The sequence below is a fragment of the Phoca vitulina genome, unplaced genomic scaffold (genome assembly GCF_004348235.1).
Source record: "Phoca vitulina isolate PV1807 unplaced genomic scaffold, GSC_HSeal_1.0 scaffold2, whole genome shotgun sequence".
Classification (NCBI taxonomy): domain Eukaryota; kingdom Metazoa; phylum Chordata; class Mammalia; order Carnivora; family Phocidae; genus Phoca; species Phoca vitulina.
The window spans coordinates 5,359,247-5,503,425 of NW_022589705.1; the positions used below are offsets into that span (position 1 = coordinate 5,359,247).

A 144,179-nucleotide genomic window follows, 5' to 3' on the forward strand; every position below is an offset into this window, starting at 1 on the left:
AAGGAGTTAGGTTAAAGGACTATATTTAGTGCCTACGCACAGAGTGGAGAACTGGAAATTGATAGCAAAAACAAGAGGCTTTGTTGTGAGAATAATTAGCATCTATTTGTATTGATTTGTTTATTTTGTTTTATCCCTTCCTGTTCAGACAAAACAAAAATACCTGCTGCAGGCACATAAGGATACACATACTTCAGCAGGATCCCATACACTAAGAGTGTGTGCATGATACGCTGACTGGGGCAGCAGCTAAAACCAGAATGAAACAGCTGATCTGGTAGATACAAAGTTGACTCAGAAATGTCAGAAGCATTCCCTGTTTACCAAATGAATTAATTAAAGCTGGTGAGCAAGAAAGCAAAGGAAAAACAAAAAGAGGAAAATAAAAGAAGCCAGAGAAGTGGCTGTTACCTAAAATGTAGACCAGGGATGATGAGAAACCTGATTTCCACAGCATGTGTCCTCAGGGTTGGACTGTGAGGCCCCCAGCAGAGTCCAGGATCTGGGGACAGGAACTTTCCACACTGGAGCTTTTTTCTGTTAATACACAGTTGGTCAAAAGCCAGACTTGAAGACTTAACTAAATTTTAAAAATTTCTTTCTCTCTCGGTACTTTTCATCAGTTTTAAGTCAGGAAATTCAAAGACTCTGACTTTAAATATTTCCCAGTTTTTCAGTAAAATTTTTAAAAACTTACATATTAAGAAAAGTGGGGCACATTCTAAATAAAGGTAACCCCATGAGATTGAGACAATGGGAACAGTTTTGGGAAACTGACCTCAAAAAGAAAACACATACATGGTTTCACTTAGAGATCTTGTTCCCCTTAAATTTTCTAAAGAAAGCAGAGATCTCCCATGCTTGCCAATGACCTGGAAAGTTAACCACGCCTTAGAATGGCTATTTTTGGCTCCATCTTTAAAAGCATACAGAATTCACCATTAGAAAGAACTAAAGGCTTTCACGGTTTCAGTGATGGGTTCTCCAAGGTCCTGGCTTCCTGGACATGAAAGTGTCCTGACAGACAACTCCTTGTCACCCTGCCTCTCAGCATAAGGCCCCCTGAATGCAGTGGAGGGGCCTGGTCTCCCTTGAATAGGATGATAAACTTCTGTTTTCCTTCAATCCTCTGTAAATGTTATGCACGAAAGAGTCCTCAGTCTTTCCAAAGCTGGTTTTCCAGCCAAAGGAAGGCAAAAATTTGGTCTGAATTATAAGAGCCTTAGACCACTCTAAAGAGTGGAAAGACATGACTGGACTGTTGTTTGACCAGAAGAGATGGTTGAGGAGCCACTTAAGAAAAGGGGTATTGGCAGGGAACCGCCCCGAGTCGGAGTTAAAGCGGCCAGGAACACCAGATTCCTGAATCCTCATGCTGGCAGTTAGTAAGGCAATCTCAGACAAGTTGCTGATCTCTCTGAATCTCAGTTAGCTCACCTGTGAAATGAACACTATCACTTCTGTCCCAGTTGCCTGCTGGATTCAAGGAGAGAATGGACAAGAAAGGATTCACAAACCATTATTATTAGAAATTGACAAGTATTATAATAACCCATGTTCCACCATCTCCAGCAAGAATGAAGTAAGTATGATAGCTACCATGTTTGGGCACCTGCTTCCTATAATGCTTTTCCATCTCTGTGTTCCAAACCTTACAATATAGTCATAATTACCCCCATTTGACAAGGGAGGGGGAACTGAGGACCAGAGAGAGTGAGTGACCCCCTCCAAAGTGCATTCAGCCATTAAAAGGCAGATGCGGACTGGAACTCTCTGCCCAAATCTAGGCTTTGTGTACCAGTCAGTCTTTAATGAAGAGGAAAGGGGCAAAAATGATACATTAGGGGTTAAGGTAAAAAAAAAAAAATGACAGAGGTACAGAGGTGGTAGCAAATAATCTCAGAGGGTTCCTGAGGAAGACTGTTGAACTTTTACTTAAAATACTTAAAATTTTATTTTAAGATTTTATTTATTTATTTACTTTAGAGAGAGAGAGGGTTTGTGAGCAGGGGGAGGGGCAGAGGGAGAGAAAAACTCAAGCAGACTCCCCGCTGAGCATGGAGCCAGATGTGGGGCTCAATCCCGTGACCCTCGGGATCACAACCTAAGCCAAAATCAAGAGGAACTGTGGGCCCGGGTGGGCTGGCAGGAAGGGTGCCCCTATATCCCTCGCTTAGTGCCTGGCAGAGCCACATGAGCATGCATGGCACAGCGGCCAGCCAGGGCCCAGGTCCTAAGAAGAGAGGACGGGAGGCAGGGAAAGGCAGCTGCAGAATGTGAAGCTCACCTCAGGGCTGCACTCGGCTCCGGTGTGAGCAGTGTGCACAGGGGACAAGCAGCCTGCCAGGAGGGGACAGGCTGAATTCTCTCCCTATAGGAATTGAACGAATCTGAGGTCTGGGTGGCCCTGTGTACATGTAGACATCTTTGTTGGCTTGTCCCACTACTGTCCCATCTCTCTCCCCTCTCATTTTCTCTCCCTCCTTCTCGAGTTTCTTTCTCTTCCTTGACCTTGCTGGCCTCCTTATTTCTTGTGCACGTGTCCCCTCCTTCCCTCCTGCCTCCTCCCTTTCCACCACTCTGACAGACTGTATCAGCGAATCCCTCAACAGAGTCATATCTAACTTTTTTATTCATTGCATGATTTATTTTTAGCCTGAAACAACTGCATCCTAAAAATGGAGTTCCTGATGAGACAGGGGCTGGGCCAAGCTATGCGAGGTATCTGGGGCTTGGCCACTCAGCCTGGCTCTCAGTATCCGCACGCATGTGTCCTGAGCCCACGAGCACTGCTAGTTGGAGCCCAGGCGGTGGGGAGTCAGTCCTCAGGCCCAGGAGGGACAGAGGGGAGGGACCAAATCCGCCTCTCTGCTCCTACTTCTCTCAACCAGTCCCCTGAGAGTCTTCCAGCCGCTTTCCCGTACTCAGTCTTCCTGGGAAAGTAAAACTAAACTTTTCCCAGATGAAGAGAACGCATCTGTTCATCGTGGGGGTCTACCTGCTGTCCTCCTGCCGGGCAGAAGAGGGGCTCAACTTCCCCACGTATGACGGCAAGGACCGCGTGGTAAGTCTCACCGAGAAGAACTTCAAGCAGGTTTTGAAGAAACACAGCGTGCTCTGCCTATACTACCACGAGTCCGTGTCTTCAGACAAAGTCGCACAGAAACAGTTCCAACTGAAAGAAATTGTGCTCGAGGTAAGCAGGGGGCCTGCTGACTACATTGTCCCAGTGAGCACGGGCTGCCCAGCGGCTGGGATGTGGGAACGCGGGTGCGGAGACTCTGTCCTGAAGTCCGGCTGCATTTTAGTCTGGTTTGAATCTGAAGATATTCTTGTTGCAAAGCTGGGCTGTGGGAAGAGCAAAGGGTGGGTCCTGGCTCCGAAAATGGGGCCAATTAGACGTGTTGTACAAGGCACAGTTCTGATTTAAACTCTGTCACATGATGGTCCTCTTGACTTTTCAAGGGCAATAGTCCCAAGCAACTATTTTTCTGAGATAATGTTAAAGCTGTCATTGAAAAGCCTGGCTGAAATGCAATTCAGAGATGATTTGTGGGTTTCAGCCATTGTGCTAACTGCCCCCCTCTGCTCCCTGAAGTTTCCCCACAATCCTGGAGAGACAGGAGGCATTTGACCTTGCTTCTCTCCATGGGTCAGATGGGGAATATCACAAAGTGATCTTCGCCTCTTGTGATTTGGGGTCAGTCAACATTGCACAGTGTACACGTGTGAAGATCTGTAGCTGCACGTTAATTAACGGGGATTTTTTTTTTTTCCTCAGAAAGTTCTTGGTGTGTGTTCAGGGCAATGCTGAAGTCAGTTCTTATTTTATCTGCGTTACATGTTCTGTTTGTAAGCCTGGCACCGGGTCCCGTTCTCTAATCCTTGGTGAATGCCCCAAGGCTGATTCCCCCAGCGCCTCCTGGACAGTGTAAGTTTGCTCACACTTCAGGAGCACCTGTGAATGCCAGGAACTCTAGTAGTCACCAAGATGCCTTCTCAGCCCCATGCTCAAGCCAGGCATAAATCTGGGGACAGGGCTATTTGAAAATCACAGCCGCTTATTAACTAGCACATCAGAAAGCTAAGCTTAATCAAATACTTTGATTGACAGAGTTACCATATATCAAACACATGTAGATTTGAATCCCCCCCTCCAAAATAGATTCTAATAAATTCCATGAAAACCATCCAAAATACAGTAAAATATCTTTGATAATTTAAAAAGTACTTCAGAATCCTAAGTGTCTCCTGATCATCATACAAACACCTATTTTCAGAGCTCTTCTGTATGGTGGCGTGGTTGTTACAGAGAGCTTGGGTTGACAAAGAGCTAAGCATTTTAAAAATATCACCACTACCATCATATTTTTCCTCAGGCTTATCCTGGGGGCTGGAAGTGGAAATTCAGTTCCCTCTGTGGGTTGCAAGCAAAGATAAAGCAGGGACAGTTTTTAGATCTTTGTACTATATGTGGGAACATCAGAGACTGGAAAAAACCAAGGCGTATAGCACAGCTGCTGCTTAGCCCCTGAAATCCTCACTCACATCATCATCTCTGTTTCAAACTGCCCTACTCAGTTATTGAGAGCTATTTTTCTGAAAAAGAGTTCATTGAAGTCATAAGGATTCTACCCTATATGCTCATCAGTGTCTGGTAGCCTAGAACTCAAAAAGAATGCCAATACAATAATGACCTCCCATTTCTGATTCCCCAGCATATTAAAACACATGCACACACACACACACACACACACACATACATACACAAACATACGCTTGCACACACATACATACACACTCCCTCAAAAACGTATCTCTCCCAAAGACCTCGGGCCAAGTAGACCTGAGAAGGGACTTTCCCCTGGGCTCACCATCCCTTCAGACACCTTTGATCCAAGAGTGCCCGGCAGAGACCGATGGGACATAGGTGATGTCCCACAGGCTGTTAAAACTGAAGTGGACATCATTAGGGGGAGAAAGACACAGAACTTGGAGTCAGGAGATCTAGATTTCTATTTTGGCTCTGCCTTTCCTGGGCACATGATATAGGGTAGGTTACTTAATTTCTCTGAGTCTCTTATCTATAAATAGGGAAACAATAATCATCGTACACGTGTAAGAAATAATTAAATAGTAATAATATTTATTGGATGTTTACTGTGTACAGAGACTGTTCTAAGCACTTTGGGTATGTTAGTGTGTTGAATCCTTACAGTATTTCTATGACATAGGCATAGTTCCTATCCCCGTTTTACAGAGGGGGACCCTGAGGCACAGAGAGGGTAAGTTGTCCAGGGTCACTCAATTAGTGCAGGTGAAGGCGGTCTTAGCCCCTGCATTGCAATACTGCTGTAACCAAATGAGGTGATGTTTAGTTAGCTGCTAGATACCCTGTTGAAGATCCTTTATGGAAGAAGGGCAAACAAAAAGCTACAGTGCAAGGGGGTCATTGTAATAGTAGAGCCACTACTAAGGTTCTCGGAGAGCACAAAGAGCAAAAGCCCGGCTCTCTGGCAGAGATGTGGAAGGCATGACAAGGAAGAACTGATTTGTGACAATGAGTAGAATTCACCAGGCAATAAGCAAGGGCTGGGGAAGGAACTGCAAGAGCAAGGATTCTGAGAGCACTCAAGTATTTCCCTACCAAATTTTCCTAAAATTTGACCATGAGGGCCTCATTCCTATAGGGTAGGGTTCTTGTCCCTACTTGGTTAGGGCCCTATGGGCAAGTCCTTTAAAATGTTCCCAATCACTTATATCCGCATCTGACCAAGTTTGAGCTCTGAGTAAGAACAAGGTTTGGTAAGCGGAAGGGAAGTAGGGAAAGAATGTAAGGTCACTAAAAGCTTAGGCAGAAAAAGGGCTAATAAAATGACACCAGGAGGCATCAAGCTCAAACTGCTGTCCAGTTTGGCTGGGTCTAGCTCTGGAAGGCACCAGAGGTGGTGTGGTCTAGCTCTGGAAGGCACCGGGGTGGTGTGGTCTAGCTCTGGAAGACACCAGGGGTGATGCAGGGTACATAGTTCGGTGGAGGTGTTCTGTAGAGGCTTGCTGAATGAATGACCTGTCAGATGAAATGTTGTCTTTGAGAACCATCTAGATTGTTCTGAACTCTTTACTTCAGAGTTGTGGCTTTGTAGTGATGGGACTCAAGCAGCTGGTAATCCCGATTCCTGGTTGGGCATTTCATCCACAAAATAGCACATACTCACTGAGAAATGTCAGAATACATGGAAAAGAAAAAGAAAGGCAATAGAAATAGATCCAGAAAGAAACACAGTTCATGTCCTGAGAGATTTCTCTCCCATATTTTCTGTCTATATGTAAACATACATTTTTCGATGGGTTTGTACCATTTATACGGTTTTGTTTCCTGCTTTTTTCATGTCAATATATTGTGAGTATTCCTGTGTCATTACAGAGTTTTGTATTCTTGACAAACATAATGTTAATGCTGGCTAATGTTAATGCTGGCCTAGCATTCCATTGTATGACCATGCATATTTTTAAGACAATTGGCCTATTTTGGGATGTTGACACAATCTTCAGAGTTTTAAAAATCTTTGTTTAGATTTCCGTTGTATAGTTTTAATGGAAATTCTTTGACTTTTTTTAGCTAGATGGAATTTTTTTCCATAAAATTATCTGCCACTTACATTTTTTTCTCCCATGAATTATTTTTCTGTGCCTTTCCCCCAGTTTTCTATTGAGGTGTCAATACCATTATAAAGCGAGTTGCAATTTTATATGCTGTTTCCTTCAGCTTCAGTCAAGACAGTACACGGAGTTACACCGCAGTGGCCAAATTCTATTAGCATCGCAGAACTCAGACCCAAGAGGAGGATCTGCCCAATGATTTCGATTCCTCCTTGCTCTTTTGTTTCTTGCTTCTACTTCCCCCTTGAAACTGTAATGCAATCCACTGCTGCTATCATGTGTTGCAGAGAGAGTCCTCCAACGTCATCGATCTCTCTTGGGTTGGAATGCTTGAGAGGTGGTATGCTCTAAAACATGGGCTTCCGAATCAGATAGACTTGGGTCTAGTTCCCAAGGAAGAAGTCTGTCTGTGTTCAGGCTCCTTGTTTGTAAGGTGGAGACAGTGGTGGTGTGATGATGAGTTAGCATGGCAAGAGCGTGGCTTCAGGCACATGGAAGGTACGCGACAAATACTGGCAACTTGCAGCCCGCGCTCCCCTTTGCAGTGACGATTTTAGACACCACCCAGCCTAACCCCATCACTTTACAGACTGAGGACCCCAGGCCACTTGCAGAGAGCTTAGGACTGGTAACATGGTGCCATGTTGCTTATTCACAGCCAGCTAAGCCCCAGAGAGCAGGGGGGACTTGCCCGTGCTCACAGATTCTTGATGCCTGCCCCCCATGTGTAGCTCTCCCTCTGATCTCTAAGGCTTTGCTGAGTCTGTGCTTGATACACTCAGCCACTTTGCCCACACCATTAATGAACTAGGCCCCTTCCACATTCTCAGTCACAGTGCAGTCTGTCTTTGAGGGGTGCTTCCGGTTTTCTTCCAGCTCCTTCTAACTTACTCTTTCTCTCCACGGAGACATATGTTAAAGTTCTCCCTCTGGATTGGAAGCTTCCCGAGGGCAACCTGAATTCAAAGCAAACTTGGTAATAGAGGAAGTGGAAAAAGCAAATGGAATCAAATTCATATGGGCAAGGACCAAAATCTGATTGTGAGTCAAAAACACAGCAGGATGAATGATCTGGGGGTGTGACAATGTGGCAGAAATGTACTTGGATGGCAGAAGGAATCTGAGCGGGCTGTGCATAAGCTATATGGCATCCACATTAGGAATACCTGAGCTCCCTGGAAATTGCATTCTAAACACCCAACCCAGGTATGGGAACTGTTTACTTCTTCCTGCCCCGCCTGCCTTCACAGAGATGATATTATCCCCAAGTCCAAGGCCCACTTCCTTTCCTCTGCACCACTCCACTTCCAGGAAAACAGCATTCCAGCCTGAATAAGAAGAAAGGAAAAAGGACCAAAACTTTTTCCTAGTGAGCTTCATGCTCTTATAGAAATAATGTCTTGCTACCTCAACATCTCTAGAAGGAAAGGAGAAAGGAGACATGCATGGACCTCGGTTGTAGGATCTCTGGACATTCTATATCACGTCTCATGTTCAAAGTTGGTACTATTAACTGTGTACGTGTGTTTTGTGGGAGCAACTAAATAGGCCAACCTGTAACCAACATGCATTTATTGGATTAGGAGAAACCATGGGGGATCTTCCCAGGCAAGTTACGGAATGTTTTAGAACATGAAAATAAGTAATGTGAATCCCTGAACAGAAATATCAATTCGTCAAATATCCATTGCTCTTACCAGACTCTGAGTCATGTTAGCATGAATACATGAATGAATGAGTCAGTGAACAGATGATGAACGAGCTGTGCTTTCCTCATTGTGAACGGTGACCACCGCTTCAGTTGTTTAGGATAAGCTAGGTCCTTTAGATGGGCAGGCAGCCTGGGGTCTTGCAGGAATAGCCACACCATCCTGGTAGTTGCATGGCAGGTTGACCCAGTGCTCCTGGTATTTTTCAACAGACCTCAGCTAGGGTGCGAGGTCAGAGGCTGCTCCTCAGCGTCCCCCTGTGGAGACCTTCTGTTCTTCCTGCTTAAGGAGGTCTCACTTCCGCTCACCACATAAAAGCTGCTGCCATCCACCTACAACCTGCCTGGCGGCTTTCTCCTAGGCCTTCTTAGATACTGAATACAGCATCATCACATAAAATAATTGGAAATGGCCTGTCTACCAGTAGGAAGACAGCTTGTTATGACCAATTTTCCAGTGCTGGTAAGCAGATTATTTTCCAATAATTTTTAATGGTGATTCTGGCACAGATTATTCATTAGGCCCTGTGGGGGGTGGGGAGGCTGGTTCCACCATCTGCAGCAGAATCACGAATCAGAATCCTGGTCAATGTAGGGCTCTGGGTTCTGTCGCTATTTAAGGAAGTCTCTTGATCCTGCTGTTCCCAGTCTACCAAGGTCCCTAACAGACTGAGCTCCCTTCTCTATTCAGAACCTAGTCTCCTAATCAATTTGCAAATCAGTGAAATCTCTTTGGCTGGGAGTGAGTGACACAACCTCTTTAGACCCTGCAGTATGCCCAATGTCATTGACATGACTCTCGTGCATTTTCTGAGCATGGCCGTCCTCTTATATCCAACCTCAGATGAGGGAGCCATGCTCAGGAAAAGCAGACAACTGGAGCTCGGAGTGCCTGAAATTCTCCTACACTTGCTTTTTGATCCAGAGCAAGTCATGGCTAGGCACCTCATTTCACTCATCTATTAAACCAGTCATGTAATTTCTATCAGCGAGTTAAAAGACTTAAATGAAAGCACGTGAATAAAAATTTCTGATAAAATTATAAGAAGCTGTACACAAATCAGATATTATTTTGTTATGCTGATTGCTATTTAGGAGATTAATCTATGTAGAATGCCTAAACGAGTGCCTGAAATATACCCAGTGCTTATCAAATGCTAATTCTCTTCACCTGTTGCTTGAAATTTAGACCATGTTCTTGGCCAGTTGTACTAGTTCTCAACCTTGGCTACATACTGGAATCACCAAGAGTTTTTAAAAAATACTGGCTACTGGGTGTGCCTGCGTGGCTCAGTCAGTTGAGCCTCCAACTCTTGGTTTTGTCTCAGGTCATGATCTCAGGGTCGTGAGATTGAGCCCTGCATCAGACTCTGCTCAGAGGGGAGTCTGCTTGAGATTCTCTTTCTCCCACTTCCTCTGCCCTACCCCCAACCCCCCACTCACATGTGCACTCTTCCTCTCTCTCTCTCTCTCTCTCTCAAACTTAAAAAAAAATACTGGTACCTGGGTCTCCTCCCCCCAGATACTGATTTAATTGGTGATGGGGTAAGCTCTGTGGGTGATTCTCATGTGCAGTCAAGCTTGTAGACACTTGAGACTTGATGCTCAGAATGCGGACCCCAGAGCAGGGGCAAAGGCATCACCTGGATGCTCGTTACATTTAAATGGGATCCTCCAAGCAATTCATAGGCATGTTAAAGTTTGCAAAGCACAGCTATGGTCTCTTGCGCTAGAGAAATTTTCCAGATGACCAGAATCGTGTTACAACTACTTGATCTTTGGTCTGTTGACTCTCTCAAATGGTGTTGGAGCTGTTAGCATACCTCTGGTTTGAATTGCGGGCATAGATTGGTTCTGGGGCTGTAGGGGTTCAGGTCTGCTCTAGGGCCAAACAAGCCCCTTAGTATTCTCCCACTGTCCCCTCTCACAGCTAGTGACTAACATCTTGGACCTCCTCAAAAGGGGATGTTTGGGCCCATGGGAAGACTTACCCTACTTCTTTTGTCAGGGTACAGGATACGCCTTCAGAAGGGAAAAAACCATCTATTTGGTTGCTGTGTCACATTGTCCTTTTCCACAAAGAAATGACAAATCTGAGACCCTGGAGAATATGGGATACTAAGGTGTTAACGTGTTTGACAGGGAACTATGGGAAAGCTGTTTAGAGCAAACTAGTGTTCTATAGCATGAAACAACCCTATGACCACCCAAAGGGAAATATTCATTCTTTCATTTATCTATCACATATTCATAGCTGCTTCCTTACAAGATGCAGATGAGGGGTGCCTAGGTGGTTCAGTCAGTTAAGCAGCTCACTCTTGGTTTCGTCTCAGGTCATGATCTCCAGGTCCTGGGATCCAGCCCTGCATCTGACTCCCTCTCCCTCTGCCCCTCCCCCTGGCTCATGTGCTCGTTCTCTTTCTCTCTCAAATAAATAAATAAATCTTTTTAAAAATCTTTTAAAAAAAACCAAAATGCAGATGACATGGCTCCCTATAGCTAAAGAGATGTTCTTTTATTAATGCTAAGAACTCACTTCCTTTAATTCTTTGCTTAAATGACACTTTATGAAAGAAGTTATTTCCCTGACCTCCATAGCCCACTCTCCGAGGACTCCTTTTAACCTCTCTTCCCTACTCTGTTTTTCTCCATAGCGCTCAGCTGACGCGTTGCCCATTGTTTGACACCCTTACAGAATGTAAAATCCACAAAGGCAAAAACAAAGTGTTCTCTTCATTGCTGTATGCCAGCACCTACATTAGTGTCTGGCTCATGGTGGGCACTCAGCAGTGTTTGTTGAGTGAATGTTAAATGAACAGAAGAGAAGAAGGAGAAGGGAGATAGCACTTATTATGAATTTACCATAAACCATACCCAATATGGGCGCTTTATATATATTATTTTACTTAATTCTTACAGCATTTTTTCACAATGTATGCAAAGAAATGATCCCAAAAGTTAAGTAGAAATTGCCCAAAGTCACAAAGCTATAAAATGGCAGAGGAGGAATCAGGACTTGAACTCATATCTATTTGGTTCCAAATGACATGTTCCTTCCATGACACCAAGGAACAGCTGAAAGGGATTGCTTTGTGTTTGTAAGCAGTGCCAACCTACAAAGGGACAAGTGTCTTTAATTTGTATTCTGGATTTTCACCCACACTTGAGCAACATTTAAGTGTACAGTTGGACTATGTTGTACCGAAATGACCAGTGTGAGCAAATGGGCTAATGCTTCACACCTACTTAGGATTTAATAGAAATCCAGCAAAACCTGGATGGATGGATGGATGGATGGATGGATGGATGAAAAGAGAGAGAAGGAAAGACAAGCAATTATAAATCTATTGCCTATATCAAAAATATATTTCCCCTGGATCTCTTTTTAAAGTTAAATTAATTTTAAAAAGCATTGAGTGGAAAGGCATAAAATTAGGTTGACTGTCAGATTCAGGCATGTTTTTGTCATCCTTGATTCGTCCCACTGAAAAATGGGTAAAACTGATTTTTTTTAAACCACAGGACACTCAATCTCAAGTATATATCCAGCACAAGCAGAAACCTCTGGGCTCTGTAAGGCTGACCCTGCCTTCAGACCTATTTAGCACTGGCAATTGTCCCTACGATTGCATTTCTAAACCCCAAGAGAGGAAGGCAAAATGAACTTGCTGGAGTCAAGGAAATCTACAGATGGAATGATGTGGGAGCCGTGGGCAGAGAATAGCAACACACACAGGATTCAGGTATTTCTTCCAACTGTTCACTGCCCAAAAATGGCATCCTCCAAACTTGCACCTGCTGCCCTCTGTAAAATCAGATGAGGTCAGGCTTATTTTGGTTTGGCTTTGGGAAAGAGTCCTCCCCTAGAGCCAGTGCTCTCTCAGATGATGTGTACCCATGCCCACTCTGAAACTGCAGATCTCCCTAGAGCCCAAGTGCCGCCCAAATATCTGATGAGAGTTTACTGTGCACTTCCCAGGGGCAGATGGTGGAAAGATAGAAGTGCTATTAGAAGATCATGGCTTGAATTGATGGAAGGAGATTAATTCTCCTTCCACCTAGAGAATTAATAGAGATTTTACAAGATGGAAAACACACTGTTGATTCAGAAGTTTTTAGACCACTGGAACTTTCTTCTCTCACTCTAATACTGGATTCCAAACAGGGTGTCTGGCTATGATATCCATTAGGTAGACCTTCTACCAATGTTATACATTTTTTAAGTGGAGACCTGAGATACCATGAAAGTCACCACTATAAGGCTATTGTAGGGTAAAGCAGTAAGATAAAAAGTCAGAAATAAAATGTTTCAGAATCACACGGTTTTTCTTTAAAAACAGCAGCCCAACTCTCTTGTAGTTTGAGCTTCACTGGTTGGTCTAGAGGATTTTTGTATCATTAAGAGCTCAGCCTTAGCATCTAAAATGACTTCTTCCACCAAGAAAGCCAGCCCTCCAAAGTACCGAGTCTGTACCACAGAGCCTCGGAGGCTCCCTCTTCTATCAACTGAATGTGATTTTATCCGGATAAGCTGTTTCTGTTTGGCCAGCCATGCAGGAAGATGGCCAGCGCGCCATCTTGCAGTGTGCTGGGCCAGGCGGGCCAAAGCCGCGTCTGAGTGCCCGCAGAGCCTGTTCCAGGAGTGCCTGCCGCCCCACGCCAGGCAGGCCTCTCCTCACCATCTGCTGTGTGCTGGGCAGGGAGGCAGACCAGGCGAGCCAACAGGTACTCCCTCACACGCTCACCTGCCTCTACTTCACACCGACACGCACAGCCAATTTGGCTCAGGACACCAAACGGATCTGACCACACACTCCCGATTTATTTATGAAGGAAACAGAGCGCATCCCCCAGATTTACAGGAAAAAGTGAATGTGACGCTCAATATTGCCTGACAAAGAAGCACATGCTTTGGAGTGAGACCCACCTGGTTGCAGTCCTTGCAGTTGCGTGTGATCACAGGCAGGTCACTTGGCTCCTCCAGGCTTCCTTGTAACAATACCTTCAGCACAGAGTCTTACAGAGAGAAAAGAGGTGATGTGTAAAGTGAGTGGCACATGTGTGGTGCCCAGTAAAGGGCTGTTCTTGAGATTCCTGTGTGCGCGAAAGCATGTCGCAAGCTCCAGCTCGCCCCACGCTCTGGATATCCGCGGTTCGTTGTCATTAGCGGATGCCACAAAATAAATACTGGTCACACATTTCATAAAGTTCAGCCAAGCAGGGACAGGCATCCCTTCTACTTTTCATGGCACACTGGGGGAGCAGTAAGTCAAGAGCTCCTGGTCTTGTCATTGTTTTACATTTAAGAGGCCTCTCTATTAGCTGAAGCACCCTCTGCCTTTTTTCTTTTCCTTTTTTTTTTTTTAAAGATTTATTTATTTATTTGAGAGAGAGGGAGAGCATGAGTTGGGGAGGGGGGCAGAGGGAGAAGAAGAAGCAGATTCCCCCCAAGCAGGGAGCCCAACGCGGGGCCCGATCCCAGGACCCTGAGATCATGACCTGAGCCAAAGGCAGACGCTTAACAGATTGAGCCAGCCAGGAGCCCCTTTTTTTCCTTTTCTTTTTTTCTTTTTTTTTTCTTTTTTTTTTTTGATAAGGTGCACCAACCTATGGCAGGTTTAGTTAAAAAAGTGCTGATCTCTCCCTGGCTCCAGGAACGTAGTGACTACTTTGTGGGACTCTTGAGACAGGCTGAGGAGGGGGCTACCAGAAGAAGTCAGGTTTGGGGCTGCCAGACGACATTTTCACCACCTCTCGGGCACAGAACTCTGCTGAGAAAAATGGTAAGGGGCACGGCCTGGTCCCATGTCAGCCAAAGCCATTTAAAAAAAAAAATTCCATTGCAATAATGCTTTCAGCATGAAAAGGAAAAAACCTGGCCTTTCTCATTCAGCCAGTTCGGACATTGCAAGATGCTACATGATAAAAGATTGGGATTGTATGATAGAGACAGTTGTAAAGCAGTGGGTCTCAGTGTGGGCCTGGGACCAGCATCACCAAGGATGTATTTCTTGTCATAAATGCAAATGCTTGGGTCCCATCGCAGACCTGCTGAATCAAAAACTCTGAGGTGGGCCCAGGAATCTGTGTTTTTACAAGGCTTCCCTCCAGGTAACGCTGAAACCACCAGGTTAGTGTTACGGGGTTGCCCCAAGTGAATTCGGAAGGAACAAACATTCCCTAAGCACTTGCTTCCATGCTACTTCTACAAGAATTAGATCTCATTTTTAAAGATTATTTATATATGTATGTATGTATGTATTTATTATCTGACAGAGCACGCGCGAGAGAGAGCACAAGTAGGGGGAGTGGCAGGCAGAGGGAGAGGGAGAAGCAGACTCCTCGCTGAGCAGGGAGCCTGATGTGGGGCTCGATCCCAGGACCCTGGGATCATGACCCGAGCTGGAGGCAGATGCTTAACGACTGAGCCACCCAGGTGCCCTAGATCTCATTTTTAGATTAGAAAATTGAGATCAGAGAAGCTGGGACCTGCTCAGAGTCTCAGTAGCAGAGCCAGGATTTGGCCAGGGGCCTCTCTGAGCCCAGGTGCAGAGAGTGGAATGTAATGGATGAGAGCCTGGACTCTGGAGCCACAGTGTCAGGCTGGAACCCAGCTATGTTACGTAAGTGCTGTGTGGCCTTAGGCAAGTTGGTTGACCTCTCTATGCCTCCATTTCCTCATCTACAGACTTCTGCTTTTGTGGGTTTTGAGAAGATCCAATAAGATAATCCATGTAAGGGACTGGAGCAGTATCTGGCGTATAGTAAACACCCAATGGGTGCTATTTTTATTATTGTTATGCTGCTTCTCAACATGGTGGAAAGAACACACAGCTTTGGTCCTTGGGTCTCTTCCCTGGCATTGACCAAAGATGGAGCCTAAGAGCGCCAGTAGAAACAATCAACAGTCTCCCTCTTCCCCAAAGCTCTCTTGGAGGCCACCCATTCCAGCCTCCAGAGGCCCTAATATTTACTCCCATCTCATAAAATAGGTGTTCCACTCCCTCGCCTGCCTCTTGCATGAGACCATCACGTGCCAACGCCCAGCTATACATAGCCCGGGCCTCATCTGAGGGTGGCAGAAAGTGACAGATTACTGGGGATAAACGTCAGCTCTCCAGTTCCAAGGGAGGACACGCAGTTGTTGAATTACTTGACGTGTCGCCAGATGGTATCAGGGACAGTGGGTGAAAACAGTGTGCTTCTTGGCTTACATGGAAAGAGCAGGATTGTAGCCAGGGTATTTTTAATGACCGGCCTGAGGGACATTCACTTTGAGCAAAGATCTGTGACATTTTTTCCCCAGGCTCCTCAGCCCTTGATTTTGTGCAGATTCTTGACCCTGCAGAAAGTACCCCTCCCCCAACAGTCAGTTCCCTTTAACGAAACCGCCCATGCCTTCCCCACCTTCCCTCTGACCATGAGATGTGGTACCAATGTAGCTTTCTTCAGTCCATTCCAGGAGTTGAGGAGTGCCATGAAGGGACTGCACTTGGAGGGACAAACACGGGGCCCCTGATGGTCTGCATCTGCTGTCCCAAGGCCCAGGGAGTGGTCACGTGGCCCTTGGAACGTGCCCCCTAGTGCTGCTGGATGACTCTCTCCTGCCTTTCATGGGCAGACTTCTTGAACCAGTGATCCACACCTGCTCTAACATGTCCTTGCCACCCACTCAACTGCTTAACTCCCAGTGCTTTGGCTTTTGGCCCAGCTTTTCTCTAAAAGGTCACCAGTGACTTACCAGTCCTGAAAGGAGAGACCTCGTGGTGGTCCCACTGTCCATGACTCCCTGCAATACTTGATCCGACCACCTGCTCCTTCTCGAGCTTCTCTCCTGCCGTGCCTTTGGAGTCACCGCACTATGTTCCCTGTCCTCCTCCGATTTCTCCCCTCCCCCACTCCTCCCTGCCTCCAGGGCATGCTTCCGCCCTGTGGTTTTCTCACACACTGGCCTCCCTGAAGATGGCACCTGCCCTTATGCCCCCACCTTTCACCTCCACGGCTCCGTTTGGGACCTCTCCCCCTGAGCGCCAGGTTGGCACCTCCAGCACTTGACTGGATTTTGATTGCCATGAACACATTTCATCTAAATCCAAGCTGAGAACTTCGCCTCCGGTTCTGGCATGCCCCCCTGATGTCACTGTTTTGTCCTTCAGTCTGTTCCCTGGCCTCCTCTTGCCTCCTCTTTTTGTGAGGTCTCCCTCCCTTCTCTCTCCATAGCCACGGAAGAGTTGTCAGTCTGACTGACTCTCCACTTGTAACATCACCTCCCACGTTACATCCGTCCCCTTGCCGCCGCCTCAGTCTGAGACCAGTCATCTTCCATTCAGACAATGGCATCAGCCTCAACTGGTCACCTTTCCTTTCCAGTCTCCTTCCTGTCTGTCTGGTCTATGCCCTCAGATGGACCCTCCTCAAACTCCAATTAGCCGTATTGTTCTCTTACCCAAATACTTCCAGCTCAGAACCGCTCATCCTCATATTCAAATCCTTTACCCTCTTTTTCTCGTGTGCCTTAAATACACCACTCCATTCGGCACCCTCAAGTAAGCTATCTGCTCAAGTAAGCCAGCCTGTTCTATACCCATCCTGCACATCTGCATCTCTAAACCTCCGCTCTGCCATCTTGGCTTCCCGAGACGCCCTCGCTGCTGGCCTCTGCCTATCCATGTGCTGCTCCTTGGTCAAGGTCTAAGGGGCCTCTCCTCTCCCAAGCAGTCTCTTCTTGTATTCATTCATTTCCTTGAGAAACTAATTGTGTTTTTAGTTACTGCAAGGTAGTGGTGTGGTTCCAGCTCTTCTGATTTTTCAAGGAAAGCCAGAAATCTCAATTTCCATGTGAAATTGCTTAATTTAAAAATTTTTACACCATGTTGTAAAGATGGTACCTACCAGAGGCACATAGTACCTTAAAATTACAATTTACAGACTACTTCATGTGCAACATAAATATGAAATAGTAATACATTCAGTGTACAGAGACAAAAGAGAGTAACAATTCTACTTTCAGGATAGGTTTTGGGTCTATAAAAGTAGATTTTCTTGCAAATCAGGAGTTGGATGTTCATCCTACGAATTTGGGATTTAAATGACAGGACAAAAATATGGCAGTGTTCATCACTTTTTCATTTTACAGGTGAATTTAGTAATATAACATTTCCATCAGTTAATGTAACCAGATGACTTTAAAATCTTCTTTAAAAAAAAGATTTTATTTATTTATTTGAGAGAGAGAATGAGATAGAGAGAGAGAGCATGAGACGGGGGACGGTCAGAGGGAGAAGCAGACTCCCCGCCGAGCAGGGAGCCCGATGCGGGACTCGATCCTGGGACTCCAGGATCATGACCTGAGCTGAAGGCAGTTGCTTAACCAACTGAGCCACCCAGGCGCCCAAAGTCTTCTTTTTTTTTAATTTTATGAAAATATTCAATGAAACAAATTTATTATTTATTTATTTATTTATTTATTTATTTATTTATTTATTTTAGAGAGGGAGGAAGAAAGGCGGAGGGAGGGGCAGAGGGAGAGAGAGAATCTTAAGCAGGGTCTGCACCCAGTACAGAGCCCAACTCGGGGCTCCATCTCACAGCCCTGAGATCATGACTGGAGCTGAAATCAAGAGTCAGAGGCTTAACTGACTGAGCCACCCAGGAGCCCCTCAGTGAAACAACTTTTATTGAGATATAACTGACATACAACATTGTATTAATTTTAGGTGTACAACACAATGATTTGCTGCATATGTATATTGTGAAATGATCCACCACAGTAAGTTTAGCTAACACATCCATCGCTGTACATAGTTACTAATTTTTTGTGTGTGATGAGAACATTTAAGATCTCTTCTCTTAGCAACTGTCAGACATGCAATACAGCATTATTAACTATACCCATTATGCTGTATTTACATCCCCAGGGCTTATTTCTCTTAGAGCTGGAAGTTTGTACCTTTTGACCCCCTTCATTCATTTCACCCACCCCCCACCACCTCTGCCAACCACTCATCTGTTCTCTGTATCTATGAGTTCAGTGTTGTTTTGTTTATAGATTCCACAATTCAAATCAGATCATACTAAGGGCAAGGAACTAATATTTTTTGAGATCCATTCTGGTCAGGTACTCTAAAGGGAGAGCATGGGGAGAAAAACAGACATGGACAGGGAGCTTACAGCTATCAAATGAGTAAGTATAGCTAAACGATTGTATAAGTCAAGGTGTGCTTACGAACTGAGAAAGTGTAAAGGAAGAGCACAGGGTGTCTTGGACAAGAGTACAAAAGGCACCTGATTCAGACTGGGGTTCAGGGAATGCCTTTTGAGGAACTGACGTTTATGTGTAGCCTTCAAGGATAGTCGGAGTTGGAGACATATGGAGAAAAGGGTCTCCTAGAAAGAGGGAAGGGCGTATGTGGAAGCAGAGTGCGTTCAGTGCCTTTCTGTGGGTAGAACCAGGCATTCCCTGCAGGCACCTGCAGCCAGTGCCCAGCCTAGGGCTTGGGGACACGGCCGAACAGGGACACCCCATGCAAAGACCTCCTGAGGCAGGAAAAAACTTGATGGTTTGAGGAACTGAAGAAGAGTGTATTAAGTAAGAGGCAGAGTGGCCCCAAATGAGGTTAGAGAGGCAGGCAGGCCAAACGGTACAGGGCCCTGTTGGCCGTGTTAGGGATTTTAGATTTCATTCTGAGTGCATGAAAGTTAAATCCACACTAATCACAGCCCACTAGGCTGTGCGTGATTTGACCTCCCAGCCCACGAGCTCTCTCTCTCTCTCTAATTCTCCATAACCCTTGTTTTCTACCTTTTTTCCCTCCGTACTTACCAGTTAATTTTTCATTAGCTTCCTCCTTAATGAAATCACAGGGTCCTTGACACTGTCTTACACACTTCTATTGGGCACATACCTCGATCAAAGCAGGTCCTCGATGGATTTGTTTGTGTTTTCTTTCCATTCCAATACATTAGGCTTTGGTCCTTTCGAATTGGCACAAGGTCTGGAAACTTACCCAGCTGTCATAATATTAGGAAAAAATATATAACATTTATTAAGCACTTACTGTATGCTGACACTGTGTCAACAACTTTATGTGCATTATCTCATTTAATCTTCAAAACAGCTTCTTGAAATAGATATTGTTATTGTCCATATTTTATAGCAGAGTCCCAGCACTTGCGATCCAGTTGGGAATCCAGGTCTTTGATGCCCAGCATTGTATTATTAACCACTGGGCCAAACTATTTAAAGATGGGATTCAGTTATTCATTGAAAGATGAGATCTACTTTGATTACGTCATTGCAGAGATAACAATGGTGCAATAAATACCTATATAATGCAATAAAAAGAGAGAGAGAAAGGCTATACTATGAATATCTACTTATTTACACTGACTTTTGCATATTACTTAGCATAACTTTTTTTTTTTTTTTGTAAAGTTGGTTTGTACTCAAAAGAATCATCTATAGAGTCAAAGCAGATCCTAATGTTTCTGGAAAGAATGAGCACTGCACCAGTGCCCAGGTCTGTATGTACCAACCAATAAATGACAACCTCATTCTCTGGGATGGACAATAGACAAGATCATCTGAGAAGTAACCAACCAAACAAGCAAACGAAACCAGTGGGGGAAAGATTACAAGTCAACAGGAGAAAATTGCAGTCAGATCGGAAAAGAGTATTCCAGTTTTCTGAGAATTCAGGAGACATATTGACTCTCTTTTTTTTTCTCTTCCTCATATTTGTAACTCTTAATCACTGTAATTAGTGACAATTGCCTCTTTCCACTTTGGCTCAAAGGTCCCTTGAACTTATGAAGTGCTTGGGCCAGTCCATCCATTCATCCAAAGTATGCTGAGTATCTCTAAGGAGCTATATGAGAGACCAGAGGCACAAAATGGGCTCCTTCTCCTTAGGGAAGAAAGATGGACAGTATAGAAGAGGTTTATACATGACTCTAATGACTGCAAAGTCAGTGTCAGAGTGCCATGTCCCTGCCATGGGCTATTGGAATTCCCAGAAAGGAGGCTGGAGTGAAAGATGAGCCTGGAGCTGGCTTTGCAGCCAGGAGTGCCAAGGCTAGCAGCAACTGAGAGCGTGCAGTGAGACTGGGCTGCAGGAGAGCGGAGAAAGGAACATATGAGCTGGAGATTTAGGACCAGAGCAAAGGTGGAGACAAGATGGAGTCAAGTTTGAGAGGCAGACAATGTCCGGCTGGCCCCATCAGCTCGGCGGGGATTCTTGGTCCTGGGAGGGCCTGGGTCATGTCAGGACTCAGCCAGGGAGGGCCCGGGCTTTCACCCCAGACGTTCTCCCCCAACCTAGTCTCACTGCTCTCTCTTGGGTTGCTGCCAGCACTGGCCATGTAGGGTGCTTGCTAGGGCTGATGGGAGTGATGACAGAGCTCAAGTGGGCAGGCTTTGGCCTAATCAGGGTGGGAGGCGAGAGTGACAGGACACTGCAGGGGCTGTGCCTATGGGTGCCAAGGAGGAGGTGGGCAGTTCTCAGCTAGCATGGGTTTCTGGCCCATCTGTGACTGCGAGCTCTGTCCATCCCTCTGTTTTTAGGACAGTAACTGGCTATGCTTAGTTAAAAAGGAAACCCAAGAAACAGGACTGAGCTTGTCTGAGATAGCACCTCTCTCTCATATGGGTTCAGAAGTCATATATAAATACGGATAAGGTAACTGGAGGCTATGCTTTCCATGCCTAGAGGAGGCACGCCTTTACATCTACCTAAAGCCCAACAAAATACGGTGGTATAGGCCTAGGAGAGGTCAGGGGTAAAATTCTGTTTAATTCTCAGAGTTCATCGCTTATATTCTCACTATTATTAATATTTCTCTCCTATGCCTAAGGTAGAGGGGTCAACAGAGCAAAGCATGGGCCTGAGGGTCACAGTTGAAAAACATGATACCGTATCACTTTTGGATGAACTGACCATCATTTATAGCAGCACTTTCCAGAGCGTGGTATGTGGCCTGAGATCTGCTGTGTCAGAATCATGGGGTGTGGTAGTGCAGCTTTTAGAAACGTACATCTCTGAACCCCACCCCAGCTCTGTTTTCTACTTTCTGCTGCTGAGGCCCAAGAAGCCCCATTTTATTTTATTTTATTTTAAGATTTTATTTATTTATTTGACAGAGAGAGAGAGATAGTGAGAGCAGGAACACAAGCAGAGGGAGTGGGAGAGGGAGAAGCAGGCTTCCCGCTGAGCAGGGAGCCCGATGCGGGGCTCGATCCCAGGTCCCTGGGATCATGACCTGAGCCGAAGGCAGACGCTTAATGACTGAGCCACCCAGGCACCCCGAGGAAGCCCCATTTTAGCCTGTGATTTAAATGCATGCTGAAGTTTAGGAATCACTGCTAGGGGCTCATGCTCCAGGAGTAGGAAAACTTACTAATATCACAAAGCCATTAGGTCTCACCATCATTAATTTTGAATGATAGACAAGGGAACATTTAAATCAACATTTTGATTGCACTAAGTAGGGCAGAGTGGCTTATATGTCTACATTTCAAAAATGACCTTGTCTGATGAATTGAAGGCAATAGACAAAAGCCAAGTGACTTTGCAGAAGGATTGGCCTGTTTAAGCATTGCAGGAAAGCTCAGATGAGTCATCACATAAACACTGATGATGATGTCTTTCATCCTAAGCCTTCCCTAGTCTCGGCCAAAATCCAAGGAAAGGAGAGAAAACTGCCCTAGGGGCAGGTGGTGCCGTTTGTTGCCTGCCCCTCCACCCCCAGTCACCAGGGGCACTCCACAGAGCAGCTTCTGTGCTGTGACCAATACGCTTAGCCTTAAAGGAACCGAGGTGGTTAGGAGCAGAGGGCAAGAAAAGGAATGGGGAGCATGTGAGAAGGTTAAGGAGGGAAGAATGAATCGGCAAAGAAAGTCCTCAAGGAAGTTATAACAAGAAAGGAAATCCGAGCAGAAGCCACAGATGCCGGGAACAGTGGAGGGGGACATAGGAATGAAGAGAAAATGAGAGAAGCAACCACAGAAGAGGAAGCAGAGGGATTTACAACACAGACCATAGAGCCAAATAGATCCAGGCTCACTCCACCAAGAAAACAAGAAATCTTAAAGGTATGTGCACCAAAGAACAGAACGGCAAAATATGTGCAACAAAAACTGATAGAACTGAAAGGAAAAGTAGACAAATTCCTAAGATTGAGAACAAAGCATAGAGGTCCACTTTTACTACCTTTATTCAATATAATGCTGGAAGTTCTTGTCAGTGCAGTAAGGAAACACAAAAAAATAAAAGGCATACAGGTTGTCCATATTTGTAAATGACAGAATTGTCTACATAGAAAATCCAAGGGAATCTGCAAAAACAAAACAGAAACCTCTTAGAATTAATAATAGTTTAGCAGGGTTGCAAGATACAAAATAAACATGCACAAACCAATTATATATCTATTTACTGGCAATAAACACATGGACACCAAAATTTAAAATACAATACTATTAAAATCACTCAAAACATTTAAACACTTAGGTAGAAACCCAACAAAACATGCACAAGACTTGTATGCTAACAACTACATAATGCTGATGAGAGAAGTCAAAGAAGATCTAACTAAATGTTCATGAGTTGAAAGACACCATAGTAAATATGTCAATTCTCCCTAAGTTAACATACAGATTTAAAGATTCAATGCAATTGCTGTGAAAATCCTAGAAAGATTTTTTGTAATTACACGCAAGATTATTCTGAAGTTTATATGGAAATGCAAAGGAACTAAACTTGCTAAAGCTATTTTGAAAAAAAAGATCATGTGGGAGGTGCCTGGCTGGCTCAGTCAGGGAAGCATGCAACTCTTGATCCCAGGGTTGTGAGTTCAAGACCCACGTTGGGTGCAGAGATTACATAAAAATAAAATCTTAAAAAAAAAAAAAAAAAGAATTGTGTGGGAAGAGGCAGTCTACTCACCTTCAAGGTCTATTATATAGTGACTGTAATCAAGACCATGTGATATTGGCAGACAGAAGAGAGAAAGCAGCAATAGATCCACATAATTATGTCAATTGATCTTTGACAAAGGTGCAAAAGCAATTCAGTGGAGGAGAAATAGTTTTTTTAACGGGGGTGGGGGGCAAAAAAAAAAAAAAAAAAAGAACTTCAACATAAATCTCACACCTTACCAAAATATAGCTGAAAATGGATCATGAACTTAAAAGTAAAATTAAAATTAAAACTATACAAATTTTAGAAAAAGAGGACACCTGGGTGGCTCAGTTGGTTAAGCATCTGATTCTTGATTTTGGCTCAGGTCATGATCTCAGGGTCCTGGGATTGAGCCCTGCATCGGGCTCCCCACTCAGTGGAGAGTCTGCTTCAGGATTCCCTCTCTCCCTCTGCCCCTGCCCCTGCTTGCTCATGCATGCCTGCACGCACTCTCTCTCTCTAACATAAATAAATAAATCTTTCACAAAAAATTTTTAGAAAATGAGTTAGGAGAAAATTTCAAGATATAGGGCTAAACAAAGAGTTCTTAGACTTAACACTAAAGGCGCAATCCATAAATGGAGAAGCTGATAAATTGGACTTGATCAAAATTAAAAACTTTTCTTCTGTGAAAGACCCTATTAAAAAGATAAAAAAGCTACAGAGTGAGAGAAATATTCATGAACCACATCTCTGACAAAGGACTAATATTAAAAAGCTCTCAAAACTCAACAACCAAAAAGCAACCCATTTACACATGAAAAAGTGCTCAACATCACTCGGCATCAGGGAAATACAAATCAAAACCTCAATGAGATACCACCTCACACCAGTCAGAATGGCTAAAATTAACAAGTCGGGAAACGACAAATGTTGGAGAGGATGCGGAGAAAAGGGAACCCTCCTACACTGTTGGTGGGAATGCAAGCTGGTGCAGCCACTCTGGAAAACAGTATGAAGGTTCCTCAAGAAGTTGGAAATAGAGCTACCCTATGACCCAGCAATTGCACTACTGGGTATTTACCCCAAAGATACAAATGTGGGGATCCGAAGGGGCACATGCACCTCAATGTTTACAGCAGCAATGTCCACAATAGGCAAACTATGGAAAGAGCCTAGATGTCCATCAACAGATGAATGGATAAAGAAGATGTGGTATATATCTACAATGGAATATTATGCAGCCATCAAAAAATGAAATCTTGGAATTTGCAACGACATGAATGGAACTAGAGGGTATTATGCTAAGCGAAATAAGTCAATCAGAGAAAGATAAGTATCATATGATCTCACTGATATGAAAAATTTGAGAAACAAGACAGAAGATTATAGGGGAAGGGAGGGAAAAATGAAACAAGATGAAAACGGAGTGGGAGACAAACCATAAGAGACTCTTAATCTCAGGAAACAAACTGAGGGTTGCTGGAGGGGAGAAGGGTGGGAGAGATGGGGTGGCTGGGTGATGGACATTGGGGAGGGTATGTGCTATGGTGAGCACTGTGAATTGTGTAAGACTGATGAATCACAGACCTGTACCCCTGAAACAAATAATACATTATATGTTAAAAAAAAACAAAAAACTCATTTCGTAAAGAGGCAAAAACCTAAACAAGAATTTCATGGAAAAGAAGATACAGATGTCAAATAAGTACATGAAAAAATGTTCGGCCTCATTAGACATTAGGGAAATGCAAATTAAAACCAAAATGAAATATCACTACACATCTGTTAAAATGGCTAAAATTAAAAATAGTGATAACTCCAAATGCTGGCAAGGATGTGGAAGAACTGAATCACTCATCACTACATTGCTGGTGGGAAGGTAACGTGGCACAGCTACTCAGGAAGACAGTTCGGCAGTTTCTTTAAATATTAAACCTGCAATTACTATACTCAGCAATCACACCCCTGATCATGTTTCCTAGAGTAATTAAAACCAACCTTCACAAAAAACCTGTACACTTATGGTTGTAGCAGTTTTGTTCATGATAGCCAAAAACTTTAAACAACCCAGATGTCCTTAAATGTATAAATAATTGACCAAACCATAGTACCTCCATGCCATGGAAATACTACTCAGCAATTTAAAAAACAAATGACCTTTTGATATGCACAAAAATCTCAATGAATCTCCAAAGAAATATGATGGTTAAAGAAGCTAATCCCAAAATGTTACATACTACATGATTCAACTTATGTAACATTCTTGAAGTGAAAAGGTTATAGAAATCTTTTTAAGAAGGGGATGAGGGCGGGAGCAAGCAGATATGACTATAAAGGGTTAACATGAGGGGTCCTTGTGGTTATGGATATATTCTGTATCTTGACCATCTCAATGCCAAAGTCTAGTTTGTGATATTGTATTACAGTTTCGCAAGATGTTACTTCGGGGGAAACTGGGTAAAATGTACAAGGGATCTCTGTATTACTTCTTAGAATTGCACGGTGATCTAAAATAACCTTTTTAAAAAAGTTTAAAGAAAAGTGCTATTAATATTTCATGATCTCTCTAGTAGTTTCTCCACTGTTTTTATTTAAGCACCCATTCACCAAATGGCAAGACCTAGACCTCAGTCAGTTAGGCCTCCCTGCTTCCTTAGATCTGAGTTTCAGGGAGGTTAACATGATGCCAGTTCCGTGTTTGGTGTCATCATCTGTGCTGGTGTCCACCCAGAGTAGCTTCCAGCCGTCAGTCCACCTAGGACACTGCTACACCCTCTTCCCCGTTGTGGCTACTGGTTCCGTTCCAATGTACCACCAGTTCTTCCTCTCAGTGGGCTGTGGGAACACTTCAGAAGCCATCTTGGGTCTATCTGCACTGAACACTCCCAGTGCACATTACTACTTCACAAGCCCAGGGGCTGGGACAGCTCAAGAACAGTGCTTGGGTACTGGGGACACTGGTCTTCTTTGTTTTCAGTTTCCTCAGCTTTTCTGGCATTCCTCAGCTTTTTCAAGGGTGAGAGGGAGTATTTAGATGGGGCACGGTTAAGTGACCACACAGGGCACGTTGTGAACTCGTGTCCCCACCTGACTCCAGGTTCAGTTGGTGGCTAGCGAAGGGCTCTGGGCCCCTTGTCATGTATCCCCGGTCATCCAAGTACTCTTTGCTTCCTTTTTGATTCTTCTCTCCCCCAATTCTAAGTTTATCCACCCTGAAAGCAGAATACAGTGGATTTACTCTTCCAAATCCTGTATCTTAGGTCTGATCCTCACATTTTCTCTCTTTGGTTCTCAGCCTTCTGCTAAACCATCCTTCTCCTGGGGGATAGCATGGAATCCCTTTGTTGCTGCTTGAATTGGTCAGATTAGCAGGACTTATGGAAGAAAATCCTCTTGTTATTACACCATAATATTATCCCATGATTTTTCTACCATCTTTCTGCCCTTGGTCTGCTCACCGTCTGGTTTGTCTTTTCCTTCAGCTTGTGGCCCAGGTCCTGGAACATAAAGATATAGGCTTTGTGATGGTGGATGCCAAGAAAGAAGCCAAGCTTGCCAAGAAACTGGGTAAGTAGGACTTTTTGAGGTATACCTGGAAAAACAAATGTGTCTCTCAAAAAAAAAAAAAAAAACAGTTTCATTTCTTCATGCATGATAACTGGACTATTTTTAAATAAATACGAAATGATTCTGCACACCTTAGTCTTGGGATGGGGAAGAGTTTCATGAAAACAGTATTGGCCTGAATTGAATGATTTCACATGAAAGATCTAATATAGCTTTGTGTCATTGTAGAAACTGACACCAGAGTCAAACCTTTCTTTTTGGCTCCTAGAGCGGGTTAAAAGCCTAGCCTCTTTATCTCACTGCCATGGTGATCTCTCTGGGAGAGAGAAAAATCTCTTCTCCCATCACCGATTATTTCCTTACCTCTTGGCTGAAGCAGCCAACACAAGATAGCATGAATAGTAGTGACTCTGAGGTCCCAGTGGTTTCTAAATGTAAAGCTAAACCCCAGCTGGGCATTATCATTGAGGGCGAGGGGGAGGATTTAGATGAGGCATGGTGAAGTGACCGCACAGTGCATGTTGTGATCTCTTGTGTCCATTATGTCATGCTTAAGTGCAAGTGCACTTTAAGACTCTCACACCCCAAATCCCAAGGAGAGAGAATATGGGGAGCCCCTCTGCTTTCTGAACACCCACACACAGGTAGTAGCCATTTTGCCTTTTCTGCATGACCAGTGAAGAATGGCTATTTAAAAATAGCAGGAGGTTATAAAACAGGACCTTTGAAGAAAGGTTAATTGGATTTGGAGTAGTAAACACAGGGGGAAAAAAAGATTAGTAGTGGCGTCAGGTACATGAAAGTTCATTATCTTAAGGCATTACAAACAATTGTCCTCTATATTCAAGAAGACCAGCTTTTTTTTTTTTTTTAAGATTTAAATTTTTTGAGACTGTATTTAGGTTAGACACAAAGAAGTCATGACTATAAAATGATAATGAATTATTAAGAATGTCTGTGGTATCTTTTCCCTGGAGACAAATTAAGGAATATGTTTTCCCTTTGAGCAGGAGAACAAAGTATGTTAAATTCTTTCCCTAGTCAAAAGCAATTCAGTGCCTTGTTTCTCTTCCTCCAGAACCTATTGGTTCCCTAGTTTTCTTTCCTATTGTTTTCATGGGAAGCTGAATTTGGGAGAATTTCCAGTAAATTTAGTTAGAAGAAAACACTAGTATTCCAGTGATCTAAAAATTGAGCGGGGGGACAAGCTGGGCAAGCTTTCATAAGAATGGACCAGTGGTTATTCTCCTAGTGATGGAGCTTGAAAAATCTACATGAACTTTTCTCCAAAAGCTCAGCCTGGAGGAATTGGGGCAGGTTCTTTTGGATTATTTGGTTCTCGGAGTTTACAGGACAGTTGTATTTTGTGAATCTACGCCTTCATCTTCATCCTCTCTTCCATTTGCCTGAGTTTCATCTCCATCAGGCTATGCCTGAACTACTACAAAAGCCTAACTGAGCTCACTTAGAGCAAAATCCAACATCGGGACATCGGCTGATGTTCCCAAGGTACCCTTCATGATCGGTCACTGCTGGCCTCAAGGATACCTGGTACATCAGTCCTTTGGATTTACAAATGGTGCTCCAGGGTGTGCCCAGGCTCTTCACATGCGCCCTTCACAGCAGGCAGTGGGCCAGCCTCCTTTCCCCTAGAGGTTTTGCAGGAGAGTTCATTTGGAGAAAGCATTCTCTAGCTAATAGAGAGCTTGGAAACAATTAGTCTAAGGAATTAAGGATGCCATGCGGTTGGACTAAATGCCAGCCTCAGTTATTTAGCATTCCTAGGGGGAAACACAGTTTTCCAGCAAACATTTGTTAAAGCACACAGTATTACGCCAGGAGCAATGGAGGGTAGAAGAATGCAGAACCTTCCCTTGTGGCATTATCAGCTAACTGGGAAAAGAAGATGTGCAGAATTCAGCTACGATAGAAAAGTAAGCCGTTCATCCTAGCCACGGACATTTATGGGGTGCCTAATGTGTCCAGGCTCTGTGCAAGATCCTGGGGTGCCAAGGGGAGAGTGGTTCTGCCTTTGGAGAGCTTACTGTTCCAGTGAGTACTGTAAATGGAGCCAAGAGAAGAGCAGTAGTGGCAAGAGGGTGGCCTTCTTGGGAAAAATGAGTCCTAAGCTGAGACTCGAAGGAACTGACCAGGATGGGGGAATGGGGGTAGAAGTCACTCCAAATTTGGGGAACCAGGAGAACATCTGTGACTTTTCCTTTACACACCCTTTCACATCAGCACCGGGGCAAGAAGCAAGGAAGCTGCACAGAGGATTAAGATAGCAGGTCTACCCAGGGGAGAATGTGAAGGGTGGGACTGGTGTTAGGTTGTGGAAGGATTGGAATGCCTGGCTAAGGAGTCAAGTGGGCAGGGGGCATTGAAACTTTTGGCAGGGAGAATAGGGCTGGCAGTATTTTTGGAAAATTAAAGCAATTGTAGGGTAGAGAATAGATTTTTCTTTCAAATTGAAGTCCAGGTGGAGCTGTTGGTTCTTGACGATTTCAATTTAAGTGTGTACTTTGGGAGCCCTTTACAGGGGTGGTTTCAAGGGAACTGATCCTAAGTTGAATGCTAGCCCCACTGATCCTGACCTCACTGTCATCCAGGGATCCTGATCCAGACCTCAGCCCACAGGATGGCTCTTCTTGCATCAGGATGACCTTGTGTTGGGGACTCTGTTTCTTCCAGGTTTTGATGAAGAAGGAAGTCTGTATGTTCTTAAGGGTGATCGCACGATTGAGTTTGATGGCGAGTTTGCAGCTGACGTCCTGGTGGAATTTCTCCTGGATGTAAGCATTTATGCACAGTGTCCCCGCGTGGAGCTGTTTGGGTTCAGATATAGGGGGAAGTGAAATCCCAAAGTAAGAACAGAGAAGCTGGATAATCTGTCCTGGTCTAAGACCGATTTCTCGGGCTTCACAAAAAACTAAGGAGTGCCTACTCCACAGTGCTATTTTCTTCTACTGGGAAGCTGGTCCTTAAGTTACCTTAGAAACTATTTTATTAGTGACCAGAGGGAGTACCAGCTAGCACAGAGTGGCCTGGTGCCTTTTCCTCACAGCCTCAAAAACCCAGAGAGAGTGAGTCAGAAGTGAGTTGAAGACCACCTCCTGCAAAAAAAGCACCCGCAGACTCTGCTCGGCTCTCTCATGAACCCATCCCTGCAAGCCCTAAAAAAAAGTGAGGGAGGCAACAGAAAATTCTGAGCCCATCTCTTTCAGCTAAGTGGAGGCTTTTAGATGCACATAACAGAAACCATGCTCAACTACCTGACACAAAAAGCACAAATGGAAGAGCAGAGGGAGGGCAGATTTTAGACTGATAAATCACAGATAGTGCTCTTTTCAGTGTGTTGGCTTTTTCCTCAAGCTGACTCTTCACGTTGGTTTTAAGATAACCAGTGATTGGAGCTGATATGTCACATCTCCTCATTCATATCCAATCGGGGGTGAGGGGTGGGGGAGAGGATCTGGCTTCCATTGTTCTCTTAAAAGGAAAGGAGAATTTCCCCAAAGCTTTCAGCAAATCTACCCTGAAGAGTCATTGGCCAGAATTGGGTCACATGCCATTTCTAAACCAGTAACGGACAAGAGAAATAGAATTGCCTAGTCTCCTGTGAATTGTGCAAGACTGTTGAATCTCAGATCTGTACCTCTGAAACAAATAATGCAATATATGTTAAGAAAGAAAAAAAGAAGAAGAAGAATGTAGCAGGAGGGGAAGAATGAAGGGGGGGAAATCGGAGGGGGAGAAGAACCATGAGAGACAATGGACTCTGAAAAACAAACTGAGGGTTCTAGAGGGGAGGGCGTTGGGAGGATGGGTTAGCCTGGTGATGGGTATTGAGGAGGGCACGTTCTGCATGGAGCACTGGGTATTATGCACAAACAATGAATCATGGAACACTATATCTAAAACTAATGATGTAATGTATGGGGATTAACATAACAATAAAAAAATTAAAAAAAAAAAAAAAGAATTGCCTAGTCTCGGCCTACCCCTTGAGTTAAGCTACCTCCTCAGAAGGCACTGCTGCTGTGCACTCTGGGGGAGGATAGGGTCCACAGCTTCCTGCCAAAGTGTCCTACATGTGTGCCTGATGTCCCCGCGGTGCAGGGAACAGTTCTCTTACTGGAACATATTTCATATGCGTGTGTGTGGCATTCCAGCTAATTGAAGATCCTGTGGAGATCATCAACAGCAAACTGGAAGTCCAAGCCTTCGAACGCATTGAGGACCGGATCAAACTCATTGGCTTTTTCAAGAGTGAGGACTCGGAGTGTAAGTTGTCTGTCAGCCCCACTTGTGAGTCTAAAGGCTAGATTCCCAACCAGATATGTTAGAATGTTGCCCATAAAGATGAGGGGCCATCAGCATATCCGGTGCTGGGTGGAATAGAAGAAGAATTGTCCTTGCACCCTGTGTAATGGGACACATCTGCCAAAAGTATGCAAAGCAGGCAGGGATGCTGGAAGAGCATAAAGGTTGGGCCATGTTCTCTGGTCTTGGGGGGTGTTCTACAGAAGAGAGAAACGTCTTCCTTCCCCTTTTCCACTTGCCCACCTACCAGTGGGACTCTCCCCTAGAATAGGTAAAGAGTAGGCTCTCTCCCTGTTGTGGGCAGCTCCTGTGGTCACCAACTGGAGAGCTTCTCAGTCACTTGGACGGGATTAGAAGAAAATGTGGGTGGGCAGGGCTCAGCAGCTGCCACACAATGTGGAAAATCGCTGGCCAGCCCCACAGCCAACAACCAAGGCTGCCCGCAATAGCACAGCCTCACCCCTGGGTGTGATCCCTTTGAACACTTTGTGGCCAGGTTTTGGGTGGGCATGAGAAAGCATCATAGCATCACCACAATCCACACTGGGGTGAGAGGGTGGAGAGCGGGAGTCAGGATGAGGAGGGACTAGGCAGGCTAACTCCTTGAGGATATCTTTTTAAACAACTTTGGCAGCATGGCCCAATGAGGCAAGTCTTTTTCTGGAGCCTCAGCTGTGGCATAACCACAAAAGAGGATCTGGTAGCATTAGTACATGGGGGATGTGCAAAGGAGGGCTGCTTATGATGTTTCTAGAAACTCCAAAATATTTTGAAAATATTTTGAGAATTATTTGCAAAGCTGTTTCCTTACCTATGTGCCAACTGCCACCCTTGGTCTTCTCACCAGCAAGCTACCTATTTTTTCTCTCTCCTGTGACCAAACTTAGGTGTCTTCCCCTATGCTATATAAAAGCCTCTACTCACCCTCCTTAGCAGTGTGCTGGGGGAAAGTGGCTAGTCAGAGAAGTTTGCCCAGCCCTCCTTCGGGTGACTTCACTTCAATTTTTATGTTTCTTATAGATGCTGACTACTCAGGGTGCCCCACCTGCCCCATTCTTCTTTCTCCTTAACTTCCTTCTATTTCCCTTTATCCTTTTCTGTCCCCACCTCTCAATTTGTTTCATCCTCTGTTTCTCTTCCCTCCATTAAGCTCAGGATAGCAGATAAGAAGGGAAGCAAGGCAGAGATTGGGATTAAGAGCACATCTTCTGGTTCCTTTCCTCCCTACTAAGCCAATGACAAAAACAGCTCTATTTAATCAACACACGTCAGGTACCAGTGTCTATGCCAGGAACTCCATATTGATGCCTTACCTTCTTTCTCACTACTAGCCTGTAAGGTGGTTACCATATTATCAGCATTTTGATGAGGAGGAAATGACAAGAACAAAAAAGTTAAATTAACTCACTATCACATGGCTAGTAAATAAATCCTAGAGCCAAGATTTAAATCCTAGCAATCTGACTTTATGGCTTACACACTTAATGACTGTTTTGTACTTCCAAGACTACACACTTTTTCAGTTCATGGCACACACAGTTTACGGCACACACAAAATGTGGTGATGCTTGTCCAGCCCATGGGGTAAATTGGAGGGGATTTGGACTTAGTGGAAAAACAAGACAAAACATTCTTTTGCTTTCTTATATACTACTACTACTACTAACAATAATAATCATAATAAAACAAGATAATAGAAAAGTTATCAATATTGCATTGTATAAATCTTCCAAATAAAATATTTTTAGATTTTTTGAATAAGAATGTTGTACTTGCTTCTAAAACTATAGATTTTAAAACAACGACATGTAACTCCTGGTGAAGGGTTTAAATGATCTCTTTTGACGGTCACAGTCAACAAGAGACTTTGCTTGCACACGTGGATGGTGGCAAATGACAAGGCAACGGTAATTGCTTTTCCTTTGATTGATGAGCGGTCTTTTCTTACCACTGAACAGAATTTAGGAAATCTGATCTCTAAATTGTCCTTCAAGGGCATGAGCATTGTTTCAGTCCTAATGGCTATTACTTTCGTTTTCATCGACAAATGAAGTATTCTTACGATAATTTGAATAGATTTCAAATTCAATCAAAGTTTTCCATATTATAGATTTCAAAAATAATAAGGAGGCATTTCCTTAAGAATACACAGATAGAGTTCTGCTGGTCTTACCGTTTTTTTCTGGAGATTTAAATAATAAAATCACTAGCGAGCCATTTCAACTTCCTTTTTTTTTTTTTTAAGATTTTATTTATTTATTTGAGAGAACGAGAATGAGAGAGAGAGAAAGCATATGAGAGGGAGGAGGGTCAGAGGGAGAAGCAGACTCCCTGCTGAGCAGGAAGCCCGATGCGGGACTCGATCCCGGGACTCCAGGATCATGACCTGAGCCGAAGGCAGTCGCTTAACCAACTGAGCCACCCAGGCGCCCTCAACTTCCTTTTTAAAGGTTGAATTTTTATCTTTAAATTGACAAACTTTGTCTTTAAGAAAGTCTAATACCAGATCATGTTAGTAATACTGATTATGATGATGATGAACATGATAAAAAATAGCAATCATACATTCATTCCATTGACGTTCGTAGATAAAATGAACAAACAAACAAAAAAACCTGAATATTTTACAGTATCACAAACCAAAAAACATCACTGATGACAAACTATCTTGGACCCATAGTCACAATCACACCAACTGAGAAGACCTGGTGAGGAAGTCAGGGGAGCTGCCTCTCCAAGGATTTCTCTAGCTGTCATGCTTGCTGACATCTCAGGCAGAAAACAATTGTTATAGAATACAAAAAGTTTATACTTCAGATATAATATTAACTACTGTAAAATTTTGAATGTTGTAGAAAACATGGAGAAAGTTTTATCACCACAAGAAATGTATGGCTGTTACACACTGACTGAAAACATCATGATGTTCTATCAGGCATCCATGTCTCTCTGTTTCTTCTTGCCCTCCAAAAGAGCCCAGGGCCTGTGGGTGGGGAGTTGGTAAGGTACGCAGGGAAGCAGTCGTGAAGAATCCTGTATTTCTGCTGTAGTATGAGGGTGATTGGTCAAGGAAGTTTAAAGGTACAGAGGCACTGGCTTTACGAAATGATCCCAAGCTAACCTGTAGAGCAAGAACAACAGAAGGACAGTGGAGAATTGGAGGGCTTGAACACATAGGTAGACTGGAATGGTTCGGGAGAAAAGGCTCCTAAGAGATTTGGGATCAGATTAGAAAAGACTTGGAAGAACTGGGGGGCTACATCTTCCAAGGAAGTTGGGTATGAAGGTTCACATCCAGCTTGAGCACGTAGCTGTGGAGCTAGTGTTGAGAGAGGGTGACAGGAACTTCCTGCAGGAGCTCAGCTGATAGTTAAGAATGCCAAACTGGGGGAAATCTGGAGGTGGGGGGCCAGTATCCAGTATGGAAAACCCTGAGAGATGGGAAGAAAGGTGAGGAAATGCAGTCTGCAGTAAGCTGGAGGTTGAAGGTTGAATGTTCAGGAGCCTATTCCAGAAGGGGAAACTGGGGGTCAGACTGGAAGAGCCAAGAAGGAGCTGGTCAGCATCAGCACAGAATATGAGGGCAGGAAAAACCCGGGATCACATGAGATCAAACAGAGCAGGAGATTAGACCAGGTACCCTAGAAGACAACCACTGTTTGGGCAAGGCTAAAGGCTCAACCACAGTTTGAAACACCACCCTGGGGGATCACCTTGCTCTACCCTTTTTCATCTTAAAAGGGATACAGATTTGTTCCTTAGGTGAAGAAGGGAATTCTCTGGACACAGGTGTAGGCCATCCTTTCCAGCAGGGGAGGCATTCAAGGAGGTGGGGAGAGATTCATCGGGGACGAGGGGGTCAGGGAAGGAGGATACAGAGGATTCGGTTGGAGCCCACTGGAGCTTTAGACAGACATAAATGACTTAGGTATGGTTAACCCTTCCATTCTCTCCCACCTTCTCTCTATTCATTCTAAACCTCTCACTCATCTTCTTCCTCATCTATCCAGTTCTCTACCTCAACTCTCAGGCTATATGATATATTTTCTGATTACTCAATTACTTTTATGGGGATAAGTTTGTGTGAATGTGTATCAGTATGTACAGGCATTCTTGTAAAATTTTCAACCCCTTCTCATCTATGTTTATTGTAATTACCTCTATTCTAGCAACTATCACATTACATTGTGGTTCTTTAAGGGTCCATACCGTCCTCTGGGTTGTGTGCCTCTGAGATCAGTGTCTTTGTCTTACTCATGTTGGTGTTCTCTGAGCCAGTATTAGTCTTGAAATGTTTTTGCTTGAATATTAGAAAATTCTGCATGCTCCTGGCACTCTAACAAAAGCTTATGCCTCTAATGATTAAGAGATAGGGAACTCCATAAAATGGGAAAAGGTTAATCTTCTTAAGAATGAATCAAATGATCACCAACTTTCAGGATTATAGATGTTATGCAGAACCACCACCACTACCACCACCATCACCACCATTCCCATTCCCATCACCTCACCTCTAAGGCTTAAATACCAGTGTTTTCACCAGGTAGCTGACAAGATATGGTAAGGCACAGCATGGCCACGCTCATGTATCTCATGCTTAACTTGACCAGTTTGGATTCAGGTTTGGGACCAGAGTCAAGCATAGGCTTGATTAATTTTAAATCATCTTCTTAAGGAATCAGAATAAAAATGAAAACTTAAAAAGAGGGCAAGAAAAATGACGGTTTACCAAAAGGGGGACTTCTGCTAAGAAGTTTAAAGTACTTTCATGATGTCATTTTTGATTGAGGTTGCTTTACATAGTAAGGTGAATTTCCGTCTCACTTAGTGGTCATTTATAGGAAGCTGTGCTTACACACTTACAACTAATGGTGAGTCTGAGTGGAATAAGTTTTTCCTTAGGTTTAGAGTCTAATATTCTATTTCTCCCTCTCTCAGTTTCCTTCACTTTCTCCTGCCCGTCTACCAATTTCTGAAAACACATAAAACTGTGGTAAAGGGTTCTTCTTTAGCTCAGTTGAATACCAGTCAATTCAAACTCCTTGGGGGGAAATTGTGGGTTTAAATAGCACTAAATAATTTTCTATCTAAACAATATCTACTAAATAATTATCCAGTCAGGATTAATTGGCTCCCCACTCTCTCTACATTATTTTAAAAGAAAAATGTCTTTAGCATGCATCTTAAAAAGTTCTTTCTTTGATCTATTTTTTCCTCTCAGATTACAAGGCTTTTGAAGAGGCAGCTGAACACTTCCAACCTTACATCAAATTTTTTGCTACCTTCGACAAAGGGGTAAGTATCTATGAAACCCCAATTTGAATACTTTTGTAGGCACAAAAGGTTAAAATTTGAACTTTCCAGTACTTTTTTAAATTTTAGAAACATTTTCCATCTTCCATCCCTTAACATTTTCTCCAGAAGTGTTAGAAATACAGCAATAAGTCACTTTTGAATGGGAGATGAATACAAAGATGATTAATTCAGAGGAAGTAACCACATTTCTGAAAACAGCCAATGACAAGTGATGAACCACTTTTAACCACCTTGAACACTAAGAATGGGCGTGTATGAGAAGAGTGTGCCAGGACACTGGTCAGTGCTTTCTTGTCTTTAGAGCTATTCTCTCCCTTCCCAGGGATGCATACTTCCCCCTCTGTTGGGTTAGGATGGGGGGTGGAATGGGGAGGACCATTGGTTATCTGATGCCTGGAGTGCATCTGTAAGTTACCTATTGTCTTCAAGAGATGTCATTAATGTACTCATCCGCAATTCAATTTTTCTTTCTTTCTGGATGTGGCACCTGCTTTTGTAAGCCGAAGAACATCATATATGAAGGACCTTGAATCAATGGGTAATTTATTTGGGGTTCACTGTGGGTGGAGTACTCCACTCTAATTCCAGTTACCACTAAAATGGCTACTATTTATCGAGTGCTTTCTGTGTGTTTGGTACAAATTGATACATTGTATGTATATGACCTCTAATCCTTTAAACAAATTTGGGAACCAAGAAGTCACATGTCCCATATGACAAAATAGATTTATAAAGATTAAGTAATATCCAAGGTTTCCAGTGAATTAATGGTAGTGCTGAGATCCCAGTCTATGCCCCACATGTATGCCCCTTCCTTGGTACCACACACTTAAGTAGAAGACTCTGTACTTGCCCTTGAGATATTCACTTTGCAGCCATCTAAGACCAGGAGAATGGAGGTTGGGTGAGGACTTTAGTAGAGAAGGGGAGGTACAGGGAAGCCCAAGCTGAATATATCACTGACGTTCCATTATGACAGGCCATACATCCCCATACACCCACATTCACATAAGAGACACAAATAACACACACAAAAAACATACACAACACACGTGTAAAACACCCAACACACATACAACACACACAACACACAACACACAAAATGACAAACATAAGCACATAACAAACAGGACACACACATAACACACATCTCCTCACACACACTCACACTCAAACCCACACCCCCACTTATATAACACTCAGTACACACTCATTCACACTTATATCCACACCTGCACACATAAGAGTCTCTCTCTGTAGCTCACACACACACACACACACACCAACTAAAAACCTTCAATCACCATATTTACTAGAACAAATAAGTTTAGGAAAAACTAAATCCTGATTACATTCAAGTAAAAGTTCATCAAGGGGTGACCTACTGAGGAGTAAGGCAGTTGGAGAGCAGGGCTCCTGGGCCTTTTTACCATGGGGAGTTCAAGTATTCTGTGAAAAACAAAAGGAAGCCTGTAGGTGCTGGAGCAGGGAAGGAGTACAACAAAAAGAGATTGTATTCCATCCTTGTATATATGTACATTGAACCACCTCTATGGATATGGCCCTGGTCTAAAAACTCTGGATTGAAAATAATCCAGAAGAGAGTCTATAATCTGAGTAATATAATCTAAATTTGAAGAAAATTTACCTTAGTTGGTTGGATTAGAGTCAAGAGAGATCTTGAGCAAGAATACCAAAAGCAATAATAACTATCACTTATTAAGTACTTTTTACGTGCTATGCTTTGTGCTGAGAGCTTTACATAGCTCTTTCAATCATCTCAATGTGCCTGTAAAGGAGGAATTGGTATTCTTAATCTACAGAGAATGAAACCAAGGCACCAAGAGATTAAGTGATTTACCCATGGTCATATAGTGAGTGAGTAGTGAAGCTTAATATATAATCTCAGGTCAGTGCTCTATGCTCCTGTACACCAGAGAAAGAAACAATACACGTGAAGCTCTTGACTGGAGTCTGGGACATGGTGAGCATTCAGTAAATGTTAGCTAGTCCTGTTGCACATAAAAGGCAGCCATCTAAGCCCAGGAGAATGGAGGTTGGGTGAGAACTTTAGTAGAGAAGGGGAGGTACAGGGAAGCCCAAGCTGCATACATCACTGACGTTCCATTATGACAGACCAGCAGTGACTGAGGTGGCTCCTGGGTGTTAAGAACTCATCTGAGAGAACACAACCAGGCAGACAGGCTTGGCCAAGCAACAACACCTCAGTTCTTCGAAGGTGGCCCAATGCTGAGTTCAGGGTGGTATCTGTTTTCAGACGTGCCTTCCAGCCCGACCATATGTCTTCGTGTCTGTGGCCCATGAAGAAGGTGAGGTCAGGCTATAATTAAAAACTCAGAAGCCTCTTCACTCCAAACTCTGTAAGACACTGAGTCATAAGTGTCCCTGTTCATGTAGCCTTGGATTTTATAACAGTTAAAAGGAGAAAGACACACTCTCTAGCTCTACATGGAACACAGAAAGAAGAGCAGTCACACTTAGAGGACTCAGTGCCATTTGGGACTTGAAAAGTTGCACTGGTCAGTTGTGGGGGAGGAGGGGAGCCAGAGTCCCAGGAAACCTCAGTGGTGTCCAGCAGGGGGCGCTGGTGCAGAAGAGGGAGTTGGAAGAATCTTTTGTTGAGACTTAGGGAAGCCCAGAGGGACAAGGGGTAGGGGAGGTGCTTTGTAGAGGTGTGAAGTCAGGAGAGGCCAGGGCCAAGGAGGCACTAATACAGTCCCAAAGATGAAAACTCAACTGGCAGACATGGAGATGACAAGAGGATTTGGTCACTATTGAGGTGAAGGAGAGAAAGCCAAGAGAAGACTCAAAAATAACAAGATTGTAAGTCTCCTCTTCAAGACAGCAAAGATTGTGAAGCTCCTGAAAACATTAAGGAATCTAGGAAAAGAATCTACTGAGGAACAAAAGATAGGGTTTATGAGTTCTCTTTCTACAAGTAGGGAAGACATACAACAGAAGTATCTTTCATTTATTTATTCATTTGCTCATTCAGAGAATATTTATTGAGTGCCTTTTATGTGCCAGAAGCTCTTTTAGATGCCAGAGATGCAACATGGAGCAAAACAGATTCCTGCCGCTGTGGGATCTAGAGTGTAGTGCAGTGGGGGAGGGGGCAAGGAGAAGATGGGAAGACAGAAAGTAAGTAAAGAAACCAATAACTATGTTATATTTGATATATTATATGAGTTAGAGAACCATAAAGACACTGAGATGTCAGGGCTGCTGAACCATTGTCCATAGTGGTCTCCCCCAAAGAGCTTTTAAAATCATGGATTCCTGGGCCCCACATCTAAGATGAAATTTGTATTTCTTTATGTTGTGACCAGACCCAGAAACACGCATTTCCAGAGAAGTCCCTGGGGAGTTTTACCCGGCCCATAGGTTTGGGACCAGCACTGATCTATACATCCTAATCCTAAACCAAGCCACAACATCTCTGAATCAAATGGAGCCAGAGAGTCAGAGGGCTAAGGATGGCATGCTTACTGGCCAAGATACAACCAAGAAAAATGAAAGAAAGGGCTTTTCTGGGATATAGGCCGAGGGCACTCTGTGGTGGTGGTGGGGATACAGTGAATAGGTCTCTGGAAATTTTTGGAGGGGTTTCCCAGGACTTAAACTCAAGAATATCACAATCCAACTTTACATTTGTGGTCTTAACATTGTAGGCCCAGACACTGGCATTCAAGGACCACAGACACACGCACACACACACACACACACACACACACACTTCGGAAGTTGAGAATGAAAAGAGATCGCTATTCAAGGTGATAGTTTAGAACACTCCACTGCCTGGGTTTCAATTCAGACTCTATCCCCTCCACATATGAGATCTTGACAAACCGCGTACACACACTGGGCCTTTGGTTCATTATCTGTAAAATAAGTAATAATAATGGTTCTTACAGCAAGCCAAGTGAGGATGCATAGAGTAATCAATTGCACTAGAGCCCGACGCAGAGTGAGCACTCCGTGCGCTTACTACTATTACTGGTTTCCTTCATCTGGTCACTCCCCACTTCCTTTAAGCACAGTTTTCTGGTTCCTAAAATATGTAGTCAGTGAAGTCAGAAACCCAGAATCCAGTGTCATTTTAAGCCCATTCTCTGATGGGCCCGGCTTTGTGAAGAACAGCGTAAAAACCCAGACACTGGTTGTGTGGTGGCTGGTTCCTTCCCAGGCTCCCCACCCCCACCCTGTCAAAGAGGGGGGAAAGTAAGAAAAGACCCCACAGTTCCCTGTCCCTCAAAACCAAATCAACATGACCATAAATCTCTTCTGACTGACTGTAGCTCTAAACATGGCCTGTTTTCTTTAGCTCTGGATAGAATGCTGGAGTTTCTTTCCCTGAAGTCCTGTAAGAAATGTCTTTTGGAATATAGTGACCTGGAATTAATAGCAACTGATGACAAAAGCCATAGGGACACCAGTGTTTGCTCAGAATGGCCTTCCTTGTGTAACGGCTTATGTAATACCCCGTTCCTCCCCCTCCCCAATTAGTCACGGCTGCCCTGGGCCTCCGCACCGTTGGTTACCACCGCAGGGCGTCAGCTCTTAGGCAATTCTTTAGTTTCAAGGGAACCACTGTTCATCCCTGTGCTTTCTTGGACCACAGCTCAAAAACGAAAAGAATGGCATTTGGTTTTCTACAAAGCGTTGCGCATTCCAAGCCTCTCAAATCATTTCACAAAAAGAGACTTGAGCTCAGCAGCCCTGCAGGCAAACACAGCACCCATTCTGCCCCAACAGCAAACTATGTGGCCACTTTAATCAAGAGAGCAGACGTCTTCCAGGCTGCAGGCTGGCTCCCTGAGCTTTTTATCTGGTAGAGGGTGAGCCACTCATCCTGGCTTGCTGGGGACTATCCTATTCTAACACTAAGAGTCTGAACCCTGGGAAACCCCTCCGCTCTGGACAAAGCAGGATGTTAGTCACCTTCTGGCTGGTAACAAAGCAGACAGTTCCCAGAGTCTGAGAAACCATCAGACAAGCCAGTACTGAGAGATAACCCTGCTTCAACCTAAATCACAAGTAGGGGTTAGGAGCTGATTGAGGACAGATTAATGGGTTGACCTCTGATTTTGAGTACTGGTATGCTGTAAATGGTTTCTGTCAATTGCCGGTGCTATCAAAATTGGTTCAATTAAATCCATGCATCTCAGAACACTGAGCTTGCTCTGTTGACATTTGCTTCTTTCTCCAGCCCTGGCACATATAGTGGAGTGATGATGATTGTACAATTAGATTTCACCCTTTTCATTCCTACTGCTCTCCGCTCCTGCTTGGACCTCAGTTGCCAGAGAGGGTTTTTCCTTCCTATCTGTCCTTCTTTGATTGGTCGAGCTAGGGCTTAGGCAATGAGTTTCTACCACTTCAACATTTAAGTTAAAACTGTACGTATACTCTCATGTCTTTGCCAGAAAACACACACACTCCTTATAGATGGGCAACCCATTGCTACTCTGGACTAGCATTCAAAGAAACTATTTTCATATTTCTAATTGTTACAGGTTGCAAAGAAATTGTCCTTGAAGATGAATGAGGTTGACTTCTATGAGCCATTTATGGATGAGTCCATTGCCATCCCTGACAAACCTTACACAGAAGAGGAGATCGTGGAGTTTGTGAAAGAGCACCAAAGGTGCCCCAGATGGCACGCAGGGGATGGTGGGTGGGTGAGGGGGCGCAGTCCAGGATCTGGGGGATGGAGGAGAACTTCTCAGTCCTAACATTTTTAGGTCTCCCAAGAGCAACAACCTAGAGTTACTACCCTAGCAGAACTGAAATCAGTAGTATGGCTTTGTTGGTCATTGATCAGCTGGGCAGGGATATTGCTACTTTTTCTGAATATGGGTTTACACTTGCAAACAAGGTAGACCAACTCCCCACAATCAGCAAATCCCCTCCAAGACAGAGTAAGTTACAGGTCAAATTCTACAATAATAACAACAGGGATTTACTGCCAACCTCTTATATGCCAAATGCCATGCTAAGTGCTTATGGAAGCTATTTTATCTAATATTCAACATTATGGAGTGTTATTATTATCCCAATGTTACAGATCAAGGAATTGGGCTCAGAGTAGTTAAATAACTTAGCCATGGATGAACATTTTATACATAGAACTTCTGGGAGAGGAATATTTGATACCACCTAGAGTAGCTCTAGCATGGATCAGCAAACTTTTTCCATAAAGGGCCAGAAAACAAATATTTCAGGTTCTGTGGGCCAGATGGTTTCTGTTGCAGTACTCAACTCTGCTGTTGTAGTGTGAAAGCAGCTGTAGACAGTATGTAAACAAATGGGTGTGACTGTATCTCAATAAAAACTTATTTATAAACACAAGAGGCACTGGCTGGATTTGGCCCACCAGCCATGGTTGGCTGACCCCTGCTCTTGACAGAGGGACGATATTGAAACATGGAACGTGGTAGTGGGTTTACCACCTCGCCATGCCATCCACCCTCTCCAACACATGCTCACATATGTCCACTGAACCTGGAGCACTATGATTCCATCACCTGGTTGTCCCGGTTCCCATAGGGAGGCAGCATTTGGAGAAGCAAATCTCAATGTGTCTAACACAATTTGCCAACATTCAGGAAGAAATAAAACCATGAGAAAATATAATTTTACCTGTTCCTCCAAACATCCCTAAAGAGCTTTTGAATGATAATCCTGATGATAAGACAATGCAGTCGTGGGCTGGGAAAACCATGATTTCTGTTTCCTCTCCCAGGTGTCCTCGGTCTGGGCCTTGCTCTGGGCTCTCAGGAGTGGCCCCTGTCTATGAGGAAGGAAATGGCTTCTTGCCCTAGGAATGAGCTGACCCTGCACCCTCTGACCCATTGTTTGTAATGGACTTTATTTATTTATTTATTTATTTGGCTCCATGCTTAACGTGGAGCCCAACACAGGGCTTGAACTCATGACTGTGAGATCAAGACCTGAGCTGAGATCAAGAGTTGGATGCCTAATTGACTGAGTTACCCAGGAGCCCCTCTAATAGGCTTTATATAATCCTTGGATCAAATGGGTCTGTGAAAAGGTTGGGAGCTTCCAGCCCAGCTCCCTGTATGATGCAACAGAGTAGAACAGTTCCATCTCCTTAGGGAAGATTTCAAGAGCTCTTTATGCCCTTGCAAATGAACCAGCATCTCATTTTACATTTCACTATGCTGAGGCTGCAGTGTCTGCCTTGGTAATCCCTACTCAAGGAAGCTCATCTTTGTTTTTTTCAGACCCACCCTACGTCGCCTGCGTCCCGAAGATATGTTTGAAACATGGGTAAGAAATGGCAAATTCTTTCTGCCTTGTAGACACCAGTATATTGCCCAAGAGGAGTATCCCTTTGAGTCCGCAAACTTAAACCACATTTTATTTTGCTGGAGTGGATGTCTAGATGGTGGAGTATTTGAAACGTGGACAACGTCATGCTCAACTAAAGCCCAGTTCTCCATGGATTTAATTTAAGCCTCTTTGGTACTATCCATAAGGCCAAATTACTCCATCTTTGAGTTCATTCCCCACAGTGACTACTGGCTTCTGTTCACTGACTACCAGAGACCCAGGGTAACATAATGGAAGGAGCTGAGGCTGTGGAGTCATAGAGACTTGGGTTCACATCCAGAATCTGCTACCTGGTAGCTCTGCATCCTGTTATCAAGTCATGTCATCTTTCTGAGCTTTAGTTTCTGCTTCTCAAATCAGGGCTTTTTGTAAAGATGAGTGGTTGTGAAGAGCCCAGAACCTGGTAGGTATTTGGTCAATCAATGGTAGCTATTTTCATAAATAGCAACTCAAGGCAGTGGAAGGCGCTGAGTCAGATTATCCCCTAGGTCTATGCCATAGACAATGTGTCAGGCAGGTCAAATAGCATAGAAGGAGGGCCATGGAGATACAACCTCCCATCCCATGTCAGGTTTATACAAAATTCCATAACCAATAACAACCAAAGTCGGTGGAGCATTTTTCAAAGCATTTCGTGAATCCCTTTAACCTGGATGTTTCAAGAGTTCTAAAAAGTGATGTAGAACAAGTATTATTTAACCTCATTTTACATGGGGAAACTGGTGATCATACAGATTAAGTTAATCACTCAGGGATACATAACTAATAAGCATTAGATCTTGGGACTTAAATTTAGATCATTTGGAGCCAAATCTCATATTCTCTTCAGTATAGTTCCCCAGAGTAAGCCATATCCCCATAAGGCGCCATTTTGTCAAGGGCCGGGAGAGGGAAGAAAGGAATTAACATGGAAGCATTTATTTATTTATTCTTTGATTCAAAGTCTAAAATGACAGCTGAACAGAACCATAAAATAACTTAACACTTGATGTCTTACTGGCTGATAACTTATTTGTATGTCCGAAGGCAGAACAAACCTTTCATAAGACACTGAAGAGCGAGTAATCCAGTCTGGAGGATTGGACTATTGAAGAACAACCCAGTACAATGGCAACATATTTTCCTAACATTGAAACCTTTCAAAAATTTAATCTTTACAAGGTCTTGTTACTATATTTAAAAAGAGTGTAGCAGTGCTTTAAAAATAATATTCCTTTAAAAAATATCTTTACTTTTACTTAAAATCATTTCAGACTTACAAAAAATAATGTAAAGAATTCCATGATCTCTTTACCAGATTCCCCAAATGTTAACATTTTACCTTTTTGCTTGATCATATACCTCTTGACAGATGATGGATATAAACAGTTTTTTCCCCTGAATTATTTGAGAGTAAGTAGCAGACATAACTCCCCTTACCCCTATATACTTCAGATGTTTTCTAAAAACAGGGAATGTCTCTCATAACCACAGTATACTTATCAAAATCAGGAAATTAGTATAACTTGATTTCATCTACGGACCTTACTAAAATTGACCAGCGTCCCACTAATGTCCTTTATAGAAAACACACACAATTTTTTTTCCTGGCCCAGGATCTGATCTTGGATCTCACACTTGTTGTTTGTTGTTTTGCTTCTTTAGTCTTTAATCTGGGATAAGTTCTTGGTCTTTGTCTTTCATGACACAGGGTACCATTTTAAATTGAGAGTGATTGTCACTGTTCTGTTCTGCTATGTCTCTGTTCTTAGTTCTTTTTCTTTTCTTCATCCCTAAGAGAGGCCCTTCCTTCAGGCCTTTCCTTATTGACACAGCAATATCGCATCCGAGACACAATATGCCATGGTGGGAGAGCCTGTGTCCTGCCCCCTCCCCCTGACCACAAACACCCCTAGCCCCCCACACTGCCCAGTAGAAATGCTCCCTCTCATATATCACAGGCAGATGTTCAGAAAGAAAGTTCACTCTCTGGATGCACTGGAACTCATTCTCTGCTTTCTTTTCACTTAAGGAAAGAAAGAAGTTACAGCCTTTTGCTATAATATAACAATGATGGCTCATACTTTCCATGTTAGTATATATTCAATGGTTTTCTAATCAGGAAAGGGCTGTGTATTAAATTTAACCTGGTAGAGAAAAGGGCAACTAGACTGGTTTAATTCTTTCCTGCACACCATCCTGGAATACCCATGTGACTTCCCCAGAAGCTGTAACCAGACCTAACCAGTCCCAAGTCTCCAACGAGGGAGGGAAGGCAGGAACATCTTCCCATCCGTAAAAAGGAGAAGCAGAAATCAATCTGTCAGAGGGATCTCTGGGGAGCCACTTCCCACGTGCCTTCCCCATCTACCTTTGCCACCTAGGAAAGCATTGCTCCAAAGAGCAGCATCTCCATGGACCACTTGGCCGCAACAAATTAAACCACAGAAGCTGGGGAATGTGACCAGTTATGAACTGGGAAGTCTTTATCTTCAACACCCACTTCCCCAGACATTGCAAAATATTTAGATAGGAAAACTAAGTCGAGCTAAAGCAACTATTGACTTTTTTTTTTCCCCAGTTGTGTGGGTTTTTAAAGCAGCAAACCATAAAAAAACACATACTTGATTATTACTAAAGAAATTGGTGGTTAGTAATACTTGCTGTGTGTAAACTGAATAGCTACTTGCTCATTTAGAATATTCAAAGAATGTCAGGGTGGGGCAAGGTGATATGAACTGAGTGCTGACCTGTCCTTCCCCTTCGATACACTACCTTCTAACCAGCTCTCCATCCTGGCAAGTGGTCAGAGTCCTGGGCAAAAGCCCATGGGGATGGGAGTCAGCAGTTCCTTCGGAAAGAACCCTCTCTCTGTGGCAATAACAAAATAGTACTTCCAAAAGGGGGCCAGAAACCTCCAGATAAGCCCCTGGAACATTCCATCGCAACAGGGAGTCTGCAGTTTTAAGTGCATGTTTTTTTTCTTTGCATCACTTCATTCAAGAGAACAAACATTCAACAGAACCTGGAAAGAAACAGAGCAAAACAGGAACAGTGGTAATATGTCTGGTTGGTGGGTAACTGATGTGTGCTTTCTTTTTGGCGTCTCTAATATTTTCTATTTTCTTCAACTAGTGTGTAAGATTTTTATCACCATATTCTTTGTTTTTAAGTCAGTGTGCATTAATAAGAACCTATTACTTTGTGCTAAGCATGGGGTTATAAAAATGAACATTGCTGTTGTGTCCTGAGGAGTTCAGGGTTGAGAAAATGAAACAGTCTCAAAACATATAACGCCACTGCAGTATGCTCATGCTATGACAGATGGACATACAAAGTGAAAGAGAATTCAGAGTAGGGTATTCGCCAAAGTAATTCCTAAGTCTCCAGTTTTTTGGGGGATCTGGGGCTCAGTCACTTTACATAAAGACCCCTCATCGGCCTCCTTTAACTTAAGAGTCACTAATCTGAGTTTGAAACATCTGCAAACCCTGCAGGGGACAACAGATTCATTCTGTTGCTATTGGTGATATCAAGGAGGAAAATTGTTTTTTCTACCCTCTTAGGTTCAGTATTGAAGGGCTGCAAATTAAACTGACAAAATACAGATTAGCATGGGCAAAGAACAAATTTAATGACCTATTTATGCAAGGGAGTTTACAAGGAAATGTGACTCAAGAAAGGGCTTATATACCATCTTAATTGGAAATGGGAGAGGCAGGAGTCACTTCTGGGAGAACAAATGACTTGTTAGAAGGTTGGGGAGAAAGGGATCTTATGGAAAAACAAATGACTTCTTTGGAAAGAGAAATGGGCCCTTGGGGAATAGATGGGAGATTTGCTAGTGCTGTGAAAATGTCTGTCTGAGAAGAGAAATTAGAGCTGCTCTTGGGGATGGGTTTATGACAATTGAGTTCTTTTGGGATTCTCTGTTTGGTAGATAGGGTAGTAAGGCATTCAGGAATTCAGGTGCTTTCAGCTCAAAATAATTTTTATGCCACAGTGGCTTATTCTGGACCCCTTCAGTGAGAAAGAAAAAGCACGTGGGGCCAGACAGAACAGGCTTGAATCCCAGTTATGTCACTTACTAGTTCTCTGGTGTTAGGTAAGTCACTTCAATTCTTTAAGCACTAGATAGGAATAAGACTTTCATTTGAGAGTTAGAAATAATGTACTTACAAAGTACTGATACAAAGAACGGCAGGGGGCAGATACTATTGTGGCCTTTGTAATCATCGTTGTTATTTTAAGGCATAATCCTTTCCCTCAGAGAGCTTGCCATCTGGTTGAGAAGGGAGGATTCGGGCTATTAAAAAGATAGTTTCTAAGGCAATGTGATCCAAAGACCAAATGGGTGATCTGGAGCAAAGGTTGTGGGGTTCAGAGAAAGCCCCCGGGTGGTCTCAGTCCTACGTATGGTCAGCTTGGCTCTTCCTCACCCGTGCACACTGGATTCTCAGTGAGTAACCCTTGCCCATGGATTCTTGCTCTGTGAGTTTATTACTGGAAATACCTGGCACTAAGCATGCACCTGCTTCTTTGCAAGTGTTAGTACAGGTTTGTGTGCTGACTCTTTGATCCCTACAAAGAGAGGGGCCCTTTGCCTTGATTACTGCTCTCCATCCAGGCACCATCTCAGGCCTGGGGAGTGACAGCCACATTATGAGCAGCCTCTTAGCAAACGAATATGGATTCTTAATTCCAAAACCAATTTCCAAAGGCATTCTAGAAGGGCACACAGAAATGAAGCCTGTTTCACAGAGTTAACACTGCTCACTTCCAGCTGATGGCAGGAGACAGAGACACAGGGCAGCCTAATGAGAACTGATCAGGATATTCTGTTTGGCGATAATAGCAAATGTAAAACAGTGAAACCTCAGACTCCCCTCTGGTTGCTGTCGGATTTGTGTAATAAACCTGCACACACACACACATATACATCTGTAAAATTCAATTCCGCAGAGCATCTGACCAAACCTGTGCCCACTCTCTTGTTTTTAATAATAATATTTTCCATTTAATCTCTCAGAATTTTTGGAGGTTGTGTCCATTCCAAACTCAAAGGGGGAAAATTAGCATTTAGATAGGATTGCACCAGCATTAAAATCAATTGAAATGGAAACAGGGATCATGGCAGGGTTGAGATGCCTGGAGTTTTTTCCATAGGATGATTCTGATATGACATCCAGGGTACCCAGTGACTCCCCTTCCCTGTGTCAGCCATAATCAGTACTCATTCAGATTTGTCCCCGTTACCTGATTCTTAACGCATCTTCCTCTCCATGTTTTTTTGGAATCACATTTGCTCATAACAGAGCCTCCTCCAAAGCTCCTGCTCTTCCTTCTGCGGGATAAATTGATGCAAAGGAGACACGGTCCTTTCTGTCCAGGACATAGAACCATGCGATGCCGCTTGCTTGCCCTGAGATGTGAAATACTCTCTGGATTCTTGGCCTTGCCCCCGGCCTCCATGGCCACACCCACTTGTCACCGTCACACCCTCAACTTTCCCTAGCCCCCAAATCCACTCTTCCCATAGGCTCTCACACTCACAGAAATGCGTCAGAGGCCTTCAGCAAGCCTTGGACCCGAGCAGAAAGGACCCCAAGGAAGGACCCTGGAAGTCAGAGTCAGCAAGGTGCCCCTTCCTGACTACACAGGTTCTTCAGTAGGAGGTGTGTTCACGGAGAAGCCCTATGCTTGTATACGATTCTTGTGTGAACAGAACAGACCCACGTCCTAATTTACCTAGAAGATTCCTGTCCGCTGCCAGTCTGGGGACAGTTTCAGGATCCGTTGACAGCATTCAGAAGTTCCCCTGATTGCTGGTTGCTGGTGGTGAATTCTCGAAACACAGACTGCCAATTGCATTTACTGAGCTGTATTCAGAGTGATTGTTGCCCTCGGAGCTCCTGATGCACCAGACTCATGTTCTTTCTCTTTTTGCCTTTTACTGCTGCTCTCCTGGACCCCACAGCCCATAGGAGTGAGGCCCATTCAGTGCTGATGTCTTGTGTGTAGTGGGTGTTTTCCTGTCTCGCAAACCACGTGTCAAACAGCACGCATTTCTCCCAGTTGCTCATCAATATTTCCTTCCTTACTGCGTGCCCCTCCGTTCCCCCGCCCCCTGTGTGCACTGCCCCTCTGCCGCCTCCCCTCTGCCCATTTCCTTGCCAGCCTCTGTGTCTGTCCCTGACTTGTTCCCTTCTATCTCTCCACCTGGGAGCGTAACCTCTGGATTCTTCTCTCCTCCAGGAAGATGATTTGAACGGGATCCACATTGTGGCCTTTGCAGAGAGGAGTGACCCAGGTAGGAAACTCCCAATCTGTCCCTTCACACCTTAAGCAAGATCTGATTTCTCCCCTTTGCCAGCCCTCATTCCATGCTCTTGCCTCACTTCCTGTCTGCAAGGCCACTGCAAGACATTGGGCACCCCCTGGTGGTCACCGGTTAGGCACGAATCCGTTGTCCGTTGTGCACACGGCTAAGAGATGCCGATGGATCAGAACCTCGTTCTACTCTGCTTAGCTGTCCAAAGTAGGAGGAAGCACTGAGTACTGGGGAGGATATAAAAACATCCTAGCTTTACAGGGGGTGTGTGTGTGTGTAAGAGAGAGAGAGAGAGACAACTTCTGTCCACATTAAAAGTTTATTTAACCATACTGTGATCTAGCCTATATAAATAACAATCCTCCATTACAATTACAACCAATGTATGCTTCGGTCTGTAAAATATGGTCTGTGCTTAGGAAACTTAATAGAAAATACTCGCTCAAATAGTGAGACCTGGACAAAACTAGCAGTTCATTTCTAAAGTGCAAAATGACCCTATAAATGGATGAGTAGCTTTGTTTTATTTTGGAACATGGACGACTTTTTCCTGCCTGCACTCTTTTTAGCATTGGTAGAGAGGGAAGTGCAGGGGAAAAAAATCAAATATTTCTGGCCGTAAAATGCTAGGTCCCTTTGGCAATGCTCTGTGACATAAAGGGTCCCCAAAGGGAAAGCGTAAGTGGGCATTCTGAGGTGCGTATTGGGGAGACTTGGCACGATCCAGACCGCACACATAGAAGGCAAGGAACTGCACTTAGGATGGCTCAGCAGCCAGGCCTTGGGCCATGAGGTGCCTGGGCAGGGGTCTCCAAACCTGAAAGCACAGAGAACCACAAGCACCAAAGCCGCCTGGAGCTGAGCATAACAGGCCCTTCAGAAACCTTTAATTTCACGGAGCTCGGAGGCAAGTGTTAAGGCACCGTCAGGCTTAGGAACCACTCCCCAGGTACAGCAGAACTGTGGTGTTGGCCTGAGACGTCTTGTACACTCATAGGGACAGACGAGGAAGCTTCAGGAAGTTGAGCAAACTTCCCAAGAGGGCACAAGGAGTTAAGGGTAGGTCATGAAGGAGCCACAGGTTGCCTTGGTCATCAGTACGTACCTGGTTCTTGCACAGCGCCTTGACACATAGTAGGTACTCAAAAAACGGATGTCGGGAGGTGATCGGATGAGTGGATGACTGACCGAGACTGAGCCCCAACACTTGGCCACCATGCCCGTTTTTTTTGTTGTTGTTAATACATTATCAGCCTCCATAGTTCTTACAGACAGAAGCCTAAATGCTGTTATCATACAGTTTTTAAACTTGAGAGATAATCCACAGTGACAGTATTCGCCTTTCTAAAGTGAGCGATTCGGTGGTAATTTTAGTATTCACACAGTTGTGCACTATCTAACTGTAGGCCATATTCGTCACCCCAAAAGGAAACCCCATGTCCGTTGGCAGTCATTCCTATTTCTCCCCCCACCCCCGGTCCCTGGCAACCACTAATCTACTTTCTATCTCTATGGATTTGATTATTGTGGATATTTCATGTGGATGGAATTATGTATCTGTGGCCTTTTTTGCCTAGCCCCTTTCACTGAGCATACTGTGTTCAAGGTTCATCCACTATGTAGCGTGTATCCGTAATTCACTCCTTTTTAGGGCCAAACAATGTTCCATTGTATCAAAACCAAATTGATGCTCCAAATTATCTGAGGGTTTCCTTCCCCTTTGTTTTTATTAAGGTTTTTGAATGCTCGCTGAGGTCTCAGTTTTCCCATCATTGACTTGCAGAGTTGGCAGAACTCTTCAAGGATATCTAGTCTTTGTCTGAAAAAAATGCCAGTATGGTTCCAGCAGTTTCTGGCCACCCTTCTGCCCCTGCAGGGGAAAATAGCGAAGGAAGCCAATTGCCCAGAGTTTACAAGCTATAATCAAACAGAGTCGGATCCCTGGTGTTGTGTGAACAGAGATGAAATTGCCATCAGCAGCAGCCTGCTGGCCAGACCCCAGCGGGCTTCCTCCTCCGCCCCACCTGCCCCCTTCCAGGATTGTGGGGAAGCCTGTCTTGCTCCCTGGAACAATGGAACAAAGAGGCCTCCACCAAGTTGCAGGAACCTGTTTGACCGAGATTGCTGCTATAATGAATCAAACTCCTGAAACTCCTTCCACCTCCTCCCTGCACAAATATCCTTGGGCCTGAAGCTGTGTTTTTCCCCAGAGGAGCCCAAGCTGGGGCTTGCTTTTGGGAAGCTGGAAGAAACGCACTGAAGGGGGGGGAGGGGGGCATGGCGTGGGGGATCGAAGCATATTTTTTTCATCCAGGGAGGGCCTGGCCCACTCGGGGCTAGGAAAGGGAAAGGCTTTTCTGTGAAAGTCCCGACGCTGCAGCTAGTCAGTCATTACCCGGAGGTCACTGATGTGTGACCCGGGGCGGAGGGGCCTGGCTGCAGGACCAGGAATTGCATTCCCACCCAGACAGAGGTTCTTCATATACCTTTGCTCTTGCTACTAAGCTGGGCATGGCCGATTGCTCCAACCAGGCCCCTGCCCGCTGGCCAAAGAAAGATCATCTATCTGGGACATCCCTACAGCTCTCCTGAAAGAGCTAACAGTCTCGGGGAACTGTGCTGTACCGGGAGGATCTCATTTGGTCCCTAAAGCCACTCTGTGATCAGTGCGTGATTATTACCATCCCAGCTCAGAGGAGAAAAGTGGGTCTTACGGGTTAAAGGGCCCAAATCGCTTGCTGGGATTCAAATTCCAGCAGGCTTTCTTGACCTCTGACCTCGCCCTGATGATGATGAAGATGGTGAGGATCACTTGTATGCTTATGGGACTGAACCCCATGTCGGGGCTGCTCTCTTTATTCCCATTTCTCCAGTGAGCAGCTGAGCACGCTACCTGCGGGCCGTCCGGCCGGGGCCGGCTCTGAGCATGCGCAGCGATGCTGCCGCACTAGTGGGGGGGACGGGGGGGGGGGGGGGGGGGGCAGGGAGAGCAGGAGAACGCGGGAAGTGAGAAGACAGGGCAGCCACCTGGAAGCTTGAGAGCCAATTAAGGAAGAGATGGCAGCCGTCCTCCCTGCTGTCCACGGATGTTCCCAGATTTGGAATTAGAGCCGACTAGCCGAGTGACCTGGGTCCCCCCGAGGGCGCTCCTCCGAGCCGTCCCGACACTGCCGGCTGCGAGCTTTGCTCCCCAGGCTGCAGGCGGCTGGCTCTCTGGGCCCTGGAAGGACGAGTCCGGAGCTCTGCTCTTGCCCCAGGCCCTGCGTGCCGCTCGGTCTTCCTCCTGCAGAGCCTCCCCGGCTCCTGCGCTCAGGATGCCCCCGGAGCCGCTGTTTGACAGGTTTGAAAATGAACACCCCTCCTCCGCCGCCCCCAGATGTGTCTGCATCAGGCTGACATCTTCTTTATAACACCTGCTGAAAGGTTCGCGGAGCGGCGTTTCTACATGAGCGCATGCAGGATGGATATCCTCCAAGGGCCCAGGGAATATTAGCACTAACAAGCTGGAAATGCGAGGACAGGCTGCCGTGTGCCCGCGTGGATTGCCCCGTTCCAACCGGATTGCAACCGCCTGGGGTTCTTGGAAAATGTTTTTGAGAGCAGTTGTCTCAAGAAGTGCTGACTGCTTATTTGAGCTTCCCAGTGTAAATCTGGTTTATCAAACTTAACATTTTTGGTTCTTGCTGAGTGCTAACCGTGCATGTAATCTTCACAACAACCGTCTGTACTAGGTACCCTCCTTATGGTCTTCCCCGATGTACAGATGAGGAAACAGGGGTATGGAGAAGTTAAATAACATCACCAGGTCACATAGTTAATAAGTGGTGGAACTGGGATTCAAACTCAGGCTCCCAGCCCGTAGGCTGTGCCCCGAGATACCCACGTCTCTCCCAGACCCGGCCCTGGCTCCTGACAGGGCTGTGACTGGCCTGGAACTGGTCCCCCAGGGCTTGGTGCAGCCTCATTCCCACCAGATCCTCCCTGCCTGGGTAGGAGGAGAGCATAATCACCGGTTTCCCCTCCCACAGAGATGTGATTCCCAGAGGCCTCTTGCTCGCCGTGGGAAACCTGGCTCCACACCAGCCCTCAGCCCTGGGTCATGGGACTTCAGGTTCCAAGCCCGTGTGGCAGGGAGCGAGTCACGGTTCTCACAGCACACCGGGTCCCTCTTCTTTATTTAGGTCGATCTCTGAGACTCCCATCACTTAGGGACTTCGCTGAGTTAACCAACCCAACACAGTGTGGCCGGGAGGAGGATGGTGCTCAGCGGCACGGATAGAAGGGGTGGGGGGGCTCGGTCCTCCAGAGGGTGCTGCCCCCTCACTGCCTTCTTGAGCCCCTTGCTTCCCTCCTATGGAAGCTTTCCCACTCAGCTCACAAATCTCAAGCACAACCTTGAGGAAGGAAGATGGCAACAGCGTTGGTAGGAGGGCCAAGACCTCGGAGGGAAAGTGATTGTGGAGATGGTTCTAGACGTGCAGACCGAAGAACTGAGTTAGAATCCTAGCTCTGCCGCTTGCTCCCACGTGATGCTGGGCAAGCCACGTACTCTCCCTGTGTCTCAACTCCATCCTCTTTAAAATGGAAAAACGAAAGTCTTCCTGACTCCATCGGGACTAGATGTGAAGATTAAATGCTCTGACAAGTCCTCTAGTTTCGGTGGCTAAATAATTGCTAGCCCCCAAATCACGGAATAATATTCCCTCCTTTTTTTTTTAATCTAGCTTTTTTTTTTTTTTTTTAATTATGGACTTTTCCTTCTGAAAGATACATGGCCACAATCTTAAAGGCCTCTAAGCTTAGTGCATCACTGATAAAGGAAACATTTATCCATTTCAAATCCATCCATTCATTCATGCAATTGCAATTGTGGACTCATCTTGGGCTTTACACTGAATTACAAAAGTGAAATATGGCTTCTTGCACCTGCCTTCCTGATCCAAAAGGGAGAGTCCACAGCGGCTGTTTCCCTTTTCCAAGACACCTGCCTGGACACCTGTTTTACAAAGAAACAGAAGCTCTCCCTAAGAGGAAATTGAACTTGTAACTTGCAATTTTTAGCAACTAAATACCTGGGAGACCAGTTTAGCTGCCTTACCTCAGCTTTCCCAGATGCAGGAGAATCCATTCCAGCAGGTCTACATCCAAGGCTGGGAATATAAGGGGAGAGAATGTATCCCAGGCTTGTGAACCTTGAATCAGGAATATCCAAGTTAGCTTAATGCCTTTAAAACAAAGGAACTAAACCTAACTCTAACCCACATATGGGGCAGGGTTCTCATAGTCACACCTGCTGGCACAGCCACCCCTGAGGCCTTCAGTCACAGAATCATGAGCAGGGGCCAGAGGGAACCACCCCATGACATACCATCTCCTGGCGTAACTTCCTACGAGCCTGTCTTCTCTACTGTGTGGGGCCAAGACTGTATAAAACACACTGCTTGTGCCCAGATCATTGTATTTATTACCTGTGCCCTGAATGGAGAGACGAATGGCCAGGTTTCTTGTATTCAGGCAGAAAAATCCAGATCATTTAGGAATAATGGCTAAAGCTTACTCTGTGTCTCAGGGATTTAGAAGTACTAACTCATGTAACCTACAACCAACCTTATGAAGTAGGTACTTTTATTATCATCATTCCAATTTTACAGATGAGGAACCAAGACTTAAATAACTTGCCCAAAGTCACGCTCAAAATGGCAGAACCAGGATTTGGACCAAGGTTGTTTGCCCCACGGGTCTGTGTGTTTAAGTGTCATGCTGGGTTGCTCGCTCCTGTTCTGTTCTTGAAAATATCCAGGAATGCAGAAGGATTATGTCCATTATGGAATTCATCATCCTGAAAGTCGAAAAGCTGTCCTTGGATCTGGATGAGGTTTCTCTTGCCTTAATGTCAACCTCATTTATCGATGTATTCCGTGAATGTTTTTTGAGTTTTCCTTACTTCCCTGTAGACACAAAAACCTTTCGTATTCCTAAAATTAAGCACTAAGCGAAAATTTTGACTTCTCTTGTTTACATAAAAACTGCCACCCATTTGATTTTTCTAGCAGAACCCAATTTTTATTCCTTCTATCTTTTCATTTTTATCTCCAAACCTGCTCTAGCATGTAGAGTAGAAAAGGTTCCTGTATGTAGCGTTCCTTTTCATTAGTTCCAACATTCTGTGGGGTTTTCCATCAGAAACCTATCATGCTATCTTGCGTGTTCAGCTATGGTACTGAGGACATCCCTGTCCCTTTACAATATGGTGCCTAGACGACTTCTCCCCTCCCTTTACGCAAGTCTGTCTTTTGCACCTCAGGTTTACTTTCTACGTGAATCAGGGTCTATGTCGTTGAATTTTATCCTCTTCATGAATTTCTGATTTGTCGAGATCGCTTTTAAATTTGGTTCTCACCTTCCAGGGTTCTTCCTTCTGGCTACTGAAAGTAGTCACGGAAAGTGTTTTAGAGAATTCCCTATTGTGGTCTATGCTTTATGATACATAACCCACAGATTCCCTGTTCTGCCCAGAGAAGGGGGACCCAGAGGCGGCAGGAGTAATATCCCCCAACCTCAACTCCACCCAATCCCCACAATGATAATGAACTCTAAAGCCTGTGCCCCTATTCACCCCAAGTGTCTGTCATACACGCTGACTCATGAGATACAGCTTTCCCTTGCTCTCACGATGTTCTCATCACGTCACTTTGCTTTTACAGAATACCTACGTTAGTACCTGTTTTTGCTGATGAAAAGAAGTCCAAAGAGGATTTTTGATTTTATCACGTGTTATTGCTTCTTCACTGTACAATATTTTGGTTCTTAGGAATGTTCTACTTTTGGCTATCAGGGGAAACCTGTAATTCAGAAAGAGATGGAAAAATCACGCAAGCAGAGTACATCTCTGCAGGAAGGGGCTGTGTCCTCTTCTTTCTGAGCAGTAGCTCTGCTTTCCAGGTAGCAAGGCCCGAGGGGGCCCAGTCTGGATCATACAGTTAGCAGTCCATATTGGCGACACTGGAAGTGACTACACCCACTCAAAGCAGAACTGCCAAGAATGGCATGCATTTGGCCTGGAATGTACAGGAGATGAGGAAGTGCAGAGAAAAACCCTTACCCAGAGGCCCCAGTTAGCCAAACAAAGGCTAGAGCTCCTAGGGAGAGGAGAGACTTGTTAAACAGAAGGGCTCATAGTGGCGGGGACCTTGGGCAAAAGAAGAAACCTTTACAACGAAAGAGCAGTTGCCGGACGGAATTCCGAGGCAGGTGGGGAATTCCTGGTAGAAAAGGTGCACATTTCAGGCCACACGTTCAGCCAAGCCAGAAATGTAACTTGACACTCTAGAATCAAACTTGTATCGTACCCAGTGGGAACCGGGTCTGGTCATGGATGGCCCCCCTACTCTCACCCCACCATCCCTAAAGGTCCGGTGTCTCGCCGCTTCTCAGGCATAGACAGGTGGGGGATACAGCTGGTCGGAGTGGGCTGTGGTTCCGTGTGGCCTCTAGCCCTTGCTCCCAGCAGGTCACCACTGGTCCTGTCCATCCCAACTGTGGCTTCGCCCATGTTCCTCAGAGCAACAGAGAACCAGTGGGGCCTCCTGGCAGACTTTTCTGCCCTCATGCTCCGGCACCACGGGGTTCTCCAAGAGATTCTGGGGCCTTTCCATTTCCCAGAGTTTCATTCTGAAACAAAGCATGGATGCCCTGTGCTCGGGGATCCCCTGGAACTGTGGAGTTTCTGTATGTGGACACGCATGCGCACGCACACACGCATGCACACGCAAACACACAGGCGCAGAGCTTCTTCTCAGGGACTTTCCAGAATCTTTGTTTTTAGTTGGGAGTGGGGTGGGAATGCTGAGGGTTTAGGGTGTACTTTCTCTTTTACTAAACCGTCTTCCAAAACTTTGTGTTTATGGTATAAATTTTAGGCTACCAGTCCTTAAAAGTTTAAGTTTTAATTTTTTTTTTAAATTAAGAAAAAATTGTGTTCTTGAGGCTCACAAGGCTTGTCTCTGCTTTTCTTATGAATCATCCCTCCCCTGGGGGTCATAAATGCTGATGCCTGAAGAGGGGGAGGGCAGAGCATACCAGGAAATCGTGAGAGAGGGAGGGAAACCCCATTTACTATCTCAAAGCTATGAAACCAGCCATAAATCAGAAGCTTCGTTTGAAGGTTTTAGAAATTCCAGGTTGCAGAAGACTAAGGGTCCAGGCTACATGTTCTTGGTTTGTAGAGCTCTGAGAGATAGCAAATTATTGGTTTCAAGAGAGGGCACAGAGCACTGAGGACCAGGCAGGGGTTCTTCTGATCTGGGATTGCACTTGGCTGACTCAAGGCTAGTCAGTTTTCACATGCAGATCAGCAAATTGAGCCCGGCTTTGAGTTAAGAACCAGCCACTTCCCTGTGAACTTTTAATATTTTTTTATTTAAAATTTTTATTGCTTCCTTTGAGTAAGCTGCTTCGTGGCTGGAGTTCTCATCTGACTCATTTTATAGAATAATCCTATAATTGAGGGTATGCACCAAATGGCCTAAGAAACCCTGTGGAAAAACCACTCCCTGCTCCTCATGCTGGAAGCCATGTATGTAAGGGGTTACTCAGACTTCTTGAATCCTGCTTCAGATGGCTACGAGTTCCTGGAAATCCTGAAACAGGTGGCCAGGGACAACACCGACAACCCTGACCTGAGCATCGTGTGGATCGACCCGGATGACTTTCCTCTGGTGAGTGTGTGTTCGGTGTGAGACCCGGAAACATGAAGGAGGGCGTGAAATAGGAGAAGCATGTGCAGAAACACAGTGACCACCCCTATCCAGTGTGGAAGACCGTGGCAACATTGTGGGGCAACATAGTGGTGCTGCCACGGTTAGACCCACCATTCTCATTCCGTGGAGACCAGGGAGCTGAGCCGCCCACACGAGTCAGCTGGGTGATATCCTTCTGCTAGCACTTCCATTTCTGTCCCTTGTCCCACTACCTCCCTTGCTACAGCCTCTTTCATGTTCTGGGAGGGGACTGTCATTCTCAGGCAACCTGAACTGATAAGTAATTAAAATCACACTTGACCATTTTGCATAGAGTGAAGAACTTCATGGAGGGAAGGAGTAACCTCTCGGAGGGCAGAGATCCTGTCTCATTCATTGTGTTCTCCCAGGTCCTAGCATGCTGAATGTGTAAGAAACTTAAAGTCCAAACTCTTGCTAGTGCCAGCGATCAATGGCCAGAAAGCCTTGATTATATACTTAATTTTAAAGAGAATAAACAGAATTTGTATGATACAGGAGCCCAATGGTGATGACAATGGATGTAGCTAATAGACTGCGTGCCTGGAACTATAGTAAATTCTTCATAGGCACCATCTCTCGAACCCTCCCATCAAACCTGTGAAGTAGGGACTGTCAGAATCCCTATCTGACAAATAAAACAATAACGGCCATCAAGGTTAAAGCTACTAAGTGGGAGATATGATATCCCGATCCAGGTCTGTCTGATGCCAAAGATTTGTCTACTAGTCAGTCAATAGACTTTAGCCTGAGCTAACTGCTGGTAATCAGTACAAGTTTAGTTATCATTTGGTTATAAATGATAACTTCTCTTCTTCCGGGAATTCGCATTTGTTGCATAGGACCTGACTGATCATATCATGATTAAGTAGTCAAAATTGAGGGAGTTTAATGATTTCAAGGGTCCTGAAATCCAAGCCTATATACAGAATAAGTCAGAGGCAGAGACTTTCATGACATCTGAAGCCAATGTCGTAATTCTGGGTAATCATAACAAAGTCATGGCCTCATAAGACCCTAAATACTATAACTTTTTTTTTTTTTAAAGATGTTATTTATTTGAGAGAGAATGTATGAACAAGGGTAGGGGCAGAAGGAGAGGGAGAAGCAGGCTCCCTGCTGAGCAAGGAGCCCAATGCAGGACTCCATCCCAGGACCCTGGGATCATGACCTGAGCCGAAGGCAGATGCTTAACCGACTGAACCACCCAGGCGCCCCTACTATAACTTTTTAGTTAGCCTCTGCCTGGCTGTATTTTTATCTGGACTGTTTTGTTATGCAAGCTTGCATATGGTCTGCAGTTGTCCCAATCTGTTCTATTTGTTTGTTTGCCTTGGTTTTTACAAAAGAGAAATCTTCAGACTGTCCGGATTTCCAGGTTCCTACTATCTCCGGTCCCCATCAGGCCATATATTTACCTTGGAGACTTTCTGCCACTGAACATTTGCATTGCCTTAGCCCCATGGCCCCTGACTCCTTTAGTCCCATCCCAGTCAGAGATTAGTCCCTGTGGATCCCAAGCCTGGTGAACTGGGGGGGGGGGGGAACCCTCTATTTGCATGACACTTCACAGCCTTCTCAGGCACCTCGTGGATCCCAGCGGCGCAGGGTAAGGGATTTTTAAATGGGACATTGAAAGAGAAGTGGAGGAAGATGGCTCTCTCACCACACATAAACTATAAAATTCCCAAACAGTCATTTGGGAACCGACTTTGGACCATCTCTATAATATTCTTCCTTACAGCTGTAGAAGCTTTTACATTACATGTTTTCATAGTTGGTGTTATGAACTCCTTTTTCCATACTTATCAAGTGCTTGAGGGCTGAGGCCAAGCCTTCAGTTTCTGAAGTGCCCACAGCTGTTTTGAAGAACTTTAAGTAATGGTGACCGATGATGGGATGGCAGGTGGGTCCAGCCACAAAACGTGGCTTTGACCGGGAATGCCCTCTGCCTGCTGTCTAATCTTATTTTTCGTTGCTTCAGCTCGTTGCCTATTGGGAGAAGACTTTCAAGATTGATCTATTCAAGCCACAGATTGGGGTGGTGAATGTGACAGATGTGAGTATACCCCATGAATGCTTGCTCACCAGTCACCCTCAGCTTGTCCTGTTTTCTGCCATGCAGCCCAGACTGTGATACCATGTAGAGGAGTCTAGCCTCCCCTGAAATGAGCAGGACCCTCGGCCCTGCCCAAGCCCAGGAAACTTGCCAGTGTGGCCCCAGCCTAGTCTCTGAGCCAGTCCCAATCCATGGCTTCAGGATTGTCTTCCATGGGCACTTCCTGGGAAAGGCATGGGCATGTTTCCTTGCTTATGGGGCCAGCCCATCCCGTTTTATTATTTGGAACTTTCCATCCAAGTAATCTGTCCTGTATTTTCTCCTAAAGCCCAACAACAAATTCTTTTTTACACAAAAGAACCCACACGGGAAGCTGCTATTGCACAGTGGGTGACTGTGGGGGGAGGGTGGTGCCGGGGAGGGGGCAGGGGGAAGATCATGAAGGAGGAGGAGGGGCCCCTCCTCACCGTGCAGACACCCTTGAACTGAGTGAGGGTGGGAAAAGCTGGTGTGGTGGACCGGCAGGACATGAGGAATTTTAGACCTTGCTCTCTACAGCTGCTACAACTCCACCGTAACAAAACAGAAGGGGAGACAGATACAACAGCTAATGAGCAAATACCGGACAGAAAGAGATGGTCCCAGAGAAGTCATTAGAGCCATAATTAATTGTGGTGGAAATGCTTGCGAATGGGGCCGGTTAGCAATGTCCTGTTATCCTGTTGGTAGGCCTTCAGTCCCCTGGGGAATTCTACATTTATTTATTCTGTACACTGCATTTTAAACTAATAATAATAATTAACACTTTTTAAAATTTACTCCAGTTAAAACATTTGTAAATAAAACAGTAGACTCTAAGGTGAAAAGCAAAAGTATTTCCCACTGCCCTGATCCCTTTCCTAGCCGCATTCCCAGAGGGAACCATTGGTGATAGTCTCATGGCTGTCCTACGAGAATGTCATACACATGTTTGTTGTTATTATATAGGTATCTTGTAGATACGCTCATGAAACCAGAAGGAAAAAAAACAGTGCAAATATAGTTATGATTCACAATAATACTTGATTTCAGTACCCCTGGGAACTGCCCCAATCCTGGGCTACCTCCCACCTCCCAGCACTTTCCACAGTATCAACCTAATGGTGGGGATCAGGAGGGCAGGCAGGTTAGGGTGGGGAGGGTCTCTTCCAGGCAGTGCTTTGATCTGGAGGAACTAATCCAGGGTGGGGAGGCAAGGATGAAGTTTGGGGTGGGTGGTAGGGGAGGTGGCATCTCGGGTTGGAGCAGCTGCTGGGCCTAGTGTGCTGGGCCTGGCCCATTCCCCTGCCAACCGTCCACAGCCTTGCCTCTGTACCCACTCTCCTTCCCCAGAGACCTCTGTGGGAAAATTACACACACAAACACACACACACACACACACAATGGAATACACGTTTCCCTTGACATTGCACAAGCAGGCTGCTACAGATAGCATTCTACATTGAGGCATTCCCATGAAACAGTGTGCACATGTTCCTGATGCCTGGGCCCGGCTGCTTGGAACCCTCTGGTCTGGCTGGTCCTTCCGGCAACTTACTCACTCGGTCCCTCGCTGCAGGCTGACAGTGTTTGGATGGAGATCCCTGATGATGATGACCTGCCCACAGTCGAGGAGCTGGAGGACTGGATCGAGGATGTGCTTTCTGGAAAGATAAACACTGAAGATGATGACAATGAAGATGGGGATGACGGGGATGACGATGAGGATGATGATGACGATGGCGATAATTCTGACGAGGAGTCTAATGACAGCGATGATGATGATGAATAGCCCTGACTCCGAATGGTGGATGAAAGCACAATCACAGCGGCCCACTACCATGCAGACAGCACTGGGGGGAGGGGGGGTGGCAAGCAGCCCCGGCCCACTCCCATCAGCTCCTTCCCCTTTCCCATCCCTTTTCCCACCCCTTCTCATCGGGAGCTGTACCATTCAGCAAATGCCTCTAAACCCAGTAATCCCACTCAGCAAGGACAATTGGAGAATTATTCCCATGTGGACTGTCTTGATTGTCTCAGAAAAGCTCTCATTCTTTGCCAGACCATCAGTGGTCATGGCAGTGCCGGAATCTGGTGGTCTGGGGACAATAATCCCCTGAAACCTCGACTCAAGTTTACTTGTTGTCTTTGATGTGACCGTAACAGAATTGATAGCTGGCAAACTCAAAGCATAGAGTGACCTTACAGTCAGAGCCCAGGGAGACCAAAGATTAATTCATTTAGCCCCCGTGCCGAGAACATCAGTGACGATCCCTCCTTAAGGCAAGAGGTTCCCTCTTAGGAAAGGCTCAGTCTTAGAAACAAGTTTCTAAATCAGGTTCTCTTGGCTCTGTTAAACTTATTATTTCAAGTGTATGTCACACCATTATGAACTCAGATCCAAGCATTTGGACAACTATCGGGAGGCCTTGAAACCCATGCGTACAGATGTAACAATCATTTCTAGGACATTAGGATATGGGATGGGAGGTTGATTTGCTTTCTGAACTTCCCTTTACTGACAAGTCTCACATTATACGCAAGGGAGTGGGGGGAACTGGAAGGATTAAAGGTTTTTAATTTTTTCTGCTGGGTTCATGTCCCTGATTGAGTCAGTTGGCTTCCTAGCCTGAGCTGGGATCTGGATACACTTTGCTGTTGCTGCTAGTGAGCCCTCCCATTGGGAGTGAAAGTTGGTTTATCCAGAGGTCAATCAATGCTCCATTTGTCAGCCCTCCCACACTTGAGCAGGACAATAGCTAGAGTTCATAACGGTGCCCTGAGGCACTGAGAAAATCCCAAAGTGCCTTCCAAACTATCTAGAAGTTACATTGTGCTCGGTAGTTTTAGCATTAAGTTTGCATTATCATGTTCTAATTTATTTTCTCAATCTTTTAACACATGTGTAAGACACTGCAAATTCTTCAGAAATAGAGTAATCCTTTTATGGAATAGTAGCCAACTAATTCTGTCATTAAACTTATACTTTGAAAATATTGAGACTCTCTTAAAAATCCTCTCTTGGTTTTTCCGATCCTGCTCATTCTCTCTTGGTTCCTGTTCTACCTCTCTGTTCCTTCTCTGTTTTCCTTTCTGGCCCCTCTTCCTCTGCCTGCCCTTTAAATGATAGTGTTTCACAGTATCTCTCTACTTTAACATTCTTCCAAGGTGCTATCATCCATAGCCAGCAGCTACCACTTGTGTGCTAATGACCTCCAAGTCTGGGTCTCTAACCTTGACCACTCTCTTAGTTTTAGATCCACTCATTCGTCTTGGTTCGGAGGTTGCACAAGCAATTCAAACAACAGAGCAAAACCCCAACTCATTACCTTCTCCCCTAAATTCTCCTTCTCTTCATGGTGTCCCAGATTGGAAGAGTGATATCACCACGTATCCAATTGTCCATGTGATCTGAAGGGGCCCTCTTCCCCTCTGCAACCACGGCATTTTGCGCATACCCCCAATCGTGGAAATTGTCCTTTAAATTGTAGTACGTGTTTACCTGTCTGTCCTTTCGCTAAACTGTAGGCTTCTTGGAGGCAAGGGATTTATTTATCTTTGTATCCTCAGCAGCTAGCACTTTGTCCAGCACAAAGGAGATATTCATTTATTGAACTGATGGGTGAATAATTGATTAACCAGAATACCTATAATTCCCCAGCACTGTTGGATAACAACGCTTACGAGGCGTCCTTATTTTTCTTTCTCCCCCTCACAAAGCCAGGCAGACACTTCCCAAGCTGGACTGTGCTGCCATCTAGCCAGATCCAACCACACCTCTAATAAGCTCTTGGGAGGTACATTTTCAAAGCAGTCTTTGAAGCCAAGGAATGTGGTCTGTCATGAAAGTGGTCTATTCTCCAGCCCAGGAAAATTCCCTTGTTCCTGGAGGCCTGAGTAATACGCATCAAGTTAAATCATGTTGTGGTACTCCCATGCTAGAAGCACTGAGTGGTAAGCTAGTACTAGCTGTGAGTAGTAGTGCTGTTTAGTCATTGGTCTAAAGCTTTTTAAGCTGGTATTTATTGAATGTTTGGCATGTGCCTGGAGCACTAGGCTATGTGCTTTACATGTATTATGTCATTTAATCCTTACAAAGCTCTTATGAAGTAAGTCTTGTTATTATCCCCATTTTACAGATGAGGAGACTAAGATGCAGAGGGCCCAAGTAGTTTTCCCAGGGTCACACAAACACTTTAAAGGAGTATAAGTGTAACCCCATTTTTATACTAAATCAAGGATTTAGACGAGATTAAATTCCTTAATCAATCAAAGGATTCCGTTTCTTTTCCTCAGATAGTGTCCTGAGATGGACTCAAGTGAATTTCCCATAATCCTTTTCATGGCTTACACCAAGATACTCTTTCTCTTTTCCTTCTGGAGGGCATAATCACCTTATCCTGCATTGGAAATGGAGGCTAATTAGAACTGCAAGGTCTGGCCATCCTGTTGGGAAAAAAAGAAAACAAAAAACATTGTGTTATCAAGAATTTACAATCATGGGGCGCTTGGATGGCTCAGATGGTTAAGCATCGGCCTTCAGCTCAGGTCATGATCCCAGGGTCCCGGGATCGAGCCCCGCATTGGGCTCCCTGCTCAGTGGGGAGTCTGCTTCTCCCTCTCCTTCAATTGTTCCCCCTGCTTGTGCTCTCTCGCTCTGTCAAATAAATACATAAAAATCTTTTAAAAAATGCACAATCATTTTTAGTGTATTTTTAAAAAGATTTCATTTATTTATTTGTTTGTTTGTTTGTTTCTTTGTTTGAGAGGGGGGAGGAGGAGAGGGAAAGGGAGAAGCAGATGCCTTGCTGAGCATGGAGCCCGATGTGCGGCCTGATCCCAGGACCCTGAGATCACAACCTGAGCCAAAACCAAGAGTCAGATGCCCAACTGACTGGGCTACCAAGGGGCCCCCATCAGTGTATTTTTAAAAAATAACATCTCATAACTAGAAACAAGCTTGTCTTTTCCATAATAAGGCTGTGTACTGTCTAGGCCCTACTTCCTATAATGCAAGAGGCCTACACTGGTATTAATGTCACTTGTCATAGATCATTACTAAGTATCTTTTGATCAACAGTCTCTGATACATGCAGACACACACACACATGCTTCCTAAGTGCAGATGGGTCCTGGGGCTCTGCCCTCCATCTCACCCAGCCCATGGTTACCAACATCATCTGTCTCTAGCCAGGCTCTCCTGTCTCCAAAGCCCTCACCCCAACTGTCTTTCCTGGACAGCTTCATCTGGAGTTCCCATAGGGACCTCGGATTAACATGGCTTTGGGGTTTAAAGATCTCCCCAAAATTAGGTCAAGAAGTCAGCAGTGTAACATTAATAATTAATAATAATAATTAATAATCTCCATTATCCTAGAAAAATAGCAATTTGGAGACTAGAGATGAGGAAAATGGGCTTCCCAGCTTCCTACCTCCAGCTGCAGGCCACCCAAGGGAATCAGGCTTGTAGAGTGGACCCAGGCCCTTGCTGCTCAGTGGGCAAGGATGGAGGGGAGGAGAAAAAAAACCAGACCTTCAATAATCACTTCACCCCAAGAACTTCACCCCAAGAAACATGGACAAAGGGCTGTTGTCCACTAACCAGGTCACTCACTCTATCTCTGGATGGGAGTAAGGTTTAGGCAAAAGGCCAGCAGCGGTCGGGGAAAGATCCTTCTTCATAGAAGCGGAGGAGCAGGGAAGAGACATCCCCCTCTGACAGTGCTCAAGCCGGAAGCCTTAGAGCCATTCCACTGTGTCTTGCTTCTGCATTGAATGGGGAGCAGGTGCTGTGCTCCCCTCTGCGCCCAGCTTTCCTGTGTAACTGAGGCTTTATGGTCTCTCACCCGGCTTGCCGCAAGGTTCCAACTGCTCTCCCATCTCCCATCCAGCCTGCATGCTGCAATCAAGTGATCTTCCTAAAATGAGAAGCTGATCATGTCACACACATGCTTAAAATTCTCCAAGGGTTCTCTATTCCCAGCAGGTGTTAAAAAAATTTTTTTTAAGACAAAGAGGCCAAAGAGTGAGCTATGAATGGAAAGGTTGTTGACTGCCGAATGCAGAGCTGGGCCGTGTGGTGGGAGGTTGGGGAGGAGAAACAATGGGATAGGTCTTGTAAAACCAAAAGTCCTTGAAGTGTCTCTCCTCCCTGTGACGAAAGCCAAGACTGAGCAGGGCTGATGCTGATGCTCACGCTGGTGACGCCGGGGCTCTTGGATTCGGAAAGCATCCGACTGAATGGGGCAATTTCCGCTGCATACGTGGAGGATCTGTCTTGGAATTAGGGCGTCCACATGCCTCATTTGGGATTATAGCACCCAGTTGTTATTTTAGCAGAAGTTGGGTCAGCACCCCCCGCACCAGGCTAGGGAGTCAGGTGTAGAATGTAACTGCTAAAAGCCAATTTCCTTCGCAGGGCACTCAAGGTCTGTGTGAGCTGCCTTTTGTCCACCTTACCAGCCTCATCTCTCACAACGCCTCCCAGCCACCTGCCTCCTCTACTCTTAGAACCAGAAGTCAGTAGAAGCTGCCTGGCTGCGACCACCAAGCCTTGGCTCATGCTATTCCATCTACTAGAATGTCTCTCCTTTCCCACCTGTGCCTGCCTGGCAAACTCCCAACTATATTACCTGAAGTGTGAAGTAAGGTACATTCTGTGACTGTTCTAGTCATTCCCCAGGGGAATTGGCTACCTTACCCGCTGAGCCCTCACTGTACTGTGTACAAAGCTCTCTTACAGAAATTACAGTTTATCACACATGTACATCTTCGTCCCCCTATTAGTCTGAAAGCAAGCTTAGGGAAAAGACTTCAGCGGATTCTGTTCTATCCTCAGTGCCTAAATTCTGATAGGTTCTTAGTAAACTTGTTTGACTAAGTACTCTCTAAGCCCTATGTAAAGCAAATTTATTAGTACCATTAAGAATGTGCTAGTGATTATCAAAAGCTATTAGTACCATTAAAAATATGCTAGTGATTATCAAAAGTCAATCAGGACCTTTTTGGCAATGGTATCATCTGTTCAGATCTGCTTAGAATAGCAAATTGGGATTATAAAAAAAAAATCGGAGCACAGAATCTCTTTGGCTCAGTGAGGAGTTTCTAATGTGCGGTGTTCTTTACTCAGGTCAGCAAAGTCTCCTAGAAATACAGGCATCATGATGGCAAGCAAAGCAGCATGGGGATGACAGCAGAAGTCCCAGGCCCCACTCTCTGGGAACAGAATACCCACAGCCACCCAAGTGCCCATTCATTTATTTTAATGTATCTGCAGGCCCAAATGCTTGCAAGGTAAATTAAGAACCTCTTTTGAATTAATCTGGTATTTTACCAATCTGAACAGAGTAGTGATGCTAGAATTCTTACTATTAACCCTAGGATCCTGAAAAATCTCAGTGATTTCCCCTAAAATAATCATATATGTTTAGGTTGTAGGTGGTAGCTTCCACGCTGAGTGTGCCATCCTGTTCTCATTCCCTCATTCACTCAAATATTCAATCAATGGACCCTTGAGGCTTGTTTAGCACATGCAGATTCCAGAAGGCAAAAATGAGTGGGTGAGATCAGAGGCCTGAGCAAACATCTAGAAAAGGAAAATGTTGAAAGTACCTTGGGCCATCATCATTTTGTCTGAACTATTACCACTTCTCAGAACCTCAGTTACACATTCAGATGTAAATACAGAGAACATGCCCAAAGGTCAAGAGTAGTTTTTCGTTTTTCCATGTCCACATTAGCCTGTAGGACTAGAAGATGCTTGCATGACATGTTGACACCAACAGAGAATTACCAAGTCTCTCTGGAAGCTGGGATCCTGGCCTTTGCTGTGCTGCTGCTGGGGCCCATCTCCGGCACTGGGTGGGCAGGCGGTGACTTAACTGGTGCCATCCTGATAGCCCTCACTCCACTTCCATAATCTGATCGTTTATCATCTAGTCGTCTCAAAACTCTTCCAAAACTCTATAGCTGTATGACGGGTAATGAATGAAAAAGAGAAGAGTCCTTGGTTTATGTCTGCAGACAACTCGAATCTTTTCCCTAGCAGGGTTTGCTTGTGCAGATATAAATAATGCTATCGTGGCCGATAGCCCAGAGAAACAGAGCTTATCGATAATCTATACAATGAATCTTCAGATCAATTGCTTTCTCTAGCCCCTGTCCATGGAATAGGTAAGAATTTATGCGCTATCAGTACTCTATACAGATAAAAAAAAAAAATAGCTGAGTGTAGCAGAAGGTAAGTTCCAACATTTCTTTTTTTTAAATTAATTTTAAGTAGGCTCCACACCCAATGTAGGGCTTGAACGCATGACCCTGAGGTCGAGTCGCGTGCTGTACCGACTGACCCAGCCAGATGCCCCCATCCCACCCCGCCAACATTTGTCATATCTTCAAGTTCCTTTTAAATAAATCTATTTTTAAATCAGTCAATAATTAAAATTGAATTATCAAGCCACTCACCAAAACAATCCAATATTCACCCCCTCACAAATCCAGGGGTCTAACACTTTTCTTCCTCCTTACTTGATTCAAAGATCTTTATTCACTTGCTGATTTATTCAAAAGGCCCATTTCATCTTCATTTGTAGAGCCTAAGATTTTAATTTTCAGTAATCTATTCATTTAAAACATTCTCTGAGCACTCTCTCACATAAAATGATTACAACGGTTTTTGTTACAATGACAATCCACTTTCTGATTCAATCTATCATAATTATCTTGGTTTTCACAGAAACTTGACAGATTGTCTTTTTTAAAAAAAGATTTATTTACTTGAGAGAGAGGGAGAGAGAGAATGAGTGGGAGGGGAAGAGGGAGAGAGAACCTCAAGCGGACTCCCTGCTGAACGCGGAGCCCAACGCAGGTCTCAATCCCAGGACCGTGAGATCATGATGTGAGCTGAAACCAAGAGTCAAACGCTTAACCGACTGAGCCCCCCCCGCCCCAGGCGCCCCTTGAAGCCTTTAAGAGGGTATCAAAATTATGCAAGAGTGAAAACGCTCCCTAAAAAAGCAAACAACTTTTTAGATTGAAATAATCCCATGAAAAAAGAAGCAAAATACAAATTGGGATTTCAGTTTATTTTTCAAGTTGTACAGTATAAAAAAATGTAACATGTAAAATGTTTTACAGTTAATTGGGATGGGGGACCCAAAAGGGGACCAAGTAACTTGGCTGCCAGGTACACAGTTGTAAACACTAACATTGTCACTGACGGACGTTACTATGAGAAGACATTTCGTAGCATACGCCTTATGAACGTTCATAAACGTGCTTGCGCAGATGGTTGCGGGTAGAGTCATTCATTTAGGTGTTTGAAATGCCTCAACAGAGCTTGCTACCCATTTATGCCCGTATTCATACTCCGACTTTCTCCTACATATATGGTGACCCAAGTAGAGACTGATGAGCAGAACTGCCCCTCCTGGTTACAAAGTGCAGTATTAACTACTAAGAAAGACCACAAAGGCCTCTGGTCACATCTTTGCACAAACAGTGCTGATTCCTTCGGATAGAGACAGATGGTTTTGTCACTGAACTTTCTGGGTTCGAATTCCAGAAGTGAAAAGTTCTTTCAACACAAAAGCAATTGTCCAATGAACTTCTCTGAAGAAGACCTGATTCAGGTGTCCTTGGCCTTCTCTCTAGCATCTTGGTTGAGGAACTGGTTATTCACAAGGCGAGTTATGTTGACCACCACAGTGAGCTGGTACCCACCCGTCATTCTGGCTAGCGTCCTGGACTCTCCACACTAGTTGTGTTCATATACAACTGCTTGGAAATCACATTTGGCTAATGTCATAATTCAGGGGTCTCAGGGGAGTCTGCTATAGAACTAAAGCCCACAGTGAATCCATTATAAAAATAAGAAGGAATTAGCACCACCGTTTGAATTTTACGTTCCTTTTTCTCTTAAGAATGATGAACAATATAAAAAAAATGGTGAACAACATTAAATGAACATTCCATTATTTCTGTGACTGAGGGGCCTGGCAAATGAAAAACCACTGCCACCTCCTTCTACCTGGGCCCTGGAATGGTGACAATGTGCAACTGTCTCAATTCCCTATGACGTGAGTTGAACTAGACTTGTCACCCACAGACCAGCTGCCTGGGTCCCATCGCTAATTCCCTGAGCAACAGTCGCTGGGCCTCAGAGATTAAGCTTTCCTAGGCTTTGGGCTTTGTTGGGGGAGGGGGTGCTTAACAACTCCTAAATGATCAGCTCCTTCTGAGTGAAAGCTCACGGTACAAGGGAAAGCCCGATAAATATAAGCGAACACAAAACCAGACAACTGTACATTCAAATATTTTTATGAAAATATTATTTCAGTGCCAAAAGACACTCTTAAGAGAAAAGTCTGGGGTTTGTCACATTTGTTCCCTGGGCTTAAGATGAGTAAGTACTTTTATCCCACTAAGACAAAACATGGGTGTTTTCAAGCTGCGAGACATATAAATTGTAGATTCTTAGTGTCATATTGGAAGTGACCTCTCAGGGTCCCGCTTCAGATGTTAGAGATGGGTTGTTATACTGGGGGGACTCGAAAACAACCCATTCAAGAGATTTATTTTACAGGTGAAACAAAGCAAGTTGGGTTGTCTAAGTAGAAATGGGACAGGGCCTGGCAAGGGAGATTCAGAGTCCCCAAATTCTATTTTATTCGTTTTATCATTTCTTTTCTACCCTTTGAAAATCTGTCTTGATTCCAAATGAGGAGCCATGCTGAGAGATGTATCATCTCCGTTCTCCTGTGCTCCACAGAAAGTGAACAGCAGAGAGAAAAAGGTAGTTTGTGCACAACAGAACGAAACTTTAAAGACCTCAGAGGAGAGGAAAACTGTGTTTTCAGCCTTCTGTTTTATGTCTGTTAAGACTCATGAGGGCAAATGTGGGGGGAAACAATGGGATGCAAGTGCTTGCTGAGAACACACAGGTCAAGGAGGGAGGCCAGGGGACCCCCGTTCCAGACCTCCCGGGGCTGGGCCTGCAGGTGGTCCCTCTCCCACCCTAACCGGGGAGGCAGAGCACGGGCAAGAGGCTTCCTCAGCTCAGGAAGAGGCCAGGTCTGCCCCTGCCCAGCTCCCTGCACCCAAGGCCCAAGATGCCTGCCTGCCCAAGCCAGCAGGGGCGGGGTGGAGGGCCAGAGGGGCAAAAGCAAAGGATGCCTGCCGAACCACAGGTGTGGTGCTGCTGGCAGGGCTGGTTTTCTGGGGGAGGGGCATTCTCAAGTTCTTTCCATTAGAAATCCCGAGAAATCCGCCTGCACAATGGAGAGGTTCCCCAGGGGCCACAGCTCTGGTGCAAAATGCAAGGACAGAAGGGACCCCACCACCACCTCGGAGGAACCCTCACCCCAGGTTCTGAGTCCAGGTTAAGTGTCCTCACGTTCCTTCTCCACATTCCAAAACGCCAGATCATTTAGATTGGCACCTCAGGGTGCAGTGAGCGAGGGGCTGGAATCAGACGTTAGATTTGAAATCCCAGTCACTAGCCATGAGACCCGGGACAAGTCCCTCCCTCTCTGATCGTCCTCTTCCTCACCTGTTCAATTGAGAGAACCCTGCCTCAAAGGACTCCCCATTCTAGAACAGCACCTAAACACACAATACTGGGTAAATGTGTATTGGTACCCTTCTCTTCCTCACTTGACCAGAATACGATTTGTCAAGAACATGCTCTGCAATCTAATTGTCTCAGCATCCACTTGGATAAAGTGCAAAACGGCAACTTCACGGTAGTGTCCAAACTACCTCGGTTCACTACTGCACTGAATACCATTCAAGGACTGTAATATGGGCTTCAGAACAATTCATCTTTTATTTATGATGGAATATGACCACAAGGTTACATAGTAAATTCACAGTAGTAATTTATTATTTTCTTGTAACAAGATCCATAAAGCATAAACGCTACCAGAAATACTTACATCACTTTACAATCGCAGGAAGGATCTCTGCTGGACTACTTAAATATTATGTTAACATTTCTGTGCCACTTTTAGTCATCAGTGTTATGTTTTCTTATGAAGCTCAATTTTTAAGTTATACTGAGAAATACATAGTAAGGCTTCCAGGGTAGTAAAGTTGGAGCTGTAATTATCACAGAGCTTGACCTTTCCGTTTCTTGCTGTTTTCACGTCACAGGGTCCTAAGGCAAGAAAGAGTCTAATGGATTGCCTGCAGGATGTCAAGCTTTCCAGAAGACTCTTCTATGCTAAAGCCATTTACTCCTGGGGAGAAGCCAGTGTCACGGAGGGAGAGGAATAAAGGAGCCAAGGGAGAAGTAAACTGGCAGCCTTCCAAAAGATGGGTGCCATTAGGAAATCTCTCCCCCATAGGACACAGGGTAGAAACACAGACACTCATCCATACGAACACATGCGTAAGTTACCTGTTGACAGGACACCCACCAGCGACAGATGGCTAACATACGAACGTGCCGTCCCTGGGGTAATCACACTCAGAGCCATGCACACATATATGGAAACGCATACCACCACCAAGGATGTGTCCCCACTGAAGGAGCCTGACATCGCAGGACCCGGCCAGAGGGAGTGTGAACCAAGGACCCGATTCTCTTGGTTTCACAGTGTGACTAACACTTCCCCAGGTGTGTGTGTGGGGGGGTGGGACGAGGAGGGGCAGGGTAAGGACGTCTGCCATCCCGACAGGCAGGGGGCTTGCCGCAGAGCTACAGCCCTTTTGAAATACATGCATGCAGAATAAAGAGAAGCCGCAAGTATGGTGAAAGGGGAGGGGGACACCTCATCTCATCCCCCCCCCAACATCAGCCCAGCCACCACTTCCCCACGGAAAAGGAGCTCCAACTCCAGCAAAGAACCCCAATGCGACGCGCACACCCCCCCCCCTCCCCGGGAACCACATACCTCCACCCACTTCTGAACAGAATTCGATCTGTCGGTAGATGTGAAAGGGAAGGACAGAGAGGGAGAAGGGGGATGATGACAGCCGGGCAAAAACCTGCTCAAGCATTTTCTCAAGGGCTTACCTTAGGATGGACTTTAGCAAAAGTATCATGCGTTTGACTTCACTGATAATGCAAAGGATGGGTAAACTATAAAACCTTAAAGTTCCTTCCAACTCTAAGTATGCAGATGTTTTAACATTCAGTTCGTGGGTGATTAAGAATTATCACCACCTTCAGAAGTATACACTGAGGAACCAAAGTCAGCCACCGGTTAGAACACCCCCAGGGGATGCGCTTGTCACTAGGGTCTTCTACTCTGAACATTTAACATTCACGTTTTAATAACTTAGGTTGAAAGTTACAGAAAATCTATAAACATTTAAGGCAAATGAAATCTTGCCTCCTCCACTGTGAAGTCTCACATATTTTACTAGCCCTGGGGCAACTCACCCTCTTTTAAAATGAATGGCCCATTGGTTCCAAGGACTGAAATAAAAACGCATCGTGTTCGACTGGGTGATGCAGCTTTCTGAAACCCTAAATCTTTTTAATGCCATTTACATTGTTCCCACTGCACCAGTAACTCAAGTTATTAAGATTTTGGAAGTGCAAAGGCTTTATACAAAGATCCTGCATTTTATTTTGTTATTCTTTCAAAAGGGACTCAATACAAAGTCAGGGTAAAAAAAGCGATATCCAATTTAAAACTGAAACAATAATTTCAGAAAGTCTGACATTCTCCTATGCAAAGACTGGGGGAGAGAGAAGGGGGTAGAGAGAAAATAAATTCCTTAATTTAAACCTTTCTTCACCCTGCTGGGAATACAGGCACCAAAGCAATGACTCTATCTTAACCCCTTCTGGCCTGGTAACTTAAGACAGGGTTTGGAAGCACGGTATTTTAGAACGCAGACGAATAGTATCGTCATGAACCAAATGTTCTGTATACGACCCCCAGGCAGTCCTTACGGCATCTCCAGCTGCCGGGCTCCTGGTGCAGAAGCCTCTGACACACTTAGCCTGGGGCATGACAGCCGTGACCCAACCGAAGTCCCATACGCTTTCATCATCCTTGCCCTATCTCCCAAAATATATTTCCTGAGAAAGACATCATCAGCATAAGGAATGTCCAGTTCAAAAACTAAGAAGAACAAAAGCACCATGGTTACATGGTATGTGTTTTCCACCAACAGAACCACGTAGTTACATAGCGCATCTTGGCTCCACGCCATACCGACTGGTTCCTCCTCCTTTCTTCTGTTCCAACACATCTTTTTGAGCTGCAGGCTGTTGGGTCAAGAGTGCTGTTTACTTTTGCAGGTACAGGTGTATTACAAATATCCAAAGCCCATTTGGATTTAAAAAAACGATACACAAACACTGCACCGCTTTCGGAATGCACAAACCAGGAAGGGTCCTCGCGAACGCAAAGAGCATTCTGACAGTGTCCTCCTTGTCTAAAGCGAGGTGATTGGCTACCCCCGATCCCTGGGAAAAGCAAGGGCGAATACTCTGTAAAGGTTGGCCGTGGATACAGGAAGGCAAATGGAGGCACAGACAGGAACTCCCCCACAGCCTTGCCACCTGCCCCCCAGGATCCTCAGATCGGCTCCCTACCTTTCCTTTCCCCAAGCTCTGCTGCTTACCCATTCCCTCTCCCCCACTTTACCAGTAACTACAAGGACTTCCAACACCAGCGCCAAAGCAGCCCCTTCCCTGGTAGTAAGTGGCAGAGGTCATGAGTTGCACAGTGATGGTGGTCAGAAATCAGGGACCAGACAGCAGTAGCTGTCCCTGCAGTGGGCACTGTTTGGTCTCCCTTGGCAGAGCAGCTAGGCCACGAAGCTTTGTGAGGACTTCTCTCCCTGGGAAATCAGAGGCTCCAAGCTGCACCTGCCAGTCCCTGAGTCGCGGCGTCAGTCCTCCCCACCCCCTCCCCATCCCCCATCCCTGTGAGCAGTGGGGAGGAGAACTGGGAGGGGAGGGGCTCCCGCTGCAGCCGAAAAGGGACAATCTGGCAGGCTTGCTGTCCCTGTGTTCGACCTGGTTGGCGTGCTATGCTTCCCTATGCAAACAATCCATGGCACCCACGGGAGACAGTGCACAGAGCCCGTGAGCACACATGGAGAGCCGGGTCCAGGGCAGCTCTGCAGGCTGGGCTTTCCTGGCCAGGGCCACCAGCCAGGTGGGAGTGTGGTGCATGCAGGGGAGGGCTGATGGAGGGAGACGGGTGCGCCATCATGGGGTCAGGAAAGGGCCACCTGCTCAAACCTAGGCCGACGGTCAGAAACAGGACAGGTAGGTTTTCTCTTTGGGGGAGAAAACAAAATAAAATCATTTAGAGCTGTCAACTGCTAGTGCACATTTTTTGTTGTGACCTTTCTCAGCAGAACCTAAGGCAACAAAGAACAAAGATGAAGGCAGGCATTTCCGGAAAGGCCCGCGGCTCCTGTGGGTGATGTGGTACTGGATGTTCACGGACACAAGCACCTATGTGGACATGCCGTGTCCGGTTTCCCGCAATAGAGTGAAGGGGCGTCCCCCTGGAAGTCGACGAGGGGGCGGGCCAGAAGCAACAGGAGGGCGTGGCCCTGGACGAAAGGCGGGGACTAGCTGCCGTAAGGCGAGGCTCCCGAGAGCCACCTGCTCTACTTTGGTTTACAGCTGTCACAGAAACGCCAGGGAACGGCTTCGTGAGAAGTCCCATCCACAAAAGTCAGATGTCATCAGTCGCTTTTTGCCAGGGTGGACATCCCCTGCTTCCTTCCAAGTAAAGTGCGGATGGTCGAAGGATACTGGTCTATCATCTGCCAGTTTCAGTCAGCAATGAAGAATAATAATAAAAAAAGATGCCCCTCTGGTATACATATATATCTCTCTCTATATATATTCTTTTTTTTTTTTTTTGTAATAAAGCCACAAATATAAAACTTTTAAACCGATGTCTCAGACTGTAGGCGAAGGACAAATTTGTGAGATTTGGGGTCTATGAACTCTTCCGAGAGGATGATGAATGGAATTTTCTTCACATTGACCACGAGGCTGAAGTCCAAGCATTTCAGGACGAAAACGATTCCATCCCGCAATCCGTTAGTCACAGCCTCATCACTAACCAGTCTCCACTGCGTAGAGAGCCAGCGCTCCTTGTCATACTGCAGGGTAGGGCCCGCGCTGAGGTAACGTTCTAGAAAGGCCTGAAAAAGGAGGACAAAGGCCATCAGAGAAGAAATACCCTGTGCCAAGGGCAGTGATGTCAGGGGCACACCCATCTTATACGGATGAAAATGTTTCCCAACAAACCAAGACAGAGACCAGCGAATCAGGCCGTATTCCCATCAGACCCTCCCAACGGAGTCCTTGTTGGGGAGGGAAGCCTCCTTGGACTTTTTTCTCACTCCCCTCTGCCAACTTCCAACCAGAGGCGGGCAGGTGGGGTGCCTGGCATCTCTGTCTGCCCGGAGGCCATTGCCGAGGCACCAGCCCGGCCACAGCATGGCCCCACGGCACATGTCACCGCTTGTACCTGTGCTAGGTCTGCTTGCTCCCGCACCGAAAGCTTCTCAGGGCAAGGGCCGGGCACAGAGAGGCACTCGGGAACCGGAAGCTGAACAAGTAAAAGGATATACTTGCACGCACGCACAAAAATGCATGCTCTGCCACTCACGGGCTGTGTGGCTTTGGACAAGTCATTTGTCTGGTCTGTAAATGGGGACAGTAACAGCTCCTCACAGGGCCGAGGCGAGGATGACACAGCTGTCTCTAACCATCTAATGGCACGAGGTAAGCCCAACCAGTGTGGGCAATGGTGATTTCCTGTGGGATCAAGCGGGCACAGGGCAGGTCCAAGGGATGCCAGAGCCCACATCCCCGTCCCTCTCACAAGTCCCCTGCTCCTGCGGTGCTTAGCTTGTGGGAGGTCTTGGACCCCCCACCCACTCACGGCGTCCACGTGCATTATTCCTCTTGGGCCTTCAATTCTCCTCAGACCACCCCCTGAACCTCTGGGCAGATTAACACACCCTCCTCCGAGTGCTTATAATCACTGGCCTGACTCCCGGGTGACCTCTACTTTCCTAACGATCATTGTGGACATGCGTGTCTGTCCCCCGCACTGGAATTTACCCCCCTGGAGGGCAGGAACTATTTTTTAAATCTGAATTTCCAATGTGCCTGGACATAATAGGAGCTCAATGGCGTGTGCATTAAATCAATAAATACGCTGATTTAGCTATAAGAAAAGGGAAGAAAGAGGGAGCCAGTGATTCAGACAGGATATACTGGGATCTGTCACTCTGGTCCTAGACACAGGTCAAGGCCAGTTTCTTTCTTTTTTTTTTTTTTTTTTTTAAAGATTTTATTCATTTATTCATGAGAGACAGAGAGAGGGAGAGAGAAGCAGAGGGAGAAGCAGGCTCCCAAGGAGCAGGGAGCCCGATGCGGGACTCGATCCCAGGACCCTGGGACCATGACCTGAGCTGAAGGCAGATGCTTAACCATCTGAGCCACCCAGGTGCCCCTCAAGGCCACTTTCTACGAGGTATCCCCTTCCATCCACACCTCACTGCTGCCGCCAACTACGTGATTTCTGATCTGTAAGCATATATACATTTTTTTAAACGAAAATGAAAGCAACCAGGAAACGAAAAGATCTTAAGGCAGAAAGCAGAGCCATGCCTAAACACACTTCTAATACAAAAATAGCTCTTATGAATCATAAGAAAAAGAAACAACTCAGCAATGAGAAAACTGAAATTAATAAGATAGTTTATAGGATAATAAATATTAATAGAAAATTAACACAACAAAAAGATGCTCTACCACATTAGTAATTCATGAAACATGAATTCAAGTAACAAAATTTTTTTTTTTTTTGCCTCTTATGTGGGCAATGAGTAAAAAGAATGGTAACACCCAATACATCAAGTGTGTGGGGGAAATAAACAGAATCATGCCAGAGGCAGAAGTGTTTAAAAGAGTAACATCCCTTGGAAGGACAATTTGGCAGTCTCTATACCTTTGATCTAGCTGTTCCTCTACCAGAAATTTCTCCTTTGGAAATACTTGCACAGATGCACAAAGATGTATGTGAAAAACACACTCGCTGCAACACTGTTTAGACCAGGGGTTGGCAAACTTTTCTCTAACATAAATATTTTCAGCTTCACAAGCCACACTCTGTCATGACTGCCCAACTCAGCCTGTGTAGAGAGAAAGCAGCCATAGATGATATGGAAATAAAAGGGTGTGGCTGTGTTCCAATAAAACTTGATTAACAAAAACAGCCAAGCCCTGGTTTAAACTACTGAAAGATGTTAATCCAAATGTGCGTCGTAAGCATCAGTTACACAAATCATGGTATTCAGCGGGATGAGATGCAGCTATTAAAGAGAATGAATTAGATCTGTATGACAGAGATCTGGAAGTACTGACAGGGAAAAACAGTGCAGAGATAGTTTTAAGTGAAGAAAGCAAGTTTCCAAGTTGTGTGTGTGGTATGAACTCCCATTTGTGGTTTGCTTTTTTTCCACTTCTGCTCTAAACACACACACACACCTCTGAAAGCATACACACCAACTCATCACCAAGAACTGTTTAGGGGAGGAGAATGGAAACTTCCCTTTGCACATATTTTCCTTTTCCTTTTCTTTTGTTTAAAGATTCATTTATGTACTTGAGAGAGCGAGCACGTGTGTGAGCATGGGGGAGAAGGGGAGAGGGAGAGAGAGAATCCCAAGCACACTCTGTGCTGCGCGTGGAGCCTGACACGGGGCTCGATCCCATGACCCTGAGAACACGGCCTGAGCCGAAAGCAAGAGAAGGACGCTTAACCGACTGCGCCACCCAGGGGCCCCCATTATATTTGTCTTTAGTGCCTGGATTTCTATACAAAGAAAAAGTATCGATTACTTTTAATTCAGAAAAGTATACATTTTTTTAAACGAAAATGAAAGCAACCAGGAAACTAAAAGATCTTGAGAAAAGGAAAACAATGGCTTCTGTTCTATGTGGTACGAGCTACCACTTCCCACATGTATACTGTACTCATTGGCAACACGCTCTCCATACGTTTTTGCATTCTGTTTTTTGTAACTTAATATTCTAACAAAGATTCTTCTATTTTTAATAGGTGATACACCATAATTTATAAGCCACTGTTCTATTTTTAAGTTATGTCCAGTTTGGAGTTATCCCAGATTACTTTGCAAAAATCACCTTCGTTATTACTTGTGCATGTATCTGATTCTAGGAGAGGGATTAGTGAGCCGAAGCATATGGAAACCTTTACGGATTCCAACTGAGTATTTCCTAAGGGTTGTTCCTGGTGACAATGCAACCATATGCTGTACATGTATAGGGCAACCCATGAACATGGGTCCTTATACCAAAAGCCGCTCCATGTGCACTCCACGCCAAGCTCGTTTACTCTCTACCATGTGATCGACATGTCATGTCACCATATTGAATATAATTTTCACGCAACAACCCTATCAGGGAGATGCTACTATTATCCCCATTTTATAAAAGAAGAAACAAATATAGAGTGACCTCTACAAAGTCACAACCCAATCAATTGGTGGAGCCAGGATCTGAAGCCCCCTCTGTCTGATGGCAGGTCATTTACTAACCCTTACTCTACTCTGCTTCCTCGGCCCCACCCCTCTCTTAGCTACATGGCTGTTTCCGGCAATCTCCCTAAAGTGTGCTCATACTGTAATTCAAGAGACCACTCAAGTAAGACTAACCCCATGACGTCCAAAATGCCTAACGGGGTGATGGTATCCTTTCTGCCACTAAGAAGAGCCATTTATTCAGACACTTACCATACGGCAGGCACTGTTTTAAGCACTTCACATGAACTCTTTTAGTTCCCACCACAACCCAGTGAGGTAGGTATTACAACGAGCCCCCATTTACAGAGTAGGAAAGTGCGGCACAGAGCCATGAAGCGACCTGCCCGAGGTGACCAGCTCGTTGCGGGAGGAGCCAGGCTGGAAAGCATCAGCTCGGCTCCAGAGCCCACAGAGCGCCCCTAACTGCCGCCTCTACTGTGAACGTCTTTCCTCTGCTTGAAGCTAGAGGCTCTCAAAAGGCAATTTCAAAAAACCACCGCACCAAAATCATGTAAAGTAAGTGGGCACCGGGAATTCTCATGAGTCGGGGCTTTAGAGAGCCTCTGGGTCCATCGCTCCCGGGCACGGCCGCCAGCAGGACGTGCCGAGCTCGGTGGCCGGTCGCACCTTGGGGGTCATGCTGTTGGTGATGCAGAAGGCCAGGTGCCGCAGGATGCTCTCCATGCTGTGGTAGTGCTGCTGCCGCGTGGTGCGCAGGTACTTCTGCAGAGCCCGGGCCATGGAGGGGAAGATGGCCTGCGCCGCCTCCCGCGGGTCCATCACTTCCCCTGGAGCTTTCTGCTGCTCTTCGGCCTGGAGCCGCTGGATGTGGATGAAGGCCTCCTCCACCGCAACCACCAGCCTGGGGGGGGGGCAACGAGACGGTCAGCAGGATGATGGCTGCTGCCAGGCCGGACAACAGCGTGGTCATTCAGGGCCTGGGAGGCCTCCTGCCCGCCTCTGTGTCCCAGCCTGCCGCCAGCTCACCCAAGGCTCACCTCCGTAGCGGTCACTCCAGATGGCTGGGGGGGGGGGGGGTGTAGGGAGAAAGGAAGGCAGGGGGGCTACAGGGGTGAGGGGGAAGGAGCCCTGGGACTAGGAGATTGACCTCTGTTCTCAATTCTGCCACTAAGGAGCTTGGCGGACTCACTTCAATCCTTCCATCTCTACAACGAAGGCTTAGATGAAAAGAGCTCGAAGATTCCTCAAAATCTGGCCACAAAAGGCTCTGCACGCACTGAGAGGGGGCTGGTGCTAAAGAAGCAGAGCTGCATCCCCCTCAATCCAGCGTGGGCCGGAGGCCAACAGCTTCAGCATCAACTGGGAATTTGGAAGACATGCAAATTCTGAGGCCCAACTCCAGCCCCACAGAAAGGTGAGTAAGTCACTTTTGCAGGTGGGGCCCAGAACCTCAGATCTGCGCTTTAATAAGCCTTCCTGGTCACGCTGGTGCATGAGAAACAACGGAGCAGGATACACTCCTGAGGCTTGAGCGGCTCACGTTTATACACTCAGATTTCATTCTAGCGGTTAAAAAAAAAATAAAAAAAGTAAAAAGTCCGCTATGACAGGGTGTTAAGTAAGTGTCAGGGCGGGGGGGCGGGGGGCGGGAAACAGACCTCGCTCTTCGCTTCTTCACCCGCCGCTCATGCTCTGCCTCTTCATAATACAACTCATTGTGGCTTGAGTCTCGGCGCCGAGCAGCTGCAGCGATCATGGCCCGGGACTGACCAGTGGCATTGTTACTGGGGCCTTCGGGGAAGGACAGTGGAAGAAGAACAGTTTTAATGCCATGGGGCTGCAAAACATAGCGGGAAACGAGTACCACGGTCTGTCGATACCGTCCACCCACCCCCTGAGAAGCATATCCACCAATCTCAAAAGAAACTTCCAGAAGGGTGAAGAGCACTCCTGCCTCCCATTCGCTATGCTCATGAGAGGAAGGAAATCTCCCCCAAACCCAATCTGATTGGTGCAAATGGAAAAAGAACGCAGGAGGAGATGAAGAATGCCGGACAATGAAATATTGGCCAAAAATAACACACAAGAGAATGCTGAAGATGTTACTCACCATCTGTTACATCAAGTTTCAGTTTGGCCATAAGGGTAGCTGGAGCATCACACTTCAGCAACAAGACAATGAGACAGAATGAGAGGGATGGGGAGAACAAGGACAGAGAAAAAAGAAAGTCAAGGGATAAGGAGACACTGATTATGCACAGGACGACAAGCCATGCTGGAATGTCACGGTAGTCACAACGCTTAATAAAAAAAAAAAAAAAAGTATTTGAGGACTTGCAATATGGCCCGTTTGTGAAATGCAGACTTAGAACTCCCCACTCTGTTCCCCTGACCACAGATTGCCTTAACTTTTCAGAAGGACAAGGCAGATCACATGCTTTCTTCTGTATCAACTACTTAGTTAATGACTTGGTTTCGCTAGTGGGAATTTTCAGTAAGTTTTCAGATCACAGGTGAAATTTACCAATCCTCTGGTAATCCCAACTGAGCACACATCTCATAAAGTGTACCCCCCATCTGCCCCCGCCAAAATGGGGAGGATATGGCCATGAAAAATTGACACCATCCATAAATCACTTGACTTGCTAACAATATGATCCTCTTCGAGGGTCTACAAAGCTCTTGCCCTGACCCAAGGCATCCAGCAAGAAATGACACTGTGTCTTGTTCCTTGCACTTAAGTATCTGATAGCCTGAAACGCAGCTCTGATGTCCTCAGCCTGGCCTCTGGCCTCCTGCCACCCACTCAGCCCCAGGTCCTAGCCAGGATTGAGAAATCTCTTTAAGTATCTCACCAGATGCCTGAACTACTGAGAGTTACTGACTTCATGGATCTGGGGAGCTGAGTCTTTGAGAAACTTATCCAAAATTTGAAAAGCAGCTTTCCATAGATGTTCCCAGCAGGAGGCAGGAAACACACATCACTATTGTTTTCAATCAGAAAATCCCAAAATAAATGAACCTCCCACATGCGTAGACTGTAAATCAACATTCTTCTGAAAGTATGTTTGCTGAAAGACAGAAAAAGAAAGAAAAAGAAAGAAAGAAAGAAAGAAAAGAAAAGAAAAAAGAAAAGAAAGAAAGGGGCGCCTGGGTGGCTCAGTCGTTAAGCGTCTGCCTTCGGCTCAGGTCATGATCCCAGGGTCCTGGGATCAAGCCCCATGTCCGGCTCCCTGCTCAGCGGGAGGCCTGCTTCTCCCTCTCCCCCTCCCCCTGCTTGTGTTCCCTCTCTCGCTGTGTCTCTCTCTCTCTGTCAAATAAATAAATAAAATCTTAAAAAAAAAAAAAAGAAAGAAAAGAAAGAAAAAGGAAGAGAAGAAAGAAGAGAAGAGGAGAGAAGAGAAGAGAAGAGTTGTTCTGAATTGAGAATGTACGATAAAGATGGACACTGAGGGGAAGAAGAACCAAATGGACCATAAAGTTTAAGCTAAAGAGTTGCCCCGACATGTGCCCCCTACACCCACCAACCAGAGACACCACTTCAAGGCACGTACCATCTACATTGTAGACTTTCAGCCCGGCCATGTGCTTGGCTGCTCGGAATTTGGAGGCTGTTAGGAGATTGGGGTTATAGATGGTGAAATCTTTATAGTAATTTTCCAGAACCACCAATGCTGCTCGCTGGATACTGAGAAGAGAAGGCAAAATTAATGCAATGCTTTTTCACTGAAGAACCAGGTCCCAAGTGACCAAAAAAATCCTCTTTTGGAGTCAGGCAGGACAGCAGAGCACCACGGGTAACCTCCCATCATGGCGGGCCCCTGGATTTTACCACACCATTTGTCAGAGCAGGATGAGAATTTAAAGGTGAGACTGAGTTCAGTCGTCGAGTGGCTTCTTGGCCTTCTCCCAGGCTGCGCCATGAACCGCACCCCATCTAGCCAATAGCTGAGAAAGGAATCAGTTGTAACTCAGATTTGTTCAGGCTGCACAGAACTTTCCTATTTTCCCCAGTTTACAAAAGAGGACACTGAGGATCCCCGAATGGTCGAGAGACTTCGAGACGGTGGCAGGGCTAATGGGCGAAAGAACAAAGTGTAGATTCAGGTTCTCAGGTCCCAGGGCAGGGTCTCCCTGTAGGCCTCACAGCCCCTGCTATAGGGAAGGCTGGGATTTGGGTTCTCCATGGATCAAAATGAGCTACAACCAACCACACAGGGCAGAGGGCACGTGAAAGATGCTGGCTGCAGACATTGGTGAATCCTGATCCCTCCTCTGGGGTCTGTCCTCTCGATCCCAAGCCAGCTGGAGCTCCCTCTTTCAGAGGAAGCAACACCCCTTCCCGAGCCCTCAGCTGAGACTTTGGCCTTTATTGGTCTGCGAGGCCTTCTGTCTCTTGGACAACAGGGGTGTACAGAGGGGACTCTCTCTGCTCTAATGTCCTGCAACCTCTACTCTGTCACCCGTCTGGCCCCTCGGACAGCAGCAGAGGAACAGAGAAGAGGTAACACCACCAAGGGGGAGGGTGGGGGCGGGAGGGCGCCCATACTCCCCGACTGGCGGCAGAAGAACTTGCCGTTGGTCATGGATGCAGGCCACTCACCGCTTCAAAGAGAAACGTGTACTAATACAGCGTGGGTTTTCATGTACCATCTTGTCTGACTTCCACAATCATTCAAGGTAAGACAACTGAGGTTCGACAGTCTCTGACCGGCACACGGCACGCGTCTACCACACAGGAGAACTCCAGTTTGGAGTTACAAGCCTCCAACCTGTGCTCTTTCCCTGCGATGTGCGGCCGCTATGGCACGTGTACGTACCGACACCGGCCCCACAAATTTCTTTTTATCTTGCCCTTTATATTCTCCTTCCCAGCCCCTGCTAAGTGGGTGCGGTGACAAGGATTACTTACAACAGTCTGGGCGCCGGGACAGGGCTGCCCTCTGTGCCTGGATGACCACCATAACTCTCCACGTGGCTCAGGGACGCTCACTTCACACCGAGACAACGCAGCCTCTAACTTATCAGTGGGACACTCTGTCAACCCACTGCTCAGCTCCCCTTGTTTAGCACGAAGTCTAAAAACGATCTAGAAGTCAATCAGCTAACCTCCGTGAGAGCAGAGTCGTGGCCCAGCCTTCTCACTTATATCCCAACAGCGCCTCGATCCATGATCTGCGCTCAGTTGCTGCTGAGTATCAACCTCGATACGTACACTCACAGGAGGCGGGGGGAATCTGGCAAGACTAATCCTATATGATGTAAGTAGAAGAGTCCTAAGAGCAAACCCACATTTTGAAAGCCCTCGTCATTCAGTTACTCACTTGTCATCACTCCCACACTGGAGCACCCCCATCCGCCCAGCCCTGGGAGTGCAAGGATACGACTCAAGGAGCTGCTCCTGAGCCAGGCAGACAGAAACCCTAAGCTCCACCGCAGCTAACTGGAATACACATGGGCTGGGGAAGCATACAGAAGAGCTTCAGAACGCCCAGACTCGGGTGAGTGCAAGAGCAGCCCCCCGAGCAAGGGAAGTGGTCCTTGAGTTGACGTTTTGTGGCATAGGTCTTTGTGCTGAAGTCCCCTTGGCTGCAGGCAGACGCTCTCCACACTGGGGCAAGTCCGTGGCCCCCTCGAAGCCTGCCCGTGCCAAAGCCCCGGTGGCCCCGGGGAGTGTGTGCGTCTCACAGCCTTCGAGAGCCTTCGCTTCCGTGCAAGTCTGCCCAGTGGCTTCCAATCAGCAGTCTCCTCCTTGACCTCTGACTCTGGTATTTTCCAAAGTGGGGCAAGCACTTCTTCTCCACCGCCCCCTTCTATCCAGAGACTCTCCAGGGCCTGATGACACGTGTGTGCACACACAAAAACTTGCCCTCATAAGCACCCACCCCACCTCCCGCCCCGTGCCTCTCTGGAGGCTCTGGGCCTGGTGAGATAAGACGCCCCTCCACACTGAAATGTCCCAGTTCATGCACAACAGACATGCTGGGGTGCAAATATTTCCTCCCACGCTCCCATATGGACATGAAATCATCTCTCAGCTCCTGGATTCCAGCAGAGAATGATTTCCAGGATCAAAATTTAAAAATTAAAAGGCACCTCACAGGTTATTCTCAGGCCCGTCTTCAAAGCAAACCCTCTTGTGGTTGCTGGGTCTGGCTCTTCCGTTCAGCCAGGCCGCAAGGAGGAGCCCAGGGGATCCCACTAGCTCAGCCAGGGCCTGCTAGGCGGGTGAGGGAGAGCTGAATGGGAGCCTGGTGGCCCTATTTCCCAACCTCTCCACCCCAAAACCACAGACAATGCACTGTGCTGCCCGGACACGGGGTGTCTGCCCATGCCCAGCTCTGGCAGGCCTTCCTTGCCGGGGTGCACACCCCACACCCAGCCCCCTTCCAGCACAGGCCGCCGGCAGACGCTCTCCACACTGGGGCAAGTCCGCGGCCCCCCTCAAAGCCCGCCTGTGCCAAAGCCCCGGTGGCCCCGGGGAGTGCTCAGGGATGGGGCAGGGAAGATGGGGCAGGGGCTGCCGATGCTACGTGTGTGCGTCTCACAGCCTTCGAGAGCCTTCGCTCAGGGGAACTGAACAAGGGGGAAAAGCCAGGCAGTGCTCCCTTCCTCCAGCACTGTCCTCTCCCCAGGGGCACAGGAACTTCCCAGAAGCAGCCATGGTCACCCGGCCAGCAACCCCCACCCCCCCACCTCCGGCTGACAAACTTAACGCAGGAGCTGAGGGACTCTCCTGGGAAGTTTTTAGAAATGCCTCTAAGAGGGCTGCACACCCTCACCTTCTGCGCAACACCCACAGGCCACGAGAAGCTCCACGCAACAGAAAACTACGCATAACTGAAGTACCCAGCTTGAAAAAAAAAAGGTTGTGAAATTTGGATTAAAACCCAATATGCCCTTTTTCACGTTTTTAAAGAGAGTAAGCTATACGTGACTGAAGCCTTGTCGGGGACTCAGGACGAATGTTTCCCGCATTAATTCTGAGCTGTACCACGCAGGCAGCCCAGTGAAGATGTCGGTCCCCACGGGAGACAAAGGCCACCTGTCCCGTGCGGCAGGGCAGTCTGAGCACTCGGCTGTTTCTCCACATCCTTTCCGCATTCCCCCTGACTATGGCCATCAGAGTCCTTCCCAGGGGCCGTTGACCTACCTGCCTCTGTTCTCAGACACCCTCAGCCTGGGTATAAACAGGGAAAAGAGCTTCGAGGGACCCAAGTGAGGAAGTCTGCTCCAGCTAGGTGCCACCCGCTGTGGCATGCGAGTCTGAGGTCTATGTCAGTCCAAAGCCTAAAGTCTTTTTCATTTCTGTTCTGGATCCTGACTGTAGGTTCAAAGTAACATGCTACTAATACATTATTTGGCTCTCCAGGAAAAGAGCAATTCAGCACCCACTGAGGGGACATCCCGCTGGGCACCCGGAATCGGCTTCAGCCATGGCCCACAATGCCAGGATGCAAAAGCACCCTTCTCCTCGGCCAATGTCAGGGTTCAGTATCTTCCTGCCTCTGTTCTCTGCCACCTCCCAAACGTGCTGTCTTCCAAGGCCAAAGCAGGCCCAATTTCTTTTAGGAAGCCTTTTCTAACTCTCTGGCCCCCACTCACCTGCACCTAAATGCACAGCATCAACAGCCCCCCCCACGGGATTTGAGAGGTCTTCAAGCATGCTATTCTCCCTCTAAGGCAAGGCCATGAAAGTCCCCTGTACACAAGGGACACCTCCTATGGCTTCCCCTGAGTACATAATACTCATTGGCTCAACTTGCTCATGTAGGAAACCCTAGAATTCCAACGGGTGTAGGATCAGTCCTAAGCATGCATTTCCTGAAGCCATGCAGTTTCCAAGGCAAAAAGGGCCACAGGGATGGGGAAAAGCAAATCCTTCAACTAGTCCCAGTCTCCAGACCAGATCACCTCTGGGGAAGGAGGAAGGCAAGAAAAATCAAGCTGGTGAGAAACCTGCCATCTCTCTTATCACCGTCCTATTCTGAGAAATAGTAATCTGACTAAACAATCCCTAGGCGGAAACCCCATATTAAGGCAGGTGGACCCTGATGTAAAGATTATAGATGTGGCCCCACCAAAAACCCATGGCAAGGAGCACTCTCCCAAGATAGAGAACGCCAGGCTCAATTAATACTGCGTTTCAGGATACCCCTCCCCCGCCCCATCTCACCATACAGGGAAATACCCCTTCACAGATCACACAGAGTTGTGGAAAACAGCATGGTGATACGTGGGGCTGTAACAGAACTTGGCGCAGACAGGACTCCCAGATACGCACATGAAAGGCAACATGGATGAGGCAATATTTAGGGTCAGAAGAAGCCGATGTTATTGCCTGTGCGAAAGCAAGCCCCTCAGCTCCGCCTGGTCAAGGCTGATCCCAACTTGAACTCGTAGACAAGACAGGCCAGCCACGGATCAGCACACGTGTGAGGAAATTCAACAGCCACTTTTCTTCTTTTTATGTTTTTTTTGTTATTTGTCTTTTTTTTAAATTAACATATAATGTATTATTTGTTTCAGGGGTACAGGTCTATGATTCATCAGTCTTACACAATCCACAATGCCCACCATAGCACATACCCTCCCCAAAGTCCATCACCCAGCCACCCCATCCCTCCCACCCCAGCAACCCTCAGTTTGTTTCCTGAGATTAAGAGTCTCTTATGGTTTGTCTCCCTCTCTGGTTTCGTCTTGTTTCATTTTTCCCTCCCTTCCCCTATGATCCTCTATCTTGTTTCTCAAATTCCTCATATCAGTGAGATCATATGATACTTACCTTTCTCTGATTGACTTATTTCACTTAGCATAATACCCTCGAGTTCATCCACGTCATTGCAAATGGCAAGATTTTGTGGGGTTTTTTGATGGCTGCATAATATTCCATTGTGTGTGTGTGTATATACACACCACATCTTCTTTATCCATTCATCTGTCGATGGACATCTAGGCTCTTTCCATAGTTTGGCTATTGTGGACATTGCTGCTACAAACATTGGGGTGCACTTACCCCCTCGGATCCCTACATCTGTGTCTTTGGGGTAAATACCCAGTAGTGCAATTGCTGGATCGTATGGTAGCTCTATTTTCAACTTTTTGAGGAACCTCCATACTGCTTTCCAGAGTGGCTGCACCAGCTTGCATTCCCACCAACAGTGTAGGAAGGTTCCCCCCTTTCTCCGCATCCCCGCCAACATCTGTCATTTCCGGACTTGTTCATTTTAGCCATTCTGACTGGTGTGAGGTGGTATCTCACTGAGGTTTTGATTTGGATTTCCCTGATGCTGAGCGATGTTGAGCACTTTTTCATGTGTCTGAACAGCCACTTTTCAACGTGAAACTCACGGCCGACCATGCTGCCTGACTGGCCTATTCTCTTTTCAGGACAAAGACAGTGGAATGAGAAGGGTTGTGGCCTTTCGCGTCTTATCAACCACGAAAACATTTCCAGTGTTGTTGACAACTGTCACATAACCACCGTGGCCACGGAGGTGAGGGGCTTGTGCTCGTGCTACAGCCGAGAGAAGCACCTCCAAACAGAGTTCACATTTGAGTTCATAAAAACCCGGAAGACATGTTTCTGAAAGATGAATTCTGAAAACCAAAACCGAATGGATGTTCTCCATATCCACGCTTCCTGCTGTCCTGTGCCTATCTGTTGTGGGAGAGAGTATGCACAGAGCAAAGCAAATGGCACCAGGCTTTGGCCCCAGACAGCATGACTCTTGGCTCTATCATTTATTCTTTGACCTTGAACAAATTAATTCAGTTCTCTAAACCTCTGATTCTTTGCCCGTAGGATGGGAAGAACAATACAGAAAGCCCTGCTATAAACCTAAGTGGGCTCCAAAATACTCAACTCTATAGTATGTATTACTGAAAGGTCAACGAAACGACTGGGGCTGGTGTGAGTAGCTGGTCAGAAATTCCACGGACAGACGGCGAGATCCAAGTATGTCAGGTGCTGGTTGGAGCCTGTGGCAGTGAACTCCTGAGCTGAAACATCGATGGGGGCAAATCCAAATTCTATGACTTTCCGAGACTTCAAAGTCAGTTGGCATTGAGGTTGGGAAAAATACTGGAGACTCGGGAGTCCACCCTCTACTTTCTTGCTCCCACAGAGGGAGTGTTTTAAAGGTATGTATTAAAGATGAAATGAGATACTGTATTCCCAAGTACCTGGCCCAAAGCAAATGGCTTGCATACGGCAGCACCATGAGCTTACGGTGTATGCTCGGGAGGCCCTTCTGTCCCCAAGTGCCCCTGCTCTGTCCTCCCCACCCCGCGCCCACCCTGAGGGCACTGCCACAGGAAATGAGCCAGGGCAGATCCCCTCCGCACTGCTTTCTTAGTGACTTAGACCCTATAGCAATGCCACTCTGTTTTTATGCAGCGTTTCCTGCCAATCTCAGCCTCCCAAAAACCAGGCCTGGTAAAAAAGGACCAGCCTCAGAGTCAGAAGGCCTAGATCGCAGATCTGTTCCTGCTCCTGTGTAGCCCTGTAGAAGTCACTGCCCTCTCTGGGCCTGTTTCTTGGTCTGTGATGGACAGAGAGTACCTACTGCTGCATGCGGATGTCCAGAAGAGCAAACGAAATTATGGCAGGGGACGCGTTTATAAACGACAAGGCATCGGGCAACCACAAACTGTCACATTACTAAGGAGCACGAGCGTTTGGCAGCAAGGGAGGAGGCTGGCTGCTGGCTAGATTATTCATACAGTCTCTGGGCATAAAAGCATGACCTCAACTCCGCTTACACTGAATCACAAAATTTCCTCTTCACAGAACGAAGAGAACCGTAGTGCTTACCCAAGCAGAGACACAAGAGGCAAAGAAACCAGAGTCCAGCTAGGCCACACTCCCAAATCACATACCAGTTCTCTTTATAACACCCCAGACAGCAACCGACCTCTCTGTGAAAAGAAAATTCACTCTCGCTTGGCCTTGAAATGACCTTTCTCTAAGTTCTGCCCAGTGGTCCACTCACTGCTTCCTTCTGGACCCAAACCCCTCCTTTCTTGTGAAAGCTCATCAAATACTTGAAGGAAACAATTGTGGCCATAAACCTCCCCCCCTTTTAACTCTCTTACTGTGCAAATAAGGGCACTGAGGCCTAGAAAAGCATGTGTACATGTGTGCACACACATACATGCCTACATGCACACACATGCACCCCCACACAAAGAGTTGCCTATTTCATTCACTTTTCCCTGGATTTGGCTGTGGCCTCCGCAATTAATACATGCTATGAAGGGGCACCTGGGTGGCTCAGTGGGTTAAGCATCCAACTCTTGATTTCGGCTCAGGTCATGATCTCAGGGTCGTGAGATCGAGCCCCGTGTCAGGCTCCGAGCTCAGCACAACAGTGTTTGTCCCTCTCCCTCTGCTCCTCTCCCTACTCTCTCTCTCTCTCAAATAAATAAGTAAAATTAAAAAAAAAAAAAACAAACAAGCATGCTACTAAAACCAGAAATATTCAGGCTTCAGAGCTCAGGCAGTCTGAGACCCTCACACCTTACAGCCTGTGCTGTCTCCCAGGGCAGTGAGAAAGGCCCTCCCTGACAGGGCAGGGAGGGGAAGCCTCATTCAGGTTGTAGCCACGTCTTTTCAAATATGCACTTGCCCTCTTTAGCTCTGCCAACAAAAAACAGCTTTCTTCATGCGTGAAAAACGTGGAAGCATCTCATACATGTTAACGCCCCATGTAAATGCCAGTGACCATGATTCTGATCACCTCGGTGTGTGCTGATGGGAAAGCACTGAAGAGACAGTTCTAGTCACAGTAAAATCTGCAAAGGCCTTCTTTCAGGACAAATACTCATTATCCCGTGAGCCACCGAAGGATGCTGACACCCAAAAATCTTAACAACCCGTCTCTCCAACGCCATTTACAGGCCAGTATGAATTAAGAGCACCCGCTAAATCCCCAGGACTCGAATACAGATGTGAACAGAACCTCGAGAGGCTTAAGGTCCCGTTGGTGTGGTGACCCCCGGGCTGGGACAGAACACGTGACCGGGGTAGGGGTGGGGGCTTCAGGGGAAGATCTGCTGAGGAGGCAAAGCTGACTTTTCGAGTTAAGTCTTAAACGATGAATGATGGCCACACCACGTGGACACGGGCTGTAATACAAGCCACTTCCAGGCAGAGGAAGCAGGGTGGGCAGAAGCAGGCTGGTGTGAAACAATCCTCCTCAACACCTTCGGTAAGAGTGACAGGGCCGCACTGCTGAGTCACAGAACAGCTGTGAGAACCTGCTGTAGTGGGGTGAAGAGCGTCTCCCCAAATCCACACGCATACCCACAACTGCAGAATGGCATCTCCGCAGATGTGATTACGCGAAGTTAAGGTCATGCTGGTGTCTATTAAGAAAAGGAGACACAGGCGGAGAACGCCATGTGGCGACAGAGCAGAGATCGCGGTGATGTGGCCACAAACCAAGGAGCGCCGAGGATGGCCGGCAACCACCAGAAGCCAGGAGGACAAGGGAGGATTCTTCCCTAGACCCTCCAGAGCGCGCATGGCCCTGCCACTACCTAGATCTTAGACTCCTAGTTTCCAAAACTGAGAGAGAACACTGTGTTTGTGTGTTTTTTTAAATATTTTATTTATTTATTTGAGAGAGAGAGATTAAGAGAACGGGTGGGAGGAGGGGCAGAGGGAGAAGCCGACTTGCCATTGAGCAAGGAGCCCGATGCGGGGCTCGATCCCAGGACCCTGGGAACATGACCTGAGCCAAAGGCAGACCCTTAATGACTGAGCCACCCAGGCACCCGAGAGAGAACCGTTTCAAGCCACCCAGTCTGTGGTCCTATGCTACAGCAGCTTTAGGAAACGAACACACGTGTATTTAGGGCAAGAAGGATGGAAGCAGGTAAAGGGGAGGGAGGCTGAGAGGGTGGCAGAGGTGAGCGGGTGAGGAGGGAGGGCGGGCCATGAAGACCCAAAGGATGCCAACGGTAATGGTTGCCTGGGTGCCAAGCCTCCCTCCCTCGCACTCTTCAAGGCGTGCCTGCTCCAGTGACTGCATTTTAGGCCTGAAGCCAGGGTCTTTGAGAAAACTAAAATGGTTCAGCTTTTTGTGAAAACTCCCAGTGAGGGCGAGCCAGCTGATGGACCCGGTTTTATCGGACTGACCTCTCCCTGGAAGAGTCAGCAAGACTGCAACCTGGATGGGTAGGCTTCACTGTCTCCTGGACGGAGAGATCAAGTGACTTCGGGGTGACCAGGAGTCAGGACAATTTGCAGCAACGTTCATGTGAGTCCGGGAGACGCGAGTATAATTCGCCCCCTAACGCCGGCTGCCACCTCCACCGGGAGCCCGGCACACAAGTGTTTGTATCTCCAGGCCCTCCTGCCTTTTAATTAAAATGTTGCTCTTGCAACTGCCTTTGGGGATGTGGCTTCCATGAGTCCCACACAGATAACAGGCAATGATCACCTTGGAACTTGAGGACAGGGAAGGGCAAAATTGAGGAATGGCTTGTGTTTACTGACAGATCTGGATTAGACGGCAGAAAGATCTGGGGTGGGCGGAGGCTGGATTTTCGGGGACTCTGTCACAGCAGGCCAGGAGGGACACACATTGCTGCTCGAGATCTTGGGACGTGAGGCAGACTGTCCACCCCGACAGAGGACACACACAGTTGGGGCCCTGTCCTGCAGAGGCCCTTCTCTAGGCCGCATGGATTCCCAGGGGGGTCCCGGCCTGCGGGCTCCCCAGCTCCATGGACGCTGCAGCGTGACCTAGTTCTCTGAACCAATATTCACAGGCTGCGACGTGTCCCTGGCCCAGGCACCAAATACGGGGCTACAGACAAGCCCTGCATGGTATCCCCATCAGCAGAGAGACTAGAAGCTGGGAATATCGACCCTCACAGCTCAAAGGAGGTAGAATCAACAAGGGCTGGTCACTGCGGATTGGCCTCGAAAGTGCAGCCCGGGGGGAGCACTGGAGCACCTCCCTATGCACTTTACTGTCCCCAGGGAAGGATAACGCTGTAAAATGCCCTCTAATGTCAGTCAGACCACACAGAGAACATGTCCAGAGGAGCCCCCATGCTCTGTCACACCTGGGGAGTCTCTAGGCCGAGAAGAAGCTAACGGCTACATGCACCGGCCTGGTTCTTCCGGTCTCAGGGACTAAACAACAGAGAGCTGTCCCACATGTCATCCTTTTTGGCCGAAACGCCGCTATCCACTGTCCACCAGGCGGTTCTGAGTGTGGGGACGACCCTGAGGCAGCCTCCTTCTGAGCAGGTGATCCCGCCATGGGCGGCTGTCCACCTGACGGCCTTTCCCACAGCAGAGGGCTGCTGGCAGACGTGTGAGATATGCTTCCCTGTAAGCGACAGGTTTGGCTATCGCCACATCCAGCCTGGAGCGCCCGCAGCCACCTCCCTGCACCGTCCAGCTCAGGCTGCACCTGCCCTGCCTGGGATGGAAACGCAGCTTTCTCGACGCTTCCAATGACTGTGCTGAATCACACCAGATAAACATCAAAGACAACCGCCTGCTTAGGGCTGAGACCGAGATTGAGATAGGAACTAAGGTACCTCCAGACCCCCCTGGAATGCTTGACTGGCATTCTCTCATCCGGCCTCACACTTCTCACCAGCAGTACCTCTGGTCTTGGGGGGAACCACAGGAGCACAGCATGGAGAGTCCGGAGTCTGAGGGCAGCCAGCCTGGCCAGTGGAACCTCTGTTGGCCGGGACTGAGCCAGAAGGGGCACAGAGCGGAGCTGGGCAGTGGCTTTGCAGGACAGGGACAGCAGACCCCCATCCGTCTGCATGCTTGAGGATCAGCACAGCTCACACACTACATCAGATCACACCATCCATCCGCGGGGAGACACGCAGAATGCCGGGCCCTGTCCGCAGTGTGAGTCCTGCAGGACAAGGAACGGCACACCATCCAGGGTGCAGGATCCACCCCCCCCCCAGCCACCCGTGGCCCCACAGGAAGGCCATCTAAACCAGCTCCGCATCCACGAGCTCTCTGGCCGTCAGTGGCTGTGCTCTGTGAGGGGTGGCTCCTCTCCGCCTTGGAGCAAGGCTTAGGGGCAGACGCCGTGTGAGGGAAGCCTTCCCAGCCGCGGTGGCTGCCAGGAGACAGCTGTGCAAACACGGGCTGCAGTGTCCTGCACCTTCCGCTCTCATTACGGCCACTTTGAACAGCACCACGCGGCCAAACCACAAACGGCAGCTCTGTGCCCGCCCTCGAGGTTCTCCCACAGCAAAGCAAATCCGAGCAGAAGAAACCTTTCCGCTCTACCCTTCAGCGCTTTCTCGTTTTTAGCCTTTGCTTTTTGAGGGGCTGGGAGTGAAGGCCGGCAAATGTCTTTACTGAAAAGCAGTTAAACAAAACACGCGTTTCTAAAAATGAAATTGTGTATGAAACCATGATTATAAGTGACACGAACCCAAACCTCTGGTGGTCATCTAAAAACACTCCCCAACTTCACAGCCGATGGCGCTGGGTCCTCCCCAAACCGTCCGTGCTAGTCTTGAACGTGGGAGGGAGGGCCCACAGCCCAGCGCAACAGTCCAATCTCATCAGTGGTGTCATCACTGGCTTGGATATCACTTGACCCAGAATCACAGACATAAGATTTCAAGGGGAGCTGGATCTATCCTGAAATTACTGGAGTAACCTTAGTCTCTCCAGGAGACGCTCCCTTTTTCACTTCTACCTAGAAAACCGAAGTGCATTTGAGAGAAGCCAGGCTCCCACTCAAGCTGGGAGGACGCAGGCGTGAGCTCGAGAGGGCATAATATGAGCTCTGTTTCATCAGGGTTGAACTGCGCTCACTGATCCCACGGTTTCCCGGGGCTCTGGGGTCAAGAGTCACCAGTGTGTACTGTTCCTGTCTTAGCTTGGGCTGCCATAACAAAATACCATAGACTGAGTGGCTGAAACAACAGAAACTTATTTTCTTCCAGTCCTGAAGCCTAGAAGTCCAAGATCAAGGTTTGGCTGATTCTCTGGTGAGAGCCCTGTTGCTGGCTTGCAGATGATGACCTTCTCATGATATCCACACATGGCCTTTCCTTGGTCCATAGGCACAGGGGGAGAGACAGAGTGTGTGCAAGCTCTCTGGTGTCTCTTCTCAGAAGGACATGGATTTTATCAGATCTAGGACCTCACTGAACCTTAATTACTTCCTTGGATACCCCATCTCCAAAGACAGCCACATGGGGTTTAGAGCTTCAACCTATGGATTTTGGGTGACCACAATTCAGTCCATAACATTCCATCCCTGACCCCTAAAATTCATGTCTTTCTCCCGTGCAAAATAGACCCATTCCATCCCAATAGCCCTGAAGGTCTTGACTCATTCCAGCACCAGCTCTAAGTGCAAAGTCTCATCTAAGTGCCAAGACTCAAGGTAAGATCAAGACTGAGGTAAGATCCCTCTCCAGCTGTGAACCTGTGTTACCAGACAACTTATGTGCTTCCAATATAATCATGAGACAGGCATATGATAGGCATTCCCATTCCAAAAGGGAGAAACTAGAAGGAAAGGGGTGATGGGTCCCAAACAAGTCCAAAACCTAACAAGGCCAATCCCATTAGATCTTAAGGTCTTACTCTTCAGGATAATCCTCTTTGGTTCAATGCTGTGTCCTCGGGGCTTTGGGGGTGGCCCTGTCCAGGCAGCTCTCGGCAGTGGCCGCCTGGCCCACTGAAACCAAGGTGGGGGGCCCATCCTCTGAAGCCAGTGAGGAAGCAACCTGGCCCCTGGGCCTGTGGTGGGAGGGGTGGCCTAATGATCTCTGGGTCACCTTTGGGGTCATTCTTCCCTTTGCTTGAGGGATAACGCATGTTCGCAGCCTTCCTTCCATCCCCCCTCCCTGTTTCCTTTAGTCCCAAGTGAAAGGGGTTCTGTACTGGTACCATCTCATCTTCCCATCTTTATTCTTGGCTTCTGCTAGAATGGCTGATTAAATCCTGATTAAATCAAACAGCTGGCGCCTGGCTGGCTCAGGCGGTGGAGTGTGTGACTTTTGATCTCGGGGTTCTGAGTTCGAGCCCCACGATGGGTGTGGGGATTACTTAAATAAATAAATAAATACAGGGGCGCCTGGGTGGCTCAGTCGTTGGGTGTCTGCCTTCAGCCCAGGTCATGATCCCAGGGTCCTGGGATCGAGCCCCGCATTGGGTTCCCTGCTCGGCGGGAAGCCTGCTTCTCCCTCTCCCACTCCCCCTGCTTGTGTTCCCTCTCTCGCTGTCTCTCTCTCTGTCAAATAAATAAAATCTTTAAAAATAAATCCATACATACATAAATAAACTTAAAAAAAATCAAACAGATGTGTGACCACACCCTTGGTGTTCTCTTCAGTACACACTTAGTCATTGTTTGCAATATGGATAGGCTGAGAATTTTCCAAATCTTCAAGTATGGATTCCCTTTTGCTTAACCATTCCTTCTGCAACCCATCTCCCTCCTCTCACATTTTATAGAAGCAGTTATGGAGGACCCAAGCTGCATCTTTTGGGTATTGGATGTACCCAGTGGGTGAATTTTCAACGCTTTGCTCAGAAATTCCTCAGCTATGGGGCGCCTGGGTGGCTCAGTCGGTTAAGCGTCCAGTTCTTGATTTCGGCTCAGGTCATGATCTCAGGGTTGTGGGACTGAGCCCTGTGACTGGCTCATGCCGGATATGGAGCCTGTTTAAGATTCTCTCTCCCTCTGCCTCCACCCCCCACCCCCATGCACATGCACGCGCTCTCTCTCTCTAAAAAAATACAAATAAAAATAAATACCACAGCCAAGTATCCAATTCCATCCCTCACTCACAAGTTCTACCTGCCACAGAACACTAGAACAGGAGCACAGCTCAGCCAAGTTCCTTGCCATTTTATAACAAGGATCATCTTTTCACCATTATCCAATGACATGTTTCTCATTTCCACCTATGAATTGGTTGGGGGGGAAACCACAACAGTTATGATCCATGATCATAAACTTGCACTGTTTGAAAAGCAATCCAAGAATCATTTCTTCTAACGCACAGGTGGTTCTGTGGTCAGCAGCCAGACCTTTGACAAAAAGGTGGCAGGGTCAGCCCCAATTTATAAGATACTCTCAGTGTCAAAGAATGAAGCATGCTTAGAAACCCCAACAGTGAAAGCCCGCTGGTGGACAAGCAGACTCCAGGTATGAGAGCTGAGGTGGTCACGGAAGTCTGCTAGGTCGTGGACCCCAGTGAACCCACCCTCCCAGCTCCCTGCCTCGTGCAGCTCTCTTCTGTACGTCTGGGCTGGGGCTCTGGTAGAAGTCGTGCTGGGCCAGTTCCAGGCACAGGCCTTAGAAGGCTTTTGTGTTCTTGGGAGCCCTGAGAAGACGTCTACCTACCCTAACGAAGAAACTACTCCCCTGAAGGGCTCTCTGGGGAGGGAGAGAAAGAAGCCCAGCCCCAGCAGCCTCACCACGTGACTGCAATCACACAGAAAATGTGGGTCAGACCAGCAAAAGAGCCTCCCAGCTGAGACCAGCCTGTGAGAATACTAAAAAAATAAAAGGTTGCCCTACACTACTACATTTGGGGGGGGGGGGGGGGTTTATACAACAATAATTAAAAGAGGTCCTTTGGAGACATGATGTGACATACAGAAAAGTTAAAAAGTTTTGACCAAAGGCTCAAACCTACTGCTGTGTTTTTTATGATTTTATTTATTTATTTGACAGAGAGCACAAGCTGGAGGGGCAGAGGGAGAGGGAGAAGCAGACTCCCCGCTGAGCAGGGAGCCTAACCTGGGGCTTGATCCCAGGACCCCGGCATCATGACCTGAGCCGAAAGCAGATGCTTAACCGACTGAGCCACCCAGTCGCCCCCTGCTGCTGTGGTTTTAAGGTCCAGGTGTTGTTTGCTAACTGACTGAGCAAAAAAACCAACAGGCTAAGGAATGGCTACACAGTGCAAGCCAGCCATCTCTGACAATCCTCTGCATTCTCTCCTTTCCAGCCTTGAAGTTGGGAGTTAAACAGAATCATATATTTAACAAAATAGCTAGCACCCAGCCTGGCACATGGTACGCAACTCAAACATGCTGATGAGTTCTTTCAAGTGTTCTGAAAGCAGTGACATGAACATGAACACATCTATCCAGAGGCACAGGGGAGGGGTGCGACCCCCAGGAAGCACGCAGTCCCCCAACCTGCGGCTAGGGCTCTCCTCTGCAAAGGGCAGCCGCCCTCTACCACCTGCCCCGCCCTGACAGGGCAGGAGGGGTAAATGACATCGGACATCTGAAAAGCCCTCTGTCATCCCCCAGGCACTGGGCAGAAAGGTTAGGAAGTATCTTAATCTATTTACAGTATCTCACTTTTTGTACCACAATAACCTTTTATTTTTCTCAAAGTTTTCAAATAAGCCCCTAACTCCATTCCTGCCAACAAGCAGGACCACTGTACCTTTTATGAGAGCTAACAAGAAGCATCTTTTCTTTAAGAAACTAAAGAATAGGCATTCTTTTGACAACCTTCAAAAATAGCTCAGTCGATTCCATAAGGTCATCTTTGAGAACACCCCCAAAAAAAGCACTCACCATCACTCCGCAACTAAGCGCATCAGGTCAGTGCCACAGGGAAGGCGTTCCATAAAGGAAAATGGGAACGGCCTGCCAGTCAGCTGAGGAGGACTTGCTATTCTGATCCCCGGACTCGCTCTTTGTCTCTTCGGATTCCCCCATCCCTCCTGTCTGTTTCCACGCTCTACAAAAGGGTTTAGAAGTTATATTTCTGGCCCTGTGATTCTTGCAGCCACCGCTGGGTTTAGAGCCGATTTAGCCCCAGAAGCGGCAGGGGACTGAGCCCACACAGTGCCAGCAGGGACAGATGCCAAGCCCGCTCCAGCTCACACGGCCTGGCTGTCCTATGGGCAGCCAGCCCTGCCCAAGGGCTCTATTAGAGAGCAAAGGCGCCTCCCCTTCCCCGGCCATCTCTCCACCCCATAAGCAGGGTCTCCCTCCATGGGAGGAACCAAGGGGGCCTTTCTGAGAGCAGAGAAAGGAGGAAAACACAGGGTCCTCGAGAGAAGCCAAGAGGAAGATACGGGGCACCAGCTGGACATGCTCTCCCCACCCCCTCCCCGGGGCTGCCGGAAAGGTGCTACCCTTGGGTCTCCCCAGGAGCTGGGGTTAGTGGCTTCAGGGTTAGCAAGTCAAGCTGGGCAGTTGTTGGTCATGGCGAAGGACAGGCATGAAAGGTATGCAGCAAGGTTGTGGGCCATATGGCACAGTCGGCCCTGCCCTCCCCCCCAGGTCTCCCCCCCACCCCTCCCCCAGCAGCATAGCTGTGTGGTGAGGTGCCAAGGCTACTGCCAGTTTTCTAACACAGCACAGGGTACTGCGCCCAGGCTGTCTGGTTTGTCCCCTCCCCACCCCTGCTCCCATCCAGCCTTGGAGGGAGGGGCCAAGTGGGAACCGTGGGGCGGCGGCGGGGGGGGGGGGATAGTCAGCCCCACCACCTGGACGACCCAAGGGGAGACAACGCACTTCGCTTTTCCACCCCACCACAGATGGGGTTCGCGCCAATGAGGGTGGAGGCCAGCGTCTTGGCCACTGACATTAAGAGTCCCAAATATCACTCGTCTCTACTGCAACTAGAGCTAGATTTCTCTCCACCCCCTTCAGCTTGAGCAAAACCAGTCCTGTCCTGGGACAGGCCGCTTCCTGCTGGCTCTATCATGGCCACTGCCTCGTCCTCCGGTGCTCCTGTCACCCGTACCCAGGCCTGTGTGGGCAACTGTCCAAGCACAGCAGGGCACTGGTCTCTCGCCAAGGGACAGGGAGTCCCAGGAGTTCCAGACAGAGCTCTGAAGGCAGCCAGCGTTGTGTCTCGGGTGCCCCCAATGCCGGGCTCTGCATGTGGCAGATTTTTTTTAAAAGATTTTATTTATTTGTCAGAGAGAGAGAGAGAGAGCACAAGCAGGGGGAGTGGCAGGCAGAGGGAGAAGCAGGCTCCCCGCTGAGCAGGGAGCCCGATGCAGGGCTCGATCCCAGGACCCCGGGATCACGACCTGAGCCGAAGGCAGATGCTTAACCGGCTGAGCCACCCAGGCGCCCCTGTGGCAGATTTTTAATGCAAGTCTGCTGGTCATTCTCCACCAAAAACGGGGGGAGGGGTGAAGAAAGCAGAGCTAAATAAGCAGCAGGGACGTCCTTGCCTTCAGAGCCCCACAGGCATCTGCAAAGGACTCGGAGACATATGATTCTGCTGTGTGGAGCATGTGACTCAGACACCAATTCCCTCCAAGGACGAGGCAGGATGGCAGCCGCTTCCAGTGCTAAACCACTCCGTCCTCAGGGGGTACAAGCTCAGCCAGAGGAATGAAAGAGGGTGCGTGCCAACACCAAGATGGTTTGGCAGTGCGACCCAACTCCAAACCAGGGCCGGGCCACCTTCCTGTGTCCCAGCCAAAAATAGGACAAAGCCCATTGTTCTGATACCCAATAGGGTGCCCTTGGCCGTCTTGCCAGCTACACGATCACGGGCCATAATGGCCACAATTAACTAAGTGCTCACCGTGTGTCAAGCAGGATACACACATCGGCGCGGATCGCTGGAGGAGGCAGGAGAGCCCAACGAGATGCCAAACCCAGTCATCCCAGGTGATCCACTCACTGGTAACCACGTGAGTGCCAACTGTATGCCATGCTCCAGGCCAGGCACTGGGGATCCAATGAGAGTGAGACCCGGCCCCTGTCCTCAGCCCCCTCCTCAATTTGTGGCAGAAAACAGACAGAAAACGGGTCCAGGAAACACAAAGTAAGACCATCTAGAGAAACTCCCACCCATGTGCACCAGGAATTCTGAACAATAACAATCCTGATCATAACAGCTGTGCTTGTAATAGCAAACAAATAAAATAAAATGGAAATAACATTAGTGGCCAAAAAAAAAAAAAAAACAAAACCAAAACCAAAAAACCCAACCCTCGAGAGAAACAAAGAGAGAGATGCCATAATGGGGGCATTAACTGAAGCCCAGCTTCTTGACAACTGGGTAAATCCTAAACGAGGCCTGCCATGTTATTTTCTACAAATTGTTTAAATCCCCTAATCCCCCATTTCCTCCTCTGTAATATTGGGATGAACACTACCTAAATCAAACGGTTCTGTGAAGACTAAACGTGACAATCTATACAAAGTGCTTACCTCACGATAAATAAAAATAAATAAAATATGATTATCCCTTTTTTAGTTACCCACAAAACAGATGATATGCATAGATTTAAAGTATGACATCTTGATATATTTCTAACTTTATCACATGTATACATTTCCAAAACGCTCAACTCTCCAAAAGTTCGGGGTCTCTAGTCTGCACTTGATTCTTTACTGAGGGTCACCAGGGTGGCCACATAATTTAGTGCCTAAACCAGGACACCTCTGAGAACGGGGAAAAAAAGGGATGAGCAATCCTACCAGGACAAGGATGTAAACCAGATGTAGCATTTTGAGCAAACTGGAGGGGCTGGTCACTTTGTCCACTGTTCACAGGCCAATTTCAGGGGCAAGGCCAGCAGCCATCACAATGCACCCCCCTCCACCACTTTTGGGAGCTGCCAAGCTTGAGAGCTGGCCCAATAAGACTCCAACCTGGATGAAGCCACCAACGGTGTCACCCCACCCAGCAGTCAGGAAAGTCAGTGGACACGGACACACACCGCCCTTACACACACACACACACACACACACACACACAGAGATCCTCCCAAAACCTGAAGAAGGGAGTCAGACCCTGGTCCCGGCACCTGGCACCTGTCCTCACCCCTCACGTGCTATCCGCCAGCACGATGTCAGTCAGCGGTCTTTTCTGCCTCTCAGACGTGCCCCTTACCTCAGGTGTCCCAGGCTGTAGAACCGGGACTCGCCGTCGGTGGAGCGGACCACCTGCAGCGTGAACATGGGTTGCAGCTGCCTGAGCTCCAGCAGGACGATGGCCAGGTAATGGATGAAGAGGAGGGCATCCACCAGGGACACGGCGTACTGCACGATGCCCTGGTAGTTCCGGTCCCGCGAGTCCAAGATGCGGACCCCGTAAAACAGCCAATAGGAAACCACAAAAAGAAAGATGAGGACCAACAAAAGGGCACGGAACACAAACACCCGCGGCACGTCGGCCCTCTGCTTGCGGAAGAAGAGCGCCCAGGTCCCGATGAGCAGAATGAGGAGCTTGAATGCCACGGAAATGAAGAGTCCCTCGCAAATGGTGCCACAAGGCTCCAGCTCGTCCCTCCACAGGATGGGGGGTAACAGGATGAAGGCAATGGGGGTGAGGAACACTAGAAGTCCGAGGACCGAGGCCACAGTGAGGCCCAGGTAGCGCTTGCAATCCAGCCCCACGCTGTCCTCCATGTCCTTGCTGATCCTGGCAATGTCCTCCTGCGAAATGCTGTGCTCTGACGTGCCTGTGATGGCCGTCGTGGTCTCTCCCCAGTTGTCATCCTGATGGGGAGAGGACAGTGAGCGCGAAGAGCCACAGGCGGCAGGTCAATGGTAAAAGCCACGAAGCCAGCCCTCGGACACATGGGAGCCCTGCCTCCCCGAACCAACCCACACCCACGGGCAAGCCTAGAACGTGCAGGCTGCACCCTTCAAACACAGGAACCGTGAACCTTGACGACCTTTGCTGAAGTTTTTCAAGCTGCATGTTATATTCACCTTTTCAAACAGAGAAAACACAGTCTAACCTTTTGGTGGGTGTGTTGGGGAGCTTCATTACTCTAATGTTGACGATCATCCCCCGTGTTGGAATCTCCTGAGACGCCCTGGGCCCTGCAGTAAGCCATCCCGCTGCGAGACCTAACATAACAGGGCTCGCCTATGGCAGAAGAAGACTCTGCGTTCTCTTCTTAGTTCACGGCTGGGTTAAAAAGGCTGACGAAGTCCCACTCCTGGAAGTGGGGCATTACAATACCCTCCAGCAGCTCTGAAAAGCTATACGTACAAATCACAGCTGACCCATAGCTAGTTTTTTGTTTGTTTGTCTGTCTTTATAATTATCAGCGTCAAGCACTCCTGGACCATGTTTCTCACTGAGCAAGCTCAGCAAATTCAAGTACCGCTGGCCAGGACAGCTCCAAAATTCCTCCCCGAAAACACACGTTCTCATGACACACTGAACATTGAGGGCACAGAACTCCCGGGCTATTGCAATGTGTCTTTGACTTTCTTGCTTTCTCTCTCTTTTTAACCTCTGAGGTAGTTTCCAGTAGGACCAATCAGTCCCTTTAATGAACAAGACCCAGTTCTTAAGGTTTTTAAACAATCCTGCTGTTTTGCTGGCAACCTGACCCCACTACGAAGCAACAAGAGAGCAAGAAGGCAATGAAAAGCCACACGGGGTCCACAGAGGTTTTGCCTCAGAGATTTGTGTATATGATTTAACTTGGAAAAAACAGTCTGATGTAGGGGCAAGCCGGGTGAAATTCATGTGGAAGACAACAACTTAGAAAAATCTAGTTTAAGTTGACAGCTGAATCAGCAAGACAGGGAACCCACGAATAATAACCTTAAATCTAGTAATGATCAGAAAAATATGATTTATGAATGTATAGGCTACAGCAAGGCGTGATGGCGGTGGCAGAGGTCTTGACCTAGGAACAAAGAGTTCGTCAACTTGGAAAGTTACAAGTGTCACACACCATGAAAGAAATGACTCTGCAGGACAACAGACAGAAGCCACCGAGACTCTCACACATGGCTGAGGGAAGTATAAAATGGTACAATCGCTCTTGAAAATGGGTCTGGCAGTGTCATATAAATTCAAATATATGCTCAACTGTATGATCCAGCAAATTCCACTCCCAGGTTTTTATCCAAAATAAATGTAAACATATGTCTGCAAGAAGACCTGTGTCAGAATGTTCTTAACAGCTTTGTTCGTGACAGCCCCAAATGGCACCCCTCAGATATCTATCCATCAGGGGAACGGGTAATAAATTCATACAACAGAATACTCTCAGCAAAAATAAAAAAGGATGAATTGCTAAAAACTCACCAAAACATGGATAAGTCTCAAAATCATTATGCTGACTGAGAAAAGTCCGAAACAAAAGAATATGATCCCAATTATATTAAGTTCTAAAACAGGCAAAACTAATCTACAGTGATAGAGATCAAAACAGGCTTTTTATCTTGGAGAGGTGGGGATGGGGACGGGAATTGACTGGGAAGAACATAAGAGAACTTTGTAGAGTAATAAAAATATATATATATATATATATATATTTTGACAGTGGGAGTTACATGGGTTTATTCAGCCGTTTGAACTTCTCAAACTGTACACTTTAGATCTGTTCATGTCTCTGTGGGTAAATTTACTTCAATTAAAAAAAAAAATCACCAATAGGGGAAAAAATAGCCACAAATTCAAAGATCGACAGTACTCGTTGTAATATAAGGTAAGTTCATAAAATACTTTACTTTGTAACACTCTGGAAGAGTATAGGGCAAATACCAGATGCCATGTTTTGTATTGGGCCTACTATTCAGGTGCTAATCAATGTGGAAGTAATAATTACGAGTATCTCACGGTCATTTTGTTGACCACTGCACTGCTATGGTTTAGCTATTGACCCTTTTTCCCACCAAAGAGTTGCTAACTAAATCCCCTGTACATTTTGAGAATGGATGTACATCTGGGCCTAAAAAATGTAATGTCCAAAGGGTCCTCTTAAGCTTGGGGTTCTTAGAACAGAAAGGATCTACGATCTTCTAATCTGATACCCAAGAGCCTGAGGCTCACAAAGGTCAGGACTGCCCGCAGTCACAGAGCTACTGAGAAACACAGCCTCCAAAATGCCCGTTTTTCCATGCTTTTCTCCTCACATCAACTTGGTGTAAACACCCACAGCTTCCCAATACAGCTTCCCAGTGGGCTACAAGACGTAGAGAAGCTGCAAAGAAATGCCTTCACAGTGGGCCCCCAGCACCTCTGAATCCGCATCTAGAAGGAGACTGACCCCCTGCAGCACTTCAAGGTGGTCCAATCTTAGGAGTGGCCCCAAGCATCCAACCATCCCTCTGGTCCTCCCAGAGCTATGGCAGGTAGTGCAAGGGTAAGGACTAACGACACGTACTCATCACTGGACAAACTCCACCTTCATCCCACAGCTGAGCTTTGGGTCCCAAGAGCACCTTGTGTGCTCTGAGGAATTCCAATTTTAGTCCATCTCTCTGCTTAGAAATGCAGATGTCTGTGTACCTGCAGGTGTGAGCATACATCGGTTTATAGGGGGCCATGGCTAGCCACGCAGATATTTCAAGAGCTGTGGAGGGTATGCACACGTTTCTGAGGACAACTCAGATGTTTATTTAGATCAGGTGGGCTGCCAGACAGTTAGGACCCAGCAAGAAGAACCCACACAGTGTCTTTTAAAGATTAATACATTGCCAATATTTAAAAATTGGCTGATTTCACATAAAATCCTAATTTCCAGCTTTTCTTAAATACCACTAGATCCAGGAGCACTGAATTCCTGCATTCCTGAGTGGTAATAAGAGTCCGGAGCTGGGGAGCTGCCGTTCCTCTGACAGAAAAGATGCATTCTCTAGTTTGCTACAGACCCGACAACCAAGTGCCACCCAGGTTGCTGCTCACCCCCCAAGCTTGCCCGATATGTTCTGGCCCCTTCTCTGTGGGCCAGGGCCTATTTCATTCATCCAGTTTTCCTGTCAGGCATCTAAGTGTACAGATCCCCAATGTACTTCGTATACCTCGTAGGTCAGTCTGGACTCTCTTAACCTCTTGTTCCCCACAGCACTTGGGGCTTCTGGAGACCGTTTCCTTCCCTGGCGTACTGTTCCACTTTGGAACGCGTCCCCAGAGACGACAGCCTGTAACTTTCCCTTTCTCTGCCCTGTCATCAGCCCAGCGGGCTTCTTTTCAACACCATTCAAAGCAGGCCCACCAATCACAGCTCAGAAGAATCCCCAAGGTAGCCAATGGCAGGACAGGCTGTCCTTAGACCAACAAGAAACCACGAGACATAGAGAAACTCATTACCATGCTAGAAAAATAAAGGTAAAAACCCAAGAGAACCTACTGCAACAAGACTTAGGAAAACATTTACTGAAAAGAGTCTTGATCAAGGCGCAGTGTGCTTACAGACTGCCTTTGATCCTTACCTGAACTTCCTCCGTCCGAGTAGAATCATTTGCCAACAGGGGCTCTCCGGTGGGAGCTTGAATGGTGACAGATTTTTCTGACCCTCTGCCATCTTTATTCCGGGGTGATTTGTGTCTCTCTCTATTTCTCTCCCTGAAAAAAAATGATCATCAGCTAGCACATTCATACTATGTGAATCACCTCTCACTGAAATATATTATACATTTCATTTTGAGTTAGGAAAATTCTACACACGCATATATATATACACACACAGACACACAGACACACACAGACACACACACACACAGACACACACAGACACACACACACACAGACACACAGACACACACACACACACACACACACACACACGGTGCCAACACCCATGGAAGCCACCCCCTGCAAGGAGTAAGCTAATTTTTACCTCCTACTTAGTATTTTCTTTCTGCCATTCCAAGACCCAAAACAAAGACTGTCACTCCTCCCTCAACAGTGGAGTTAAAAATAGATTTTTTCAAAGCCTAAAATTATGAATTTTAGAATTTCTATAGCTGAGGCACATTTTACTGTAAAATTACTGACTTGATTTGGTTATAATATGCCTAAATTTATTTTCTAGGGCTTTCTTGTGGGGACAACACTGCAAAATATTTACACTTTGGTCTGTCCAAAAAAATCTGGGACACATTGTCACCCTACACCTTTGGACAAGTTGAGAAGAAAGGAAATTCTAAACCAGTACAAAGAAGCATTTACTTCTCATTCCTACAAATTCAAACTGAAAGTCATTCCCACAGGTTCTGGATAAATTCAAAGGCACCCAGAGGAACAATAAAAGCCAGGACAAATGACACCAAGAGGTGCGTGTGTGCGTGTGTCTGTATTTTCAGGCTTCCTAAGGAAAGGAGGCTGCTGCCTCATTTTACTCCAGATGAACTTCCTGGGTGGTCTTCCAGGGTAACTGCGAGAGCACCCTGCCACGGGGTCAATCTTGAAATTACGAAAGGACTCAACCACTGTGCGAAGCTCGGAAGTCACAACCTAGCCATTAACCACCCATGGAAACTGGCACTCCTGTCCCCCAGCTGTGAACAGTCAGTCCAGGAGCCTGTCTGTCGGTGTCCCCTGTCTTAGAGACTGCCTTGACACCAGTCCTCCCTTCAAACACCTGCTCTCATTCCCAAGGCTCCCCCCACCCCCCCGGCAGGACAGAGCACTGCACACACAGGCTTTGGGGACAACAGTCAGATCTCAGTTCTGCCCCTATTAGATGTGTGACCTTGCACAAGTTATTCAACTTCTGAAAATCTCAGTTTCCTCTCTGTGAAATGGGGATAATGATAATACCACACAGATAATGTATGCAGAGCTTGGTACGGGGGCCTCGGAGGAGACATACAAGGAACTATTAACACACAGTCCAACTCCTTCCCTCCACAGCATGTCTCCTAATAACCTGCTACTTAGCCAACAAAATCACATGCAGTCTTCCTGTGGGCAAACTCCAACCTTATGAGCACCTCTCCAGGATAAGCATTGGTTAGTTTGTTCAAAGAGCAGGGAGGCATCCTCGATTCCAGAAACTTTCAGTTGAGAGCATCTCTAATTTCTAGAGCATCACTTATCATCCTGATCTATTGTTAAATTAGAGTGTAGAAATACATGTGTTCCGATCAACTTGGGTGTTTCAGTTTAACCAGGTAACTGAGGGGGCAGCAGAAAATCTGTTTACCTAGAGATGTATCTATCAATGCCAATCATTCCACTCCCCGCTCCAATTTAGAGAGCGCTTTATTAGGTGCTCTATGATATTAATTTCATTCGATCCGGACAATAACTGTATGAGGACAGGAGTCTTGTCGCCACTTTAGAGATGAAGAAACCAAGGCTCACGGAGGTTAACTGATTTGCCAAACTCGTAGTAAGTGGCAGAGCAGGATGTGACCCCAGGTCTGCTCCCACCACCTCGATTCACACCCGCAATGCTGCGCTGATCTGAAGAGCAACTGGGGAAGATCCGGCAGCATGAATATTCCTAATGCTCGTCCTGACACCCTCTAGCTGAACCGCTGGAGCTCTGAAATCTGCCTGTGGGGCTACCGTTAGCAGTCACAAATGCACTGTGAACTTGGGACAGCACAATGCAATGAGCCCAAAGCTCTGGGCTGCCAAAGACAATCACTTCAAAAGGTCCCAGTGTGAGAAACAATAAACAATTTGGGAGAGCCTTCCCAGGTGCCTGGTCCGTCTTTGGGATGATCTGTGTGGACGAAGTCTAGAACCCAATTCCCAGGGCCTCTGTCGGCCAGACCCAGGAGCCTCCTCTTCTATCTTGTGTCTCCATCACCCCCAACTGTTTCCCCAGCTATCAACTCTTTCTGTCACCAGCCAAGTCATGTGCTCCCCTAACCCCATCTATCTATTCATTAGTCCCATGGGTCAAATCCTGCGACAGCACAAATTCCGCTGGAAACCAAAATTCTTTCACTGAATGCCAAGCGCTGGAGCCCGAACACGGCCAAGGCAGAAAGCAGGTGGGGGACACACCCAGGGCTGGAAACTGCCTCGCCAGGGCCAGCCATCACTCTGACCCCTGGCCCACCCCACCTGGCTCTTAAAGGGCCCAACAGCATCCAAAGGAGACACGATAGCCTGAACCATTCCCTTGGTGACATCTGGTAAACCAGATAGGAGCCTATTATCTGATAACCCCGGGAAGGGAAGGTTTTCTCATCCCCCAGAGCCAGGAACCCAAAACCAGTGCTTCTCACACCTGAGTGTGCAGAGACACCACCTGGGGTGGGGATTTAAGTGCAGATTAGCTGGCCCCACTCCTAGGGAATTCTGGAAGGGAGACAACAGGAATCTGCATTTTTACCAGCACCCCAGGTGATCAGGATGCAGGTGGTCCAGGAAACTTTCCCCAAGGTTCTTCCACCCAAATGTTCCCAGGGAGAGGGTTGTGGTATTGAGTGCTTGGAGGTCTGGCTGTCTGTGAAATGCCTGTAAACAGCAGGGGCTCAATCACGGGAGCATTGTGCTCAGCCATACAATGTCGAGGTGTAGAGTAGCTTCTTCATTAAAATAGCATTAAGTGGATGAGGCTGGGGAGAAGGTTCAGGCCAGTGTGCATCAGGACTCAGCATCAGCATCAGCGTGCATCAGCCTTGTGCTGGTCCCTGTCCTCAAAGGAGCAAGACCTGTCACACAGCTTTTACAAAAATCACTGGTCATGAATTACTGCTCCAGGAAGGCGTCTGAGCCAGTACTAAATAGAGAAGTCCAACAAAAAAACTGCCATTCAGTGTTGTCCAGGGTGCAGAGCTCGGACCACAGGATGGCTGCTTCACTGCACAAGGATCCTGCCCACATATTCATCTCGACAGCTCCCAACACTGGGACTCCAAGCAAGTGCCAAGTGCACTCTGGGAGAGGGCTTCCCAGTGGTGAAGACAATCTGTTCATGGGATCTAAGAGTGGAAGCAGGAGACATGGTGGGGGTGGAGGTATGGCTATCAAACCACAAAAGGCCTGTTACAAACCCATGCACACTGGGGAGTGTTTCCAGCTCTGCCTGAGTGGTCGGGATCACTGGTGCCCCTGCCGGGCAGGCATGTCAGCCACAGGAACCGCTGTATCTTTACCTTGGAGTCCGTCTCCATGCGACATCTGCCCGTAAGGGTATAGATCAGTGTATCTGTGCTTGTGGGTGTGCAGGCGAGAGGGTGGGAAGAGCAAGCAGCAGCAGGCAGGAGGCCCAGGCACGTGTCTGTACCTGCTTGCGTGTGTGTGTGTGTGTGTGTGTGTGTGTGTGTGTGTGTGTGTGTAAACGCATCTATTTAGGCGATTCCAGAGCTGAGCCCTTGGGGGATGCTGTAAAACCCCCCGGTTCCAGCCAGAACCCCCATCAATTCCTGTTCCCTTCCCGCTACAGTCTGCATTTCCTGGGAAGACCATTTAGCTCTGTTTCTGTTGTTGGTCTATTTCTATTTGGGGAAAGCCGGCCCCACCAGTCACTCCTCCCTTTCCTTCTCTAGCACCACCCACTACCTGTCCCTGCCCTGCTGATGGCGGGGCTGTCTGGCTGCTTCCGCTGGCTCCGCACCGACCGGGTGGGAGGGCCGGGCACAGCGCAAACCGACTCTGAGGCCGCCTGGGAACACAAGCGCCAATTCTCTCCGCACTCTTTTGAGCATTTCAGCACATTAGTCACATGAGTCCCCCCCGCCCCCCATTCCCCCTACGGGATACCCCTGCTATTCTCCATCTAGCACAGCCCCGGGGGTGGGCGGCGGGGCGGGGGGGGGGAAGCTTGGGCTTCCAAAGGGCCAACAAGTCAGGCCCGAAGCCTGCTAAGGGTACTTGCTAGCCTCATAAGGTCAGGCAATCACACTGCCTCTCTGCACCTCCCATTTTATCACCTGCTGAATGGGGATACCACCTCCCCACAGCTCTAGGACTGCCGTGAGGATGGAGGCCAGGGACTGAGGGTCCTCGCAGGTGCCTGCCAAGTGTTCCTTAGCATCTCAGGCCACTGCTGTATGTGACACAAAGAACTGCTACTCCAGGCTCAAAAGGTAAGGTGAGGTCAGCTGAAGTCCGCACCATTTTCCCAGCAAGTTGACTAACTGGACACCCTCTGGAGAGAGCAGACATCACAAAACCAGACCGCTGACCTCTTTGTTGGAAAAAAGTCAGTTGTCATCTGTTTGGATCCCAGCCAGCCCCCCAAAGCTGATGACGGTGTCACTGGGCATATCAAATTTGGTGCACTTCATTATTCCTCTCTGGGTGAGAGGCCTGCTACAATTACCAAAAAGCAAGGTCCCTCCGCTTTCCTACTTTTCCATTCAAATTCCTGACAAACCCCTGAGCAGAACAGCCTTCATGGGGACCCCCTGGGGGTTACCATACCCTTGGCTGGGACTAGGGCCTGCTTATACACCGGTGAGGTGTATTCTTACCGCTTAATATTCTTTCTGCCCTGACACAGTACTCCCCGGCACGCACCATCCACAGACTGTAAGCTTTGCCCCGTAGTTCGTAGTTCGCTAACTTGCCTTAAAAGGCCCTCAGAGAATTCACCGCATGTGGGTGTTGTTTTTTCCTCAAGAACCCACGGAATCTCTGATGGCCATCCCTTCCACCCAAAGCTTTTCTGAGTAGGCATTCAGTAACACTCCTTGATTACTTTATTAAAAGGCTCAGCTTGTCCTATCATTTGCCAGGTACCTTCCACATGGGTCCAAGAAGGCGCTAAGAGTTCCGCACACCATTTTAATTGGGAATTATTCTCTTAAAGTCACCATAAGAACACTGCTGGATCAATTTCTGGGGGCCCCAAGAGGCCTGAGAAAAGAATGGAGCACAGCCCGGGGCCCTGACGTAGAATAGTCAGGACCCATGTGAGGCAGAGGAGACCAGAGATGGTTCCTCCTCAGAATCCTGTAATGCGTCATCCCTGATTCATCCCCAAGCACCAGCAGCACCCCAAATTCCTACTTCTGTCACTGCCGTGTGGAAAAGAGAAGCTTGGCACGCTGACAAGGGAATGGCTTTCTCCAACTGGATGATTCCAAATGGCTATTTCTGGTGTTTTAGAATGAATCTGATTATGTTCACCCGCTGGTTGAAATTTGTGATGAATCTTTGATCACCAGAGGGGTTCTGACTTTCCGGAGACCTGGGCTCTGCCGTGTCACCTGAGGCCTCCCTCAGCAGGCTTCTGTTCAGCATGCTGCCAGAAAGGCTGACCCAGGCTCCAAGAAGAGTTCTTTCACATCCTCTCCCCACATTTTTATGATTTTAAGACCAATACATGAAAATTTAGAAAATAATGGAGGTTTCAAAAACAAAAAACAAAAAACCCACCCATAATCTTAATAGTCCTATACTCAGAGACAGGACAGGCATGGCCAATGATGTTACCATTCATCTTCTCATAAAAATACAGAGCTATTATAAGGCACAAAGTTTTGACTCTTGTTTTTTATATCATGGCCTCATAAACATGATTTCTCAGGTTATTAAACAATCTATGTAAATGGTTGTTTTACATTCTTTTATTCTGTTCAGATTTTTAATTACAAGACACACCCTTGTGGAAGGCTGAACGGGTACAGAAAGATAAAGCAAAAACAAAAATTCCCATCAGTCAGCATCTCGTGTCTGGCCCCTTTCCTGTAGGTGACCACTGCGGGCAGCTCGGAGAATACCCTTCCAGACCTCTGGCTGCCTGTGTACACCCAGACGGGCTCACATAAATAAGTCAATTAGATCGACACATCTTATTGCTGCATTACAAAACAAAGTCCCGCTCTGCATTCAGCTACCCGTGTGAAGAACTGCTTGGTCAGGGAAACGCCACTTACAACCACCGTTCCCAGCCCTTGCGGGGCTGTGACCGCAGCTGGGCCTTTGGGCTGTGGCCAGTTGGGACCTTTGAATGTGGTGCTGAAATGCCACGGCCGTTAATAGCATTAATACAGTCACTGGTTAGTGACCTCTTACCTGTGGGCCGTGTTCAATGCTTTATATGCACAATCTTAGTGAATCCTCTCCACAGCCCTGTGAGACGGCTGTACCCATTTCACAGAGGAGGCGGCTAAGTAAGAGGCAGCACTACAACTTCACCAACCGGCTCCTTAACCTCTCCATCCATCCATTCCCTCGTTCCTTTACTCACCAAACATTCCACAGGTCTGGAGCACAGCAGGCTCTATGAATTACCAGTGCAGACCTGTGCGTGCTGCAGAGAGGAGGGGACTCTGGCCCCCATCGCCCCGGATGGCGGGTTTTCATTACCCAGGCTTGTTCACTGGGAAAACTCGTCAGAGAGAAATATGGCACTGGGCCAACCCCACCACCTAGTGTATAAACCTCAGGGCAAACGCCTAATGGGTAATGAGTCAGCAACTTTAGGTAAAAAGCAGCAAATCAACACTTTTTTTTTAAACTTTCATTTACATTCTTGGTAAAGCTTTGGGAGAACTGTCATCCATGAGAAGTATTTAGAAATGACAAATATTTCCACTGCAGGGAGAAACTTTAATTTAAAATCAATTGTGAGAAATTAAGGTCATCGACTGCGATGGCAGCTATAAAATGTAAACTGGTGGTATAGTTACTCCCAGCGCTTGTTAAATGCTCTTAAAGCCCGGCTTCTCCTGCGCCTGTGGACCAATCCTCCAGCATCCACAGCCCCGCAACCCGGCTTTACTACTTGAAAAGTGAGTCGAGAAAGCTGGACCGACCTGCGAGTTTCCCCCAAAAGGAAATGTGGGACAATCAAGAGCTTACATACCCTTGTCTGTGAGATTTTTTCGAATGACTCGAATAGTAAGAATATCCAGAATATGTGGATTCGGTATCCATAGCACTGGGGAGCTTGCTCTTGAGAAGTAGCAGCACTGTTTCTCCTCAGAGGTAGAGAATTTCCACCCACTAGACTCCTGAAGCCACAAAGGGTCTGGAGATCCAGGAGCCACTCTTCGACGGGAACAAATTCTAGGAAATGCAGGCAGAAAAAAAAAAAAGATCATCAACTTTCAAAGGCAACCCAAAGATTCTAAAAGATAAATGACAGTAGCCACCTCCCCTCTGGGGTCTCTGTTACAGAACAAGTGAGCAGGGAAGGAGCGTCTGAATGCTAAATGCTTCCCCAGGTGTCCGGGAGGGCGACAGGGAGGTGCTGGGCAGGCTAAACCCCTACCACAGCGGCCGGGCCTACCAGACGTGGGAGAGACCTGGCCCCTGGCCATTTCCCGGACACAGCCCCGCTGCATGGGTCCAGGCTGGAGGAAGTGGCTTCCCACCCGACAGCCCACACAGTGCCCAGCCCCCACCGCCAGTTTGCCCGTTACAAGAACAATACCCAGGCAAGCAGTTTGTAAGGGATTTTGCTCATAGTTTCCGAAAGACAATTAAAAAAAAAAAAAGTTCTCTATCTCTTTAAACCAGGAATCCAAAGTCCTGAGAATTTCTCTTAGGGAACTAATTTTTTTTTTTTTTTTAAGAAAAACTATTATCGCATTGTTTACAGCAGGAGAAAGCGTGAAATAACCTAAATGCCCCCAAAGCGGTGGACTAGGTAAGGAAAACACGATTCCTCCGCCCAGAGAGATATCATAGAGCTGTTTAAAATAATCAGGAAGAACGGAAAGTTTTACAACATAATGGTAAATTTAAAAAGCAGACTACAGGACTGTAGATACACCCTGATCCTATAGTTATAATCATATAAAAGGCTTATGTAAACACAGCGATTAAGAGGGAACAACAGAAAAGGAAGGGAAGCAGGTGATTTATTCTTTGCAGGATCCTGGGTCTTTCCCCCACATTTCCATTAGATGTTGCTTTGCAATAAAAATAAACTGGAAACACTTCCAAGTACTTTCCTGAGGCCCACGTGCTAAAAAACCCTTTACTTCTAAAGGCCTGAGAAGCACAAGTTTGTCTCTCCCGGCATCCTGCACCCCAGTGCTGGTCTCCGCCCATCAGGGCTCCTCCTTCCAGTGTCCCCCCTCCTCCCCTGGGGGCTGAAACTGCAAACAGAGCCAGTGACATAAGTGTGAAAGGAGAACAAAGGAGCTGCAAATGCCACAGCCCTACCCCTCCTGGGAGGGGGCCAAGGCTCCCTGAACCTCCACTGCAGCAACCTGCAGGCCTGGAGCCAATCTCCTGGTCACCTCCACGCACCAACACAGCTCCCGGCCTCAAATACGGCTTAAGAGGCCTTTGCCCTTAGCGTTCATTCTGCCTGGAAGTGAGGTGCAGTCATTTCCAGGCGCTGTGACCACGGGGGCTAGCCTCCCTTGTCCTGGGTGTCATGACTCATGGTTCCATTCCTCCTCTGCCACCAAGGGCCCCAGGCGAGCAGTGGGGTCTAGCCAGAACGCTTCGCCGTCTGATACAACCCAGGAGAAGGCACTTGCCTTCTGCAGCCTCAGACTCCTCATCTGTCAAACTGGGATAAATCACAGGGTTGATCTGAGAAGGGAAACACAGACAGGATCTGGAGCTGCGTTCCAATCCCCGGCTTTCCCCACATATTTGGTTATGTAACCTTGGTCAAATTACTAGTGCTCAGAAAACCTGCGCTGTAAAGTGTGAGTCCCAGAGCTGCTGGGAGAAACAAGGGGGCTCCGGCTGCAGGCGAGCCCAGCCCAGGTGGCAGGGGCAGCGGGTAAGTGAGAGTTGTGGCTACAGGACTCCCCGTTCAGGCTCTGAAAGCTGATGTCCCTCCTCCTCTTTCTCAGCAAGAGGAAACCTTGGACAGGAGCAGGGCAGAGCTGGGGCCCCACTGGCCCTGCTCCTGCAGCCCATCTGCAGACAGCACGGGGCGTACGTCAGCCCCTGGGGATGCTCACTAGCCGTGCAACCGAGCAAGGCAGTTTCCCACCTGGAAAATTGCAAATGAGGCCCCTAGTCTGTGGGCTGACTGTGCAAACCAACGTGGTGGCGTTTTTTCAGAATGCTGAGTTTTGCTCCTGGACCACTTCCACTTTCCTAGAAGACTGCAAGAGCCACTCATCCTCTTTGCTCCCGACTCCGCCCCCCACCGCTTTCAACCAGCAATTTCAGCAAGTTGCCAGCGCCCTCGATTCTCATCTCCTTTCTGCTCTGGGCTTTGCTGCTTGTTCATCTGTTTTGTACCTGGCTGACACCTACATCAGGAGGTGAGCCAAGATCCCCAGGCCTGCCCAGCATGAGCCTCTTTCCCTAAAGGCCCTTGGCCCGGCTCTCCCATCATCCCCCTTCCCGTCCCCACTTCCAGCTAATTCTGGCTAAATGCTGCTGGGGTGTCTCAGAGGCAGATGACCCAGGCCCTGCAGACCTGGGCTGGTGCTATTCATGCTTCCTGGTTGCGACATTGCTGAGCCACTGTTGCCCCGCCCCCCATAAAATGAGGCCATTTAACATGAGCTCTTCCTAGGTCAGTGAGAGCAATAAACCAGGCCCCCTACGTAAGGCACATGGTAACCCAGGCTCCATTCCCCTTCCCCCTCTGCAAGAGGACATCATTCCAAGTCCTCATTAAAATCTCTGGCCATCCATTAAAACAACCCCAGGCACGTCCCTCAAAGGAAATCATGGGCTCCCAAGTGCCCTCGGGGTAAAGGCTTTACCTAACTCTACCAGCACCCAGGTGCGGGTTCTCCCACAAGTCCTACCTTGTACTCCTCAAAGGGGTGGTCTGTATATGCTGCCATCCCCTCCCTCTCAACGGTCACCCCAATTCTCCTCTCTCAACACTCCACTGAAACAGCTCTAAGTGGGCCAAATCCAAAGGTCACATCCTCGTCCTCCTTTCCCTAGACCTTCTGATCCCATTTCTGCATTCATCTCTCTCTGTATTTAGCAAGCAGCCCAAAGGAGAGCATGCTAAGCAATGCTGGGACACAGCAATGACAAGGGAACGCACACGGCGCCCGGTCTTCCCAGAGCTTTCTGCTGCCGGCCATCCTCTATAGACAGGACAGCGCTGATGCTACCACGTCTCCGACACTCCCTCCCTCTCCCCCATCAAGTTATCCCTTAAGGTTCCAAACTCGCCTGTTGTTTCTTCTCCATCCCATCCATGGATTTACTCCAGCATAAGCTCCTTGGAGACGGGAGCTACCGTTTACCTACCGTAGGATACTCTGCACGTAATAGGTACTCGATAAATACTCAAAGAACAAATCCCCAGTGCGCATCTCCCACCCAGCTGCCTCTTGTTCCCCCTGGGATTATCAACATCCCCACGAGTGCTTTCTGGAGCCCTGGACTATCTTTCCAATGTCCTCTGCCAGGGGGGTATAGTCATCCCATCAAACCTGTCCACCCAGCCCTGTGCCATTTCTGATTCTCTCTCTCTCTCCCGTGATTCCCACACATCCCACTGTCACTAAGTGCCATCTGTCCTCAGGGGCCTCCCCTCACTCTCCTGGTGCTCAGCCACCCACCTCCCCCAGGCTTCCTGGACAGAGGGCTAACCTATTACAAAGCCTGCAGGTTTCCCCATGGAATCCGGTCTCTGGTCTAGGCTGAGCTCAGGCTCCTTCCCCAAGTCATGCTGTCAACTCCTGTCCCGGATCTGAGGAAGGATTCAGCATGAGCAACAGGAAGCAAACTGGCAAAATCCAGAGCGGGCTCATTTTAAGGGCCAATGAAAGAGCGTGGATATAGTTAACAGAAGCACCCATCGTGGAGCTTATCACTGCACTGATATGTTTACGAGATAGTTGGCTCGTATGCACAAGAAATTAGCAGAACTCAAATAAGGTCAGAGGGATGCCTTATCAGGAAGATAATAAACTAGTGAAAAGGAATCAGGTTCCCCTGGGTGATAAACAGGTTGGTGCACTGGCCGGAACAGGACAGTCATATAAAGGTGTAAATATGGATCCTGGAATCTGGAACTCGCCCTCTCTCATCCTGACCCTGGAGATGACCCACACTGGGCAGCTGGGCAGCTTCCAGGGTGATCTTCCATATCACAATGTGGATGTCACTTCTCTGCTTACCCTTCCGTGGTGTCCCACTACAGTTGGAATAAAACACAAAATCCTCCATTTGGCCCACAGGGCCCTGCCCACCCGGCCAACTGTACTCTCCTTCTCAGGTGCCAGGCCCTTCGAGGCAGCGGGCTCTTCGTAGCCTCAGAGCCTTGGCAGAGCCCAGTATAACGACTATCCTGTCCACATGCCCTCTTTAGTCCAACTCCTACCCATCCCTCTCAACTAAATCCTGCTTCTTTCAAGAGGCCCTTCCGGATCCTCCAGTCTAGGGGAGGCCCCTTCACAGCACCCCATACTCTTCCTTTAGAGCACAATTTCCAATTCCACAGGGGCGTGATGACTTCACGTCTGGCTCCCAGAGGGCAGGGACCACGTTCAGTGCGGTCCGTCCGGCTCCTAGAATGTAACAGGCACCCAATAAACGTGGGCCAAGGAAGGGGTTCTGTGGCAGACCTCAGGCTGTGGAGGGCACAGATCCGCTGGGGAGGGAACCTTAGAGGCTGCCCATCTTCCATTCTCAGTTCGCCAGGGGAGGACAGCAACGCAGAGATGAGGTTAGCAGCGATGTGAGAACCACCGGCTTTTGGCTCACACAACAGTCTCGCTCAGCAGCGAAGTGTCTATTCCAGACACACTAAAAGTCAGCAGCAGTCTCAGTTCAGCTGCTGCCCAGGGCACCCTGCCCAGCCGCCTCCCCTTGCCTTCCTGCCATTCGCCCCTGCAGCACCTGGTGTCTCAGCAGCCACAGGCCCTGCTTGGGGGGAAGCTGGGGACAAACGCCAGGATGGGGCCGGAGCTGGTCAATTCACATCTCCTGAAGGCCAGGAGGGCAGTGCTGAGACAGGTGCGCTTTTGCCTGCGCGGCAGCATCTTCAATTCTGGGAGCCCCAGGCAAAAAGGTCAGAGAGAACCCCTTCACCCTGCTTTCTTAAAGCGAAGATCAGTGGCCTCAAAGAGAATCTTTCCCCAAAGTTAAGTTCACCCACATAAAACAGACCTGACTACTACTTAAAAGAAAAACACAGTGTTCGGAAAATCACATGAGGGAAATAACATGTTACGGTAATGACAGTGGTAAACATTAAGCTAACCTTGACGAAAAGAAAATTATAAAAGCATCAACGGCTCTGCCGACAGCTATTAAGTAATTAAGGGAACTCTGGTTTGGAAGGTAGAAAGTTATCTCGCGAGGGGTAGAGAGAGAGACGCACACTGCATTTAAAGAGCCGTTCGTTCTGCTCCTTCCGCACTGGAGGTATTTCCAAGGGAAAGAAGTTTCTGGTACACTCGTGCTTATGCGGACTGCGCATGTTACTGTTTATCACACATATGATGCTAAAGGGTTTACTCCATTAATTATTTTTTCCCCACTAATTATTATCTTTATTATGTGTTACAGTGGACATTTTTCTCCAGGTACCCCTTTTCGGTTACGTGGCACTCAAGGGGAACATGTAAACTGAAATAATTCTGTTCAAGGTCAGCTCTTCTTGGACGGAGGAGAAGCAATGAACACAAGTTCTGGAGTTAATGCTGTCACCCTTCAAATCCTGGCTCTGGTACGTATCAGCTATATAACCCCAGATCAAGTTACTTAACCTTGCCGTGCCGTCTCCCTAACTCTTAACAACAGAATTACATTTTCCTTACCAGCTCATGGTGGGTATCAAATGAGAGAACTCACAGTCATTTAGAACAGTGCCTCGCACACAGAAGGCACAATGGTTAGGCATTATTATTTATCAGTAAAGTAAAATTCCTCCAGTTAGGAAGACTATCTTGGTATGGCACAACACCTCCGTATCCCTTGCATTACACTTAACATACATTGTTTGCTCAGTGCTACTCTACCCTGAATGAATACCATTAACTGTAGGTAATCTAGTGATTTCCATTCTGTTCCTTGGGCCTCCTTTTACTAGTCCCAGGTTGGAAGTGAGTATCAGACAGACCAGAAAAAAAAACTGTTTTATTGCATTTATTTGGAGGACCTTGGGGTAATAAGGGAGGGTGGGAAGAAGGATGGCAAGCTTTGCAAAACATTTTGCGGAACTTGTGGTCTAGAAACCATAAATCATCATCCAGGTTGGTCACTATGTGGGGATCAGAGGGCTTGTGGCATTTGTGACAAACCCAATGATACTTGCATTACAACAGACCTCTTATAAGTGAATGATCCTGGGCCGCTGTACACAAGCAAATAAAATGTCAACCTCATTTTACCTGTTTTGCCAATGATTTCAACTCGCCTTCCTAGAATAACTGCTCTTGGCTCCAGTCCCTAATTACCTCTGAAACACCCCCCAGCAGCTGGGTATAGATTTCTGAAGAGCTGTGAATGGTTAACGTGTCTGGGGTTCTGTGATGTAGATCTGTTTTCAAGTGACCCCCTTATCCCCTGCTAGATTTTTAAGCTTCAAAAAATCGATTTTACGAGTACTACCTCCTCTGTAAATCCCATGGTGCCAAGTCCAATGATCGCTGCCCAATAAATGGGATTCAGAAAGACCCTGATGGGGAGAGCAGCACGCACCTTTTCATCAGGCTTCAGGCGAGACCAAAGCCACTAGCAAAAACACGGTCCAGCCCCAAGTCCACTTAAACCTGTCTTGTCCACCTTCTGGAAAATGGCACAGCACGATGCCCACATCACATGCCCGTACACAGCTAGTCCCCTAGCCACAGCTAATTCACTTTAAGAGAGAGAGCATGGCACTAATAATAAAACAGACTACAGTTCATCGTGTGCTTCCTATGTGTTGTGGGCTGTTTAAATCATTTGCATGTAATAGCTCACTTCATCCTCAGAACAAGCCATATAAGGGATAACAAGTATTCATGTCAAGTTACAGTTAAGGAAAGCAAGGTCACAATAAGTGAAGGAGCCAGGGCTTGAACTATGGAAAATGGAGAGCAATATAGCAATTACCAGAACTGTTTATTTACACACCGGAGGGGAGGCAACAATCACAAATTGTCCCAAACCACATGTAACCCACAAAGAATTTTGCAATTTCACCTCCTGCTCACAGGTTCAGTGGCCCAAGCATTGTGGGGAGTCTGGGAGAAAAGAATCTGAAACAGTTGTAGGGAGTTCTCAGCCCAAAGGTAGACACTGCCTGTTAAAATACAATGTGATAAGCATGCATGTGATGCGAGGTCTGGGGTAACAGGGTGTGTGTTTGCGTGTGTTAGGGGGATGGAGGAAAGAACACCTTTCTCACTCAACACCTGTTTATTCTTCAGTGGACTGGGGTGACACGGAATTGGGGCTTGTATGGAAACTTTCCTTTATGGTTCTGTCCTGTTGCTCAAACACCTAAGACAATAAAAATGTCCTGCATGGCAAGCTGTCCTTACAAATATGCCATTCTCAAAATTCTTCTCCCATTTTACTTACAAATTAAGTCGCAACCAAGTCACATTGCCAAGGCTGTAACAGTGAAAACTTCACACTCGATGTTTCACTAATTACCTTGAGAGACACCAATGTTTGGGAATGCTAAATGCCCATGGGTAGGTGAAGAGCGTTATTTCTCTGAACTGCAGAATAACACAGTTTCCTCCCAGAAATCAAAGCCCCAGCTATATCACACTAATTTAATTCAACTCTAAAAACTCTAATTAGTGGTTACATAAAATGACTAATTACTTATCCCTGGTTTTAGACAGTTTCTGCCATGTCACTTAAAAGGCCTAGGAGCTGTGTACTCAAACAACCCACCCCCAGGAAGAAGAATGCTAATTAGCATTGTTGATGGGTGACACAAGCTATAATATTTTCCAGCAACTCTATAAAATTTATAAACATATCAGGGAAAATGCCAGATTCTTTACAGCTTGCTAGCTTTTGGCATAAAGGTCTAATAATACATGCATTTCCAACCACAGCCCGGTCTAAGGGTTTAACAAAATGCACGCGCCAGCCACACAATCATCACAATAAAGCGCTCTGACATCTCTTAACGAGGAGCTAAACGGGCTCACAACACCTTCTCGGCTGGGCCATTATACCTGGTTTCAAGATGTGAAAACCGAGCAAGAGATTTCTCAGCTCCGAGGCTCAGCAGCTCATCTCCGGGCCGCCAGGCCACGGCTCCGCCCCACGCCTGCCTCCACCGGCGACGCGTTTAAATTTTTATAAAGCTTCACACTTCTCTGGGCGCGTTGCTTGGGACAGTTCAAAGACTGCAGGAGGAAATGAGATCCTGCCCGTGGCGAAGGCTGCCCCGGCGCGGTGATTTCCTCCAACTGGGACACCTCGGGCAGAGACTTGCCGGCCGCCTTCTGCTCCACCCCGGCGTTTTTTGAAAGTAAACTCCTACCTGCCTGTTGCGCTCTCCCGGGCGCAACCGGACTCTCCCCCGCCAGGCCTGCGGGGCCGGCTCAATTTTGTAAGCGAGGTGTGAACACAGGCCGGCTCTGTGTCGGTTTCTGGCCCAGGGCCGGGCGGCTCCGGGGGCTGGCGGTTACCGGGTCGAGCCCCGCAGTGGGGTGGGAACCGCGGTGCGCGCCCGGTTCCCGGGGAGCAGAGGGCGGCCCGGCCCCCGCCCGCAGGGCCGGTAGGGCCACCCGGGTGCCCCGGGAACGTTGGCCACTCCCCGCCGGCCGGCCGGAACGCGCACCCCGGGGCGCACCCCAAAGTGCGGCCAGGGCAGAAGGCGGCGTCCGAGGCGTGGGGAGGGAGTGCCCGGGTAGTGGGGCGCAGCAGCGAACGCGGGGCAGGGGCCGGGGCAAGAGGGGCGCACCTCGCGGGCTTGGGAGAGGAGTGGGATCCCGGGAGGCACGATCGGGGTGCGGTGCGTAGGCGGGGAGCAGGCTCCGGGCTGGAGGTGAGGAGGGCGGGGACCCGGGGTCCCAGTCCGGGGTGGGGGCGCGGGGGCTCCGCTGCGGGGGCGTCTCTCCGCGGTAGGTATGCGCCCGGCCTCTCGCGGGACTCACCTCTGCGCCGGCCGTGCGGGCTCCGCGGCCCGCGCTCTCGGCTCACAGCGGCCCCGGCTCTGCGGCCTGCGCTGGGCTCCCTCAGAGGCAGAGCCCCGCCGCCGCCGCCGCCGCTGCACTGCCGCTTTCCGCTTCCTGTCCCGGCGCCGCCCCGCAGCCCGAGCCCAGCCCTGCGAGCCCGGCGCGGCCGCGAGCCAAGAGCAGCGAGCGCGGCCGGCCCCGCCGCGGGCCCGGCCCACCTGCAGCGGAGGGCGGGGCCGGCCGGCGTCTCCCCGCCCCCCTCCGCCCCCCCCCGCCCCCCGTCTCTCCACACCCACGGCACGCTCACAGTCACACACGCTCGTGCACACTCATGCACACACAGACCCCAGGGACTGACCTCGCACACACACACACACACACACTCATTCACACATAGTTAACACATAGCCCGGATTGACCCCGCCCTGCCCCCCAACATACTTGCACCCTCAAGCGCGCGCGCGCACACACACACACGCACATACACACATTCACAATCATACACAAAATCCAAGCCTGTTTGCTCTCACTGGAGACCCACATACATTCATACAGCCCACGGACTAACCTCCCTCCACACACACACACACACACACACTCATATACACACATTCCAAGACCTGAACTACAAATATCCATATACACCCACGCCTCAACCAATGTACATTACTCACATTTAAATTCACAAACAGCCCGGAAAATGACCCCACAAATAACCACACACACCCAGACCCCCACAGCCAACCCTCTCCTAGTCCTCCTCTAACAGAGCCATCACTACCGCCGCCCACCCCCCCACCCCGTTTTTCTGGAAACTGCTGGAAGAGCACACCTCTGAAGGCGGGCAGGTAGCCCCAGGTTTCGGTCCTGATTTAACCAGGTCGGCTTCCATCTCTGAGTCTCTGTTTCCCTGTCCAAAAGGTGAGAGGATGAGAATGGCAACCTTGCAGGATGGTGGTGAAGATTATGGACAGTGGCTGGTGCCCAATAGGCACTGAACAGTTGTCAACTGTTTCTCTGAATATTTGCATGCTTCTTACTTAGTTGTGTTGTGTGGGTAGGGTTAGGGATCTCTGTGGAGAGTCTGGAATCTGGCTGGAACCCAAAGCTGCTTACATGATGAGCTCTCTTGTAGAGGCATGTCTAACCAAGTACTGTGGGCAGCTGGTGCAGGGAAACACACGCCCACCCTGAGCTAGCCTTAGTTGGGGAACTTTAGCCCCCAAAGCTGTCACTGTCCCCTCACCACCTCTCTTACGCATCCCTGTAGTCCCCACGGTCTCTCCCATATATCGCACTTCTTCAGAGGACATCACATGTTCAATGTGCCAACCTTGACCCCCACCCCCAGCCTGCCACCAGGTTTCACTGCTCACCCTTGGCAACCCAGGACACCTGCCCACCCCTCACCCACCTGTCGCCTGTCTCCAGAGGGCAGGTGCTGCTGACTCGGCAGCCAGCTTCCTAAGGGTAAAGCCAGTGGTCTATCCACCGTGCTCAGGTGCAGAAATACAGAGCTTTATAAAAACGTGTGTCTTTCATCTTGAAAATGTAGACCCTTCGAGGTTACAACAGGCCAGGGATTTCCATTCCTAGTTATGATGCTCCTGAATAACCCCCATGAAATACACAGATCCTCACTAAATCTTGATGGGAAGTGACTATAATTCAGTGTAGTTTATGAAATCTAGCTACCTTACCATGTGCTTTTGTGGGAAAGGGGGTAGTGCAAAATAAACTCTATTTTAAGACAATAAATTCACATTTAAAGTCCATCTACTCTGTGTTTTCATTTGACAACCTCAAGTATCCAAGTGTAAAAGGCAAGAGCTAGAAAACTTGTCAGGAGCTGAAGGATGGTCTGCATAACCTGGAGGCCTGCCCTGGCTCCCATTTTCTATCAGCAAGTGGGTCAGGCTTATTTAGCTCTTGCCTGAAGTTGAGTTCTCCAGCATAACCTGAATTAGTAATGAAGGGAAATGTGGGTTCCATCTGCCACTCCATTGTTTCACTTCTCCATTTGTTCCAAACTCAACTAGGGAGTGCAGTACTGTGTTGGGTGCTCTCAAGACTCCAGCATGACTATATATGTTTCACAAATTCATGCGTGTATTTCTCCCTTCCTGCCCATTCTCATGGGTAAAATGCTACTCACTAAAATTCTCCCTGTCTGCCAACATCCGACTCAAATGCCATCTCTTCCCAAAGCCTTCCCTCGTTCTCACAAGCAGAAAACATTCCTCTCCCCTATTTGAATTCACATAGCACTCTGGGTTTCTATACTCACCTTCTTACCTTGTATTGGTTATCGTACTGCCCAATAATGTGTAACTACCACATCTTATTTATCTTTTTTCCATCAAAGATCTTTCCACATAGTAGTTGCTTAAAAAAAAAAAAAAAAAGCCTAGCAAATGAATGAATGACTATAAAATACCACTTGCCTTTGGGAAGTTAATAATCTAATCAGGGAACAATCTAATTGAAAAGTTACGACATGCACATAAAGATAGTTAACAATAGGAGAAAATATGTAAAATGTTAAATGCACTAAAGGCACACTTTTTAAGAAGTCACTTACCCAACCTTAAGGATTCTGAATATACCTGAAAAACAGCAGTTACATGAGCAAGGCGTCTAATCAACAAAATAGACTGTACAAATTCCATGCTTTGAAGTGGACAGGCTTTATATGTAGGAGAATCTCTCACACCCTCACTTAGATGCTGTTTACACTTTGTTTACAAACCTTTCTAATAAGTTTCATCATCTGATTTCTAAACCCACTGCTGATTAGACACTTAACAACGGAGAGCAGAAGGTGGCCTTAGGAGACTCCAGGGCCTGCAAAGGGAAGCTTGTTCAATTCCTAAATGCCAGTTACCTCTCTTGGCATGCTGTCACATCACAGAATAATAGCGATGAGCCTAAGTCATAAAGGTTACGTGGATATTCAGTATATAGTACTCTAAGAAAACAGGAAAAATTGAAAAAAAAAATTAGAAGGATTTCCATCCAAAATGTTTGAAATGTTATAAAGTGCTGATTCTTTAAAGGGAAATGTTCTGTGAAGGCCACATATGTAAAAGCCACATATTATTTAGGTTAATAATGCCAGTGATGGGGTGCTAAAATATGGGTCATTAGTGTCGAAGGAGAGAGTCACAGGGGCCTGGACGGTCAGTCACGGTCAACTTGTCCTTACCTTGAGGAAAGAAAGAAGTAGAATGAGCAGAGATAGATGGCATGGCTGGAACAGGGATTGGTTTATCTCAAGTGCTTAATAAATATGAGTTGAATAAATGGGTAAATAGTATTTCTGTTTGGAGTATGGGTAGGGGTGTGGGGAGGCCAGTGTCTCAGACATGGTCAAGGGCAGTGGAAGAGCAGTTAGGCTCAAGATAAGCACTCACACTAAGACACAGAGCATGCAAAACTGAGTGGCCTGATTAGAAGGTAGAGAATTTTGAGTCCGACTCTAGTGTTTGAACTTTTTTAAACAGGCTAGCAACATGATAACGTGCTCATTCACCCGTCCATTCATTCAAAAACATACACTTGGTACCTACTACAAGCCAGGCAGTGTATGAACTACCAGGGATACGCAGATAACGCAACAAATATTTCCTGAGTACTTACTATGTGCTGGTCACTATTCTAGGCAGACGAAAGTTTCCGCCCTCCTAAAGTGTATATTCTAGAGGGGAGAGAGAGATGGACAAATGAGCAGCACGTGTACTGGGGGCAGACGGTAACAAGCACTAAGGAGGAAACAAAGTAGGACAGGAGATAAGGGGGGGGTGTGCACCTCCCTCTCCTGCAGGAGCTCAGGCTGCTGGATGAGGCTGCTACTTACAGCCTTGCAGCCAGTATGAGAGCCCTGTGACGGGCCCAGACACGGGGTGCAAACTGTGGGTGTACAGAAAGAAGAGCCAGCTCAGCCTGCAGAAGCAGCACGGCTTCCCCTGGCCGTGACCCTGCGAGCAGAAGTTGGAGGATGAGTACTTGGCCGATAAAGAGGGAGGAAACATTCTGGGCAAAGGCACAGAAGTGTGACAGAGCATGTCCAGGAGGCCGTATCACATGGCAGCGCGCAGCGCTGACGAGCTGGTGGCGAGCAGGGCAGGGAGGGCACAGTGTGGGACTGCAGGTCTGGAGGCCTGAGGTGCTCCACTGCCGGTGGCGTCATGGGCCAAGGACAGGAAGGCCCAGATGTTGGAGCGGCATGCACCTGCAGGCAGTGTGGCAAGGGGCGTGCCTAAGGGAAGAAGCAGGGCTGGGGTAGGTGGGAGAGGCGTGGACACAGCCTGAAAGAGGGGGCAGAGGCCATGGTTCTGAAGGCTTTATGTGGTGAACCAGGAAGTTTGGACTTTATCTGGTAGGTAATTGGGAGTAAGATGAGCTGGTTTGAGGCATGCAGGGTGATTTTCAGAGGAAGGAGTGAAGGCAGGAAGACCCAATCAGGCTGGTGAGACACAGGGAACCCGAATGACAGATGCCACCATCCTGGGCAGGTGGGGAATCCGGAGGAAGAAATTCAAGGAGGGAAGGGAAGGTCCGTTTTAGGCATGTTGAATGTCAGTACCGTGGGGATGTGTAGGTGTAAACAGTAATAGAACTTTGTATATTACAGGTCTTATTTATTCCTCACCGTGTAGGTATTATATCATCTGCATTTTACAGAGAAGAAGACTCAGGCACAGAAAAGTTGCATAAGTTGCAGGAGGTCACACAGCAGCTAAGAGGTGAGGCCGGGCTATGAACCCAGACTGGCTGACCACAGATATCCCATCTTTAATCCATAAGCTATCCTGCTTTCTGGTGGCGTGGGTTTAGTACCGGGAGGAGACTGGCTGCATACAGTTTCTGGAGATTAGTTGGCAATGCAATAGATAAAGGAGCAAGAAGCGGGTAGAGAAACGCAGACTGAGAGGAAGAGAGATAAGACAGGGACAGGCGGAGGTGAGCAGGTGCCACTTTTGTGCTGTTTCGACAGAGGAAGCCCTCAAGCCTGTTTATAGACCCGGGAGAAGAAATCTTAGATTTCGAAATTTCAGAAAGAAAGGCTAACCTGGGAGACAGGTGGAAGGACAAGTCTTGCACAGGTGGAGACAGAGGTGAGCGCACAGGGTGGGTGTCAGAGGTCAAGGGCATCCAGGTATTCTCCACGAAGTAGGAGGCAGGAAGCTCCAACCGAACCTGGGAAGCTGGGAGATGAAGTATGGATGGCTTCCCAGGGGCCTTTGAGAATCTGATTGCCACTGGGATGGAAACCACAGAAAAATACACATTCCCCAGTTTTTCAAACAATTTGAATGGGCTCACATACCCTGCAGGCCTTCGGGGGACCCCAGACATAGTGCTCTCTAAAGTCTCTTCTGTGCCTAAGAACTGTCATCTTTGAGGAGTTGAGTTGAGGTGAGGGAAGGATGTTCAGTGGTAACTTGAAAAAGCCATTGAAAACGGTGGGATTTTCTAGCCCATAGCTTTGTTGGGCTTGGGAGTGGAGTCTGCGGAGGACCAGAAAGCAGACGTGCTCCGTGTGAAGCCACCGGGCCCACGGGAGCCTAACCAAGCCGTCGTGGCCACGGACCAAGTGCACTCCTGGCTCTGCAGCGAGGCCAGGCCCCCATGCCCACGCAGCTCTGCAGGTCTGGGCAGGCAGGCCCACTCCCAGGCCCTACAGCTATCATTACCTTGGGGGCTGGGAGGGAACGAAATGTCAGGTAGGGCTCAGATCTCAGGAGCAGGATCCTGCCAAGCCTGCAGTCAGCCCCTGTGCTTCTGCGGCTTTGTTATCAGTGGAAGGAGAGTGCCAGGGACAGAGAGCCTGATGAAGACACCAGTCAGCGCACATGGCCTTGGCGCTTCTAGGTGTTCCCAAGGCGATCCCACTTGCCTGGGCAGTGCAGAGGATCACACTCAGGGCCCGTCATGGGCAGGGCTGAACTGGCTAATAATACCTTCTGGGGCCTGGAAGTTTCTTCTTCGGTGTTATTTTTAATCTAGGGAGTCATCATCAGTAATTCATTACCTATTTATGAGAAACACTTGAGTAACACCCTGCATACCGTGTTAAGCTAATTACTTGGATGAACACCAGGTGGCATGACTTCCTGAGGGCGAACCAGCCCTCCGGCCCTGCAGGCTTGGGCTCAGACCCCTCTGGGCTGAGGAGCACCCACAGGCATGGACAGAAGGCCCCCAGCTTCTGGCCCACACTCAGAGCCACCTCTCCCTGTGTCGTAAGCGGTCTTCATGGGTGCTGCAGAGCGAGAGGGCCAAGTCTGGGCCCGGTAGGACACCGCCATTAATCCACCTTAGTGATTGGGGTTTGTGTTTATCTTGCCTTTTTATTTTCTGTAAGTTTCTCCTGAAACTTTGCTGATTTGTGAACCATACAAATGACCAGGCAGAGAGAAGAAATTAATATTTGTTGGTTTCTTAAAAAGATGTATCAGGCATTGTAATAGTAATTTTTAATCTCATCTCATTTAATGGTATTTTCCTGGTAATACTATAAAGTGGATATTTTACAAAAGCTCAGGTGGGTTAAGGGACATTCCCAAGCTCACGAGCCTGGGGCTAAACCCAGGCCTGGCTCCCAGTCAGGAATTTCTCGCTGCACTGGTCATAGATCTCTAAGATTGATTTCTTTTTCTTGTTTCTTTATTCCCTCTCCCTTTCTCTAACGATTACTGCCCTCCCCGTCCTCCACCACTTACCTTTCTTTCTACCTTTCCCTTAAAAAAAAAAAAATTCCTTTCCCGTGTTCTTTGTGTTTCTTTCCCGCCTTGGTGAGAATCTGAAAGACAAATAAATCATAAATTCCAGGATATAATAAAATTCCTCTTTTAATTGCAAAAGACTTGAAGTTCTGAACTTACAATTATTTTTACATTTTCAGGTCAATAATAACATTTTTGGCATGTGAATGTCTGGTTGTTCCAGCACCATTCGTTGAAAAGTCCATCTTGCTCCATTGTATTGCTCTCGTGTTTTGTTAGATATGGTTGACTCTAGTCACGAGTCTGTTTCTGGTCTCGCTATTGCATTCCATTGATCTACCCTTCCCCAGCCTTGTCGGCATCTTCTTGGTATCAGTGTAGAATTCTGGACCCAAGATGTTTCTTGCAGTCCCTTAGGATAGAGGATTTTTCCTTCCACTCTTCTTCCCACAACAACGGTTCTTGGCCTATGTCCTGGGAGAGGCTTTTCTACCTTCTCCCAGAAGCCATGGATCTAGAGAGTTCACTATCCCTCCCTCAGTGGTTTAATGCTTTTGCTTCAGAGGAGAAAAGGGGCCAGGGAAGCAAGCAGGGCTTTGTGCCTATCCCCCTCAGCCATCTGCTAACTTCTTCCCTCCTGTGTCAGAGAGGAGACTCTGTCAGTCTCCTTCCCTGCCCCCAATCTTTCTTGGGAGCGCCCAGTGGAGGGTCATGAAGAAGAACTCGCAACGGAAGCAGTTCTCCTGGTGTCTAGGGCCCACAGCTGTTCTAAACTGACATGCTGACCCTCCCTTGGCCTCCAAGAATTTGTTAACATTTTAGTTGACTTCTTACTCATTTGTTTGGCAGCCACATCTGTCTCCCACACTCTGCCAAAGGAGAGACACTGTGGGTCCCATTTTGCCTTCTGTCCCTCTGTGGAATTTGGTTTACTTGGTGGCCTTGTGAAGTCAGACTTCCCATGGGCTCCATAAAAGTTATAATTCTGTAGCTTATCCAGCTTTTCTTCATTGTTAGGGTGGGAACAACATTCTTTCCAGCTTTCTTCACCCTGAGTGGAAGCCTCATTCTCTTATCCTCAGATTCACTCCTTTTCTCAATAGCCCGAAGAGGTGAGTCTCCCATGTTACCCATGGGAAACTGGGCTCTTGGAGAGATTATGGTCCTCCATTGGTAGGTGATGGTGCTGGGACTCCCTGGCTACCAGAAGTGTATGAAGTCTTCGTTGGGATGGGGCAGGCAGAAAGGCTGAGGGTCCTGGGAGGTGAGAGCACATGGGGCATTGAGACTGTCCAGAGGGTGAGGGTCGCAGGTACTCACTCACACCTCTGTCAGACGCAAGAATCCAGTGATCAACCAAAAACCGGGTGGCTTTCTGAAACCTAACTGGCCAAGACCCCACCCAGAAGGTGAAGGGGCATTGAGATGGTGTGACAAGAACATCTCCACTGCATTCAGGGGCCAGGCCAATGCCTTGCCCTGTGCCCTCTACTGCCTGCCCCACTGACCTTCACAATTATGTTCTCCTGGCACACCCAGCCTGCTCTCCCCCGCCCCCATCCACCAACACCCAGCCCGCTCTCCCCCGCCCCCATCCATCATGCAGACACACTCTCCCACTTGCCATTTCTCAAGCATGCCCCTCCTTTCCCTGACACTACGGACCTCTCAAGGTGTCACTAACTTGCAATGCCCTTCCTACTCCCACAAAGCTCCTCTCTCCACCTGGGGTTCTGCCAGTCCAAAGCTGAGGATGGGGGAAAAGACGTGGGTTTGCATTGCATATGTGAAATGAAACAAAGGCTGTGAGTAGGAAGGGCAGGAGGATAGCGCCCCAGCAAAGGTGGGAGACAACTCAGAGGGTACTCAAAGGGGAGGAGAGACCGAGACCGGCAAAAATGAAATTGCTAATTTTATTATAATTTCAGAACAGTGCTGGAGATGCGCCTCATCTATCAGTGCTAGTGTTTTGGTCAGATGCAGGTGTCCAGCTACAAATGAGACAGAATTAGCCCAGCAGGGTAACAGTGACAGCTCATATTGGGAATCCTCTTCAAGGCTGGCTGTGTGGAGGGGGTCTGGGTGAGGCTCCCCGGGCTGCAGACAGAGTGAGCGGAGGCAGGGTAGAGGCACCTTCGTGAATGGCTTGAGAGGTTGGGGAGGGTCTAATGCCAGAGTGAATTCAGTCCCACCATCAGCGATTCAATACTGTACCGTGTTCTCCATCCCGTGTCTTTAGAAGGCTAATCTTTCGGGGTGCCTGGGTGGCTCAGTTGGTTAAGCGACTGCCTCTGGCTCAGGTCATGATCCCAGGGTCGTGGGATCGAGCCCCGCATCGGGCTCCCTGCTCAGCGGGGAGCTTGCTTCTCCCTCTCCCACTCCCCCTGCTTGTGTTCCCTCTCTCGCTGTCTCTCTCTCTCTCTCTCTCTCTGTCAGTTAAATAAATAAAAATAAAATCTTTAAAAGTTTAAAAAAATAAATAAAAGGCTAGTCTTTCTAAGGGTAATATGTTCGATTCTTTTGGTTCAATCTTATGTTAATCGCAAAGGCTTTGAATCCATTAGAACTGAGTTCAAATCCTGACTCTACCAATTACCAACAATGAGCACTGTGAACATTTTGTTCTTAGTTCTTAACTCCCTGAGTGTCCATTTCCTCACGGGTAAAAGGAGGATAATGATACCCACCTTCCAGGTTTGTCATGAGGATGAAATGAGGTAATGTGCATAAAATGCCCCACACGAGCGTCTGCCACAAGAATCATCCATTTGTCCATTCACCGAATATTTATTGAGCAGCTACTAATGGTAGGTACCACTCTACATGCTGGAGATTCAGCAGCAAACAAATTCCCCACCATCATGGAACTCATGTTCTAGAGCAGGGCAATAAAAAAATAACTAAATAAGTAAATATAAAGTATGTCAGTAAGGACCTCAGGGAGCAATAAAGCAAGGGGATAGGGATCCTGGGGGAAGGGTCACTATTATAATTTTCTGTAGGGTGGTCAGAAGGCCTCTTTCCTCATGCGATTTGGACCGGGTCTGAGAAAGTGAGGGAGTGAGTGCCCAAGATCTGGGGGGAAAGTTGGCAGAATAGAGGAGAGTGAACAGGGGTCTGGAGTCCCCAGCATGCTGGGCAGGTGTGCCCTCACACTTGGGAGCCCCGGGTGGCTGCAGCAGAGTGAGGAAGCAGGGAGCCATGGGAGAAGTGGGGCCGAGGGGCGTCATGTCACACAGGACTCCTGGGCCAATGCTGAGAACCACAGCTTTACCTGATGGGAGCCATGGGAGGCCTGTAGGAGAGGAGAGGCATAGGCCCACCCTCCCCCTGCTGGGTCCTGCATGGAGTGTAGACCGCAGGGAGGGGAAAGGTGTAGATGCAGGAAGACGGTTTAGGACACCATTGCAATACAAGGAAATGATGCCTGGGACTTTGATCTAACTGTGCAGGCAGTGAGAAGTCTGGCTCTGGATAGAAAGTGAATGTGCTGATGAATGTAGTGTGAGAGAGGGAGCAAGGATGACCCCCCGAGTTGTCTTGACTCGAGCAACTGCAAGGGCAGGTGAGCCAGTTACTGAACTAGGAACTCTGGAGAGGGTTAGTTTTGAACAGGTTTGGCTGGACACCGAAGAGGAGTTGTCTAGTAGACAGACAGACATGGGAGTCCCGCACGCAGAGGAGGGGTTTAGTCTGGAGATAGCAAGGGACAGGGAGAGGTAGGGCAGTGTTTGGGGACTGTTCCTTTTTCTGCCCATCTAGATATGGCTGTAGGAGGGTTTAGAGAAGGCTCTGGAAATGAGGGTGGGGCTCTGACAGCTCCTACCCGGGCTCCACTATGTGTGCTTCTGCAGGCGATTCCCCGACTTTGAGCCCATTTCTTTGTCCATGGAGGAGAAGCCGGACCAGATGATCTAAGGTCTGACATATTAAGGTTCTCTGGGTATCCCACGAAGATGCAGATACACTTAGAAGATGAAGTAACACAAAAAACTATTAATACCTTGTGTGGGTCCATTTAACAGTTGTCTACTTGGGGAAGTCAGGGAAGATAGGATGGTGGGAACCCACAAAGGCAGGTGGCGTTACAGCTGGGCAGGGCAGGACTGGGGGCCCACCTGGATGGACATGGGGTTCTGTTTTTCAGTAGCAGGGAGCAAAAGATGGGCTTCCCAGCGTTGCCTGGAGCTGCTCTGAGTCAGCTGCCCGCACTCGCTCTCCGGGAGCCTGGCCAGCCCAGCCCAGCAGCTGAGTGGCCCCGTTCATTTTGCAGCTCAAAACTGAAAGCCTCAACTTCCAAACAGAACTGTCTGCCTTTCCTAAAGGGGGCCGTCTCCCTGCCTGGAAGTGCATCCCGTTGCAGCTGCACAGTTCAGTACAGGCTTCTGGGTCTATGATTGACAGAAGTAGTCCTTTGGCCTGAAACCCACCAGTCTGTGATTAGTGGCCTCTCAGAGAATGTCCTGATGAGGCGGAATCTTCGCTTAGCCAAGAGAGAAATTTAACAGTGCCATTAGCATTTCAAATTGTTAAAACGGAGGTGGGGGAGGGGGCACTTGCGGAATAAATTATTAAATGAGAAACAAAAGGAGTCAAGTCAAATTAAGCAAGAATAGAAGTCAGCCGTGGAACAGGGCATGCTGGGATTTAAGTAAACTGGCTGCATATTACCCCCAATAAGGAACTCCTTGCAAAGGTCATGCTGGTAAGAGGTGAAGCCCACAAGCAGAGAGTCAAGAGAGCCTTCTCTCCAAGGTCATTCACAGCAGGGAATAGGATACCACCTCCATTGGTCCAAAGAAGGCATCAACAAGAGTGATGGAGGGCATGGTTCTTAAACTCTGCAGTGCATAGGGTCATCTTTCAAACTTGCAGACTGCTGTGTCTGTCCCCAGAGATCCAGTATGTCTGGGAGGTGGCCTGGGGTTTGACATTCTAACAAGCACCTCAATGATCACGGGCTACCCTGAAGAAACACTGATAGAGGACGGGAGGGACCAAGGGACCAAGGCGGCTGGGGAGTAGGGGAGGGTTCCAGGGTTTCAGGGGAGTGTTTTGCTGACCCTGGACACTGAAGCCTGGAGCTGTGTACAGACCAGCAAAGCAGCAGAAGGATGAGGCTGCTAATTGAGCCTGCGCGGGCTCACCTGTGGTGGCCAAGTGTTGGGTCCATCCCTGGAAAGGCAGACAGGGAAGCTGAGAAACTAGGAAGAAGTGAAGGTAGGAGGAGGTAATCTGTGACTCCCCCTGGATAAACAGGGAAGGAAGAAGTGGACAATTGCCAAACTACATAGCATGCCAACTTAATTTACAAAGAGAGAGTGTGTGTGTATGCATGTTTCCACCATGGCCAATTCTGAAAGGAAAGGGCTTTGTTTCCAGAGGATTCATTAGTAAGAGTGTTGCTACTGCGCTGGTACTCCCCGGGCTGAATATAAAAGAACTTTTTGAACCAAGAGTCAAATTTTACAAAGAGGAAAGCCTGTTGTGGAAGCTTGTTTTAAATGGGAAGATGCATTCTAGAGGAGTGGGCTTGCATGGCATTTTCCATTCAGTCTGGCATGGAAGAGAGGTGAGGCTCTACGTGTGAGGATGTGCAAACTCACCAGCCTGTGGTGGTGAGTGAGGCCCCTTTATCTTGTAGGACCACCCCCTGTCGGCTCATCACCTCCACCTGTGTCAACACAGCATGCAGACAAAGTGGGCGATGAGACAGGTAAGCGAGGGCCATGGAAGGAAGAGGGTGCAGACGCATCTCCGCCCGGGTAGTAAAATCAGTCAACTTTTCAATCTGCATCTTGAAAAGGATCATTCAGCTGAGATTGTAATTTTGTTTCTCTTGGTTGAAGGAGAAATTTATAACCCTGGGCAGCTCTACAAAGAAGTATGGAGATAATGAATAAATAGATGCAGAATTCTTTCCGGTGGGTTATATTGCATGGGATTTGTAACAATTCTTGAAAGCATTCTGCTGCTTTGTCTCTGCTTTGTCTGCTTTTCTGTTTTTACGATATTTGAAATAGATAAGAGAATCTGAAATGCCACATGTGCAAGACTGATTTATTAATTTACAAAAGTAGCATCATTGTTGAGGATAATTTTCCTTGTTAAGTCTGCCACAACAAGTCTCAATTGCCTGGAAGATTCCAATATATAAAATTGTAATTGTATTTTCAAATGTCTGAGGAAATATGATTAATTAAAAAATAAGTGGAGCAAATGTTTAAGAAGGATTTAATCTGTTAAACTTGTTAGTTGAACATTGATCAAAGAGCCAGTAGAAACAATGTTTTTAATTCTTTTTAATTGCTGGATTTGTAAATAGAACAAGGTGATTTGTAGGTTGAACTTGAAGGTTTAAGATAGACTAGGTTTTAAAAATTAAAACTTTAATATGTTGCATATTAGATTAAATACACATGCACACACACACACACACACACACACACTGAACTCTAATTAGTGTTATCCAGGTACAAAAGCCTTCTTTCCCCATACCACAAAAAAGAAAGAAAAAATTATAACCACATTCTCATCAGCTGCCTGCAGGGCAGCTCCAGGTCCTGTCTGACATTGGTTGTGATTATTCTTATTAATTTCTGCCAACCCAATATGTCAAAAGTGATATTTCATTGTTGCTTTAATTTCCATTTCTATGACCACAGTGAGGTTGAACATATTTTCATCTTGAATTGGACCTTGACAGGGATCTCAGAATTTCTGCTGAAGCCTCAAAGAGAAAAGCCACTGGTGGTGTGTACTACCGGATTCTGGGAAGAGGTCCTGGACCCATCCCCACAGGATGTGCTAAGGAGTGGCTGATCTGGTCCAGAGGTTTCTTGCTCACCTTGGGCCTATGAAGAGAAAGCATTAAATCAATGAGGAAGATAGGAGACTCTAAAAGGGATGGTGGAGTGGAGAACACTATAGTTTTTCTTCCTCTCCCCCATGTGGAAGGAAATCCCTTCCCTTCCCCTCAAGCCAAATATGAGGAGCCCAAAAATGCTGCTCTTAGAAAATGGGGGGAGTCGAAGGGGGACTGATTTTCCCATCTTGGCCAGCTGTTCGTTTGGGGGGATTGGAGGGGAGGGTGCATTGTATACGTACATACATATGTATGTGTATATATACACATACACATATATATACATTCCACCAGGGGACACAGGAAGGATTCCAATAAAATGAGGCTGCAGTTGCTACCTGCCCATCTGCCCATTCGGGGATCCTTCTGGCAGTGGAGAAGCAGGAGAAGAAAGGAGTTGCAAGATTGGGAGGGACGGTTGGCCCTAGTTATCATGATGACCAGGAGTCGGGTTGCTCCTGGACAACGGAAATACTTCTGGAACCTGGAGGACTGCCTCTCCGTGGTCCAACAAAGGCTCTGACCTCTCTAAGGTGAAGGTCGGAAGACCACACCAGGCAAGCGACCTAGACTCACTGAAGTGCTGGCTGAGCAGAAAGGAAATCTAGAAGGAGCAATGGAGGCGGGACATGATGAAAATAATTGAGAGTTTTGGCACCACTGACAACAATACACATTCTGGTTTATTTCGCTACATCTTCTGTATTAAGTCTGGCCACACTGAAGGCTCTGTAAGTTTGGACTTAATGTCCAACATGGATATGAATGGTGCAAAGACCCATCCTCTTGGGTCACCTTTGCCATGCTGATCATTCCTGAGGCAACCAGCTGGGTTGTATATGTGTGTATTTAATCAGGTATAAACTGACAGCACCTGGCCTCAGCTGCATTGAATCCCTCTAGCATTTTCCTCTGCAGTTTTTCTGGTGCCATCATGTGATACACGTGCAAGAGCACGTTCGGCCATCCTCAGACATGTGCCCACCTTGACCTGCGGAGATAACACCTTGTGGGGCAGTCCAGTTGAGGCCTCCAAGAAACAGATCCTGAGATGGAGTTAGGGGAGCATGTGGCTTATTGGGGTGTAACTCCAATGAAAGATACAATGGGGGCAGGGAGAGGACTTGGTAGGAAATACCTCTAGACCATATACAGATCAGACACCCGTGAAAAGAAACCGGAGGAAGCAGGGTTGGACAGGGAGAGCCTCAAATGGTGAGGCAGATCTGACAAAGTGTTGGGCCAACAGGGAGCTCCGGAATAAACGCTGCCCATTAGAGGAGTCTGGCAAGATGCTAGGACCCCCACTGTGCTCACCCATGAACTGGGTGCTGCTCCAGAACGGCAGGACTGGCTCAATAGCTGAGGCAGATCCTGAAGGCACTGCAGCTGGAGGATTTTGGCTAAGTGCACTCCTTACAGCTATACTTTTAACCTGATTTTATGCCAAAAGCATTTGACAACTGGTAAACATGACAATTTTCTACTTATAATCGACTCAAGATGCTAGGGCCCCCAGCATCTTTTTTTTTAAAGATTTATTTTATTTATTTGAGAGAGAGAGAGAGAGAGAGAAAGCAGGGGGAGGGGCAGAGGGAGAGGGAGACAAGCAGACCCCCCCGCTGAGTGGGGAGCCCTGACATGGGGCTCGATCCCAGGACCCTGAGATCATGATCTGAGCCCAAATCAAGAGCCAGAGGCTCAACCCAGGCGGCCCTACATGGCAAATTCTTGAAAGGACATTGAATAGCATACCTCGATGACTGCCACATTAACCAATGAGATTAAATTAAACTTCAGCCAGTGGATTAAATACTCCCCTCTTCTTTCTCTAGGGCAGAAGATTCTGCATTCTACAGGGCTTCCCAGAGGGTCACCAGCAAGACTGAGCCCAGTTGCATACAGTAATAATCAGCTCAATAATGTAACTGTAGCTTGATTTTCCCTCTTTCCTTTGACCCTGTTCCTTATGCCTCACTCCTGTTTCTTTTTCTTTTTCTTTTTTAAGATTTTATTTATTTATTTGTCAGAGAGAGAGTGAGCACAAGCAGGGGGAGCGGCAGAGGGAGAGGGAGAAGCAGGCTTCCCGCTGAGCAAGGAGCCTGATGCGGGGCTCGATCCCAGGACACTGAGATCATGATCTGAGCCGCAGGCAGACGCTTAACCGACTGAGCCACCCAGGTGTCCCCTCGCTCCTTGAGACCACTTCTCAGGTTACCTACATACAAGGCCTGGTCTCAGACTCTGCTTTTGTGGGAACCAGGGCTGACAGTCGTTTACCATGTTTCTTTCTTTCTTTTTTTTTTTTTTTCACCATGTTTCTTAATTCAACAGTGCCCTCTTCAGCTGGTACAATGAAGTTCAGGTTCTTAATGAATGGGGTGCATGTATAGGGTCATCAGTGGCCTGCTTCTGATTTTGTGATACTGTTTCCGAGGACACTTAAATTCAGATGTTTCCTCTCCTTTCCTCTCACTATCAAGCCTCTAAGGGATGCCTCCTGCTTTCAAGGCTCCCATGCCTCTCCCACTAAAATCCTTGACGCTCACATGCTTTCACTGATCTATTTGGTCTCAAACTTACTGTCAGTATTTCCCCCTTCAGGACGGAAGGCTCTCCTGGTGCTGCACTTCCGTGGAGGCTATTTATCACCTGTGACTGCTTGGATCTTGTTGTGCCTCTCCCTCAAAATCTCTGCTGAATTCTCTACTCCAGAGAGGGCTCCAAAGCTGGCTCTGCTCTGCTCCTTGTGTAGGTTCCTTGCCCACCTCTATGTCATGGGCCTTTCAGTTTAGGTGCGGGTTAAGAATAATCCTATTCATTCCCCTTATTGTTCTATAGTTTTTGGAGCATGTCTGTAGAGGTCCTCCCTTGAGTGGCTGCCATTATCCCCTGGGAATCAAAATTCCCAATTCAACTTCTATTCCAGTGTCCTATCTCTTCTTGAGTCGATTATAAGTAGAAAATTGTCCTGTTTACCTGTTGTCAAATTTTTTTGGCATAAAATTAGGTTACAATATTTGTTTATTATTTTTAAAGATCCTTGCTATAGTTTTTTCCCCTCTCTTCATTACTAATTGGGTTATCTGTTGCCTTTTATTTTTTTTGATCATTTTATCATGGGTTTTTCAAAGTGTCCACATTTTCAGTGAACCAAACATGGGTTATTGATCCATATCTTTTCATTTCATTGACTCCTCTTAATTTCATTATTTCTTTCCTTCTATTTTCTTTGGATTTATTCTATGATTCCTTTCCTCACTTCTTAATTGCATAGGTAAGTCATTACTTTCCAACCTTTCCTCCTTTATAAAATAGTTAAAGCACAACATTTCCTCTTAGATAGTTTTAGCAGCATTCCAAAAGTTTTCATAGGTAGTATGTTCATCATTACTCATTTTTTAGTTGTCGTAGCCTGGGGCCATTAGAAAGCAGAACCTGAAGCAATAGTTTGGATGTTAACATGTTTGGAAGGTACAAGTCCAAGGCAGTAAGGAGGAGAGGAACAGAAGTGAGGCAAGAGACCCTGGAAGGAAATGTGGCACAGTGCCTAGCTCTGCCACATGCTATGAGCTGTGGAAAGGTAATGGTTGCTCAGCATCTATGTCCACTTTGTGCATTAAATTTCTCCAGAAAGGTTGCAAGAAGAGACCTCACCTGAGAGTGGTCTGCAGGAGAGAGAGAAATCTCGGAGGAGGAATTTATCTTTCCAGCTGCTTTTCATCTCCCACTCCCCCCTGGTCAAGATTCATACCTATTCCCCTACATTTCCAGTGGGTAATATCAGGCCCTTCCCTGGGTGCTCAGGAAGCCAGATCCTGCACCCCACAGTGAGGTGTTCATTCCAGTCCCAAGTGAAGAGGCAACCTGGTGTGGGTGGGCCACTGACCAAGCAAGAGAAAGAAGGAGAAGGCACACAAGATTTGTTTTCGCCAACCATAGGTAATATCTAATTTCTACCATAATTAATTTTTTGACTCATGAATTATTAAGAAATGTTTCTAAATTTTTAAATATATTGGTTTTTGAGGGCATTATTTAAAAACACTGATTTTATGTGTGCTTGAGGAAAATGTATATTCTCTACTCACTGAATGTAAAATTCTGTATATGTTCATTAGATCAACCTAAGTGACTCAGTTTAGTTACTGAGAGCATGTGATAAAATCTAGCATGATGGAATGACACATTTCTCTTTGTAGCTCTGTCAGTCTTGCTTTTTATAGGTTGGCGCTATTAGGTATTTATAAATTTAGAATCACTATATTTTTTTTCCTGGTAAAGTATTTTATCTTTATGTGGCAATCTCTTTATCTCTAGTAATGCCTTTTGCCTTAAAGTCTTTTTTACTGACTTTAATATGTAGCTATAGAACTTTCTTTTGGTTGCTATTTTCCTGGTATATATTTTTTTCTATTCTTTTACATTTCATCTTTCCATATCCTTAATTTTCAGCTGTGTCTCTTAACACATAGTTGGGCAGGCTCCATGCTCAGTGCAGAGTCTGGGATTCTTTCTCCCTCTCCCTCTCCCACTAGTGCTCTCTCTCCCAAAATAAATAAATAAATCTTTTTAAAAAAAACCACATAGTTGGATTTTTAAAAATCTAGTCTGGCAATTTTTGTCTTGTAACTAGAGCCTTTAGGCCATTCATGGTTACCATGATCACTGATACACGGATTTATTTCTACCCTTTTTTAAACTTTCTGTTTATCTCATATTTCCATTATTTTTTCCTTCTTTCTTCCCTTCTTTTGGATTAATTTAATAGATTTTCTTATTCCACTTTCCACTCTACTAGTTGAGAAGTTATTCAGTCTTTTTCTTATATTACAATGGTTACCAAGACATTTTTAACGTGTATAGTAATCAGAGTTAATCCATGCTTTTCCACTCTCCTCCCAGGGAATGAGAGAAGCTGAGAACTCTAACTCTGATGCCTACTTGCAGCTTCTGGGCTGTTTTGTCATGCTTACCTCATTCTCTCTTTAAAGTTAATGAGGCATCGTTTTCATTACTGTATTATATAGTCAGCATACTTAGATTTACTCACACCATTACTGTTTCATTTTCTTCTTATTTTTTCTTACACCTCACCTATTTCTTCCGGAATAATTCTTTTTTTCCTTAAGAATACTTATTCCTTTTATGGATGGTCTTTTGGGGTAAACTCTTGCCATTTTTGTGGGTCTAAAAATGAGTCCATTTCATCTTTGTGTTTAAAAAATACTTTTATTGTTTTATAATATTAGTTATTTTCCTCTCTGTAAATTAAAGATATTATCCCACTATATTCTTTCATTATTGCCTTTCAGCAGACAATTATCTACGTAGTTGTCAATTTTTCATAGCTAATTTCTTTTTTCTCTGCTTTAAAGATTTTTTTTCCTTTGGAGTTCTGCAGTTTTTAAGTGGATTTATTTTTATTTAGTTAGTCTATTTAATAAACATCTAACCGTTTACTGGGTGTCAGGCATTTCTAAGCACTTTGTAAATATAAACTCATTTAAACCTCAAAACAACCTTATGAGGTAGATATTATCAAGTATCTTTATATAAGGAGACTGAGGCCCAGAGAGGTTAGATAACTTCCCCAAATTTACATAGCTAGTAAGTGGTAGTGCCGTAATTTCAACCAGGGCAGTCTGGACCTAGAATTTTCTTTATCAATATAAAGATATTCAGGTTATCTTCTTGAGTGGGCTTTGGTAATTTGTATCTTTCAAAAATTTGATTCATTTTATTAAGTTTTATGGAAATTTATTGGCATAAAGTCTTTTTTTTAAAGATTTTATTTATTTATTTGAGAGAGAGAGAGAGTGTGTGTGTGTGAGAGAGAGAGTGCACAAGAGGGGGAAGGGTCAGAGGGAGAAGCAGACTTCCCGCTGAGCAGGGAGCCCGATCCCAGATCATAACTTGAGTCGAAGGCAGTTGCTTAACCAACTGAGCCACCCAGGCGCCCTGACATAAAGTCTTTTGAACTTTATTATCCTGTTAAATGTGTGTAGGGTCTATAGTGATGTCCTCTGTTTTATCCTGTTATTGGTAATTGGCATCTTCTGGTCTTATCCTTATTTACATTATTTGCTTGCTTTGGGTTTAATTTGCTCTTCTTGTGCTCGCTTTGGCAGCACATATATTAATTTGCTCTTCTTTTTCTTATTTTTTGAAGTGAGAATTGAGATTACTGACTTGAAATTTTCCTTTCTAATATAAATATTAAATGCAATAGATTTCCCTCTAAGCACTACTTTAATTTTGATATGTTGTAATTTCACTTTCACTGAGTTCAAAATATTTTCTCATTTCTCTCATGACTTCCTCTTTGGTGCATGGGTCATTTAGACAGTTTTTGTTTCATTTATGAATATTTGGAGATTTGTCCCAATATCTTTTTGTTATTGATTTTTAGTTTAATTAAACTGTTGTTAGAATACATACTTTGCACAATTTCACTTCTTTTCATTTCATAAG

At 46.9% G+C, this 144,179-nt stretch overlaps 2 protein-coding genes across 3 annotated transcripts; one reads left to right on the forward strand and one right to left on the reverse strand.

The window, feature by feature from the left end:
- Positions 1–2,764: 2,764 nt before the first annotated feature.
- Positions 2,765–64,024, forward strand: CASQ2 (calsequestrin 2). 2 transcript variants are annotated; one of them, XM_032415606.1, is made up of 12 exons: positions 2,794–3,196; positions 26,748–26,832; positions 29,524–29,624; positions 31,005–31,116; positions 36,377–36,450; positions 42,009–42,139; positions 43,740–43,785; positions 49,805–49,813; positions 50,083–50,137; positions 58,775–58,875; positions 60,920–60,994; positions 62,592–63,073. In XM_032415606.1, the coding sequence occupies exons 1-12, from the start codon at positions 2,963–2,965 to the stop codon at positions 62,802–62,804; spliced, it is 1,236 nt and encodes a 411-aa protein (XP_032271497.1). In that variant the 5' UTR covers positions 2,794–2,962; the 3' UTR covers positions 62,805–63,073. The 2 variants fall into 2 exon arrangements, with proteins under 2 accessions (XP_032271503.1, XP_032271497.1); XM_032415612.1 differs by lacking the exon at positions 49,805–49,813 and having other exon boundaries at positions 2,765–3,196; positions 62,592–64,024.
- Positions 64,025–72,656: 8,632 nt separating this feature from the next.
- Positions 72,657–124,213, reverse strand: VANGL1 (VANGL planar cell polarity protein 1). The gene is made up of 8 exons (XM_032420844.1): positions 124,092–124,213; positions 114,953–115,155; positions 107,667–107,799; positions 103,375–103,982; positions 84,073–84,206; positions 82,177–82,309; positions 81,185–81,419; positions 72,657–77,140 (listed from the first exon to the last, which is right to left on the reverse strand). The coding sequence occupies exons 2-8, from the start codon at positions 115,021–115,023 to the stop codon at positions 76,880–76,882; spliced, it is 1,575 nt and encodes a 524-aa protein (XP_032276735.1). The 5' UTR covers positions 115,024–115,155; positions 124,092–124,213; the 3' UTR covers positions 72,657–76,879.
- Positions 124,214–144,179: the final 19,966 nt, after the last annotated feature.

Coding starts and splice junctions, on each gene's coding strand:
- CASQ2 (XM_032415606.1), top strand. CDS start 2,963: ATGAAGAGAACGCATCTGTTCATCGTGGGGGTCTACCTGCTGTCCTCC. Junction 26,833..29,523: donor CAAGCTTGCCAAGAAACTGG/GTAAGTAGGACT, acceptor TGTTTCTTCCAG/GTTTTGATGAAGAAGGAAGT. Junction 42,140..43,739: donor TTTGTGAAAGAGCACCAAAG/GTGCCCCAGATG, acceptor TGTTTTTTTCAG/ACCCACCCTACGTCGCCTGC.
- VANGL1 (XM_032420844.1), bottom strand. CDS start 115,023: ATGGATACCGAATCCACATATTCTGGATATTCTTACTATTCGAGTCAT. Junction 103,983..107,666: donor CTCGGACGGAGGAAGTTCAG/GTAAGGATCAAA, acceptor TCTCCCCATCAG/GATGACAACTGGGGAGAGAC. Junction 77,141..81,184: donor CCAACAGCATGACCCCCAAG/GTGCGACCGGCC, acceptor CTCCTTTTTCAG/GCCTTTCTAGAACGTTACCT.